Below are 144,179 nucleotides of genomic sequence, written 5' to 3'. Positions count from 1 at the left end.
ATTTTTTTTCAATTTCTACTTTCAACTTTCAATAGAAAACAATTAAAACAGGAATCCAGCTTGCTCCTATACAGCCGTAAGTATCACTATCAGTGATACTTATGTCAGGCAGCACTGTCAGGTTTTGGCAATGAAGGAGTTACTCTGCTTTGGATTCCTTCAGCTGTTTGATGTTGTATTTCTCTTGACTGACAGGTGCCTCTACCTGTAAGGATTTACTTACGCAGATGGATTCAGGCGGCCGGTCCAGTTAGGTTCTGGACAGTGCTCCTGGTCCATTATAAAATAGTCTGACACTTCAGCAGTCTTAGACTATGTTCACACATCATAAGAGACCGGCCGTTCTGTGACTCCAGCCGGGTCACGGAACGGCCGGTCTCTGCCGGGACCATCCCGGATGGGACTTAAGTACCGGCCGGATGATCTTTCCAGCCGCAGCACACAATGGAGCCGCTTGCTTCATTGTGTGAACTGACAGGGTTTTCTACGGCCGCAATTCACTGAATTGCGGCGGCAGAAAACTGACATGTCAGTCATTTGCGACACCGCACGGGATCCCATAGAAGATAGGCTATGTTACACACCACACAAAAGTATGGCCGTTGTTGCCGATGGCAACAATGGCCGTACTTTTACATAGTGTGAACATAGCCTCATACTGGCTATTGAGTTATATTCTGCTATAGCTTATACCTCTGCTATTGTCTGTGTATTTATGACCTTTGGCTTTGTTTCCTGACTTCCCTGCTTTGCAGCCTGCCCGGACCTTACCGCCTAATTTTGACTACTCTTTTGGATCTTGATTTTGTACTTTTGCCGCCTGAGGTAAGTATCACGGATAGAACGGACCTGCTAGGGAGGAGAAGCAATTTGCCTACAATGTTATTGTCCGACTGTTTAGCATTACAAAATGATATTAAGAATTATTGCCCATTTTTAAATACACTAAATAGTTTTCCAATAAAAGTGTCCTTTTTAAAGTGAATGTACCATCAGGCCCGGGTTGAAGCACTGGAGGCTGGCCGACCCTCCCCCAGTAGGAGGAAACCCCCGCAGGGTTCCATTAAAATCAATGGAGCCGTATCATAGAGGGGCGGGGGTTTCCTCCCACTGGGGGTGGGTCAGCCCGCCTCCAGTGCTTCAGCCCGTGCCTGAAGGTACATTCCCTTCAAAGAAGAGCCAGCTCGGTGACCAGCTCTCTATTCTGGCTAATGGATGGAATTCTAAAGGTCCTACCTGTTCTGCTCTCTGGTGCTTCACTTCTTACCTCTGGCCAAGGATGCAGGAGGACAAGTTGTGGCAGCAACATTGGTCAGCTATTTGGCATCATATGTGGGTATGGTTTCATCAGACAGAGAGAGGAAGAGGAGCACCGGGCAGTAGAAAAGATAGGTCCCTGTGTCAGGACAGTGCCTTTGCGCTCCTCTATTCCGGCTGTGCAGCGCAGAAGGCACTGATTTCTGAGCCTTGTTTGAACAGGGACTTGTCTTGTTAAGCCCCACCCAGTTTGCCTGTCCTGTCCTGATTCCTTCAGCTTTTGGATGTTGTATTTCTCTTGACTGACAGGTGCCTCTACCTGTAAGGATTTACTTGCGCAGATGGATTCAGGCGGCTGGTCCAATTAGGTTCTGGACCGGGCTCCTGGTCCATTATAAATAATCTGACACTCCAGCAGTCTAATGCTGGCTATTGAGTTATATTTTGCTATAGCTTATACCTCTGCTATTGTCTGTGTATTTCTCACCTTAGGCTTTGTTTCCTGACTTCCCTGTTTGCAGCCTGCCCTGACCTTACCACCTGACTTTGACCACTCTTTTGGATCTTGATTTTGTACTTTTGCCGCCCAACGTTGCTGACCCGGGTGGTCTACTCTGGCCATTGTGTTTGTTTTGTCTGTCACTGTTGTGTGTCACACTTTATCAGTGTGGGGACTGCCTTCGTGCTTGTCCGCAGCCGCCTAGGGCTGTCCATGGCAAGTAGGCACGGAAAGTGGGCGGGTTCAGCTAGGGCTCACTGTCTGTGTCCTGTCTGACTGCCCTTTGCCACTACCCAATGCTAACACCTTGTCTGCTCTCCAAATAACCCTTTATATTAAAAAATGTCTCCATGTTGTACCAAAGATTTCTGGTTCTCTACAATAATCAGAAATAATGTTACCTAGAACCAAATAGGCAGATCCTGAGATGACCCACAGTTTTTATATAAAAATATCTTGCCCCAACGCTGCCTACAAAGTTTAACATAACCACTTGTGGATTACTTTCTGCTTATTGTTTTCTTTGCTATTTTTGTTTTCTTTATTAATTGATTTTCCAATTTAAGTGAATGTGTCCCACTTAGGGATGGTCCGAACCGTATGAACCCGAATGCTCGGCATCAGATTCCCGCTGTCTGCCCGCTCCGTGCATCGGGTGGATACAGCGGGAGGACCGCCTGGAAAACTGGGATTCAGCCTATGGTTATGGCTGTATCCCAGTTTTCCAGGCGGTCTTCCCGCTGTATCCACCCTCTCCACAGAGCGGGCAGACAGCGGGAATCATTTCCGAGAGTTCGGGTTCGTAGGAACCTGAACCGAAGCAGGTTCGGACCATCCCTAGTCCCACTTGTAGTACCAAGTACAGCCACTACAAAAGTATGGTGAATGCTCACTAGGAGCGCTTTTGGTTGAAGGGGTTATCCAGCGTTAAACAACTTTTAATATATTGCTAATGTTATGTAGAAAACAATAAAGAGCTTGTATTTAACTCTCTGCACTCCCCCTGCTAACTGCAGCGCCTCCACTTCTGAAACAAAGGGCCCTATTCCACAGGAACGATAATTGGCCCCATTCGGCCCGATTCAGCCGATTATCGCTAGGTGGAATAGAGAGAACGATCAGCCGATGATCGTGTCATCGGCTAATCGTTCATTTAGGGCCAGGCCTAAAATCATTGTTCCCCCACTGCGCATCACTACGGTGGAAAAGCGGTGCGCGGCCGGCGCTCGACGATTTTAGAAGCGCAGCATACATTATCTGCAGGGCTTCTCCTCCGCTCTGTCTTCCTCCCGTGCTCTAGCTTCAGAATGGCCTGTCAGCTGGCAGGTCACTCAGCCAATCACAGGCCGCGGCGATCCCGGCCTGTGATTGGCTGAGCGCTCGTCAGCTGACAGGCCATTCTAAAGCTAGAGCACGGGAGGAAGACAGAGCGGAGGAGAAGCCCTGCAGATAATGTATGCTGCGCTTCTAAAATCGTCGAGCGCGCGGGACCCGGGGAGGAAGACAGAGCGGAGGAGAAGACCTGACAGGTAATGTATGCTGCAAGGGCTGCAAGGACATCAGTAACGATGTCCCTGCAGCCCTCGCTCAATGATCATCGGGCAGTGGAATAGGCCCAGTAAACGAGCGGCGATCTAGCAGATCGGCGCTCGTTTACATCGTTGATCAGGCCCTGCTCGGCCCAAGGAATAGGACCCAAACTCTTCTCGAAAGTGACAGCCCACTCAGTCAATCAATGGCCGCGGCGCTGTTCTGGAGAAGATCCGAAGCCTGGACCTCGCCATGGGACCTCCGAACAAATGGATACTGGCCCGTACGCCACCGGAACCTGTTACATGCTGCGGTCATGATTTGACAGCAGAATTTAACAGGTTAAACTACCCGGAGCAGAGGATTCTCTACTCCAGGTAGTTACAGGGAAAGATCAGCTGTCATACTGATACCTGATACTGATAGCTAATCCCCCGCGATGCTGGCACTTCAGGGGCAGAGCCTTCCCATACATATGGTGTAAAAAGATGTATCTATAAAAAAAAACATTAGTGACCGCTGTGAAAAGGCATATTGGCTCTCACAAATGGGTCAAAAAGAATATATGGCCTAGATATTCTTTTACTGTTTACAGACAGATACTAAAACTTTAAGTCTAATCTGTTTATGTTTTCTGACTAATTTTCTTACTTACTTGTTTTTAACAGCATTTAGTGACATGCTTTATGTCAAGCCTCATGGACATAGACAGCAATAGACAGGATTTGTCCCACTGAGATGAATGTGAAATATTATTGAGCAAACTCTGTGACCTTTGAAGAGGTCATTCCCCAGAGAGCTGCTATTGTCTTGTACTGGCGCTATAACCATATAACAGAAAATTAGATAAAAATTCTTCAAAAACACATTTACCATAAAAAACAAATTATAGGCCATTTTCTGATAACACGTGCCCTTTAAATGGTTTTATATAATGCTTTTTAAAATAACTTTTTATATACTACACAGTTATCATGAATTTGCAGTACTGGTGGGATCTCTTGGGAAAGGCTTCCAATTCTAAATGTGACAGGGTCTTTGGATCATATACCAAACAACTGGTTCACACATTACTAGTTTCTCCCAGATATTTCCACATATTTCCAGATATCCTGCTTTACATACAATGTCACAGTCCCTCTTATTACAAGTCGTCACTGTATTTATGCAAAAACAGAAGACTCTAAAATAATACAAAAGAAAACCCCTGGAAAACAACACATTCCATAGCATTTCACGTCATCCTTAACCTATCCAGAGAATATAGAGGGGGAGGATGAATAATTCACCTCTAAACAAACAACTGTGATTTGACATCATGCTACAACAAAACCTTGTACAGAATATCATATCCGTAATAGATCTTAATACCCAGATATAAAAAGAAAAAAACACACAAAAAAATACACACACAAAAAGACACTTCCATTGTTTCAGTAAAAATGCATAGAACCTTACAGAATTTCAGTCAAGGAGAAAGAAAAGGAAAAAAAAACACCTTATTACTTCTAACTCCTGCGAGCCATTTTGGTCTCCAAAGGTTTTAGACCGCCTGAGGACATGTGTCTGCAGTGTTTTCGGGAAATGACTTTCCTTCTCACGAAACACTGCTATGTTCTGAAGCGCTGCTGCCCCGGAGCGTACCCACTCAATTTTCTGATTAACCCCTGTGCTGCTGGAAAGCCTGAAACACATTACCAGGCGATGGAAGGGATTTGCCGGCCTCCTCTGTTTAACATTAATCAGATTTTTAATTCCACATGATATTGTTTTTTTGCGCCTGGAGATGGTGTGATGGTCTAAAGCGTTATGTATAGATTGCATATTCTGGCGGTTAGGAAAGCAGAACAAAGTAACAAGAGAAGCCTCTCCATTTTCTAGTTTTCAACTCGTTGAAGTACAAGATGATGAGCGCTGAATTTTAACACAATTGGGATGCTTCAATATGACAGACACTATATTTTTTTATATTTATTTTTTAAACCATGCTACTTCATATTTTGGAAATCTAGCCTCAGGAAGTGTATGAATATCAACCAGCACCTGATCATATTACTAGTCACCACGTTCAATATAATAAACAGTACGACGTAATCCACTATTATAGCCACATATAGAAATCTAATGTTCTAGTTTCCATCCAAGAACTAGAGGTCAGACAATGGTTTGTCCAATTGTTACCTACTATTTTGTGCCCCTTGCCTTGTTTCCCTAGTGGGATTCACAATACCAATGGGTGAACTTTAGAGATGAGCGAACGTCTAGCATGCTCGAGTCGATCCGAACCGGAAAATTCAGCATTTGATTAGCAGGGGTTGCTAAACTTGGATAAAGCTCTAAGGTGTCTGGAAAACATGGATACAGCCAATGACTATATCCATGTTTTCCACATAGCCTTAGGGCTTTATCCAACTTCAGCAGCCACCGCTAATCAAATACCGAACATTCGGGTTTAGATGGACTCGACCATGCTCCAGGTTCACTCATCTCTAGTGAACTTGCATTTGGCTACACTGAGTTAGGGGGGACTACGTTTTCATGTGTCCCAAAAAGGCTGTAGGGACTGCATCAAAGGTCAGTACTCACGTGAAGATGAATCACATTTATCATGGCTATGGTAACATTAGTATTGCCATCTAGAACAACACGGCACCATGGCTGTGTACTTTTTGTAATGGCTGTGTGGTTTTGCTTTTTACCTACTAAACTGTGTGGCCATTAACAGAAAGATCCTTAAAAGTTGCACAATTTTACTGGTAAGTAATCACAATCAATATGAAAACCGCACCAAACAGCAAGGGTTTATTGCGGCTTTTTGAGACGTCAACCTAAGGCTGTGTCTACATGAACTTCCAAGTGCATGTGTCTAAAACCTTGGCCTATTGCAGAACAAAATTTTTGATAATGGCAATAATTAACTTCATACAAGTGTACAGAAATACATCTGTGATATGAAGTTTTAATACATATGCATTTTAGGTAACACAGCATCAGTATTTCATCTGTATTCCATTCTGTAGAGTAAATCTAGAGGAATAGAGGAATCTAACCTGCTGATAGCTCCCTATAGCGCCAGGAAAGCTGAGGAGGAAGGTATGTGTCTTACCCTCCTCCTCAGCTCTGGTCCTGCTCTGTTAGTCATGGCAAGCTCCACTCCGGAGAACAGCCCCGCCTTTTTTTTTTTTTTTTTTTAAACTTGGGAGTCTATGTATGATACTAACTAAATAGCTAAACGTTCCCCAACGTATACCCCTGCTGTGCTGTGAAAAGAGCCTAACAGACATTTTTTCCCTTTGGATCCAATGGGAAAACATCTGTCAATTTACATGTAGTTTAATTCTACAACTGGTAATTATAACAGCAGTTATGGTCAGTTTTGCTGTAGCCTGAACCAAGGGGTGTTAAATTGAGCAGCAGCATATTTAGCAAAATAATTTTGATCCTCGAAATACATTGTGTAAATAGTCCAAAAGTCATCTGGACCTCCAGGAACAATGCTTGAGGATTGCCACTGACAGCGCACTTTAGTAGGATCGTCTGACTTCTCCAAATTCTACCATTCTCTATTTGCAGCACTTCTATGTTTCATGAGGCTGGCAGAACTGTGTGCACAAGTTTCATGTAAACCTGTTGAAATTGCACCAATTTCTATAGCACTGGATAGATAGCATTAAAAAGTATGTGTTATATACCAATAGACTGACCATAAGAAATAGCTTACTGGTTACATTGAACAAACCTACAGTTCAGGTGCAAGTTATACAGAAAATGTGATGGTTTTGGGTCCTACAAATACCTGTTTAAAGGCAGACACTGACATTTCAGAAGATAAAACCATACAGGAATGACCAATACAATAAACAGGATGTGCTGCCTCACAGGATATATCGCACTCCTAAAAAATACATATGTTGTACTGTATTCCCATTGTGATGCATCATTCAGAAGGTATCAGAAAACTTACATTTATTTTGTTCTATAGCCTGCAGGTGCCATTGTTTATAATGCTGTTTATGGAGAGGTATAGCCAATGAATGCTTTCTATACAGTAACTATTGAAGACCTGAGGTTAAAGCTAAGCTGCTTCCTAGAAATGTAGACATATACACCATAGCATGGGAGCAGAATGATAGAATATTAAAGGTTACATTATTAACATGTGAATTGCAAGCATAATTATATTCCATTATATATGTAACGTCAGAAGGGAGAAAGATGACATATAAACAGCCTATGTTTAATCGATAACAGCTACCGTTTGAGGCTATGTTCACACACTGTCATAATGGCGGTAATTTTTAGTGGATGGCCTTCATTTAACAGCAAATAACGTAAACCTAAAACAAATCCTTGGCTTGTTACCACCAGAGAAAACAAATAGGGTGATGAGTGGTCAAATCCACTTTTTATTACAAAACCGAAATAATAGCTCCTAGACTGGGGCACAACTACTTAGGGTACAAAATGTCCAAATGGTCAACCTGCCCCATACACAGAGCTAGTACTATGAACACCATCAGGGCCGGACTGGCCATAGGGCACTTCTGGCAAATGCCAGAAGGGCTGGTGGCCTCTGGGGGCCAGTCCCGTGCTCCTCCTGACCTGACGACTCCTTACCCCTACCGTAGGGAAAAGGATTCACTGGGCCAGGAGGAAGACTGAATCGTCCGGCCTACAACGCTCCAGTCACCCCTGGCTGATGCGTGGTTGCTCGGGGTGTCCCATCCTATCCCCGGCAGCGCGCATCATAGAGCTCCTTGTGGCCGTAACTTCCGGTACAGAGAGACGCTCTCTGTACCGGAAGTCCCAGCCTCGGGGCGCAGGGGGCTCTATGATGCGCGTGCTGCCGGGAATAGGACGGGAGACCCCCAGCAGCTACGCATCAGCCGGGGACAGAAGGAGACTGGAGAAGAAGAGAGGATCGGCGGGGGAGCGGGTTGTTAAGTGAGGTTTTTTTTATTTTTTTATCTGCTTTGCACGGGGGGGGGGGGGGGGAGAGGGGGCCATCTATAACGGAGGGGGGAGAAGAGAGAGGGGGCCATCTATAAGGGAGGGGGGAGAAGAGAGAGGGGACCATCTATAAGGGAGGGGGAGAAGAGAGAGGGGTTCATCTATAAGGGAGGCAGGGGAGAAGAGAGAGGGGGTCATCTATAAGGGAGGCAGGGGAGAAGAGAGAGGGGGCCATCTATAAGGGAGGGGGAGAAGAGAGGGGGCCATCTATAAGGGAGGCAGGGGAGAAGAGAGAGGGGGCAATCTATAAGGGAGGCAGGGGAAGAAGAGGGGGCCATCTATAAGGGAGGGGGAGAGAGAGGGGGCCATATATAAGGGAGAGGGAAGAGAGGCGGCCATGTATAAGAGAGGGTGGAGAGAGAGGGGGCCATCTATATGGGGGAGAAGGGGGCCATCTATAAGGGAGGGGTGATAGAGAGGGGGCCATGTATAAGGGGGGGAGAGAGGGGGCCATCTATAAGGGAGGGTGGGAGAGAGAGGGGGCAATCTATAAGGGGGGAGAAGGGGCCATCTATAAGGGAGGGGGAGAGAAGGGGCCATCTATAGGTGGGGGGACAACATAGGGGGAGAGGGAGCCATCTATAAGGGGGATACATAGACTGATGCATATACTATAAGGGGGTCACATAGAGTCAGCCTACCTACTAAACGAGGGTGCAAAGGGGCCAATGCAGATGTGCAGTTAGTATAGAGATGAGGATGGTGCCAGAATGAGGAGCCTAATATGATTCTGTGAATTTGTGGCTCTGATCAGAGAAGACGCCCCTGTGAGTCACCTGATGTAACTGCAGTGTAATGTATATGGTGTATAGAACCTGTGTGGAGCTGCGTCCACCTCTATATGACATATGACTGTATGAGGTGATAGTAATTTTTGTACAGTGGATGTTATTTAGTAGCAGCGGAGGTATTAGTCAGTATGTGGTGACATTAGTCAGTATGTGGCGGTATTAGTCAGTATGCGGTGACATTATTGCCACCACATACGGACTAATACTACGCATACTGACTAATGTCACCACATACTGACTAATACCACCACATACTGACTAATGTCACCACATACTAAATAATACCACCTCATACTGACTATTGTCACTACATACTTACTAATAACACCACATACCGATTAGTCAGTATGTGTTGGTATTAGTCAGTATGCGGTGGTATTGAAACTCTTTAATATTCTTTAATATACTGTAAAGAGATCTGCACAAAAGTGGAAATGTAGTTTCACCCATAATGCACTGGGGGACGTGTGACTAAACCTTGCAACGGTTATATTGGCAGCACAACAGATATCTGGCCTTCCCATAATTTTGTACAAGATCACCGACACATCACATTACAGTTTCATTTCCTCTGCTGAGCTCCCCCTCCCTGCTCAGGTTTTAACATGAAGGTCAGAGAAGTGCAGCCACACAAATACAGAACGTAGTCTTATGTGAGTACCGGGGACAATACAGCACAATTAGTCTCAGAGGGTCATTCCTCTATGTCTTCCAAGTCAAGAAGGGGGAAGAGGAAGCAGCAGCAGAGTAGTTAATGCAACTGTGGCAATTTAGTTCAATTTCGATTATTACACCAGAAACAGACCATGTTGTCCAGGAGCAATCTCTTTATGAGTCTAGCTGTAGGGACCGTGACTTCTCAGCAATGGACTTCTAAGGGGAATAAGAACATTTCTGAATGTGAACATTAAACGCAGACATCCAGGTGAAGTAGGAGGGTTAGATTTAGGTCAATGCTATGGTAACTAAGGTATGATGACCTTTAGAATTAATATGCATTTAAAGAAGAAAAATCGTCCTATATAAAGTACATCTTAACAAGATTCCACAATGTCTGTGTCACAGGGGCTAATGAGATGCAATCAACCCAGCTAGAAATATACAATAGCATTGCCATTGATGCAGCAAAAATCCCATTAATCTGCCATCAATCAGGCTTTGAACACAAAGGGTCCCAATGACAGAACACTGGGTCAACAGTAACAACACAAGTATGCAAGGACAGTCTACACTTAGAACCCAGTTCTAAAGGGGTGTCTTTTGGGTGTGAAGCGGTCTATGAAGTGGAATATTTTCCTCTCCTAGGCGAGAACCAGAGAGCCAGATACCGAATCACAAGAAGCGTGGCTGGTAAGTATAAACTGCTTGTGATCTGGAAACTGATAGCACGGATATATACATATCTGTGCTGTCAGTTCCCAGGACTGCATGACCAATACCAGAATTTTACATGCAGCCCATCTGAACGATTTCTCGTGCTGTGTAGAGGCACAGGAAATGAGCCGCCGATCTCACTGATCAGCCACCCCACCTAGTACCATATTGTGTCTTGGTAATGGCTATGTTCTCACTTTGGAAACATATCGGGGAAAGGCAGCAGCCTTGTAAAATAGACAGCTGCTAATAAAGATCATGATCATTATTAGTAGCTGTCTATTTAACCAGACGGCCGCCTTCCCCCATATGTTCTCAAAGTGGCCAATAATGGAAATTATTTTAACTCTTTAAATTCTTCGTCTAATTAGTCATCCCTAGTAGGGATGGTCCGAACCTGGTTCGTTTCGGGTTCGTACGAAGCCAAACGCTCGGAAATGATTCCCACTGTCTGCCCGCTCCGTGGAGAGGGTGGATACAGCGGGAGGACCGCCTGGAAATCTGGGATACAGCCATAACCAACTAACACATGCCCCTTGAGGATGTCTAGAATATGAATTTCTCTTGTGTGGTGCATTACAGCTTGGCTCCTTTCACTTCAATGGAACTGGATTGCAATACCACATACAAACTGAGGACAGATGTGGCACTCTTTTGATAAGAAAGCAGATATGTCTTTCTAATCGTGGGTACCACCTTTAAAGGGGTGTCCAGAACTTTGTGATCAATGGCCTATGCTCAGGATAGGCCAACACTATCTGATTGGTGGGGTTCTGACACCCAGCACCCCTACCTATGAGCTATTTGGCAGGGCTCTTCTGAGGTAGCTCTTGTGCTGTGGCATGGTGGCCATTCTGACCCATAGACAGGGCAGGTTTTAGTGTGCCCACCCATAGAGAACACAGGCCATGCCAAACGTTCCTGCGTATAGGAAGGACAGAGGGAGAACAGGGGAGATAACTGTTGTCCATACAATTGTTTGCCTACATGGATGTACAGGAGGGACCTAACCACTATATTGGAGCACAAAGGGACCTAACTACTATATGGGACACTGAGAAGCCTTACTACCATGTGGGGACACAGAGGGACCAAACTACTATTTGGGGACACAAAACTTTCTACCTAATATATGGATGCATAGAGGCCTAATACTGTATGGAGGCACAAAGGAGGCCTATACTATCCAGGTGCACAGAAACATCCTTTGTTATATGGAGGCACAGAAGAGACCATTATTATTAGGAGGCAGAAGGGGCTAGTCTCCTATATAGGGGCACAGGGGTGTCTGACTACTATTTAAAGGCACATATTGGGCCCAATTGTTTATATGGGGGCATAGAGGGAGCACTGTGCACGGTTACTATGTAAGGAACCACTTACAAGGTCTGCAGAACCTGTGTAGAGTAGGAATCTACCACTATATGGTCACTGTAGGGAGAATATTTGTCTTAATATAGTGGATTTTATTCAATAACAGTATAGTGGTGTAATACAGTCACTATATGGTTATAATGGTAGCAGTCAGTTGTGACTATTATTTTTCCTGTGTATACTGGTATCATTAATAAAAGTTGTGTTTAAATAGTTGATTAAACAATATGGTAATAATAGTAGTGGCTATGGTGGGGAGGCATTATTTGTTACTGTATACTGGTAATATTGGGAATATTGTTCTCAGTATACTGGGTTTGATCTTTAACACTATGGTGACATTTGCTTCTTGTATACTGGTGTTACTTGGTAACTATGATTGCTTTTAAGAGATATACAGTATTATCAAACATAGAAATTTGTCTAACTTATGTTAACATTATATGGCCATGTTCACACAACGTTTATTTTCGTAAAAGTACGGCCTTTATTAACAATTGCAACAACAGCCGTCATTAATACAAAAATATACGTTTCCTGGCCTCTATGGAATCCCGGCCAGAGTGTATACACATAGTATACGCTCCGGCTGGGATCTCTCGTGGCATGGTAGAAAACTGACATGTCAGTGGTTAGCCGGGTCACGGAACAGCCGGTCTCTTACAAACTGTGAACATAGCCTATATGTGTATTATCATTACTAGAGATGAGGGAATCGCAGATGTAAACGAAGTGAAGCACTTCATTTGATCTGCCCTCCGCTCATCAAGCCACCTACCTGTCAGCGCTGCCCCACTCTCTATGCCCTGCAGGAAGTAGTGTTTTTCTTCCAGTCTGACACAGTACACTGCTACCACTTCTCCCTGTAACAGGAACTGTCCAAGGCTTGAGAGGCTTTCTATGGGGATTTGTTACTGCTTTGGACAGGTTCAGCCATGTACAGAGGTGGCAGCAGAGAGCACACTGTCAGACTGGAAAGAAGACTCCACTTCCTGCAGGGCATAAATCAGCTGATAAGTGCTGGTAGACTTGAGTTATTTAAATAGAAGTAATTCACTTCTGCATGTTTAATGCTGTGTGTAGTTGCATAAAGTAAGAGAGAGGCAAATCATACAGTAATATATGCATTACAGCTACTGCTTATTATTTGCAGGTGCACGGAGATCAGGGATAAACATTTGTCTCTGCTCCCATATACAGTGGGAAACCCACATTAAAATCTGGTGCAAAGTTGCAACTGCAAAAATACTGTAGATTTTTTCACTGTGGCCATAGACAGTACAGCCAACAGTAAATTCAGCCCTAGATCTGCTACATGGGAATGCTCTTCTTTTTTTTTTCACTTTCTCACAAAATTGAGCTGAACTCTTGGCTTGCCGAAAAGCTGCTATTTCCATGTTGTGCAATTTCCGCGATATCATTTACAAGCTGCCAATAAACACAGTAGCATGGCATCTGTCAGACTACAAGAGAGGACAGAGTACCAGGCAGCAGAAATTCTATCACACTCATTAATAACTCGTCCTACTTGTCGGGCACAGGAGAACAGCACAAATATATAGACTCGCTTACTATAAACAGACATTCTGCAAAGCAGTCATTTAAAAAACACATCCATCACATTTTATTTTTTGGAATTTGCCAAGCGACAATGAAAAATAGGCTTATACACATATGTGTGCATGGACACTTAAGGCATGTGTCCTGGACGTGTAATCTGACAAGGTGGTTACGCTCACAATTCAGCTGAGAATTTCAGGATCTTGTGGTCTGTGATGTAATGGCATAACTTTGTCCTGAGATTGGCTCCTGCAGAGACTACATTAGACAAGGCAATTCATTATTTCTGAGTCATAGTGTTTGAAGCAAAGAATAAATGTGTGTAAGACCATAGAGAGAAAACGTCATTCTGGTTCAGCTTTTTAAAAATATTTGGAGGCACTAAATACCATTGTTGCACTAAAGTACTTGATTTCCACATGCCTGTTTTTAACTTACCATTGTCCTGTGAGTGGTGTTCCTGCTCCAGTGACCACTGGATTCTGCCTTCTCTTTGTGCACAGCACACCTGGCTAGCCATTTCTGCTTCTGATGCTTCTGCTCCAGCTGCTTTTCTGCAATCTATTAGACATGCCTGCAAAGCTTCTGGCCTCCAAAAGGGCCAGCAGAGCCAATTGTCCTGTGCAGAGCCAATTCTCGAGGAATTGAAGCAGAAAGTTTTCAGGCAGAATTCAAGCAGAATTTAAGCCCCCCATTCACTTCTACAGGATTCCTCTAGCAGATCTGCAGCAGAAAATTCTGCTCCGAAATTCTGCAGTGTGAACAACAGAGCAGAAAACCCATTGAACACAATGGGACTTTGCTCTGTGCATATTTTACGGGAGGAATTTCAAGCTGAAATTCCTCTTCAATTCCTCACCTTATTCCTCGCCTTTCCATACCCTTCGACTGGAATTCGAGCAGAAGGTGAGCAGGAAATGCAAATTCAAGGGCAATGACTTCTATGGGATTTCTCTTGCAGAATCCACCAAATGAATTGACATGTCAATTATTTGGGCGGAAAGTGGATATGCGGTGGAACTTCCATGTGTAAAATCCGCCATGTGAACAACAGAGCTGAAATCCCATTGAACACAATAGGACACTGCTCTGTTCATATTTTACAGGCGGAATATATCTAAAATTAATCGCTTTAAATTCCTTGTCTATTCCTCAGTGTGAACATTCCCTTAAATGCTAATACACTTTAAGCTCATAAGTTTTTTTCTTGTAGGGAGCTCCCAGACCCCTCTAAACTCACACTTGCTGCTCAACCCCACTCCCATCCAAAGCAAATTTACTCAGCCACTTTTTGGGACCCCTCTTTAGTTTCTGTAGAGGCATTTACTCTTATGCTGGGTTCACACTGCGTTTTTGCAATTTGTTCAACTTATCTGTTTTTTAATAGGTTACTTTTAACGGACAGAAAAATGTAGTCAACATTACTTTTGTGTCCTTTAAAAAAACACATCTGTTTTGATCAGTTTTTTTTTTAGAATAAAAGTCAATGGAAAAACGGATCCAAACAGATAACACACAATTGCATCAGTTTTTTTCCCCATAAAATGTATACGTTAAACAGATTGCAAAAAAGCAGTGTGAACCAAGCCTAAGCATCCAGAAACTCTTTTTATGGGTTTCTGTCAGTCAATATTTCATGCAGGCTGTTCTAACTCTGTTGCACTTGTCCTGCAAGTCTATACACATAAGGACAAGTACATAGAGTACTTTTTTTTATTCAGAATTTATTGAATTTTTATATAAAGAATAACAACACATGGAAAGGCGCGAACAATGATACAAATATCATTACAACATATAACATAGGCAGCGACACAAAAAATGTTTACATAAAAACAATGGCATAGCCAACCAGGGCCGAAAGCACAAACCGATAGAAAGCCAAAGAAGGCTAGGGAAAAGGGAGAGAAGTAAGAGATAAAGAGCTAAAGAGTGTTGTATTCAGCAGTATCTGTGAATTGATCCCAAAAGTATCAGGTTTGGAAGAAGCAGGAGGAACAGTTGTATAACTGGGCAGTGAGCAGCTTCCATTTGCCTTTTGTCCTCCACATGGAAATTAAAGGGGGATCTTGGCACCACCAAAGGGCCGTTATGCAAGCTCAAGTAGTGTTGACCAGATGACGGAGCACATAATGACGATATGTTTTGAAGTTGGAGATGTTTAGGAGAACATATGCAGGGGTAAGAGGTACTGGTAATCCATAAAAGTAGAGACACTTAGCCACACTTCTCTCCAGGATGGGACAAGCTTAGGGCAGCTCCAAAAAATATGTAAAAGTGAGCCCTCATCACCGCAGTTCCTCCAGCACATCGGTGAAGCTTCAGGAAAGATCCTATGAATATGTGTAGAAACACGGTACCATCAGGAAAGCACCTTGTACCCTGCCTGCTGCAGATGGGAGGAAATCAATGAGGAATGGGTAGATATGAGTACTTGTGAAACCTGAGCTGCAGATAAAAAGAAGCCTAGGTCACCTTCCCAACCATATACAGTGGGGAAAAAAAGTATTTAGTCAGTCACCAATAGTGCAAGTTCTCCTACTTAAAAAGATGAGAGGCATCTGTAATTTAAATCATAGGTAGACCTCAACTATGGAAGACAAAATGAGAAAACAAATCCAGAAAATCACATTGTCTGATTTTGTAAGAATTTATTTGCAAATTATGGTGGAAAATAAGTATTTGGTCAGTAACAAAATTTCATCTCAATACTTTGTTATATATCCTTTATTGGCAATGACAGAGGTCAAACGTTTTCGGTAAGTTTTCACAAGGTTGGCACACACTGTTGTTGGTATGTTGGCCCATTCCTCCATGCAGATCTCCTCTAGAGCAGTTGTTGTTTTGTGGCTGTCGCTTGGCAACACGGACTTTCAACTCCCTCCAAAGGTTTTCTATAGGGTTGAGATCTAGAGACTGGCTAGGCCACTCCAGGACCTTGATATGCTTCTTACAAAGCCACTCCTTCGTTGCCCTAGCGGTGTGCTTTAGATGTCATGTTGAAAGACCCAGCCACGTTTCATCTTCAATGCCCTTGCTGATGGAAGGAGGTTTGCACTCAAAATCTCACCATACATGACCCCATTCATTCTTTCATGTACCCGGATCAGTCGTCCTGGCCCCTTTGCAGAGAAACAGCCCCAAAGCATGATGTTACCACCCCCATGCTTTACAGTAGGTATGGTGTTTGATGGATGCAACTCAGTATTCTTTTTCCTCCAAACACGACAAGTTGTGTTTCTACCAAACAGTTCCACTTCGGTTTCATCAGACCACATTCTCCCAATACTCTTCTGGATCATCCAAATGCTTCCGAGCAAACTTCAGACGGGCCCAGACATGTACTGGCTGAAGCAGTGGGACACGTCTGGGACTGCAGGATCTGAGTCCGTGGCGGCGTAGTGTGTTACTGATGGTAGGTTTTGTTACATTGGTCCCAGCTCTCTGCAATTCATTCACTAGGTCCCCCCTTGTGGTTCTGGGATTTTTGCTCACCGTTCTTGTGATCATTTTGGCCTCACGGGGTGAGATTTTGCATGGAGCCCCAGATCGAGGGAGATTATCAGTGGTCTTGTATGTCTTCCATTTTCTAGACTAGTTCATAAGAAAAAGATGAGGGCACTCACCGCTTATGTGATCTTTTTTTTATTTCAATTCATCTCTTTGCTTGCATAAGTGTTACAGGGCATACTGGGCTTTAGCGTGTACGCCAGACACCCACCAGTCCTGGTCTGTAGAAGCGCGCATGCGCGTGAAACAGCTGTTACGGTGGTTGTCTGGCGTCCACGCTAAAGCCCAGTATGCCCTCTAACACTTATACACGCAAAGAGATGAATTGAAATAAAAGAAGATCACATAAGCGGTGAGTGCCCTCATCTTTTTCTTATGAACTATTCAAGTTTCTATGTACCTTAACTCGTAGTGAGCACCAACCAGTGATCACCGATTTATCTCCGTTCGTCCGTGGGATCCGAAAGTGTGGAAGCCTAGGTTCAGCTGTGCCGGTGGCTATTTGTCTGCTAAGCGCTCTTCCATTTTCTAATTATTGCTCCCACAGTTGATTTCTTCACTCCAAGCTGGTTGCCTATTGCAGATTCAGTCTTCCCAGCCTTGTGCAGGGCTACAATTTTGTTTCTGGTGTCCTTTGACAGCTCTTTGGTCTTCACCATAGTGGAGTTTGGAGTCTGACTGTTTGAGGGTGTGCACAGGTGTCTTTTTATACTGATAACAGGTTTAAACAGGTGACATTACTACAGGTAATGAGTGGAGGAAAGAGGAGAAGAAGTTACAGGTCTGTGAGAGCCAGAAATCTTGATTGTTTGTAGGTGACCAAATACTTATTTTTCCACCATAATTTGCAAATAAATTCTTACAAAATCAGACAATGTAATTTTCGGGATTTGTTTTTCATTTTGTCTCTCATAGTTGAGGTCTACCTATGATGTAAATTACAGACGCCTCTCATCTTTTTAAGTGGGAGAACTTGCACTATTGGTGACTGACTAAATACTTTTTTTCCCCACTGTACAGCATCAGAAACGTTGCAGTACATCGTTATCAATTATAAATCAGTTGTCCAGTTAAACATATGCTATGCATAACATACATGCATTTTTAAAGGGATATTCTGCTCAAACATAACTTTTCATATGATGCTGCCCATGGTAAGACTAACAGTTCATCCCAATTATAATTAAAAACAAGATCTATGCTCTCAGGTGCTATTCCAGAAGGGTATTAACCCGTTAAGTCAAGAAAAAAATCCACTAGTAATATGCAAAGAAAAATTTATTTACAGCATGAATAAAGCCAGCTACAAACTATTTACAATAGTACCCATATGGTGCAATGAGGCAGATGCTTTTGAGTGACAAACGAACATTTTGACCATTTCAACATGCCAATGGCAGTAATGTAGCTAGAAGCACTTCTGGCACTGTACTGTATGAGTGGGATGTGCTGTGTGACCAACTCTTTATTACCATTAGGAGTTGGTAACACTGTTGGTTCAACTTTTCAGACAGAAATCCATTCTTTTAGGGGAACTGCCTCTTACAAGCAATACCCAATAAGAGCTGGAGATGAGTACTTAAACACAGGGGCTGGCTCATTAATATTTTTGCTGTTCCTTGCTGTTCGGCCAAAAGTATTTTTTAATATGTTATTACTTATGGAAAGTTAGACAAATTTCTAATGTACATTATGGGAAATGCACATATACTGCTATTTCCCTTAATTTAGTAGATCATGGAATCTTCAAATGCTCTCAAAAACCGTGACGTCACAAATCAGTTGTAATTTCTATGGAGTGTCCAGCAGGGGGCGCAATATATATAGAATTCAATGAGTACCGTTGACTTCTATATACAGTGAGCCCCTGCTGGACACTCTATGGAATAAATGGCTGTCTATGTAACACGTCTGTCTGCACACATATACACTGTACTACTCCCCCATCATTAGAGATGAGCGAACCTGCCGAGGTTCGGGTTCGTATGAACCTGAACTCTTGGCTTTTGACTGCCGCTGTCTGCCCACTCCGTGGCGAGGGTGGATATAGCCGGAGGACCGCCTGGAAAACTGTGATACAGCCATAGCCATAGGCTGTATCCCAGTTTTCCAGGCGGTCCTCCGGCTGTATCCACCCTCTCCACAGAGCGGACAGACAGGGGCAGTCAGAAGCCGAGAATTCAGGTTCATACGACCCCGAACCTCGTCAGGTTCGCTCATCTCTACCCATCATCTGCTCATAGTATGAGCAAATGATGAGGGAGTAGTACCAGGGCCATCCACATCACCAATCCAGCCCCCCCTCTGCTGCCACATATGCTCTGTACTACTCTTCCCATCATCTGCTCATAGTATGAGCAGATAATGAGGAAGTAGTACCAGGGCTATGCCCTTCATCACCACCACCAATGCTGCCCATGCACTGCAGTTCACCTGATCCTGGAGCAGCAAGAGACCATTCCGGAGCTCCGGATCACTATTCCCACAGTGGCCTACTTCCTCCCTGGGCCTCAGTTACAGCAGCGGACCCGCCCGGGCCCCCTGTCGCTGATGCCACCCCTGCATGACCGCTGATGCCTGCCCCTGCACCCAATGCATACCTCTGCCTTGTTTCTGCTGGCCGCAGCTCCGGCGTGCCGGGCGGGTCCTCTGCTGTAATCGAGGCCGCGGTCTCAGGCCTGCTTCCTCCCTGAGACCAGGGATTGCAGGCCTACTTCCTCCCGGAGACATGGTATTGCAGACAATATAGGTGGCTAACAGGCTCACAGAATAACATTCTCTTTGCAAAGAGAAAACATTACAAATATGTATAGTTTGTGTAGGTTGCCCCAGTTTAAACTATACTTTTTAGCATTTTTTTAAAATACTGTTTTAAACCTTGAGGTAACCCTGTGTATGGTATTGAAACTACTAGGAGAGGAGCCCCTTTCTGTGACGTACCCTGCAGCATCTCAGAGATCACCACAGGTCTTCCCTCTAAATCACTACCTTAAAATTAATTCTGTAAAAAATAAAAAAATACCAACTGGGCCAATACATTATAATATATTCTACACACAACATTTAGAATGAAAAAAGCTGTAATTTACATATGTCTACTGTGAATAATTTATCTTCCTCCAGGAACAAAAAAAAACCCCTTCCCCACCACTGTATTAAATTTTTTTTTTACTTTTACACTTGTAATGTAATGTATATTAGTGTAATGTATTTTACACTAGAATAATGTATATTAAACAGAGATTTTCTGCTCACTGATATAATACACTGCACTACTAATGATATGCTGAGCCCTGTTGTGCCCTCCCCTGTCATGCTGGGCCTGGTAATACCCCCGTATATGGCATGTTGGGCCTTATAGCCCCCCTGCATATGGCATTAGTCCCCTATAACGCGACCCCCCCCCCCCCCCTTCCCGACAGCTGCTAGCAGTGCATCCTGTAGGCTCGAAACCCCACCCCCTCAACCTGACAGCTGCTGGCAGGGCGTACCACAAGTTGAACCCCCCATCCTGTGCACATAAGTGCTCACCTCCCTTCTGTCTATATCGGGGGGGGGGGGGGGGGTTCAGGTGAGGAGACATGGAGCCATACAAATATTGACTTGAATCGGCATAGTACCTGCTGTTCAGGGAAGCAAAGGTGGGCTGGGCTGGTTCAGGTCAACATCAATATATCCACGATCACAGACAATTTCACAGGACACATGAATAAGGCCTTTGTGTCCCACTGTCCCAGACTTTATGAATAAAGACACTGTTTTATAGAAAATATTAAGTAGCTTCATTAACACAAATGTCTTAAAGCAAATGGAGCCATGTCAAAGAGGGGCGGGGGATTCCTCCTACTGGGGGCGGGCTGGCCCATCTCCAGCACTTCAGCCCCTGACTGGTACCCATGGATAGACAGGCACTATACACAGGAATCGCGCCATGGTTCGTGTTAAAGCAAATGTACCTGATGGTACATTCACTTAAATCCAGTGTGATCAAAACTGTTTCATTTCGGCGCAAGTGTAAATAAAATTAGTTTATTATAGGAAACTAGTGTGACTCTTGCACATCTGCTGGTTTAAAGGGGTTATCCAGTGCTGCAAAAACATGGCTACTTTTCCCCCTCTCTTGTCTCCAGATTGGGTGGGGTTTTAAACTCTGTTCCATTGAAGTAAATGGAGCATAATTGCAAACCACACCTGAACTGGAGACAAGAGAGGTGGAAAAATGGCCATGTTTTTGTATCGCTGGATAACTTCTTTAACACCAAGTAACCCTTACCTGCCCTTTTATGGAGCATGTGGTGTGTATATCAGATTGCTGGGGTGTCAGTGATCGGTTAGCACAATACACAATGCAAAGTACTCACTAGTCTGCGCAACGGTGTTGAGCCAGTTCTTCTGTTTACATGCCGCTTGCCATCCTCAGTAGTCTAGGTTATTAGTTGTATGATCAGTTGACCTTGCTTATTACATTTCCCCATGGCTCAAAGCATTTACGAAGAAACTCAGTTGGGGGCGTCATTTAGGAAGGTCATCAAGTGGGAAGGGAGAGCTAAAGTATTTGTGTCTTATTGAACCTCAGTAAGGTAACTCTCTTGGGTTCACACAAGTGGGATTAGGTATCAACTGCAGTTAGTATTTTTCCCACTAGCTGTCACTACTGTGTTTGTTTGTTAGCTTATTCTATGTATGGCTGAAGCCTTTTAAGGGTTAACTATTGTATGTCACGTTGTCTTTTTTTCCACTCACAGGTGCTTTCCCTCCTTTCTCTAGCCTATCCTCTCCTTTCTTTCTCTGCACACATACAACCCACCAATCCCTGACAGGGTTAGACGGACCCCTGTAGAGAGCACTTAGTTCCCAGTGGAGGGAGTTAGTTCAGTTGGAGTTAGTCTGTAGTCTGGATTCAGTGTGAGAGGGAGCACGACAGACAGGTCTCTGCAGAAGCCAAGCCAGGGCCTGGCTTTGGCCAGGTCCTCTAACAGGGACACAACTAGACAAGCCAGTTTCATTCTGATGAGCACCAGAACCGCTATGCAGTGCTAGAATTTTACAACTCTACACACCTCTATTGTTCCAGCAGAGTACATTTCTACATTGGACAAGGCACCTTTGGCAACCCCTCTCCTCTAGTCTCTCTACTGCAAAGCACTTTCTTCTTCAAAGTACCTTGTCTCTACCTCTACTACGAGCACCTGAGTCACTTGCAAAATTGTATCTTTTGTATTGCATCAGACTGTATTACTACCACAATTACTTTCCTTGTATTGCACTACATTCTCCTAGGTAAACTTTTCTATTTTACTAAAGCACTGGACTCTGGCTTATTCCTTGGGCACCCACACCCACAAATCTGTACACATAGGTCAATCTCTTTTTTTGTGCTGGTGAGGTGCCAAACTATCCGGGGTGGGTCCTACACCACTTCAGGCTACCGTTACAAGTGCCCACACCACCGTACTAGCTGACCCAGAGGGGAGACCACCAAAACAAAAACTCCCGCGCCTCACCGAATTTGGTTGTCAAGTGGGCACATTTAGTTTTAGGGTTGCATTCACTTTTAACCCCTCCTGACACTACACACTGTAAATGAAGACTAAAGTAGATGGCTCCATACATTGTGTAGTGGCTGTGCTGGGTTACTATATCTCAGTTCCCATTTACCCAGCACAGCCACTACACAACACAGTCTGCTTTAGTAGATGGACAGTGTCACCTAGGCGGGGCTTCACAGCAGTTAGGCCCCGGTAGCAGCTGGTGAATTGAAGCAAGAATAAGGGGGTGACATTATCTCTTTAACATGTGTTTTATTGTACTTGTACAACTCTATGGCAAATGGGAGGAACTGCCCAATCGGCAGAAGGAAAGGGCAGTCCGTGCCCAAGTGGTTTACATGATGGGGGATATGCTTGTTTATTATTTTCCAATGTTTTTATTCACTCGCTTCATAAAGGCAATATTGGCCAAATCATTGCTTTATTTTGCCCCTTTTTTAACAGGTACCAAATAAATGTTATGTTTTTTATTTTTTGGTATTATTATTATTATTATTATTATTATTATTTGATTCCAATGTCTTGGACTCTCTTGACGTTGTACTATTAGTGACAAGGTGGAAAGCCATACCAAGGACGCGTGAAGGCCCTCAAGCAATACATGAGCATAATAGTGCTGTGGACCAGGGGATGTCATAAAATAGCTTTAAAGGACAACTCCGGCGGGACCCCCCCCCCAAAAAAAAAAAAACACAGACACACACAGACACCATACTCACCATCCCTCCGGTGACGATCGCCACTCCATTCGCCCGCCGTCCGCCTCACCGTCACCTGCCTCCGCCGTCCAGCGATGTCTCTTGCTTCCGGGTCCATGAGAGAGAAAAGGCTGCCAGTGCGCTTGCGCACCGGCAGCCTTTTCATTGGCTGGAGCGCATCACATGGTTTCCAGCAAGCTCATCCAATCAGGGCTGAGCAAGCTGGAAGCCATGTGATGCGCTCCAGCCAATGAAAAGGCTGCTGGTGCGCATGTGCACCAGCAGCCTTTTCTCTCCCATTCACTCTCAATGAAGACGCCGAAGAGGAAGAAGACCGGGACCGCCCCCCAGCTCTGACGTCACCCGACACCAGAGAAGAGGACCGTGACGACCGTAATAGGTAATGTATACATTCTTTAACTTCCGGGGTGGGGGGTCGGGGGTCGGAAAGTGGGGGAAGGGGGCCAGACCGGGTATTTAACCACATTAAAAAGTTATATAACTTTGTAATGTGTGTTAAATAAGCCAAAAAATTTTTCGCCGGAGTTGTCCTTTAAAAAAATTTGCACTCTAGATGTCGCTGTCCTTCTTTGTTGCAGCGATAGCGTGCTCTACATTAACATGACTGCTGTGGCCAATCACTGAATTCAATGGTGATACTTGTATGAATGGCCCAAAATCAGTGAATTCCGTGAATTGGAGTGTTGGAGCTAGAGTGGCCGGGGATTTAACAGATCAGTAATGTTTTTTTTTTTTGTTGTTGTATCTCATTTACTGCTGTTAGACCCCCAAACAACCTCTTTAATTTCACCTATTCTACTACTTTAACTACGGTATATATATTTTTGGATTATGCTCTGAAACAGCCCAGTGCCTTAGGGAAAAGCAACCTACAGTAGATTTGATAAATTATAACAATCTTGAATGATATGAAAAGCAGGAAGGTATAGTGGCCTTTTACAGCTGAATAATACAATGATAAGGCATGGGAACAAATCCATATTTATTACAAGAGGACAAAAACAATATATGTTTAGGCAGACATGGTCTTGAAATTCCTGCATGGTGTTGGGTGAAAGACCTGCAAACAGTAAAAAAGATAACATGGGGAGAGCTGGGAACAAACTACTTTTCCGTTCTTATTACACTGAAAATGTCTCCCAACTTGTTAAAATTGATCAAATAGAAAGCTGTGAATAGAGAAAAAATTAAGCCAACTAGCAAAGTGTGACTTGGATTTAATATTTTATAATTGCCAAGGGATATTCTGAGATCAATGGGTTTTTGCCTGCAATGAACGTCAGAAAGATATGTACTTCAGTCTTTTAGAGAACATGGTCTATTTAATTCTCGTGTCTGATGCATTTGAAATATGCCTGTGTTGGCCTTCTCTCTCCAACCCCCTGGCGGTGCTGCAGGCATACATTACCACTTTTAATAGGGTACTGTGTGAGCAAAGGCAAGGCAGCCAGTAACCCAGCCCCACTAATGGTTCTGTCTGTTTATAAGCTTGCACCTTTTTTTATGCAGCTAATTTTAGTTTTGCATGCTGGGATGTTTCACTTAGAGATAAATGAATAGAAACAAAGGGATTGGGGCTGCAGCTAACAAAGCGTGAATATTTTCAAAGTTCTCCTACATCAGAATCTTTCTTTTAACACGTACTGTAGGAGAGCATTTGAATTTTGCTCCTTGTGTTTCTTTGTGTTTTTTTCTCCCCTTTTTTTTTTTATTCCACTTGTTGAAAACTAAAAAAAAAAAAGGATTCTATGTATTGATACAGCTAAACTCATGCAAGGCTTTGACCATTTACCTGAAAATACAGATTAGGCACTACAGCTAAGACTATAATTGTACTCTATGCCTAGAAAATATACCATACAAGAAAGAAAATGATTTTATAACGGCACAGTATGCTGTATATGCTTGTTACTGATATTGAGCAGGAGAAATGTCCCTTTGGTTTTTATAAGATATTAAACCAAACTTTATGATTGTATATCAGTCTATATTATAGGATGAAGGGCTTAGCATGAGGGGTGGGGCTTTGTGTGAAGGGTGTGGTCTAAACATAGAATTTACTACAGTTTGTGCCTGTAAATAGGTGTAAATTGTAGCTGAAATCTTCAGAAGCTCTGAGCTGCCACATGGGCAGCCTCTGATGTGCCCAATTAGGGGTCAATTTACACTGAGGGTGCCTTTACTCTGCTGCCGCCGCTCTCTGCTCATAAGAGTGACATATCAATTCTTTGAGCAGAGAGCGGCGGCTGCGGAGGAGCGCATGCTCTCCCATTGAGATGATATGACACACTGAGGCAGAGGGAATTCCGCAGCGGAGAGTTACGCTTAAAGGACCCTTAGGATCCATTTACACAGAAAGATTATCTAACAGATTATCTGCAAAAGATTTGAAGCCAATACCAGGAATGGATTTGAAAACAGGATAGATTTCAGGCTTTCGTTTATGACCTGTTCCCTGTTTATAGTCTGTTTCTGGCTTTGGCTTCAAATCTTTGGCAGATAATCTGTCAGATAATCTTTCTGTGTAAATGGACCCTTGCAGCTCTTCAGCCGTCTGCGAGACTGGCGCTCGTTTGCCCACTCACACAGCCGAGCCACATTAATGATCACTGCATTGTTCGTGCTGCCACTTAAATACACTGCTATTGGTGGCGATAAAATTTTGCTCCGCACAAAAGATGCGATCAGCTGAGAAGTGTTTCTAGGAATGCTTGTTGCTGATAATCGGCTCATGTAAAAAGAGCCTTTATTGGGAGGTGTGTGCCTCTAAATAAATGAAGTCACATTCTTACTAATCCACTTCATATTTGATGTTGTGATCATTAGCTTCTGACAGTACCCATATAAGTAATACACGGATAGCTTTTTAGCTCCATTCAGCTTTGTGTTCATTAGAATCATGGTAGCCATACATACTGTTCTTACAGCATGACATGACAGCTATGTCAGATCTATTTTAGATAGTACACCAAAAAGGCAGGCATAGTTTTCATACTAAAATGCTAGGTTACTGTTACATGGGCTGTAAATCCTCCTCAATCCCCTCCCACCACTATCCTTGTTTGATTGACAGCTGGAAGCTGAGCCCTGCTTCAAAAACTCTTCTCTGTGCATAATTTGTATGCAAATAAAAAAAAACTAGATACAGAAGCAGGGCTCAGTGCTGGAAGTTATCACTCCAGCAGGATAGGGATGGGAGTGGCACAAATGACAAATTACAGACCTAAGCATCTCAGCGGCCTGGGAATGCCTCTTTGGCACTTTGCGCCATTTTGTGATGTTATGGAAACACAGATGATATATGACAGATATATGTAAGGTATCTTGTGTCTCCTTACCCTAACAGCTATCTAACAGTGTCAGCAGTGTGAAACATGAATTCCAGCTGACAGATTAAGGTATTCCATCTTACATTAGGGTATCACTAAAGACTATGCTATTTTTGCCATAAAGAATACCAGAAAACCAGATGGACTAGCACAAATGATAATTTCATCCAGATGCCTGGCACAGTCATCTGCTCTAAATTGTACCCACTATAGTCTACAGATAAAATTCAAATAATTTGCCACATGGGCCAGATTATTTTTTTAAACTTTAGAAGAAAATAGATGCAGCTAATTTCGATTCCAGAATAGGGATATCCTGTAAATTTTTGCTTAAGTAAATGAACATTTAGGATAATTGGAGGGGAATATGATGTACGTTTTTCCATTGTAATAATATATCACAATTTCATTTTCCAACATTATAAAGTAACCACAAAGCCCACAAATTACTTTCGTTCTCAGTGACAGACACCACCTGAATTTTATTTTACATGGGGGTAACTTCAGAGCCTAATGCTTTGTGCACCTGCAGTGAATACCTTGATGTGGCCGACAAACATATATGATACTTGATACATGCTATGTAAGTTAAAACCTTAGCTTAGAAATGTTCTATCTGCATCGGGATGGATTTTCTTAGTCTTAGAAAAACTTTATATTGTATGCATTCTCATGCAAAGCAGTACGAACATTGAGGGAGGAGTAAAACCCCCTCTTTTGCTAGTCTTACTTATCTCGCTTGTTTTAATGATTCTGACAATTTTTTGACTGGGGGGTGATTTGTTGACATTTTTCAACACACTTTTTTTTGGTCCCCTAGCATAAGCAAATATTTGATTGCTCACACAATTCAATCTCCTGTGCTGCACTAAATTGTCAGATCGGTGCTCTGCTAAGAGAGCTTGTCTATGATAAGCTATAGATCATTTGTCATAGTAGGCACATAGGCCTATAGAAGATCTAAAGCTGCTATGGAAACTAACTGGCATCCAGCAATTGCATCATGTGGCGCCAATCTGCCCCCCCCCCCCCCCCCATCACGGCATCTATACAGTTAAATGACTGATATCTAAGAGATCGCTGGTTGGTGTCAGCTGCATATATCAGCTGGCATCCACCATGCATGGAGTGGGCTCAGCAATTTGTCTCACACCATGTATGTGTACCTGACCCATGATGTAAATGTATGTCATAGGGGATATCTAGCTAAATAGCTTGGTACCAATCACTGTGACAACCACAATCACAAGAACAGAGTTCCCTTGTCCTACATAGCCAATCCATGAGACATAGCCCTTAGCGCTACAACAAAGCTTATGATCCTGAAGTCAACTGCAGTGACAAGTATTTCCAGAAAAGACCCTTGTTATCTTCCTGCTATCAATATTCTCAGGCAGGGTTTAAGAAGAACAAGGCAAGACACTCTATGAACCACTATTCTTGCTCACTGATAGAAGCTTTATTGTAGTGTTAGCCTGTATATGGGATACAGATTATTGTGGAGCAAGGCACTGTCACTAAGGGAAAGACCACCAGCTGGCAACTGTAATGGAAGACCAAGGCCTAGAACCCTGTCAATCGGTGGTACCTCATTCAATCAATAGCATGGTATAAATACTTTTTCTGATTTTTCCAGACAACTGTATTGACAGGTTGGCCTCTACCTTTACAGTAAAGACTGTCCAGGAGCTCAGACTGGACTTCAGCTACACAAGGATCAGTTTTCTGCACATCTATACCTTTCCATATCCATTACTCCACAGTAAAGTAAAATGACAATGGGGTATTTTAACACTTTTAGGCACCATGCTGAAGTGTCTGTCAGGTGAATTATCTCTATCTTTAATAAACCAGCAACTCAAGGTGCCACTGACTTATTATCACACATCCTGTCATTGACAATCAGGTGAGAAAATTCCTATTAATGGCAAAATTATCAGTGATAATATGTCCTTGTCATTTAATTTCCTAAAGTGCTATGTAGATTGACATATACATGAAAACGCTTACATTTTTGCCTGTTAATTACAAACCTGCTATTAACAGCTTTATTGCTGGAGGGTGCAGTGATATTGGTGAAGACCGCTATAGGGTTGCAAAGATAAAAATGGGAAGAAGCTTTAGCACTTGCCAATTGTGTATATTCTTCACACTGTTGTGTCAATTCTTGTCCAGAGAGATGAGACTAACACTTGGGGCAATCTATTGTCAGCTTCCTATGCTCCATCCTAGGGAGCTGTTTGTCATTTATTGTCAACTTTAGCTTTCTTGCAATATAAGGGTGCTATATTTCATTTATATTTTGGAAGCTCAAACAAAATAGAAGTTGTTCATCAAACTTTAAAAGAACCAATATTGACTCATCTATAAATATATAACTGTGATCATTTAAAGTGTCACTGTCGTTATAACTTTCAAAACCTAAATCAACAGTAGATGTGATATAAAGCAAGTGGGCCATATACATTCATTATTTTTTAGTTATCATAGAAAACGCAGCACTTTCTGTGCTCTTCCCCCCCCCCCCCCCCAAAGAGACTAAACACAGGAAGTCCCGTGTTTCCCAGGTCATCTGAGCACCTACAGAGAAGGCAAACATGTGACTGATGGACACATTGAGCCGTGTCTCTCTGTACTGGCCGGGACTTTGTGTATTTAGATTCTTTTTTTCAACCAGTTCAAGACAAAAAATCTGCCTTCAGGAGACTGGGCCTGGATTTCAGGTAAGTATAGCTTTGTTTCACAATATTTAAAAAATAAATAAATAATGAATGTAACTTGCATTGTCTTTGGAATGTGACCTAGGCTGTATTTCTGTTTTCCAAATGGCACTCGGGCTGTCTTCACCTTCCCCTAGGAACGGGACAACAGCAGGATTCAAACGCCGATGGTTCGCCCTCGGTCTGACTCGCTAAGCTCTAGTCAGAACCCTTATTCATGATAATCAGCTGGTTTAAAAGGGCCTAAGGGGATTAATCTCCCCATTTTTTTTCCGCTAGACACACTTTTGAGCATTACTAAGGGCCCTAGTCCTATGGAATGTCATTGGGAAGCAACATCCTTATGCCAAGCATTCTGCTATCCAAGGCCAGCATTTCAGACTTAGTTTGGTTTGGTGATACCTAGAAATAAAATATTGGTCATAGTTCTACACAACTGAATAAATTTATGTTTGTGGCCCAGATTGATCATTTACACATCTATGTCAGATAGCAACCAATCACCGCCCATTTTAAGGAATGAAAGCTGAGCTGTGATTGACTGCATTGCTATCCTAGACAAAAATCGCACACATACATGTCTCAGACAGACTGATCAACCTGAGCTCTTATGTATGGCAACTATATGGTGGTTCAGGTAGTGTGCATTATAATATAATTCTGCCCTTGCCATAACCAGATCTCCATGTGTCAGTGAACCTGTAGTAAGCTCATTAGACAAAGATCCAGAGCCAATGATGATACGGCAGGGGGATTTGAGACGACCTTAGACTCCCTGTAGGCACTGTAGCCATGGGTCACAGCTCTATCCTAATGGGATGAGCTAGAGAACAGCCAAAACCCAAGCACTGTGGAAAAGAAAAGGCTTCTGATAGTGTGAACACACCCTCACATATTCTGCTATAAACCCCTTTAATACATAAAGCTAGTGAGAAGATTAAAATGTCAGGGGTATGGTTTCCAAATGGGGACTGGACAGATTCCTCTGTGCTGTGGCTATAGAGCAGCAATATGCATGACTTTTGCATACCTAGTCACTTCTGGGTTACTTCTCCTAACAGCATATTGTTACAAATAAGCACAGAGGTCACCAGTACTGTCAGACACTAACTCATGCTGGTCCCTAGGGCTAAATGCTCCCAGCAATTTGCTCTTCTAACTGCACAAACATGAAAATACATGGAGACATGAATACATAACTGAAATGCATAGGACAAAACTATTTAATAAGTTATAAGAGAATTCTTACTTTTTAATGTACTTTATAGCTCCTTTTGCACAGCAGCGAAGTACAGGACACTGCGGTAGGTTTATGCACTGCATGTGCCTCCACGTGGTTCTTTGTACTGTTCTGTATTACTAGCTTCTTTTACTCTACAGGCACAACACAATCTAAACCCAGGGGAGGTAGCATTATATAGTATTCATCGATCTGAGAGTCACTGGATATCAGCTTTATTCTAACAAAAGTAAAAGTAGAGTACAATAGGGCATGTTACCCGGAGATATAACTCTTATTGCAGTCCATTGCCAAGTCCAATGCCAAGACAGAATCTTTAAAAGTTTTATACAAATTAGGATATAAAGTCCAGAGGGCGTTCCCTTGGGTTGCAAAAACCCAGCAACACTTGGCCCACTCTCCGAAATAACACCACTATGGCCACAAGTATACACCCCCTTTGCTTTTACTGACAGGCAAACACTCTTGTTATAGAGAGTCTCAGTCCAGAGGACTAGTAAGGGATCACCATGGTTAACAATGGTTACTGCCAGCTGCACTAGCCTACTGACTGGAGACCCAGAGGTCCATCGCTTCTCTGAGTAGTCACATTCAGCCAGACATAAGTGTCTTACACAGAAGGCTAGGCTCTAACCGCCAGCCATCAGGTTTAGCTTTGACCATCAAAGCTTTCTTCCTTTGGAGCAGATGAACTGGTATTGACTTCTATTTTTGGGAACTCAGATTCAATGTTACTAACAAACAGACTTTAGTGGAAATCAGCAAGTTAAAGGGGTACTCAAAAATTGCTGCTATTGCATCCATCAATGAAAGTTATATAAGTTTGCAATGTATATGCTTTACTGTTCCAAAAAGTTGAGTTAGACATTGACAAAAAGGGGCCACCTTGTTGTTTCCCTATTTATGTTCCAATACTCGCAACAGAGTGGGACTTTAGGGGTTACCTATCAGGGTGGTGTGGTGCTCTCCCCATCATGGAGGCACCCCGTGGCCACAAGCTAGAGATATCTGGCTATCCCGTGTTTTGAGACTCGCAACCGAGGCTCCACGGACTCTTGTTTTGCATATTTAAATTTTTGGGGGCATCAGTGGAGACTCTTGATTGAGTACTTCATTGGAGTTTTTTTTTTCACTGTTCTCCTTGAGTTCAGTGATTACTGTGTTTTGTTGGTTGATTTGTCATTGCCCAAACTAGCCAGAATCCTACTCCACACTGATGAGGGGCAAATACACCGAAACGGCTGTCTGTGGGTGGAAGCCTGCCTTGGCAAGCCCTTGTCATGATTGCAATACTCGCACCTTGAGTTAGACATTGACAAAAAGGGGCCACCTTGTTGTTTCCCTATTTATGTTCCAATACTCGCAACCGAGTGGGACTTTAGGGGTTACCTATCAGGGTGGTGTGGGGCACTCCCCATCATGGAGGCACCCCGTGGCAACAGGCTAGAGATATCTGGCTATTCCGTGTTTTGAGACTCGCAACCGAGGCTCCACGGACTCTTGTTAAATTTTTGGGGGAATCAATGGAGACTCTTGATTGAGTACTTCATTGGAATTTTTTCACTGGTCTCCTTGAGTTCAGTGATTACTGTGTTTTGTTGGTTCCAAAAAGTTTACATGCTTTTTCAAACCATGGAACCTCCAAAAAAATTTGTGTAGTTTTTTGACTGTCAAACACTGCTCTGATGCAGCCTGTGGCCGTTTTGTGAGTCTCCAAGGGTGCTAGAGCGGTGGACAAGGAGCAGTGTGTTGACTTGGTAAATATTACTGATATAGACCAGAAGTTTGGGGGGTTTCTGTGTTTTTTTTTTTTTGTGTTATGTTTTATAACTAGCTCCAAACCTTTCCAAGTTAACAGGAGGCTGGACTAGAATGTTTTAGTTAATTCTATATTATAACCTATTAACTAGGGATGGTCCAAACCGAGTTCGGTTCGGGTTCGTACAAACCCGAACCCTCGGTAATGATTCCCGCTGTCTGCCCACTCCGTGGAGCAGGCGGATCCATCTGGAAAACTGGGATACAGCCATAGCCATAGGCTGTATCCCAGTTTTCAGGGCGTTACTCCCGCTGGATCCGCCCTCTCCACGGAGCGGGCAGACATCGGTAATCTGCTGCCGAGCGTTCGGGTTCATACGAACCCGAACCTCAGCAGGTTCGGACCATCCCTACTATTAACTAATCTATGTCTATAGGCTTATTTTACAAAATTTTACCACTAGATGGTGGTATTCTGTTATTCTTACCTCACCATGCTTCCCCGGTTTCCTCCCCCAATGTCTTTGGGTCCTGTTAGGAACTCACCTGCCAGCGCTCCTGCGGCGTCCTCCTCGGTCCCGGCTGCTTCTGTCGGCGCTAGGATCCTGCGCCGAGGCAGCCGGCCGAGCCGGGTGACGTCACGGAGACCCGACGGCGTCCCTGGTAACCAGGGACGCTGCGGCTCCGCGTCACTCCTGCCGGCCGTCCAGCCTCTGCAGCTGAACTGCATCAGGCTCAGGCTGAGGGGCGGATTGCTCCGCCACTCGGTCTGGAGCAGACCAGCTGCTAAGTATCAGGAATCAGGGGGTCGGACCAATGGTGTACTGGTCCGGCCTCCTGACCCAGTATAAAGTGTCATCACTACCAGCTCTCTTTGCTGGTTATTAGTTGTCCTGATCCCAGCTCTCCAGTTCCCTGTTCCCTGCGTTGTTCTACTATTCTGTCTTGCCTGGATTCTGACCTTTTGCCTGTTCCCTGACTATCCTCTTCTCCCTGATTTTGGTACTGCGTTTGCTCGTCTGGTTCTGACTCGGCTAGTTGACTTTTCTGCATTGTGTTTGTCTGTCTGTCTGCGTTTGATGTTTTGCACGTATTTAGCGTAGGGATTGTCTTCGTGGTTGTCCGCGACCGCCTAGGGTCGGCCGAGGCAAGTAGGCAGGTGACAGCGGGTGGGGTCTAATTCAGGGCCCACTGTCTTGTGTCTCCTGTCTCAACCATAGCCCGTGACAGGTCCCCTACAAAATAATTTTGATACCACTTTCAAGATGGACTCTTGGCAGTGACAGTTCACACAGGACTCTCAACCAGTGATTGGCTTAACGGGCTGTCACTGCTGGGTCTGACTCAGAAGGGGCGGTGGGATCATTCAGTGGGAGACCTAAAGGCATTGCAGAAGGACAACGGTGAGCATGGTGAGGTAAGAATAGCATGTTTATGTTACACAGAAGGGCAGCAATATATCAAAAGTTGCCAAAAAAAACCTTTAATAAATATAATGAAACAGAAATATATCGCAAAATTATAAATGGACAGTTTTTCACCTTACACCTCCATTATAGGGCATTAAATGTATGCTGGCGACCTGGCAATATGTATATGTGCATGTGCAGGCAAAGGCCCCATTGATTTCAATGGCCTGAATGTAGTCAGATAGCTACAATCTTTGGGTCATTTCCTGAATGTATACATGTTTGTACTCAAAACTCAAATTAACAGTACACCACTGTAATGTAAACCTGGCCTTACTTGGAATCTTCATCCAGCTATCCTGGTGCAGCTGGATGAAGCTCTGTTCCATATAAGAAAGAGAGAGGCTGCACCATCTAGAGGCAGGATGTATACTTGTAGCTGTGGCCAGCAGGGTGACTGTGTACATAATATAAAGGAGACAAAACATTTTAAATAAATGTCAAATACAAATTTATTTCGTTTCTAAGTAGCTTATTACCAAGATGCAAAACCTTCTTAAAAGGCAGGCTCTTCTGGACACCACCTCCACAACCTTCCTCAATATGTATACTCACACACACTAATGTCCTTCCTTTCTCGATCAAGCAAAAGAAAGGAGTTAATGAAATGTCAATTTGAAAAACAGAGAATGCTATAGCCTTCTGGAGAATAAATCTATATTTCTTGCACAGTATTTTTTTCCTTAAGATTTATACATTTGGATACAAACTCACGGACACAGTGTGCAAAGAAAAATGGAAACGAGCAGTGAAGTTGGGATTGATTTACTTCATTAGCTGGGATTACAAGTTTAACTTACAAACCAGAGGTCAAAATTTCTCATTAACAAGGGGGCCATGGAACGCTGCAGGGCTCAGTTCAAGAGGAGACCACTCTTATTACTAACTACACATTTCAATCTGTCTTTGATGTTCCTGCTATACCCTCCTTCCTTTTATTTTTTTGGCAGAGGAGTTGATTTTAATTGTAGCTATACAACATAGCTGGGTCTGCCTTACAGCCAGCCTCAAACATCTGCAGTGAGTGCGTCCTAGTCATATTGGGTGCACTCCATAGCCGAAGGCTAGTTTTAATGGCTCCCCTTTTCATACAAGGCTGGGATTGTTTTCCACGTGATTCTAGTTAATTTAGCTGCAGGAGAGGGCATCAGTTTTCTCTACAACTTTTTTTTTCATGATCTATAATCTTAAACCAAGCAGCTGAGCGAAATGAACAGAAGTAACTAGCCAATGGTCTCCAGTAGGAGTAACCAGTAAATGAGACGTCTTCAAAATACTAAATGAAAGAATTATGCTCAATGTCAAATGGTCTTTTTATGTCTGATTTTTTTTTTTTTTTGTGAACACTTTACATTCATTTGTCAGGCTGCGGGGGATGTATTACTAGGAGCCTCTGTGGGTCTCCCTAGGCAATGCTGTGCCTTAAAAGGAAACTACAAAGCAACATTAAACATTTACATCTTGGATCACAAATCTTTGGGTTGAACAACTGGATGTTTCACTGCAACTGTCACAGAAGTAAAATGTTTACAACGATGTGGACAGAAATCGGGTGCTGCTCCCATAAAATAAACATATACATTTATATCTATATACATACAATATATATATCAATATCCGTATCTATAAACACACACACACTATATATATATATATATATATATATATATATATATATATATATATATATATATATATATATATTGTAGGGATCTTCCCGGGGGATGGTGTGTTTGGACACAGTTCACAGCAGACTTGGACTTGTAAAATAACAGCTTGGCGTTTATTTGCAGCATAAACAGTCCAGAAACATAAATACAGCAACACTGTGCTTTAAGAACAAAACAAAAAGGTCTTGCCCGTCTGGGCGCTAACTAACACAGCAGGTTACCTCTCTGACACTTCAGTCGGCAGTATTGCGGGGTGTGAACAGGCCCCAGCAGCGATAGAACTCCTTGCTCCCAGGAAACACAGCATGCAGGCTGTTCACCCTGGCTGAGAGCTCCCACCTGCATCTCTGTGGAGCTCTTACCTTCTCAGGCTGATTGCTCACCTGATGGCAAAACCCAAACTGGATCGGGGGGAGGGAATGGCAAGTCCCACTACCAAAACCTACCTGCCATTCCATGTAAATCCAGGCCCGGTAAAAATAAATAATAACTCAGCAGCATAGCACTGCTGAGCAACAGATCCCTCCTGGACTTACCATCTCACACTATGCATCAGCCTAAGTGAGATGTACACCCCCTCGAACACATCTCCTGTGACATGTCTACATATCCCCCCCCTCTTTTTCAGACCGGAGGGCTGAGCGTCTTGTCCCCACAGACAGTGTACCCTTGATAGGGCGTCAGCATTCGCCTGTAATTTCCCTGGCCGGTGTTCCACAGTGAAATTGAAGTTTTGTAGGGACAGAAACCACCTAGTCACCCTTGCATTCTTCTCCTTGTTTAATTTCATCCATGTTAGGGGGGCATGGTCTGTCACTAACTTGAATCTCCTGCCTAGTAAGTAGTACCTCAGGGATTCTAGGGCCCACTTCACTGCCAGACATTCTCGCTCAACTATGGCATAGTTTTTCTCGGCCGGGGATAGCTTCCTACTCAAGTACATCACCGGGTGCTCCTCGCCATTCACAACCTGTGAGAGGACGGCACCTAACCCTGTATTAGAGGCGTCTGTCTGTACTAGAAACTCTCGCCTAAAGTCAGGGGTAACTAGCACAGGCTGTTGGCACAGGGCAGACTTAAGGCTTTGAAAAGCCTTCTCAGCCTCTGGAGTCCATGTCACCATTGCGGACTTTGCACCCTTTGTCAGGTCAGTTAGTGGGGCTGCAACTGAAGCAAAATTTGGCACAAACCTTCGGTAATAGCCCGTAATACCCAGGAAAGCTCTGACCTGTTTCTTTGTGAGGGGTTGAGGCCAATTCTGTATTGCCTCAATTTTATTTAGTTGTGGTTTCACTAACCCCCTTCCAATAATGTAGCCCAAGTATTTGGCCTCCTCTAAGGCTAGTGCACACTTCTCTGCATTGATGGTTAACCCCGCATCACTTATGGCATCTAACACCGCCTGGACCTTACAGAGGTGACTTTCCCAATCCGGACTAAAAATGACCACATCATCGAGGTAGGCAGCAGAGTAATCCCGATGTGGTCGCAGGATCAAGTCCATCAACCTCTGAAAAGTGGCAGGGGCTCCATGTAACCCGAATGGCATCACTACGTATTGGAAGAGCCCATCAGGGGTGGAGAATGCAGTCTTCTCTCTAGCCTCAGGAGTGAGTGGGATCTGCCAGTAGCCCTTAGTGAGATCGAGGGTAGTTATGTACCTGGCATTACCCATCCTTTCTATCAACTCATCCACCCTGGGCATGGGGTAGGCATCGAACTTGGAGATCTCATTTAACTTTCTAAAGTCATTACAGAACCTCCAAGTTCCATTGGGCTTTGGGATTAACACAATCGGGCTGGACCACTCGCTCTGGGACACCTCAATGACTCCTAGGTCAAGCATACGTTTTACCTCGGATGATACCGCCTCCCTCCGTGCTTCTGGTATCCTGTAGGGCTTAAGGTTTACTCTGCTTCTAGGCTCAGTTTCCACATGATGACTAATGAGATGCGTACGCCCTGGTAGGTCAGAAAACTTGTCTTTATTTCTCTGCAGGAACTCCTTGGCTTCCTGCTTCTGGGACACCAATAGGGTGTCACCAATCCTGACCGGAGGGATTGGTGGGGACAGATGACCAACAGGCTTTGTCGCCACCAAGGATTCCCTGTCTTTCCAGGGCTTGATCAAGTTTATGTGATAAACTTGGAAAGGCTTCCTTCTACCTGGTTGGTGTACCTTGTAGTTGACCTCACTGATCTTCTCTACAATTTCATAGGGACCCTGCCACTTTGCTAAGAATTTGCTTTCTACCGTGGGAACAAGTATGAGTACCCGGTCACCTGGGCTGAATGTCCTGATTCTTGCAGAACGATTGTAAATTCTGCTTTGACCCTCTTGCGCCCTCTGGAGGTGTTCCCTTACTAGGGGCATTACAGTGGCTATACGGTCCTGCATTTGTGCTACATGCTCTATAACACTCTTGTATGGGGTGGACTCACTTTCCCATGTCTCTTTCGCTATATCCAACAAACCCCTAGGGTGACGACCATAGACTAATTCGAAGGGAGAGAACCCTGTGGATGATTGGGGCACTTCCCTAATAGAAAACATCAGGTAAGGTAGTAAGTGATCCCAATCACGACCATCCTTTTCCACCACTTTTTTTAACATATGTTTCAGGGTTTTATTAAACCTCTCCACTAACCCGTCTGTCTGTGGGTGATATACAGAGGTACGTAGGTGGGAGATTTTAAACAGTTTGCATAGCTCTTTCATCACCTTTGACACAAATGGTGTACCTTGGTCGGTCAAGATTTCTTTGGGGATCCCCACCCTGGAAAACATATAAAACAATTCCCGTGCAATTGTTTTAGATGCAGTGTTTCTTAGGGGTACAGCCTCAGGATAGCGGGTCGCGTAGTCTAACACAACTAGAATGTACTGGTGACCCCTAGCTGACTTTACAATGGGACCCACCAAGTCCATTGCGATCCGGTCAAAAGGTACCTCTATGATGGGGAGTGGGACCAAAGGACTGCGAAAATGCGACACTGGAGCGCTAAGCTGACATGTGGGGCACGACTCACAGTATTTTTTTATGTCAGCATAAATCGCAGGCCAATAAAACCTCTGGAGGACTCTCTCCTGCGTTTTATCTGTCCCCAAGTGGCCCCCAAGGACATGATTATGGGCCATGTCGAGTACCTGACGCCGGTACGACTTAGGCACCAGAAGCTGTTCCACAACCTCATCATTAATTTTAGTGACTCTATAGTAGAGATCATTAGCCATAGAAAAATGTGGAAACTTTCTCTCAGCTTCTGGTTCCTGAGGTACCCCATTCATAACAGTGACCTGCTCTCTCGCATTTTTGAGAGTGGGGTCCTGTAATTGTGCAGTACCAAAATTATCCCTAGACACCTCTAAGTCTGGAACATTCTGCGCAGTGGGAGGAGCCTCTTCCTCACCTGCCAGGACCTGCAAAGGAAAAGCATCATTTTCATCCTGTACATTTTTATCATTGACCGTGGGTAATGCAATAGATTTAGGGGTCTCCTCACTCCTTTCAGGGGATTGTTGTTTTCCCCATAGAGCCCAGAACAAAGGAAAATCACGCCCCAATATCACATTATGCATAAGGTTTTTAACCACACCCACTTCATATTGTACAGCGCCTAGTTCAGTCCCGACATTAGCCAGTACTATAGGGTAAACCTTTGTATCACCATGTATGCATACCACACTCATATGTCTTTTTGGCACAAAGTCCCCAGTCACCAGGCTGGCATGCACCAGGGTGACAAGGCTTCCTGAGTCCAGCAACGCCTTAACAGGGAAGTCATTGACAGTAATGTTGCAGACTTGCGGTTCAGTCTCTAGTCCAGTGACCGCAACAAAAGACGGTTCCGCAAATAGCGACTGACGCCGGCTAGCGTCACACTCCATGGGCTCAGTGGTAAGAGGGCAATGGGCAGACATATGTCCCGTCTCGTGGCATCTCCAGCACTGGATAGGGCCTGGTCTCCTTGGCAGGGAGTCCTTTTTAGGGCCACTTAGCCACCGGGGACCCTCACCAGTCTTTTGCCCCTGAGACGCCTCCTGAGCGCTCTTCCCTCTATCAGCACCCCTCCACACTCCCCCAATAGATGGAAGTCTCTTACCAGATGATGGCACAGATCTGGCACTCCGGGGAGGTGACGGTGCTGCAGGAACATCACGGAGGTAGTCCTCGGTCGCCTGGAACCTCTCCACAAGGCTGACAAGTTCGCCGGCACTCTTAGGGTCGCCTTGTCCCACCAAGCGTTGCAGATCAGCAGGAAGTGCGCGGAGGTAGCGATCCATCACGACCCTCTCTAGGATCTGTGCAGGAGTAGAAGTGTCTGGCTCCAACCATTTTCTTGCCAGATGAATCAGGTCGTACATCTGGGACCTCGCTGACTTGTCCAGACTGTAGCTCCAGTTACGGACCCTCCGGGCACGGACAGCAGCAGTAACTCCTAGTCGGGCGAGTATCTCTGCTCTTAGCCGAGCATAGTCCTTGACCTCTTGCTCACTGAGGTCATAGTAGGCCTTTTGAGGTTCGCCTGTTAAATAGGGAGCAATGACCTCTGCCCACTCAGTGGAGGGTAACTTTTCTCGCTCAGCCACACGCTCAAAGACGGTTAAGTAGGCCTCAACATCGTCATCAGCAGTCATCTTTTGCAGCGCACGCTGCACAGCTCTTCTTACAGACAAAGTCTCTGGCGCGGCTGCTGCCACCAGCTGGGGATTAGCACCTGCAGACGCCTCTTGCTTTGCTATCAGGTGCTCAATAAGTCTCTGTTGTTGAGCCATTGCTTGCTGATGTGCAGCCATTGTCTGTTCATGGCGCAGATTAGCGGCTGCCTGATCCTGTTTAGCGGCTGCCTGAGCCTGTTGTTGTGCGGCCAATGCCTGTTGTTGTGCGGCCAATGCTTGCTCATGGCGTAGGTTAGCGTCTGTCAGAGCCTGTTGTTGCTGCATATTCACTTGCATTAACTGCTTCATCATCTCCTCCATGTTGCTTGACTGTTTTTGGAGTGAAGCCGCAGCCTTCACCCAGGACATAAGCAGCTGTAGCCAAGTTGATGCACACCGTTGCCCCTAGCAACCGTTTTGCCCGCATCCTCCACCAATTGTAGGGATCTTCCCGGGGGATGGTGTGTTTGGACACAGTTCACAGCAGACTTGGACTTGTAAAATAACAGCTTGGCGTTTATTTGCAGCATAAACAGTCCAGAAACATAAATACAGCAACACTGTGCTTTAAGAACAAAACAAAAAGGTCTTGCCCGTCTGGGCGCTAACTAACACAGCAGGTTACCTCTCTGACACTTCAGTCGGCAGTATTGCGGGGTGTGAACAGGCCCCAGCAGCGATAGAACTCCTTGCTCCCAGGAAACACAGCATGCAGGCTGTTCACCCTGGCTGAGAGCTCCCACCTGCATCTCTGTGGAGCTCTTACCTTCTCAGGCTGATTGCTCACCTGATGGCAAAACCCAAACTGGATCGGGGGGAGGGAATGGCAAGTCCCACTACCAAAACCTACCTGCCATTCCATGTAAATCCAGGCCCGGTAAAAATAAATAATAACTCAGCAGCATAGCACTGCTGAGCAACAGATCCCTCCTGGACTTACCATCTCACACTATGCATCAGCCTAAGTGAGATGTACACCCCCTCGAACACATCTCCTGTGACATGTCTACAATATATATACATACATACATACATACACACACACACACACCATCTGCCTAAAAGCTGGAAATAGACATGATATCGCTGAAGGTTAAACAACAGCTATACTTTCTGTATAGGGGTATAACTATAGGGGGTACATATATCGCAGTCACACCCAGGCCCTGCAGTCTTAAAGGGAACCTGTCACCCCCCGTGCCGGGGTGACAGGCTCCCGACCCCCCGTTAGAGCCCCATATACTTACCTAATCCCGCCGGGTCCCGCTTCTGGAGGTGGTCGGGTGACGGAGATCTCAGCCGCTGCAGCCCGGCGCGCGCGCTGAGAGATGAGTCCAACACCCGTAGAGAATGACGGGAGAGTCCAGCGCTCCGTCATTCTCTATGGGTGTTGGACTCATCTCTCAGCGCGCGCGCCGGGCTGCAGCGGCTGAGATCTCCGTCACCCGACCACCTCCAGAAGCGGGACCCGGCGGGATTAGGTAAGTATATGGGGCTCTAACGGGGGGTCGGGAGCCTGTCACCCCGGCACGGGGGGTGACAGGTTCCCTTTAAAGGCTCTTTGTAACATTAATGAGCCTAATTAATAACTGAATATAATAAGTGAGGTGTCCTGTTATGGGCTGTGTACTGGGACCGTGCAGCTTTAGGTTTTGCCCGTTTCTAACTCCACCATACACATGCCAACATACATGTCCATTTTAAAGGGTAAAATGGGATAAGATGCTTTCCAGAAACTCAGGCACAACTTATCGCATAGGGAAGCAATGCTGAAATCCATTATGCTGGATTTCCTCCAAAGGCAGATGTCAGTGGATATTATGCATGATTTATACCCCCCTTGAGGCAGGACAACAGGTGACAGGGTCATGCTATAGTATAATTTCTGATCACTTCAGGTCATAAAGTTCAGATTACAACAGTATCAACCAAAAAAAAAAAATCCAACGGAGCTTATCTGTCTAGACTCAAACAAGACAAGAAAATGCCCAGTGCACTTTTTGCAGCTCTCTCTATGGTGCTACAGAATCAGTGAATACATGTATTATTGGTGCAAATTATAGTGTTGTAATACAGTGTTATCATTTAGTCTTAGTATGGGATTATTATTTGGACAATATTAAATGTATGTGTATGTTGCACTTTATATGTGTTTGCATTGTTTTGTACATGGGCTGTGGGATGATGGGCTGCAATGCCGAGTGGTGCTTAAGTATAGGACTGATGTGGCTGGTAGAGGAAGTGGCAGTATTTTTGGTTGACGACCTCAGGGGCAAGTGCTAGAGTGGGCCGTGGACAAGTGTGGTGCGTGTGTTTGTGTGTGTGTGGGGGGGGAGGTTGTACCAATACGCTGTGTTGTTATACGTGGTTGAAGAAGTCTTGGAGCACAAAATTTGTACAGCCTTGTAAAGTGTCAGCAGGAATTGCTGTTGATAAAAGGAGGTAACCCTGGCACATGAAATGCAATCATGGCCTTGTGCAGTCAAACAGAGGGACTGCAGGCTGTAGAGGCATCACAACTACTGACGGTGACTATGTCAGTGTTTTGCTTGGGCCACTACTGAAGCAGTATTGGGTAAAAAAAATGTCAGTTAATGAGTAGCTAGCGCTTGGGAGCTAAAATCAAAAGAAGTTAGGTGGGCACCACCATTTTGTAGAAAGAGTGCTAGCCTGCATGACATGAGCAACCACGAAACCTAAAAGAAAAAAGCTCTAACAAAAAAAAAAAAGTTGGACATCTAACAGTAAGGACCTATTCCACAGAGGTTACAGAGCATGACGCAGCACAGTGGACTTGTAGCTCTCCCAGTGTCTTATATCAATAGCATGCCGGGAGAGCTAAAGGGGTTTAAGTCTTCATGGGACTTTGTGGATTATGGAGCATGAGAATAAGCCCTAAAATATAACATAGACCAGTGATTCTCAAACATTTTCTACTCGAGCTTCACCCAGCAGAGCTAAGTAATGTGGATGCCTGGGCCGCACCATATGTGGTGGAAGTCCATGCAAAAATAAAAACTATTGCTTAGCGTACCCTTCATTTGGCTAACAAACTCTGTATAACATTAAAATAAGTATAAAATAAAGTCAATAATGTTCTTATACCAGAGATTATTGCAACTAGGGAAAAAACTGTGCAGCTTATAGTCACTTTTGTGCATACTGCTTCCCCAGCTGTGCCTCACCAGCAACTAGGGGGTGCCTCAACGATAAGGCCCGCCTCACATTTTGAGAAGTACTGACATAGTCAATGTGCGCAGACAAAAAGTAGTATTAAGTGGGATTCTGTATGCACCAATTCTTTGGATTGGCCAATAAAGGCTTTTTAAAGTTTTAAAGTGATATTGCCCCCCCCCCCTTTCCAAGGAGTTCTCAGCAACCTTCTTAAGCTTATATTGTGGAGATTTCATATGTTACCGTATAAAGAGTTTCTTGGTGGTTTCTTGGTGGCCTCTCACCTCAAGGCTATGTTCACACTACGTAAAACTACGGCCGTAGTTCTTGACGAAAAACTACGGCCGTAGTTTTGCGGGGTGGGACATAGTCTTGTGTGCAATTGGATCCCGGACGGAGCGTACACACATCGTATACGCTCCGGATGGGATCTGTGCGGCGCCGGAAAAAACTGACAGGTCAGTTTTCTGCGGCTGGAATGGCTGGTCTCATACGTAGTGTGAACATAGCCCAAAAATGCATGTTATTGTTAATGGACAGTTCCATATGGGTGGGGCTTCACGGTTGTAGTGCCACATATCCCACCTAAACCGGCGCAGTTGCTCCGACCCCTCTGTGACATCAACTGTGCTTAGGCCCCGCCCCCCAGCAACATCATGGGAATGGGACTGCCTAGAGGCCTAGATGGCGATATGGGGCACGACGTCCGTGAAGCCCCACCCATACAGCACTGTCCACTCAAAATAACATGCATTTTTGAGGGGAGAGACCACGAAGAAATCCTTTATACGGTAAGATATGAAATGTCCACAATTTAAGCTTAAAAAGGGTGCTGAACTCCTGATATGGAAAGGGGGGGACAATATCACTTTAAGGGTATAAACCCATACACCGTATATGCAGCGTATTTACTGCTGCGATACGCAGCAAATACGCAGCATATTAGATCTAAATAACTGAACACAGCATCAAATCTGCACAATCACATCTGCTGCGCATTTGCCCACACACCGTATATGCAGCAGATACGCAACAAATACGCAGCAGATTTGATGGTGCAGATTTGATGCTGTGTTCAGTTATTTAGATCTAATCTGCTGCATATTTGTTGTGTATTTGCTGCGTATTTGCTGCGTATCGCAGCAGTAAATACGCTGCGTATACGGTGTGTGTGTTTATACCCTAATACTAGAAATCCCAAGCTAATCCCTTTTTGACGACTGCACATGTAACAGTTGAACATAGATGCTTACAACCACCCAGTGTGGCACAATACGATTTGTGGTTTGTGTTGACACTAGGAGATGTGGTTGGTAAATCCACACTTTATCTGTTCTAAGGACAGTGACTGATGTCAACTAGTCTATAAAAATATTGCCTTTCTTCCCAAAGACATTGATAAAAACACCCTTTGTACCCAATACCTATAAAATGCCCTCCTCAGTGCCCCTTATAAAGTAATAATAGGTATACCCTAAAAAATCAAAACACATGGCATTTGTATTGTGTTGGGGCATAAAGTTGGTTAGATGTGGTTAAAGGGGTACTCCAGTGAAAAGCTTTTTCCCAGTAATTAAGACACATTACAAAGTTATATAACACTGTAATATGCTTCAATCATCTATTTGCCCACCTTCCCTATCTTTCCCCTCCTCAATCCCCAACCAGGAGGTGAAGTAAACTCATTCTTACCTAATGACTGTTGACCCCAGGCTTTTCAGTGGGAGCCATTTTGTGACAATGACATCATCAAGAGGGAGGTGGGTCTAAGCCCTGTTAGGCCAGCCTTCCCTTTGGCAGATGACTTAGCTTGCTCAGCTCTGATTGGCTGATCAAGATGTAAGCCATCTAACAGTTTTAGAGAGTAAGTTAGACATCACAGGAGACAAAGTGCATCATGGGAAACCCCAAACCAGGAAGCAAAGAAAAAATGAAGACACCAACTGAAGCTTCAGGGACCTGCAAACAGCGGGACATTCAAACGGAGACAGACTCAGGAGGGTTGGTAAGTGGGAACACTAGGTTTATCATTGTTTTTGTTTTTTTAATCAGCGCCGGAGTACCCCTTTAATAATTATAAAAATAATACACGCTGATCGATCATAGTGTCATCTGACAGGCAATCATGCTCCCTAATAGGTGAACGTAACCCCAAATAGGTCACCATGTACCCTTTGAAAGTAATTGATCCAATGCTCCCCTATTCCTCATCCTAGGATGCGCAAAGCAGCTAAGGCCTCTTCTGGCCAGAAAAGTCAGCAACCCTGTGTAAGAGATGTGATCCTGTAATTTGACTGTGCCGTCTGTGCTAACATCTTGTAGACTGCAAACATGAAGCAGGCTTTGGCCTATCGATTAAAACTCTATTTGGGTCCTGAGGAAGCAAATAAAGTTGCATGTGTCGCTCCTCAAGCCAAAAGTCTGGTTTCCAGGATCACCAGGGGGTCCCTTTGGGGATGGAGGCCCCCAGTGCCAATAATAGTAATAAGCTAAAATTGACTGTTAATAACTGCTCAATGTTAATACTACACACAACTTACTGTCTTCTAAAATAAAAATAAAGCATGAAAAGGAGTAGAAATACATACACAATATTTTTTCCCTACCAGAGAATGTAATGCTGTATCAAGCTAGAGCTGAAGCTACACATAAATTAAATTTTCTTTGACCTTTCACTCTTTCTCAAAAATAAAGAAAAAAAGTTTACTTCAGCCTCTAACTTTTCTGCAAATGTGATTCTGATTTAATTTTATTTGCACGCATTTATGTACGCACATGGCAATGGCGATGTTTAGCTTCCCTTGTTTTCTTAGGGTGTGTAAAATCATTCCACGCCCAGCGGATTAGTTTACCTCTGGAGGTAGAATGAGTCTTATTTAGAAGAAAAAAAAAATTAACTAATCGGCTTGTTTCATGTTTTTTCAAAGCTCCCTTGTCTTTCCCGTCACAACCACTGCTGCTGCTGCTGCTCTGTGAGGCTACAAAGTCCCTTTTGGCTACTGGTTTCATTTCAACAGCAGAGTGTAGGTCAAGCCATCGGCCTTGACATCGAGTCACCTTTGTAAAACGCGCAGGGCCTTTTCTCGACTGTCCTGCATAGGAGTGTGACTATTACCTTCAGGTTTAAACTAGGGTTTATCAACAATGCTAGACATCTCTGAAAGGTCATTATTCCAGGCTAATTTCAAGTTGGCAATGAAATGAAGGCTTGTCTTTGTGAGGGATTAATTTAAAAAACTCAGGATTTGATGTCAGTGGGAAATAGCCAGCGTGGGATTCATAAGGCTGCCTTTTCCTGCTGCTGGCCAGGGCCTGGGGCTAATTTCTTACAAGATGAAAAGTCTGACAAGCCCTTCAGTTAAGCTGAAAGCAGGCAGCGGTCCAGCAACACCCACTGGCCCTGCAGGCATCCTGTGACCCCTTTAGAAAAGTCACATTCACTTTGCTCTTGAGAAAGGAAAAATAACGCTAGAGGCGTTTTTGTTTTAAACCATGTGAAATAAGGAAATGTGAGGATGTGAAAATGAAGTGAAAAAAAAGAGGGAAAAATGAATTCATTTCCTCCCTTATTTGTGCAACGGCTTAAAGAGCCCAAGTCGTTGCTTGAAATGAACTTAAGATAACACATAGAGAAATGTAAAGAGCAAGGCAACAGTATAATACAGAGGTGACATAGACAAATCAGCCTGATGATGAGGAATATATGTATTCCAGAGGGAAGATTTAACCCATTGATTACCAGAATCATGCTTATCTAAAGTAACTGGAGGCGCAGCGAATGTGAATATGATCTGAAATTATACCCGAAATCTGCAATTTCAGTCTGGTAGGCACAGTTGCTGTTAATTTATTGTCACACTAGTAAAGGGTGCTCATCAGATTTGTACTTAGTTCTGTAAGATTTTTACAGTGAGAAAATAGGGTTAAAAAAGGTGCTAGCAGAAGTGTATCTGGGTGCAATAAGCGTGTTCCTAAAAGCCAACCCCCAAGCTATGCTAGCATATGGCAGCACACATCTTCCCTCACACCAGCATCAATTCTAGCCCAGCAGAGTTGTCAGCATTAGGGTCAACCTAGTTTAGAAAAAAAAACATGTCTAATATTAGGCTTAGGCTGGGTTCACACTGCATTTTTGTTTTGCAATTAACGGATGAAAATAATTAATGCATTTGTGTGCATCCATTTTCATCTGTTTTTCCATTAACTTCCGCTATTAAAAACAGATCAAAAAACACATTTTTTTTAGTATACACAAAAAACGTTCCTGTGTTTAATTAAAGAAAAAGATGTGTTTTAATCCGTGTTTTTATCCTTTTTTTTAAATGGAAGTCAATGGAAAACAAATCAAGTAGGATGCACACAAAAACATCAGTTTTTTTTGCAAAAAATGGATGAAAAAAGGACTGCAAAAACGCAGCGTGAACTCAGCGTTAAGGCTCTATTTTGTAAGCACAGATTTTGGTCCAGTCTACAAACAACTAATCCAATATCAAACAAAATCAACATGTACAAGGGCAGAATTACATACGGAATAAAGCAACTGTAGGTGACAGTGTTCTTTCTGACTAGCATTTAGCTTTTGTCTTAAAACAACTGAAGATAGTGAATGTTGCATGTACAGGCACCTCAATATATCAATTTAAAATGCCCACACACTTTAGACAAAGTTCATCCAAACCCACCAGTCTTCTGTGCACTCTAATGTATGATGACTTCTTGACTCCCCCATCAGATGATGCTGATCGAGAAAAAAATAAAGCATGTTAAATTTCACTTACCCAACCCTATTGTTCTGGGAGAAATAAGCTGCCATCAAAGCTGTCCATGAGCAGCTTATCTCCTTAACCCCCCTCCATAGGCAAAAAAAACATGTGTGTGTGGGGGGGGGGGGGGATATTTAATGGCAAACGTCAAAAGGTGCAGATTTTTGAGCAAATCAGTCCGTTTGCTTAAAAGACGCTGATATTTGTGCAATGTACAACCTGCTCACCTGATGGTCGGGCAGGGGTGGAGAAAAGGAGGTGTGACATGGTGGACCTCCTCCCTTGCCTAACTTATCATTATTTACACCTTCTAACAGGCATAAATCAAGTGAAAATCTAAACCATCTCTGGCATCCTCTGTGCATTAGAGACGTGTGTTTCTTGGTAGATCTGGCAGGGGGCAGTTGTTGGCCAATCTGCTGTTTGGCTGATAGCATGTATCCCTGACTTATGCTTAGTGTACACGAGGCGATTATTTGCCCAATCGTACGATTAACGATTTAGAAGTAACAATTTTTTTTATAATGATCAGCGTTTAGACGGTACGATATATCGTACGGAAAGATCGTTTTGAGATCGCGCCCCCGCAGCCCGCCCCCCCGCTCAACCGCAGCCCCCTGCGCCGCCCCGATCACCACCCCTGCCGCTCCGATCACCCCCCCGGCCGCCGCTCTGATCGCCCCCCGCCCTCGGCCGCCGCTCCGATCGCCCCCCTGCCGCCGCTCCGATCGCCCCCTGCTCTGATCGCCGCCACCGCTCCGATCGCCCCCACTGCCGCGGCCAAGAGCATACGTTACCTGCTCCGCGCAGCAGGTCTTCTGACATCCCCGGCTCCCATCTTCAGCGCATTGATTGGCTGATGAGATGAGCCGGGAATTTGAAACGGCTCCTCTTCAGCCAATCAGTGCTCCTCTTCAGCACTGATTGGCTGAAGGGGAGCCGTTTGAAATTCCCGGCTCCCCTCTTCAGCCAATCAGTGCTGAAGAGGAGCACTGATTGCACGGCAGCACTGATTGGCTGAAGAGGAGAGCCGGAAATTTCAAACGGCTCCCCTTCAGCCAATCAGTGCTGAAGAGGAGCACTGATTGGCTGAAGAGGAGCCGTTTGAAATTCCCGGCTCATCTCTTCAGCCAATCAATGCGCTGAAGAGGGTAGCCGGGGATGTCGGAAGACCAGCTGTGCGGAGCAGGTAATGTATGCTCTTGGCCGCGGCGGTGGGGGCGATCGGAGCGGCGGCGATCGGAGCAGGGGGGGGCGATCGGAGCGGGGGAGTGGGCGATCGGAGTGGCGGGGGGGGCGATTGGAGGCGGCCATGGGAGCGGCGGCGGCGATCGAGCTGGCGTAGGGGGCTGCGGATGAGCGGGGGGCCGGGCTGCGAGCGGGGGGCCGGGCGGCCGGACTATCGCGCGATGACTGTTTACACAGAACGATCTGCGAATTTTTTGCGATCGTCGAACAACGATTTATGAACATGTTAAAAGATCAAAATGAACGATTTTTTCGATTGTTCGCCGCGTTTACACGTACGATTATCGTTCGAATTCGATCGTTATCGCGAAAATTCCCCCGATAATCGTTTTGTGTAAACATAGCATTAGGGTCCATTTACACAGAAAGATTATCTGACAGATTATCTGCCAAAGATTTGAAGTCAAAGCCAGGAACAGACTATAAACAGAGATCAGGTCATAAAGGAAAGCCTGAGATTTCTCCTCTTTTCAAATCCATTCCTGGCTTTGGCATCAAATCAGATAATCTGTCAGATAATCTTTCTGTGTGAATGGACCCTTAGAGGATGGATTGATTGATTGATTGATTGATAGATTGAGAGAATAAAATATGAAAATATAAAAATATGATTTTCTTAGCATTTGTACTCACAACTTGTCAAAAGTGTCACTGGCGTTTAAATTTTTTTGCAGAAATCAATAGTACAGGTGATTTTAGAAGAAACTTTGTAATTGGGTTTATTAGCCAAAAAAATGCATTTTTATAATGGAAAAGCAGTTTGAAGCTCTCCCCCCCGGTCTTCATGATTGTCTATGGAGAGGGGTGGGGTGGAGGGAGATGAGGCACCAAAACAGGACAACAAAAGTTAATTTATAGCTACATCACTCGGCTATCTCCTCTGACAGTCAGCACTGACCTCTCTGACCTCTGAATACCATCTTCACACAGCTCCCTGCTGTGTAATCCTTTGTTCTCTGGTCTCTGCTGCCGACTAATCTCCCTTTTTCCTCCTCCCCCCTCCCCTCTCCATAGAACAGACAGGGCCCAACTACTGTAAAAGAGTTGAGATTTCCTGATAATGAGCAGTGGATGAGAGAGAGAAGGGAGGGGGGGACCTGGGGAAAAGGCTTTTTGAATGGAGATAATGGCATATTTGCCTAATAAACCCAATCACAAAGTTTTTAAAAATCCCCTGGACTATTGATTTTTGCAAAAAAACGAAACAACAGTGACACTTTATATATGAGTGTATTATGCTGCGTTTACACAAAGCAATAATTCACCCAATCGATCGTTTAATGATTTTAACCCTTAGACGACCCAGGGCGTATAGTTACGCCATGGAAGTCTGTCCCCAGACGACCTAGGGCGTAACTGTACGCCCTGGGTGTTTCTCCCGCTATGAAGCGCGCTCCGGAGCGGAGCGCGCTTCATAGCAGGTGGGGGCCGGCTGCAATCAGCAGCCGGGACCTCACCGGCAATGACACGCTGCAGCGATCGCGCTGCCGCGTGTCATTAACTCCTTAAACGCCGCGATCGCGGCGCGACCGCGGCGTTTAAGTGTAAGTGACAGGGGGAGTCCCCTGTCACCTACCGATCGGGACCCCCGCAGTGTGACTGCGGGGGTCCCGATCGGTAAAACGGGCCGCCGGAGCTCTCTCACCTGCCTCCGTGCGGTCCGATCGGCGCTCTGGTCACTGAGCCTGCACAGGCAGGCTCAATGAGCAGATCGCCGATAACACTGATCAATGCTATGCCTATGGCATAGCAATCATCAGTGTAAAAATCCAAGTAGTGAATGTAAAAGTCCCCCAAAGGGACTTCAAATGTGTAAAAAAAAAAAAGTTAAAAACACTAACACACTACCCCAAAACCCCTCCCCCAATAAAAGTTGAAATCACCCCCCTTTCCCATTATATAAATAAAACATATAAAAATAAATAAATAGATAAACATATAATATACCGTAGCGTGCGTAATTGTCCGATCTATTAAAATATAACAAGCGTCATTGCGAACGGTAAACGGCGTACACGAAAAGAGGGAAAAAAGTGCGCGGATTACCGATTTTATGTTACATTATATATATAAAAAAATTAATAAAAAGTGATCAAAACGTCCGATCTTCACAAATATGGTATTTATAAAAACTAGAGATCATGGCGGAAAAAATGACACCCCATACAGCCCCGTAGGTGAAAAAATAAAACCGTTATAAGCGTCACAATAGTCCCATTTTATTTATAATTAATTGCCAAAAAAAAGGATTTCATTTAAAAAAAATATATAACATTAGAGAATCTGCGTAAACCTGCATATGGTTGTGTTCGTACTGACCTATAGAGTAATGGTATCATGTCGCTTTTACCATATAGTGCATTACGTAGACACAGGAACCCCCCAAACGTTACCATATTGCATTCTTTTTTGCGATTTCACCAATTTATATCTTCATAAATAATATATTTGGAATTCCATCGTACATGTTATGGTAAAATGAATGACGCCATTACAAAGTACAACTATTCCTGTAACAAACAAGCACTTACATGGCTTGTAGATAGAAAACTGAGAGTGTTAGAGCTCTTAGAAGGGGAGGAGGGAAAAACGGAAACACTAAGATCAAAATTTGCGCGGTCCACTGGGTCATTTTGGGCCTGGTCCTCAAAGGGTTAAAGCAACGATTTGGTTTTATAACGGTTTTTATAACGATCAGCGTTTAGACGAATAAATCATTAGAAAATTTGTAAGAAACATTTTTATTTTTAAGATCGCTTAAAGAGGACCAATCACCTAAATGTAACTGTCCCTATTATCAAAGGAAATCTCTCCCTAAGTCTATCTATGAAGATACAGACTGCCTGTGCAGTCTGTATCTTATCCCTTTACCCAATTCTCTTGATTGCTGAACGAAGGCCAGGCGCCGCCATCTTGATGACGTCACTTTGCCTTTCACCGCTGGAACGCAAGTGACGTATTCAAGATGGCGTCACCCAGCCTTCCAGCACCGAACAAGAGGATCACGTAAAGTATAAGCTACAGACTGTAAAGGCAGTCTATTTATGAAGATACAGATTGCCTTTGCAGTCTGTATCTTATACTTTACCTGTTCCTCTTGTTTGCTGCAGCAAGGCCGGCGCCGCCATCTTGATTACGTCGCTTGCGTTCCACCGCTGGAACGCAAGTGACGTATTCAAGATGGCGGCCCCGGCACCAGACTGCAACGGACAAGAGGATCAGGTAAAGTATAAGATACAGACTGCAAAGGCAGTCTGTATCTTCATAAATAGACAAAATGAAGATACAGACTGCTGTTGCAGTCTGTATCTTATACTATACCTGTTCCTCTTGTTCGGCCCGGCCACCGCCATCTTGATTACGCTACTTGCGTTCCACCACTGGAACGCAAATGACGTAATCAAGATGGCGGCGGCCGGCCTTGCTGCCGCTGTGGATGACGGGAGCTTCCTGTCTCGAGCCGGCTCTTTTGAAAAGAGCCGACGCGAGACAGTGAATTGAAAAGTGAATAAAACAAAAACGCGGCCGAAAAAATAAATAAAAGTATTTACAAAAGTTAATTAAATAAATAATTACATTGAATTAGAAAATAAAAATTTTTTAAATTTCTTCCGTGATTGGTTCTCTTTAAGCCCATCTTTCACATAGGGTGAATCTTTAAAAGACTGTTTACATGAAGCGATCTGCAAATTATTAGCGAACAACGATTTGAAAACATGTTGAAAGATAAAAATGAACAATTTCTCGCTCGTCGCGTGATCGTTTGCGGTGTTTACACGGAATGATTATTACTCAAATGCGATTGTTATCGTGAAAATTCGAACGATAATCGTTCCAAGTCAAGGCACCATTAGAAAATCAGTAGTAACAGCAATTTCCAAAGTTTGTTGCTATTTTGTCGTCTCACATAAATATTGGAATTTTTTTATGTTTTGCAGTGATAATCATTTTTTGCAAAAGCAATAATAGGAAGTGCAGCCACACTGGTAGTCTATATTTTCATCACTATTCATTAATAACCAATCAGACCATCAATCTGACTGGTGGGGTCTGACCTAAGGAAATTTCAGTAAAATGGGGTTGAGTTGCGGGCACAAAAACAATGAGGCGCCACGGTGATTGGTCACACTAAAATACTAAAAACCTATTGAGATCATGCCCAATTGGCAAAAGTCCAAAGGAAGCACTCTGAGAAACTTAAACAGCTGCAAAGCCATGTACGGGAAAAAAAAATCAGGAGAGGTTTTTAGCTTCTGGATGTCCACACTAATATTTGCGTTCAATAACAATAGCGAACAGCTGTTTTTGCAAAAAAGTAGCTGTGTTTTTTTTTCTTATCCTGGATAACCCATTCAACCTATTAAGCAATGGTGGCATATAACATTTAGGTTACAAACCCACTTGCCGGATCTGCAGCGAGTCTCCTTGCTGCGTTTTTGCAGGGAGACTCGCTGCAGACCCCGGCCCTATACTTTCAATAGCAGAGAAACTCGCAGCAGGGATGCACATCCCTGCTGCGATTTTGTCTGCAGCCCGCCCCATTAACCCCCCGGCCGCCGGACATTATACATTACCCAGTCCCCGTTCCTGCTTGCTTCGGGGCTCCCGGTGTCTTCACGGCCAGCCCGGCCAATCAGTGCGCTGCGGCGGGGCAGCGCACTGATTGGCCAGGCGGAACGTGCCGGGAGCCGCTGAAGCAAGCAGGAGCCGGGATCAGGTAATGTATATCGCCCCCAGCCCCCGGCCGCACGATCGCCCCCAGCCCTGCAGCCCCCGACCGCATGATCGCCCCCAGCCCCCGGCTGCACGATCGCCCCCAGCCCCGCAGCCCCCGGCCGCACGATCGCCCTCAGCCCCGCAGCCCCCGGCCGCACGATCGCCCCCAGCCCCGCAGCCCCCGGCCGCACGATCGCCCCGCAGCCCCCGGCCGCACGATCGCCTGCAGCCCTGCAGCCCCCAACCGCACGATCGCCCCCAGCGGGCGATCGTGCAGCGGGGGCTGCGGGCGATCATGCGGCTGGGGGCTGCGGGGCTGCAGGCGATCGTGGGGCCGGGGGCTGGGGGCGATCGTGAGGCCGGGGGCTGCGGGGATGGGGGCGATCGTGCGGCCGGGGGCTGCGGGGCTGCAGGGGATCGTGCGGCCGGGGGCTGGGGGCGATTGTGCGACCGGGGGCTGTGGGGCTGGGGGCGATCGGGGCTGCAGGGGGGCGGGCAGGATATACATTACCTGATCCCGGCTCCTGCTTGCTTCAGCGGCTCCCGGCACGTTCCGCCCGGCCAATCAGTGCGCTGCCCCGCCGCAGCGCACTGATTGGCCGGGCGGGCCGTGAAGACACCGGGAGCCCCGAAGCAAGCAGGAACGGGGACCGGGTAATGTATAATGTCCGGCGGCCGGGGGGTTATAGGGGCGGACTGCAGACAAAATCGCAGCAGGGATGTGCATCCCTGCTGCGAGTTTCTCTGCTATTGAAAGTATAGGGCCGGGATCTGCAGCGAGTCTCCCTGCAAAAACGCAGCAAGGAGACTCGCTGCAGATCCGGCAAGTGGGTTTGTAACCTTAAGCAAAAGAAAAAAATTTAGTAAACTGGAAAGTTGCATTTCTGTTTGGATGACAAAAGAAAAATCTCTGCATTGTCCCTCAGCCACCATGGAGCCAGGGCCCAGGATAGTAATAACATGTATGAATTAATAGAAGCATATCGCATAGGAAAATCTTTTTCAAGGTATTGCTAGGAGCTGCCAGCTCTGTTTGTCTCTGTCTGCTAATGCTACAGTTTCCACCCTGTGTTTAAGGTTTGGAGTGAAAAGGGGAAAAAATAGAAATTTGTGAATGTGCTTCACATTATACATTCCCCATTATTTTATAGTAATAAAGTGGTGCCTATTATTCTCTGCTACTTTAATGGATTCGATAAAATCAAACCATATGTCTGGGACGTTATTTTATCCAGATTCTGAATGATGTTTAAGGTTAGTTAGCAGATTCAAAGAATGCTTTCCCTGAACATTTAGTTCACTTTATTTTCCACCCACAGATTTAAGAAAGAAATATGTCTTTGAAGACCATTCTGTGTTCAATTAGATATAAAAGCCGTCTATCTTCCGACATGAGTCCCAGGAAAAAAAAACATAGATAGGTTCTCATGATGTGTAGACAAGACTATCTAGATGACAATGCAAAGGTCTCTGTTAGCTTTTTGCCAAGTCAGGTTAGGTTCTCAGAAAGAGTATCGTTGGCTTGTCTCCAGACTAAATGCCACCCAATATACTTACCCTTTTCAGGTAAATATGAACGGTGGTAGCGCTGATCATTTGCAAAAGGTCACGATTGGAAGCTTGCCCGTAAGCAGTCATTTAAAATTCCATTGATCCCTATTTGTAGTCAGGGGAAAGAAAATGGACATTTTGTGCTGTGAGTTGCAATTATGACGCTCCCAGGCAATTGTAAATAGATGTGCAAATCTTGACACTGGGAATACCTCAGAGAAGGAATTATGACTCAAAAGATGAACGCTGCAAAAGGTTGAAAATAATAAAAAATAGACAAAGGGCTTATTAAAAAGAAATACTGTAATTTTAATAAACTGATAAGAAAGATTTATCGTAAAATATGTTAGGGTTGGGGAGGAGGGGTGTAAGTAAAAAGTCCTTGTGCAGCTAAACACAGTCCTATTGGATAGAGATAGATAGATAGATAGATAGATAGATAGATAGATAGACATTTAAAATGTTTTTTTTTTTACTTATTACAATATTTATTAATCTCTCAACAGCAGAACTTGATAGGCAGGTGCCAGTATACAAATAGCCAGAATTATGGATGATGAAAATAATGTATACAAAAATCTCTCTAGCTACTGTTGAATATACTAAATACATCACTAAAGGGCTATGTTCCCACTCTGGGAAAATATCGGGGGAAGGCAGTCATCTCATTATAGATGGCCGCTAATAATTATCATGAACCCTATTAGCACATTTGTGCCAATTAAAGAGGTACTCCGGGGGGGTCTATTTTGGGATCTGGACAGGGAGAAGGTGGCTGAGGGAAACTACGTCCACTCACCTCCCCGATTCCAGCGGCGGGTCCCGTATCGCGGCGCTCTGGTCCCCGGCCGCTTCCTGGTGTTTGACGCGGGCTCGAGTCGTGACATCTCAAGTCCGCTCAGCCAGTCAGTGACAGAGGCGAGATCCGTTTCAAGTCCGCTCAGCCAGTCAGTGACAGAGGCGAGATCCGTTTCAAGTCCGCTCAGATCCCACCTCTGTCACTGACTGGCTGAGCGAAATTGAGATGTCACGTCTAAAGCCCACGTCAGACACCAGGAAGCGGCCGGGCACCGGGGACCAGAGCGCCGCGATACGGAACCCGCTGCTGGAATCGGTGAGGTGAGTGGACGTTGTTTCCCTCAGCCACCTCCTCCCCGGCCAGATCCCAAAATAGCTCCCCGCCAGAGTACCCCTTTAAGCTTCCCGGGATGCTGCAGAGATGTTGCTAGCACATCTCTTACTATACTGGGGGTTTGCATTTTCTGTGGCCTTTTCCTTTGCAAAATGAACTTTAATCAGGCGTGCGGTTCAGGGAGAGAGCAGTGACTAGTCATCTGGGCAGTTTCCTACTCAGCGCACTCTGCGGCGGTGATTGACAGAGAAGGAGGCCCGATAAAAACTCTAACTTTGCATTGTATACATTGAGTTGGTATGTCTCAATGCTGTACATTTTGTAACATCTGTGCTTGATATTTTAAGCTGTATCCCATTCTGCTATACCTAGATGAATCTGCTATACCTAGCACAGTTGATACAAAACATCATACTACGTTATACCATATACTTACCAGCAGAAGAGGACACTTCAGGACACTTCAGGAATATGTTACAGACACTGAGCAACATATTAGCATATTATATTTTGTTAAAACTGTGCTTTCCCTGTTATCCAAACAGTATAATTGATATACTTCTCTTCTCTCTTCCTATTTAGTGGTGTTAACAGTTTGGTGTGGTCAACACTGCTGCCTTGATTTCCTTTGAAGGGATTTCCAGTACAGTATAACTATCTGTCCCTCTCGGTACTACAATGGACTGCAAAAATGAACACTGATGCAGCGCAGCAGCCCATGCCAATCATCTTTATAGTTACATGAATGAGAACATGAGTTGTACAGAAAGCTGCAAGCCCCAAGTATGTTAAATGCAATATTCCTCTAAGCCTAAAGCAGAACATCAGCCATGCCACAATGCCACTAGTGGGTCTGCGAATCACCCTTATTTAACGTGACAACTTTAATGAATAAAGAGAGTGTATGTGATGCCTCAAACCTCACTATGAACCCAGAGACTGTCACTGAACTAAAAGACTGGAATAATACACATGAGGTTCAAGACTGATGTGGAGCCACTGAAGATGAATATTTCAGGTGTCATCTGACTAATTGCATGTATTTTAGCTTTAATGTCTATGACTTTAACAAGGATGGACTTAAAGGAACTTGTCATTCCTAAAACAGATATATAGTGGCAACACTGTAAAAGAACAAAAAATAAAAGATCAGACATGAAACTAAATGTTTAAGGATAGGATAGAAATACCCAAGTATCTAAAGGGGTTAGGGCAATAGGGAATAGGAAAACATTGCTTTTTAATTCCAAAAACAGGGCAAAGCATTGTGTTATGACAGCTAAGCTGCAGTACTATGTAAGACCTGTGGACAGGTGTGTTTTTGGAAGAAATAAGACTTTTTTTGTTAGTAAATTCACAAGTTACTCCATTCCTTACATGCAACTGCAAATCTTACAATCTTGCAGATTTTGATGCAGGCTTGCAATGGACCTGCTACACATTTCACACTTTGCAATGCAAAGATGCAATGTGCAGCAGATCTGCAACATTCAGATTTACCCAGAATAACACCATGTATGAATTCACACATTGTAAGACACTGGCCGTTCTGTGACCCGGCTGGTCTCAGTGAAGATCTTCATTTGTGCTGCGTGTGCGCCCGCATCCCAATTCACCATAGCCGAAACCGCATTCTCCTATGTGTGAGCCATCAGTGTTGTGCGGCCGTCAATCTTTTGTGCGGCCGCTAGGGATCCCGGCTGGAGTGTATACTATGTGCATACACTACGTCCGGCAACAGCCGTGATTAATAGAAAAGTTACGTTGTGTGAACATAGCCTTTAACAATATAGTGGATAACCGATAACTGGTGAGACCCCTACTATCCCTGAGAATGGAGGACAGATGTCCTCTGAATGAATAGAGTGCTAGCATGCATGTGAGTACAGCACTCCATTTATTTACTATGGGGCTTTCAAACATTGTTGAGATTAGTACTATCCTGTTCGTAGGGTAAATAATGTTTGATAATGTGAATACTCCTTTCATCTGCTCTGCTTTTTTTCCCACCCACTTGACAATGGTTCAAAACAAAGGTAACTCAACAAAGTTGCAGAACCAAAATGCTGACAAAATGTGTAGCTGTGCGAGCACTGCAACCAGGCATGGCTGACTTCAGGTGGAAGTGGGCCCATAGACTACACCTACAAAGGACCTTCTATCCAACTCACCGTAAGTTGAACAAGCACAGAGCAACTTACTTAGATTGCTACTAAAGCCCTTTAAATGGGGAACTCCACATAAGAAAAACTTGTTTTCTATTAGAAGTACATTAACAGTTATATAGATGTGTCTATATAATGTATCACCATATCTGTGCGGTTCTGCCACACTGGTAGCTGATTGACATCCAGGAAGTGAAGAAAACTGGCCTCTGTGCCAATCCACTTTGTCTTGACAAATATTCCATGTCTCTGTACATTGTGTGTGTTTGCTAGGCACAGGCTGATGATGCAGACAGGAGGCAGGGTGTGATGTCACAGGAGACTTGGTTGAATCTCCCAATCCCCTGAATGATTCACCATCTCTGACCAGCCAGAAGAAGGTGCTGCAACTTCACTGATTGTGCAGAAATCTACAATAGAATTAGGGCTATGTTCAAACATGCTGGAGTTTAATTGCAGTAATGCAGCGTCTTCACAAAACTGATGCAGTAACACAATTAAATGATGCTAAACTGCACAGAGGATGAGAGCTGGCACTGCCAATTCCACTTGGACAAAAAACGAGGTATAAACAGTATATCCTATGTATATATATAATATCGGAGTCCTTATTGTGGGGCTCATCCTCAAAGATAAAAGATGCTTGATCATAATATGTGTGTGGAGATGAAAAGAGAAAAAAAAATTAAATTAAATTCAAAAAGTTTTTTACTTTATTCCTACATCGGCGTTACAGGTAGAGAATGCAGCGTGCTGTGTGTTACAGGTGGAGAATACAGTGCTGTGTGGTGTTACAGGTGGAGAATACAGTGTGTTGTTTGGGTGGGAACAGAATGAAATGATAAAGTACTGCAAAAAATTCAGTAACACAATGAAACTGAATGTGTGAACACAGCCTAGAAGTTCCGCAACAGATTTGGGTGGGGAATGGGCAGGGTGGAGGACTGTGATGAACAGCTGAGGGAAAGCATTGCATTCTGGAACCTGTAGTACTTTGTACAACTGCTCAACCAGGAAGTACAACCACACAATACAGAACAAAAACCCCGAAAGCAAATGGATTTTTGTCAGTTTCAAAACTGGGTTAGACAGGTAAGTAATGCTATTTGCTTCTGCAGCAAATTAATTATTTTTACTTCTACCTGGAGTTCCCCTTTCTTTTGGAGTTGCCTCATTGTTTCTCATTGCACCTGGGCTAGGACAAGCCCTGCAAAAAATGTCATGTGATCTAAGCGGTTACAAAGATTACTTCTATGGACCCGTCCCTTGCAGAAGCTTAGGTTGTAAAAAGGTTTTGCTCGATACTGACTAGTCCAACAGTGCATTATAAATCATACTCTTTTCTCCCAGACTATTATTAAATCATTTAGATAACAAATTGAGTTCAATCTTGCAATATAATTAAACAAGATGGAAGTCAAGTCCTATAAACAGAAATCCCCAATGGAGTTGCCCATGTGCACGCAAAGAGTAAGTACACAGATACACAGGGCTTAGTTCACTGCTGTGCTGCTTGAGTCTAATTTACGGAGCACCATTACAACAAAGAGTACTCTTTCTTCTGCAAAAACAAATACTTCTTATGAGAATGTTTTCAAGAAGTGTCAAAGCTGGAGCTAAACTACTAATACTTTAAAAAGGAGACTCTGGGTTTGACTGCAAGAATGGTTCCAGTCTACAAAAGAGATGCTCAAAATAATCTGTAACACAGTGGCCTCTATTAATATAGCTAAGGTAAAGATAAAAAAAAAAAAAACAGGTAAAGTATTTCCACACGGGACAAAAAACACACAGTTCACAATTATGCAAGCTCCTTTGCTGGTGGTGCAGTGCAACTGCTTACTGTTATGGGACATAGCTTAACCCCTTAAGGACAGAGCCTGAAATGGCCTTAATGACAGAGACAAATTTTATGAATATGACCAGTGTCACTTTATTCATTAATAACTTCGGGATGCTTTTACCTATCCGGCTGATTCGGAGATTGTTTTCTCGTGACATATTGTACTTTACATTTCTGGTAAATTGGAGTCGATACTCATAACGAATCTTTATGAAAAAACCCCAAATAATGTGAAAAAATGTGAAAAAATGCATTTTTCCAACTTTGAAACTTTTTTGCTTATACAGAAAGTGGTTATACCACATAAATTATATATTAAATAGCATTAGCAATATGTCTAATTTATGTTGGCAGCATTTATTACACGATCTTTCATTTTTTTTAGACAATAGGAAGCTTAAAACATTAGCAGCAAATTTCCAAATTTTCAGTAAAATTTCAAAATCAGATATTTTTAGGGACCTGTTCAGGTTAATTAAAGTGTATTTGAGGGGCCTGTATGTTAGAAAGCCCCACAAAGCACCCCATTTCAGAAACTGCAACCCCCACACTCTGCAAAAGCATATCCAGAAGGTGTTTTAACCCTTTAGGGGAGTCACAGAAATAAAATTCAAGTGTGTAAGAAATTTGAAAATTTTAATTTTCTGTGCAGAGATTTTATTGTAATCCAATATTTTTCATAATTATAAACCTATTATCAGAGAAATGCACCCCAATAATTATTGCCCCGTTTCTGCAGTTTATAAAAATACCCCATATGTGGCCCTATTGCGCTATTTGACGCAACCACAAGCCTCAGATATAAAGGAGCGCCTAGTGAATTTTAATGCCTCCGTTATATTTGGTCATTTTTGACTGTAACACTTCAGGTTGGCAGAGGCTCTGGGGTGCCAAAACCTAAAAAACACCCCTAAAGGGACACCATTTAGAAAACTGCACCCCTCAAGGAATGTAACAAGGGGTGCGGTGGGCATTTGGACCCCACAGGTGCTTCACAGATTTTCTGAATATGGCGTGAAAAAAGAAAAATTTATTTTTTACACTAAAACGTTGTTCTAGCCTTCAATTTTTCATTTTCTTAAAGGGATAAGAGGAAAAAAAAGACACAAAATGTGTAGCGCAGTTTCTCCTGAGTACGGAAGTACCCCACATGTGGCGATAAAGTGCCAAGGGGGCGCAGGACGAGCCTCCAAAGGGAAGGAGCGCCAATTGGCTTTTGGAAGCTGAATTTCACTGGAATGGATTTCAAGGGCCATGTCGCATTTACAGAGCCCTCGTGCTGCCAAGACACTGGAAACCCCCCACAAGTGACCCCATTCTGGAAACTACACCCCTCAAGGAATCTAACAAGGGGTGCAGTGAGCATATGGACCCCACTGGTGACGGGCACAAATGTGGAACAATGTGACGTGAAAGGGAAAATTTTCATTTTTTTCACTTTCATGGCACAAATGTGCCCGTCATCAAGGGGTCCATATCCTCACTGCACCCCTTGTTAGATTCCTTGAGGGGTGCAGTTTCCAGAATGGGGTCACTTGTGGGGGGTTTCCAGTGTTTTGGCAGCACGAGGGCTCTGTAAATGCGACATGGCGTTCATCATCCATTCTGGCCAAATCCAACCTCCAAAATCCAAAATGGCGCTCCTTCCCTTCGGAGGCTTGCCCTGCGCCCACATGGCGCTTTATGTCCACATGTGGGGTATTTACGGACTCGGGGGAAATTGCTCTACACATTATTTTTTTTTCCTCTTTTAACCCCTTGTGAAAATGATAAATTCAAGGCTAAACCAACATTATAGTGTAAAAGATGTAATATTTCCTTTTCACGCCACATTGTTCCACATTTGTGCCCGTCACCAGTGGGGTCTATATGCCCACTACACACCTTGTTACATTCCCTGAGGGGTGTAGTTTCCATAATGGGGTCACTTGTAGGGGGTTTCAACTGTCTTGGCAACACAGGGGCCTTTTGAATGCAACAGGGCCCCTCGAAATCCATTCCATCCAAATCCAGCCTTCAAAAACCAAATAACACTCCTTCTCTTCGGAGGCTTGCCCTGCACCCGCATGGCGCTTTATGTCCACATGTGGGGTATTTCCGTACTCAGGGGAAATTGTGGTACACATTTAGTGTTTTTTTTATCTTTTAGCCCCTTGTGAAAATGAAAAAATCATGACAAGATTAATGATTTAGAGTAAAAATTTTACAAAAATTACACTAAATGTTGGTCTAGCCTTGATTTTTTCCATTTCCACAAGGGGTTAAAAAAGAAAATGAACACAAAACGTGTAGGGTAGTTTCCCCTGAGTACGAAAATACCCCACATGTGGGCATAATGTGCCATATGGGCACAGGGCAAGCCACCAAAGGGACAGAGCACCATTTAGAGGCTGGAATGGAGGATGGAGGCCATGTCGCATTTACAAAGCTCCTGTGCTGCCAGGACAGTAGAAACCCCCCACAAGTGACCCCATTCTGGAAACTACACCACATAAGGAATCTAACAAGGGGTGCAGTGAGGATATGGACCCCACTGGTGACGGGCACTTACGTAGAACATGTGCCGAGAAAATAAAAAATACATTTTTTTTCATTTTCACGTCCCAAATGTGGCCGTCACCAGGGGGCCATATCCCCGCTGCCCCCCTTGTTAGATTCCGTATCGGGTGTAGTTTCCAGAATGGGGTCACTTGTGGGGGGTTTCTACTGTCCTGGCCGCACAGAGGCTTTGTAATTGCATCATGGCATCCTCTAATGGGAATGGCGGCCATACCTACTTAGCTGGGGAAAAGGGACAATTCTAATTTATTTGGCGGTATTAGGCCAATTATTGGTTTAAAAGGTTGAAAATGACAGGTGTCCATCAAATTCAACCTGTGTTGACCCAGAGGAAGGCAAAAAACCCTAGTGAGGCAGAAGACAGTAGCCTCATCAGTGGGAAAAAATTCCTTCCCGACTCCATAATGGCGATCAGAATAATCCCTGGATCAACGTGACCCCTGAAATAGGAATAAGGGACATTAGAAAATGTAGAACCCCAATGACATGTGGTGCGCCTTGAAGCGATCCAGTATGCAGAGGCCGGGGTGATCAGGACAGGTGTCACACGGGAAAATGGTGTCCTTCCTGATCCCCCTGTTACCCCACACTCTGCACTTCTTCTGGGGTCTCCTGTTTTCCAGTGTGGGGGACGTCACCTGGAAAATGTTGTCCTGGTGCGATACGGGGTCCCTCACATCCAGAAGTGCTGGGTCCGCTCCATGGCTGCTAAATATTAGGGCTCCATTACTGCTTCTGATATGTTGGGATCGTGCCGCAAGCTACAGGGCAGCGAGGGATCGGAAGAGGGGGTGCTGGTATAAAAGTTATCCCCGTACAGGTGGTAACCTTTATCCAGCAGTGGGAGGATCAGTTCCCGGACGATCTTCCCACTTGTTCCGAGGATGGGGGGGGGGGCATCTGGGGGCTGGATTCGGGTGTCCCTTCCTACATACACTCTAAGGGTACGTGCACACTGCGGAATCGCGACAGATAACCCTTTGTGCATTCCGCAGTTGGCACCCGCCGGCGGAGTGATGCAGGCGTGCGTCTCCACACGTGTCATAGACTCCATTCTATGCACGGGCGGATTCCGCTCTCCGTCCAACGTATTCATTCTTTGGATGGACGATGGAATCCGCCTGTGCATAGAATGGAGTCTATGACACGGGTAGAGACATGCGCCCACCTCAGTCCGCCGGCGGGTGCCAGCTGCGGAATGCACAAAGGGTTATCCTTCGCCATTCCGCAGTGTGCACGTACCCTAAATCTGTAAGAGTACCCAGAGGTACACTCACAGAGTTTGTAGAATTTCACACCATACCGTCATCTCTTATTGGGACGGTACTGGCGGAAAAGACGTGTCTGGGGGGCAGCTTACGCTACGCTACCCCCAGACACGTCACTGGATGATGAGGATGATGAGGATGAATGGAGGAAAGAAGAATCCCCCCTAATCATCCTCACTGGCTGTTTCGGTGTCGGAGGCAATAACAGCGTATGCGTCCGACACCGAAAACACCCTGGGGGCCATCTTTATATGGGGACTAGTATATGGGGTATGTAGTGGTGTAGTGTCAAACTTTATTCAATGTAGTGTGGTGTAATGTAGTGTTTTTTACGTGTTTTTTTTTTACAGTAAGTATAAAAAAAAACTACGCCAACAAAGGCGTTGCTGATAAATGCCGCACTTTTGTGCGGCACTTATCAGCAGACCGTGGCAGTAGGATATAGAAAAAAAACACCCTATGCCAAAAAGGAGGAGTTGCTGATTAGCAGCGCACTTTCGTGCGATGCTGATCAACACTCAGCGGCAATAGGGTGCGGAAAATAGAAAAAAAAAATTGGGGAAAAAAAAAAAAAAACTTTTTCTACATTCTGAACATCCCTGTAGCTGCTGATAAGTGTATTACACATATCAGCCGCTAGGGGGCAGCAGAGCGCAAAATCCGGAAAAAGACGAGGCTGGAGCCGAAAATAGCCGAAAAAAGCCGATGGGGACCGCCGGAAAGAGCCGAAGACCGAAAGAGAAGACGGAGGACGCCGCGAACCCGGAAGACGCCGATCAGGACCCTGGGACAGGTGAGTAATGTACAAATACCTGCTCTGGACCCCTCAGCTACCTAGCTGAGGGGTCCAGAGCAGGTATTTACTATTTTGGGGGACTCTGATCGCCGTGCCACCGGCCCGATCGGGGCGGTGGCACCGTGACCACCATTACTTTTTACAGTAATGGCGGTCGGTGCCGTCCTCGGTGCCGTCCTCACCAATGACCCGGAAAGGTTCCGATCGCCGCTATTGGCTGATCTGAATTGATCAGCCAATAGCGGCAATCGTAAGCACGCGGGGGTGGGTAACACCGAGAAGCTAAGATGGCCTGCTATGATTTATAGCAGGCCATCTTCCCCGATCGCTGTGTGCGAACATGCAGCGATCGGGGAAACATCGGGCGTAAATTTACACCCTGATGCGTTAAGTACCAGGGCGCGAGGGCGTAAATTTACGCCCGATGTCGTTAAGGGGTTAAAGGGGTTATCCAGCGCTACAAAAACATGGCCACTTTCCCCCTACTGTTGTCTCCAGTTCAGGTGCGGTTTGCAATTAAGCTCCATTTACTTCAGTAGAACTGAGTTTCAAAACCCCACCCAATCTGGCGACAACAGTAGGGGAAAAGTGGCCATGTTTCTGTAGCGCTGGATAACCCCTTTAAAAAGGATAGTGGGATCCAAAAAAGGCATTATCCAAGGTTGACAACCTGTTTACAGGAGAAATTCAGCCATGTGAAAAAATTGTCAGCCAGAAGGGAGGGGAAAATAATTAACAATCCCTACTCCCCTTTCCAGCTTTGGCCCATCGCTCCAGTCACTGATTGGTTGGTGGGTAATCCATCAGCCGGGTCCGTCATTTTCACCCAAGTCGTAATGACATCGCAACCCAGAAGAAAATGCCTTCTGGGTGGTCTTAGTGCCTGTGACCCTGTGTTTTGCAGGCAGAGGGAGAGGTAATGGTTGTTTGTTATGTTCCCCCCTGCCCCTTCCAGCTGGCATACCACTAAAAGCGTCAGCTTATGTCGCAAAAAAATAGCCCTCACATAACTCCATTGGCGAAAAAATTTAAATATTACTGCTCTTACAATATGAAACACAAAAACAGTATTTATAGTATAAATGCCATACACTATAACAAAAGCTATTTAACATGGATATTACTGTAATCGTACCGACCTGACAAAAAAACGTAACATGTCATATGTAATGTATAGTAAATGGCGTACAAAAAATGGTGAAAAACAGCTGCTAAATTGTGTTTTTTATCCATACCACCTCATAAAAAATTTTATAAAAAATGATCAGGGTGTCACATGGTACCGATGTAAATGTCAACTTGTCTTACACAAATATTAAGGCACCGCAAGGCCTCCGTGACATGATATAATAACTAATAAAAAGACTGAAATAAAAAAGACCCCAAAATTCACCAGGCCTCTGTCATCTCTGTGCCCTGTGGTTGAGTCTAGTGACGCACTGCGGCCACATATGGGGGATTTCTAGAAACTGGAATAAGGGGAATCAATAGTAAGTGGTATTTCTCAGTTAGTATTTGCTGTGTTAGAGGAAAAAAATATATTAAAACAGAATATCTGCCAAAAAAATAAAAATTTTAAATTTCCCCTCTAACTTGCTTCAATTTCTGCGAAACACCTAAAGGGTTAATAAACTTATGAAATGTTACTTTGAATACTTTGAGGGTGCAGTTTTTACAGTGGAGGGATTTATGGGGATAACTAACATACAGGCCCCTGGTTCCTAATAAAATCAGAATTTAAAATTTTCATGAAAATTTCAAAAATCGCTGCAAAATTCCTCCAAAAGTCCTCCAACATCCTAAAAAGTTGAAGGAAGTTCACCAAACGACGTCACCATAAAATAGACATGTTGTAGATGTTGCAGTAATAATAAGTTTATGTGGCATGACTATCTTTCTTGGGAAAAGAGAATTTTGAATATAAAGAAATGTAAATTTTTCAAATTTTTGCACAAATGTTATGTTTTTTTTTAGTTTTGTATTGCCCCACAAAAGTTATACAAATGCTCAATAGACACTATTCAGGGCTTCTGCCCTTATAGTGCTTTTTTCCTGCACTTACTGACACAGGAAGTGTTTTAGTCCTTTCTATAATGCTATTGTCACGTCACCTGGGCCCCATCTTGGGGCCGTGACGTCTCCTGTGAGATGTTGTCTATGTATGGCCGGCCTGAACCTGGGGACGTGTAAGCTGCTCTCCGCCCACTTTCCCTTTCTGTTGCCTCCAGCCAGAGCAAGGGGCCATGATGTAACGGCCCCGATCTCCAGTCCCTCAGAGACATCTTAGCAACCCCCTCCCGATGTCACAATACCTGAGAGCAATGTAAACTTTCCCTACACCCTGCTTCCTTTTCATGCTAGCTGAAGCAGAGCTCTCCCTCCTGTCCCTGCTGTAAGTCCCATAGGTGTGGCGCTGCTGTGATGTGTATGGTGCCGCACTCATGGTGACACAGCCCCATAGTGAGCCAAGTGAGGACGAGTCACCCCCTGGCTGTTACGCTGGTACAGGAAAGAAAAGGGACCTCCGTTCTGCACCGACATGCTACCAGACCCTCTGAAAGTGTGTGGAGAGGCATGGCGTTCCCTTAGTGCATCGGATCTGCCTCAGTCAGCCTGTCTACTAATCAAAAATGGGCTGGTGCTCTGCTCTGCAAATATTCATTAGGAGGTGTGGATTGGTGCAGTATGTCCAACAGCTCCCATAGACAATGAATGCATCAACATTGCACACACATAACTGCCATTCTGTTCCAATGGGGAAACTCAGGTCCCTGTTTGCAAGATTGCAGAGGATTCAATGTGGATCAAGGATAATTCTTAATTGTAGGACAAGCCTATGAAATATCTAATATGATATATTATTATAACTAATAGCATGACATAGGAGATAGATAAATAGAAGCAGATTATTATACTACACAAAGGGTTAAGGATATGACAATAATGTTGAGGGTCTTGACCCTCTCCATAGAGACACTGGGTTTAGTGTGTGTCAAGCTTCAAACCAAGTTGAGAATGAAAAATTATAGGGATGAACTGAGATCACTCTTGATCAGTCCCTACAGGCTAAAAAATGTCATAAACAGGAAGCCACAATTCATCAGATAAGGTCTCCGATTATAATGGAGAGACAGAGGGAGATAATTTGGCATCAGATGTTGTGACTGAAGCTTGTCTGATTAAGGGTATAAACACACACACCGTATACGCAGCGTATTTACTGCTGCGATACGCAGCAAATACGCAACAAATACGCAGCAGATTAGATCTAAATAACTGAAAACAGCATCAAGTCTTCACCATCAAATCTGCTGCAGATCTGCTGCGTATCTGCTGCATATACGGTGTGTGTGTTTGTACCCTAACACATGGATGTTCAACTTGGTAACTGCTCTTTCAGAAAGCAGCATCTTCTAGGGTCTTCGGCCTTCCTCTTATTTTATTTTTGACTGCTGCAATAGTCACATACAGTAAATCTTGTGTTACAGATAAAAAGATCTCTGTGTTGTAGATCAGTTCACTGACAGTTCTACATGAAAAATATGCTATGAACCCTTTGTTAGGGAGGCTGATAGTAAAGTAAGAACTAACCCTACCATACCATGTAAAGAGCTAAATATATAAAGCTATATATAGTCAGTACTGTGATACCTTAAATTGTAGTACAGCTAAATTACCATATCATACAGATCATTTGCACTCACTATAGCTGTGGCCATAATCTAGTAAAACCTTACAATCCACTTTTCAAAAGATACTGGGTCAGCCATTACTTACATCTACTGAAGACACTTAAATACTTGGTATTTTAACCTTAAAGAAGTACTGTACTCCAAGTGAAATTTGTTAACATATGCCCGGGAATGGGTTGTTTTAAAATAATAAAACACCTTACCTCCCTGGCTCCAGCGCTGCTAAGGTTGTCCTGACGCTTCATCCAGCTGTTCAGCCGCTTCAGGAATTGTGATGTTTCAGGCCCGCTAAGCCAATCAGCAAATGAGGCAGGACACCACTACAGCCACTGACAGGACTACGAAGCAGCCGATCAGTGGGACATAGTGGAAAGATAGTGGCAGTGCCACTGGAGCCAGAGAAGTAAGTAAGCTTTATTAATTTAAAACAACGCATCCCCGGCCAAATGTTTAAAAATGTCCCTTGCCAGGAGTACCTCTTTAAATATCCAACTGAATAATAAATTACCTCTAAAATATACCTTTTATTAATTTACATATCAAAAATTGTCCAAATACACACATTTCATTTCTAGGGTAGTTCCACATGTACAGGATCGCAGCGGATTTCACACTGCAAGTTCCGCAGCGAAGTCCGCTGCGATCCTGTGTCTTGTCATTTGTATGGGTTTACATAATGACGGTGGATTTTACATTCTGCTGCGAGTATGTAAAGCCCCTTTCCCTTAACCCATCACTGCCCGGTGAATACATTACCTGTCCACGCTCCTGCTTCTGTGACGGTGGCTCCCTGATGGCCTGCTCAGCCACTCAGTATATATATATATATATACATACATACATACATATACACACACACACACACGGAGGAGCATGTGACCATGCCCCACCCCCAGTGTCCACCACTGAGCCTGTATATGCCTATGGATGACACATGGAGAGGGGCATGGTCACATGCTCCTGTATGTTGGCCATCTTATGGACAGAATCACCACAGAGCAGGACAGTAAAACCAGGAGGTGGGGAGTCTGATTTTAGCTTTATGAGGTACATAGGGAGCTGCTGTCAGTAAGAGCTGAGTACACTTACACTGTACACTGACTAATTTTACTATAAAGTGTCCAATCCCTTTAACCCCATAGCAACTAAAGACAAACCTGGTACTCCGTGAGCCCTTTCTATACCATGCTGCTCCCGGCTATTTACCCCATTAGGGCCGTGACGGCTAATAAACCATTTAAATGGTTGATTACATCCAGAAAAATGTGAATAAAAAGTGATCAAAAAGTGGCATATATGAGATACTTAGGAATACGACTTAGTGTACAGTCCTCCAACATGTTGACTATGAATGTTGATCCTTTAATTGGTCTGTTCAGGCATAAGTTTAGGGTTTGGGCCTCTCTGTCACTGTCTGTGACGGGTCGCATTAACCTGGTTAAGATGGTTGTACTGCCCAAGTGCCTGTACATATTACAACTTATTTTTGCTTCCATCCTCTAGGCATTCTTTTAGACACTAAACTCTGCTCTAGTATCCTTTATATGGGGGTCATCACATTCTAAACTATGGTGAGTATGGCCCTTCCAGGTCTATATCTTTATTATCTTTCTGGCCACCTCAAATGGGTGGGTGGACATTGGCTGAATGTCCTACATCCTCTGAAAAGCATTGACAAGATAGTACATACCTGCCCTCTCTTTGGTCAGTGCTTACAGCTACTGAAGTTCCCAGAAATTCACCACTGCCCATACAAAGAGTTACAAGACAGATTTGGGGGGTGGTGAGAAAACATACTAGTTTTGCAGATACACCTGAGGAGTCTCCACTATGGGGTACCACTAATTTCTCCCACCTATTGACATTACCTGATGCTCACTATTGGTCGTGTTCTGAAACACGGATCCTCTTACAGTATTTCTCCTTATCCACTCATTGGTATAACATGGTCTCATGGGCCTGGGGGGTTGATTTAATCTCTCTACTCCTACTTAATACGCATATAGGCTATGTTCACACAACGTATATTTTCGTTGTACAACGGCCGTGATTATCATGAAAATATACGTTACCTTGCAGTCTATGGGATCCCGACCGGAGCGTATACACATGGTATACGCTCCGCCCGGGATCCCTAGGGGCGCCGCAAACAACTGACATGTCAGTTTTTTGCAGCCGTAATTCATTGAATTCTGCGGCTGCAAAGATCATCCTGCAGTACCGGCTGGGATGATCTTTTCAGAGACCGGTCGTTCCGTGAACATACATTGTGTGAACATAGCCTAAGGCAGCAAACGCTCCAGTACTGGGTGTGGAGAGATGGAAATCTTTGCTTGAGAAAGAAGCTTTGTGCTTCGAAACGTCGCAGACGTGTGGACGTGGATCCTCAACTAATGCCTATCCGTGAGTGCAGCTGGTTGCTCATTGCGAGCATGGACTGTGTTTAGCCCGAATAGGGCAAAGTGACTTTGCATAAAGAACTCTAGTGTACTCCTCAAGGCAAGCTTTTTCTATCTCACTGTAGTGATTTTGATGTTGTAAAATTTATTGCAACTAAGAAAATTCAGATAAAATATATTCAAGTGGAATCGGTGTTGTCTTTTTTTTTCATTGGATTGCATCCGGGATAACAAGCTCCCGTTTAGACACATTGTTGCCTATTGAGGAGAAAAATAGTGTGGCGATTTTGTCGTCTGTGTATTGGAAAACTTAAATCCCAGCAATGTCAAAAGAAACATATGATGAAATAATGGAATCACATCTTTCTGTCCTAATGGCCTCAATGGCCGAGAAGCCCCACCTCAGTGAAACTTTCCTCCAAAGATTAAAAGCCCTTTTTCACCTTAAGGAGGATCGGAAAGGGTGTGACAGTGTCACATTAATGGATAATATCAGTGAAACATATACATTTTTCTGTGTAAACCCATTAGCCTTCATGCTGTACCCAAGTCTCCTTCACACTCATGACACCACACACAATTATAAAAAAAGGAGCAGCAGTTTGTGCCAGCCACAAGCTGGTGAGAGTGTTATCACTAGATGAATGGCTGAGATGCTTAAATGGAAAGTGCCAGGAAAATATTTGTAAAATTATGTTTAACATAAAAACATCTAAACAATAAGACGTTTTCTCATGCCACTTTCCCTTTAAGCACTAGGCTCTTTTTTTCTAGGCTGATCAGAACATTTATTTTACTGCAGCAATAACACCTAATCTGACACCAGAAAGTTAAAGTACTACATATAACACAAAAAAAAATCTACAAATAATAAACAAATGTCTATGATTTCTACAGACTGCACCAAACTAAGTTATACTAGTGAACTCTAAACACTTAAAGACAACTCACTTAAAGCCACAGGCCAGACAAAGACATCTTTAAAGATGAACCTGGCCAATAATGGACAGTGCTAAGGAGGAAGTACAATAAATGTAAATCATAGTATCATTTAGTATTAAAAAATGGGATTTAAAAAAAAGACTGAGACCACTATAAATAGAGATATAAAATAAGATGATGTTTTCTTTCAGGCCGCATTTAACTTGTGAGCCTACTAAAAATTTTAAGACATTTTGAGTGGTTATGTTTAAAACGCAAGTTTAAACAGTACTACAAACACTGCTGTCTGCTGAGATCAATGGTAGAAAAAATGCCCGATTGGAGACAAAATATTTCAGGCAATTTCTCTCAATATTTTGTTCTTTTTTTGTTAACTAACTGGCAGGCAGTAAATTAAGGAGTCTGGTAGGCACAATGCAGGGAATGATCCTATCCTATTGATCACATGTAATTTGCATCTTACAAAAGATGTGAAATCTTGCATTCTCACTCCACAAGGAAAATCTCAATGATTTATTCATTTCAAATAAAAAATAGAAGGTAGATGAGAGAGCCCTCACATCACAGGCTTCAGCTATCTCAGGGCAGTATAGCAAGGCTGTTCCTTCCCTCCGCCTGAAGGGCTTTTTGTGCGTGCAAGTCCCTCTAATTAACAAGGTGAACCGTGCAGCAGATCTCTAATTAGCGAACATGACAAGCCAATGGAAGCGAGCAGACCGTGCCGGTGTGCGGGGTTTGGTCAACAGAAAGGCACAGTGACATGTTCAAGTATACGGTACAAGTTGCTTGGTGGAGATGAGAAGAGAGAACAAATGCAAGGTGGATATTTGGAATATTTTGCCTCAGTATGTACCAAAAGTGATAACCACATACACTGTTAATGTAACACTCTCTGCCTGATAATCTATCAGTAGTCACAAATACTCAGCATCAAGCCAGTGCTACAACACCCCATTGTAATATCTGCAATTAAGAGAAGCTCTTATGCACAGCAAAGCTACAAGGCACCAATAATATCAGATATCTGTCTTTCAGGGCAGTTACCTGTTACACAATGCTCTATTATCTAACCAAATAAACCCACATGCTATGGTGGGCTTCCAAAAATGCTTTTAGAGCTATGTAAAAAAAAACAAAAAAAACAAATGAAAATACACAATTCACTCATTTTTAGGCCTCCTCTTTTTAATGCCTAGAGCTAAATGTAATATTGTTTATTTTAGTTTTTTGACTTCTGTTGTGCCTATGAATGCAGTAACTAATTTAATCCATCTACATTTCTAAATAGAGGAAGGAAGAGACCCAAGCCTACAATAATACTGTTTCCCCGATGACAACTAATATATACAGTGGTGCCTTGGATTACGAGCATAATTCGTTCCAGGGCCACGCTTGTAATCCAAATCTACTCTTAAACCAAAGCAAAATTTTCCATAAGAAATAATTGAAATGCAGACAACTTGTTCCACACCCCAAAAATAAGGATTTTTCATTCTGAATAACATGTAAAACAGATTAAACAAAGAGAAACAGCTGAATGTGTCATAGTATAAGTTACTGTACAGTATAGCAATCAGCATGTGGAGTATAATGTATAGTAAGTGCATAAACCTGAAAAACAGCAGCAGTTTGTAGATACAGGATGGAACTGCAGATCTCAATAATGCAGTAGTGTAGTACAACAGGCTAGAATAGAGAAGCAGGGCTGCTGTCACAGAGCTGTGCAGGAGGACAGTGACAGAAACTTCTCTATACAGCAGTGTGAATAGCTCAGTGTGAAGGAATGAGCAGGACAGATGTGGGCGCAGTATAGCCGCACTCTCTGTCCAGGGAGAGAGGGATTATAGCTATGAAGAGATTACCTCCACAGCCCTGTCCCCTGATGCAAGCCCCAGCCTGTAGTGGATCTTCTATGATTTGAAAGGTGAGTGAGACTTCTTGGGTCAAAGTACAGGGCTGTAGACCCCGCTATGCAGACCATCCCCTCCCCCACTCCCCCTCCCACCCAGTACAGGGAGCTCTTACACCAAAGCAATGCTCTTAATCCAAGTTACATTTTTTTTCTTGTTCAACAATAAGTGTGAATTCTTCTTCATGGAAAAATAAGACATTCCCTGGAAATAAGACATAGTGCCTCTTTGGGAGCAAAAATTTATATTAAACACTGTCTTATTTTCAGGGAAACATGTTATATACCAGGGTTGCAGTACATGTGCATAGACCATAGGAATATCTAGATATGTGAAATTTAAATCAACTTACACCACTTCAAAAAATAATATTTCTTTTGAAACCTATATTAGGCTAGGTTCACACTGCGTTTTCAGGATCCGTTTAACGGATACGTTTTTTTTGCAAAAAACGGATGCATTTGTGTGCATCCGTTTTTGATCCGTTTTTCCATTGACTTCCATTATAAAAAAAAAGGATCAACCAGACATACTGTTTGTCGAGGCGGGATCAGTGTCATTCCAACGCTGAGGTTGGTTGGTTACTTTTTCTGTGCATGTTTTTCATAGAAAAATAATTTGCAGTATCAGCAAGGTGGGTAATATTTTTAAAATCAGGTACTTCAGGACAAATCCGTACAAAACCAGTGTAGAAGCTGAATGCGGTACAGATTTCATCTCTGCAGCATACCAAGCTAATATCAGGGAAGTTGTGGATTTGTTGAAGATTTCTCCATTGCCTTCAATAGGAAAGTGCTAATATGATGCACATTTAAAAAAAAAAAAATGTTGCAATTTAGCATTGGGTTTGACATCTGGTTTATCTCTATTGCATTTTTAGGCTATGTTCACACTACGTAAAATAACGGCCATTATTTTCAATGTCCGTTATTTTGAGGGCAAAACAACGGCCGTAGAATTACGAACGTACGGGCTAGTCATGAAACTACGGCCGTTGTTTAATTTTGATGCCTAGCATGTTTATAAATGGGTTGAAACAGGTCATTTACTTTAAATACTGTGCCCTGCCCGAGAAACTACGCAGAATTTTTTTTACATCAAAATCAAGTTTAATTCGGCAGTTATAAGTTTTATGTTCGCGGCCGCATTGAAATCCACGGCCGTTGTTGCAGTATTAACGGCCGGAAATAATTGACATGTTCATTTTTCACAGAGCCATATAAACAACTGCCGTAATCTGATACGTAGTGTGAATTCAACGTCCGTAGTTACATTGCATTACAGTCATTATAGGGAACCTCAAAACATTGGCCGTAGTTTTGCGGCGCGGACAACGGCCGTTATTTTACGTAGTGTGAACATAGCCTTAGGTTGTAAGACATTTTGCATATAAATTAATGTGGACTTATATTCTTCAGGTGCATTTCACATGTGGTGGCAGTGGTGTTGGCCACTATTTACACAGGTTGTAACCAGAGATGAGCGCAACTCGAGCATACTTGAGCCTGTCTGAACCCGGAAGTCGCAGCCTTAGATTACCGGTGGCTGAAGGAGTTGGATGCAACCCTGGAAAATATGCCATGGGCTGTATCCATGTTTTCCAGAATTCCCTAGGGCTGCATTCAACATCTCATCGACGGGTAATCAAATGCTGAGATTTCTGGGTTCAGATGGACTCAAACATGGTCGGGTTGTGCTCATCTCACTCACAGGCTGTGCCTGTGCCATCTGTAGTGGGTCCCGGCACCCGCCGTAACTGCTGAACATTCACACTTAGATCCCGGCAGTTAACCCTATAGATGCTGTGGTCAGTGCAACCGTTTCATCTATATTAAGGAACAGAGGAAAAATTCTCCCTTTGTTCAGCATTGGGGCTGTGCAAAGCGATTATAAAATGTGGGCTTTTTTACAAGAAAATCTTAAGGATATGGGCCAAAATGTACCATTTACCTAAAGTAAAATAGGTCACAAAAAATACCTCTCTGAATCGCTTAGATAAGTTAAAGCATCACAGAGCTATAACCGCATAACGTGACCCACGTCAGATTTGAAAGATGGGCTCTGATCCTTAAAGCGAACCAATCACTAGTGACTAGCAGCGGTGGGAATTGACAGGAAAAGACAAGATCTGGACTAAAGGAAGTGGAACTGTTTGGACATAACAAAGACTGTGCATATTATTGCACACATATTAATTTAGTATTGCTTAGGGAGGATGCAGTCAACCATTTAGAAACATTCACCAAGTATGCCACACTTGTAAGAAGAGTTAATAATTTGTTGCATGACAGCACACAGTATAACAGTGAATACTAATAGTCTTAAGTGTTTCTCCTCTAGCTCTACACGAAGCCTGATCGCAAAAAAATCTGCCAGTAACTGAACCCTAATCTACCATATGCACAGTCGAATCATACAGCAAACAATCTGTCAAAAACACTTACTATCCCAACAACCAAGTCACCAATGACTCTCAAACTATAACCTAACAGCAGAACGCAATTATGAGCAGAGACAGTTTGCCCCAATTGAAAGCATATGTCACACAATGTCTCAACAATGCAGTATTTGTTGACAAATGTACAAGCCCACTATCTACACAGAGTGATTTAACCTTGTTTCCTCCTTTATTACGCAATGCAGAGTGTGCAAGTTAATTATTGGTTTTGAAAAGATGTATTTTTGTGATAATAACATCATGAATGAGAACTGTACAATGAGAACAGTGAATCTGTGGAACAGTCTTCCCCAGGATCTGGTCACAACAAAAACAGCAGAGGGCTTCAAAAACAGCAAAAACAGTAGAGGGCCTCACAACAAGACAAGTTCTTAAACCAAAATAACATAAATGCATATGTATAGAACCTATCATCTCTCCCCTCTGTCAGGAACCGGACAGCAGGACAAGACAAGACAGTGAGCCCTAAGCTCAGCCCCGCCCACTGTCCCTACCTGCTTGCCACAATCCGCCCTAAGATGGCAGTGAGCAACTTGGCGGCGGTCCCTGCACTGGCTAGGTGGAACACAAATACAAGACAGACAGAGAATACACAATGAAGAATAGTAAACAGTCCGGGTCACAACAATCGGGCAGCAAAAGTACAAAATCACAATCCTATAAACGTAGTCAAAGTCCAGGCAATATAGTCAAGGGCAGGCGGCAAGCAAGGGGGGTCAAGGAATAAGGCAAAGATCAGGGATAGCAAATACACAGACAATACAAGCGGGCAGAGACAAGTCAATAACCAGCAATAAGTGCACAGACTGAGGTTTGTTATATAGGAGGCCAGGGCTCTGGTCCAGAACGTAATTGGACCATCCCCCTGATCTCCAAGCACAGACACCTGACAACAAGACAGATCCACTGGCAGGATGACCTGTCAGTCACAGCAGAACCAAAACACAGATTAACCCTGACATGGCCAGACAGAACTCAGCAGGTGAAGTCGGGTGTGTCTCCCAACCCAGGTGAGCAATAAACCAGAGTTCACACACAGCAAAACAAAACACAGAAACAGGATACAAGAAAATCAGTGCCTTCGCGGCCAAACAGCATTAGCAGAGGGGTGCATAATGCTCCGCAGAAATACCATCCTGACACCCTCCTTGTATATCCCCCTTTCCTGCATCCATTACCTCCTTGTATATCCCCCTTCCCTGTATCCATCCCCTACTTGTTTACCCCCCTTTCCTGTATCCATCCCCTCCTTGTATATCCCCCTTCCCTGTATCCATCCCCTCCTTGTATTCCCCCCTTCCCTGCATCCATCCCCTCCTTGTATATCCCCCTTCCCTGTATCCATCCCCTCCTTGTATACCCCCTTCCCTGCATCCATCCCCTCCTTGTATACCCCCCTTCCCTGTATCCATCCCCTCCTTGTATACCCCTCTTCCCTATATCCATCCCCTACTTGTATATCCCCCTTCCCTGTATCCATCCCCTCCTTGTATACCCCCCTTCCTTGTATCCATCCTCTCCTTGTATATCCCCCTTCCCTGTATCCATCCCCTCCTTGTATACCCCCCTTCCCTGTATCCATCCCCTCCTTGTATATCCCCCTTTCCTGTATCAATCCTCTCCTTGTATATCCCCCTTCCCTGTATCCATCCCCTCCTTGTATACACCCCTTCCCTGCATCCATCCCCTCATTGTATACCCCCCTTCCCTGCATCCATCCCCTTTTTGGTTGAACTTGATGGACGTGTGTCTTTCTTCAACTGTATTAACTATGTAACAATGTAACTATGAAAGTAAACTATAGGTGGACATATTGGTTTAAAGGAATGTTATAACACAGTTTTATGTGATGTTACATACTGTTACATAATAACAGCATGTGTAGTAGTTACTGGTCGCAATTAACTCTGTAGTGTATAGATCTGTCTGATGTTCCAACTAAACAGGGTTTCATGTAGGGCAATAGGATCAAAAATAAAATCTCAAATTTCTAAAATATTACAGACAATTCTTAATTTAAAAATTCTCTGTATCGGGCCTTCGGCTGTCCAGGCATGATGGGAGTTGTAGTTTTGCAACAGCTGGAGGGCGGAAGGTTCCCATTAGGTCTTAATTTCAATGGATATCCTATTTTAGGGGAAACATGGTAGCAGCTAGTCGACACCCACTAGACCACTATCTGAAACAAGCACTTATTAAACAATTACTGTACTAAACGTAGGTGAAAGAAAAAAAGTGGTGGATTCCGGCACTCCAGACGTGGGGCTAAAACTTAGCGTTTAATAAATATACATTAAAAAAGGATGTCACTGAACGGACCGTTCAGTGACATCCTTTTTTAATGTATATTTATTAAAGGCTAAGTTTTAGCCCCACGTCTGGAGTGCCGGAATCCACCACTTTTTTTCTTTCACCTACGTTCAGTAATCAGTGCCCAGCCAGCACCGGACATCCGTGCACCCTCCACTCCCTGTGATTGCTGCAAGGAAGACAACGCCTAGGTGAGCTGAATCCCCTTTTTCATTTTTTTTTTCTGTAAAATTACTGTACTATGTTAATATTTACTATTATAAAAATTATTAATCTTTAGTAGAGACGAGCGAACCTCGAGCATTTGATTACCAGTGGCTGAAGAAGTAGAATGCAGCCCTATGGCCACCTAGTAAACTTGGATACAGCCATAGGCTGTCTCCATGTTTTCCAGGACTCCCTAGGGCTGCATCCAACTTCTTCGGTCACCAGTGATCAAATGTTGCACACTGGAGGTTTGCTCATCTGTAATCTGTATGTATTTTTCATACATCAGTACTATTTTAATTGTTTTGTTTTGCTGTACTGGTTGCTCATAATATAGCAAATTATATTTATTTAAAAAAGATTAGTCCAAAAACACTATCACATGTTTTTTTTAATAAAATGTCCTGAACAACACATGAAGAAAAATATTCATATACAGATGAGAAGGCAGACTAAATTAATCTATTTCACTAGTAATCTATTACTAATACTTAAAGTCTCCAAATATCACCGAAGTCTTCCACAAAGAAGAATGGATTGGCTGTATGCTTATAAAAGATTAACATCAGATACTGAAAATGTGCTCTGACTAGAGGACAACTTTATCCAGCATGGTTAAAATTGTTGGGCCAGAACAACATTCAAAACCAGACAAGAAGCCTAAAACCCAGATGGGGCACAAACCATCAATCTCTGCAATACATATTATGATTTCCTAAATGATTCTGTTTCAAGATGAGTGCAATTTGAGCATGCTCAAGTCTGATCACTCAGCATTTGTGCCATGGCCCGGAGTGCTGAGGTGATATGCAGCAGGTGGGCTTGGTGTTTTTTCAGGGACAATTTTTACAGTGGCCAGGAGTGGTGTTACCTACCCCTGGAAAAATGGGCACTGGCACTTGTAAGGGTAGCTTCACATGTACTGGGTCTGCAGCGGATTCCGCTGCAGTTATGGGGCCAGCCCCTTTAACCCCCGGCAGCTTTACCTGCTCGGCGTCACGGCTGTGTGAAGCTCCTGGGTCCCCTCGCTCCTCATCAGCCAAGCAATATACGGCAGCACTAATTAGCTGATGGAGAGCGAGGGGAGCCAGGAGCTTCACACAGCTGCTGTGCCGAGCAGGTAATCTATGCTTTGGGCTTGGGCTGCGGGCGGCCAGGGGTTTAAGTGGCCGGGTTCCATATCTGCAGCGGAATAAAAATTCTGCTGCGCATATGGGAACCCATGGAACTTCACTATACCTGGATCCACAGCGGATTTCGCTGGAAAGCGCAGTGTGAAATCCACTGCAGATCCGGTACGGATGAAGCTACCCTAAAAGGTAGTAAATGTTGTAGGCGGGAAAAAACTACGGTGTCTTTTACTTGTATATGGCAGTACAATACAGTTGATAGAACTCAGAACTGCAGGTTCAGGTGACAGTGGTGCGTTAGGTCCTGAACAGAGAAGTAGTGATTAGGAGTAGAGGTATAGCTTGACTTAAAGAAGGTATAAGGACTACCTTCTTGGGGGCCTTGTTCAAGGTAGAAGTGTACTCTGCTGGAATAAGTGTACAGAACAGAGCCCCAGGCCTACACAACTGAGTGACGCAGACTCCTCAAGACCTATTAAGATAGCTGTGTGTGATCATTAAAATACTTTAGCTTGTGCTTCTTGTTTTACTGTGGATAAGTCCCTTGACGTCTTTAGACTGTCCTGACAAAACTGGAGAAAGATCCCTGGTGTGGACAAGGTTTTACCTTGAGGACAGCTACCCCTTCTGTGGGTTTAGCACTGCATCTTAAAAAGAGTCTCTTACATAAAAGAAAATCTTTCTCTTAGTCTCTAGGTCCCTGACAAGGGCTCTGGCCCTGGGCTAGGCCCAGTTTTTACTGCAGCAGGAACTCTCCCTAGCTTGCTTGTTTTCTATTATAGATAGTAATCCACCAGTTCCATAATAGAAAATTAAGGACAAGGTAGTCTCGAGTATTCAATTGCAATTGCTTTTGTGCATCATTTATTTTGTAACATTGGTAAACACAGACATATTCCGACGTTTCGGTGAAGGCACCTTTCTCTAGGAGTCTGTATATTGGATATCAACAGGGACTGTAGGTGTAGATGTGCTGGCAAGGCTGCGTCTGCCTGGAGGAGCGGATCCGGGTGTGCTGATGGTTTCCACACTGTGCATGTGGGGGATGAGGCACCGGATGGCAGGACCAGGTGGCGGTCCGGGGAGCGTGGCTGGCGGTTCTGCGAGGCTGCGTCGCAAGGTGATGACGTCGTCCCTACAGTCCCTGTTGATATCCAATATACAGACTCCTAGAGAAAGGTGCCTTCACCGAAACGTCAGAATATGTCTGTGTTTACCAATGTTACAAAATAAATGATGCACAAAAGCACTTGCAATTGAATACTCGAGACTACCTTGTCCTTAATTTTCTATTATGGAACTGGTGGATTACTATCTATACTAGACATACTTATTTCCACCTGAATACATTACTGAGTGATACTCCTTCCTCCCTTCCTCCCACGATTGCTTGTTTTCTATCCCATAAACCAGACAAAAGACCTCCCATCAGGAACGAACTATGCTTATATATGGGGGCCCGGGTCCAACTTCATATGGGTGGGGCTGTGTCAGGAGAGAAGAGAGAAGAAGTGTAGTTGTCTGATAGCTGTGTGTGGCATTTGCACCTATGATTGGGCAGAAACAGTAAACATACAGTGTACAAGTTCACCCTTCCTACTTTAGCTGTTCTTTGACAAACAGGCTGTTAGGGGAAAATGAGACACCAAGTGGTAAAAGTGCAAAACAGCTTCATGCTCTTTGTTAATATCTGGGACCAACTATTTTATTGGTACCTAAGCTCAAGGTATGATCCTCTGGTTATCTGGTTAGTCAAAGTACTGCACTAAACCATAAACAGTGTCAATCAGAATTAAGCTATGTTCACACAACGTATCTTTTCGTAAAAGTACGGTTGTTGTTTAAATCGGCTACAACGGCCATACTTTTTGCGAAAAGATACGTTGCCTACACATAGTAAACGCTCCGACCGGGATCTCTCGCGCCGCCGCAAACAACTGACATGTCAGTTTTCTGCGTCCGCTATTCAGATAATAGCAGCCTCAGAAACTTATGTCATTGCACACTCTGGAGCGGGTGGATCCGGCAGCTTGCTCCATATCGTGCAGCGAAGACTTCTGATGCGGGCGCACAGGGATGCGCCTGCATCAGAACACTGCAGCCGAAAATATCATCCGGCCAGTACCGCAGTACTGGCCCGGGATGATCTTTTCAGAGACCGGCCGTTCCGTGACCCGGCCGGGTCACGGATCGGCTGGTCTTTTATGCCATGTGAACATGGCCTAAATCTGGAAGACTAACTTGTAGTTTGCCCAAAACTGGCTCCATTTACTTCTACTTTGCACAGTAAACACAGTATTTATCAAAAAAAAAAAATAGGAAAACCAATAAAATGATTATCTGTAATGAACGTTGCACATTTTATTTATTTAAAAAAAAAAAAAAAAAAAGTTGAAAAAGTTTACTGCCAGCTGAGTCTGTGTAATGTCACACTGTTCCAGGCTGTGAAAGAAACATTGACTCCTCTCTATCACCCAGTCACTATGTGTCATTTTGCAATGCAGAAATACTCACAAACTAAAATATCTGTGTATTGTGGGAGCAGGCTGTAGAATAAAGACTGAATAATGACAATATTATACTGTCGCACTGCAACATCACTAGCTTTTGCAGGTAATGGCTATGTCACTCCTCACAACTTTTAAATAATGTAAAGAAGAACACCTAGCAGTGCAATGTGCCATAGCATCAAGACATGCCCTCATCATGATCACAGTTTATTCTACCCTAAACCTGGCTGGTTTGGATCATATGGGACTTTTGGTATCATAATATATGTAGAAAATTATTACCAGCACAAGTTCCAAGATCCTAAGGGGTTTAGATGTTCCATGAGGCTATGTAAAGTTCATAAGCTTCTCATGTACTACAGGTCCCAGCCACCTTGGGTGGTATAGATTGTTAGCAGGGGGATCAGGAAGGACACCATTTACCAGTGTGACACCTGTCCTGATTACCTGGCCTCTGCATAAAGGATTGCTTCAAGGCGTACCACACGTCATTGGAGATCTAAATTTTCAAAATTCTGTCCCTTATTCTTATTTCAGGGGTCACGTTGATCCAGGGATTATTCTGATCGCTATTATGGAGTCGGGAAGGAATTTTTCCCCTGTGATGAGGCTACTGTTTTCTGCCTCACGAGGGTTTTTTGCCTTCCTCTGGATCAACACAGGTTGAAATTGATGGACACCTGTCCTTTTCAACCTTATAAACTAATAATTGGCCTAATACCCCCAAATAAATTAAAATTGTCCCTTTTCCCCAACTAAATAGGCATGGCCACCATTCCCATTAGAGACTTGCCATGTTGCATTTTCAAAGCTTCTGTGCTTCCAGGACAGTAGAAACCCCCCCCCCCCCCCACAAGTGACCCCATTCTGGAAACTACACCCCATAAGGAATCTAACAAGGGGGGCAGCAGGGATATGGCCCCCTGGTGATGGCCACATTAGTGCTGTGAAAGTGAAAAAAATTGTATTTTTCATCTTCACAGCACATGTTCAACATATCTGCCAGTCACCAGTGGGGTCCATATGCTCAGTACACCCCTTGTTAGATTCCTTATGGGGTGTAGTTTCCAGAATGGGGTCACTTTTGGGGGGTTTCTACTGTCCTGGCAGCACAGGAGCTTTGTTAATGTGACATGGCCTCCATCCTCCATTCCAGCCTCTAAATGGCGCTCTGTCCCTTTGGTGGCTTGCCCTGTGCCCATATGGCACATTTTATCCACATGTGGGGTATGTTCGTACTCAGGGGAAATTACCCTACACGTTTTGTGTTTATTTTCTCTTTTAACCCCTTGTGGAAATGAAAAAAAATCAAGGCTAGACCAACATTAAGTGTAAAAAAAAATTAAATTTTTACACTAAATCATTGATCTAGTCTTTATTTTTTTCATTTTCACAAAGGGTTAAAAGATAAAAAAGACACGAATTGTGTAGCGCAATTTCCCGTAAGCACGGAAATACCCCACATGTGGACATAAAGCACCATGCGGGTGCAGGGTAAGCCTCCGAAGTGAAGGAGCGCCATTTGGCTAGAATGGATGGTGAATGCCATGTCACATTTACAAAGGCCCTGTGTTGCCAAGACACTGTAAACCCCCCACAAGTGACCCCATTCTGGAAACTGCACCTCTCAAGAAATCTAACAAGGGGTGCAGTGAGGATATGGACCCCTTAATGACGGGCACATTTGTGCTGTGAAAATGAAAAGACGAAATTTTTCACTTTCACCTCACATTGTTCCATATTTGTGCCCATCACGAGTGGGGTCCATATGCTCACTGCACCCCTTGTTAGATTCCTTGAGGGGTGTAGTTTCCAGAATGGGGTCACTTGTGGGGTTTTTCCACTGTACTGGCAGCATAGGGTCCTTGTAAATACAACATGGCCCTCGAAATCCATTCCAGCCAAATCCAGCCTCCAAAAGCCAAATAGCGCACCTTCTCTTCGGAGGCCAGTCTTGCGGCCGCATAGCGCTTTATGTCCACGTGTGGGGTATTTCCGTACTTGGGACAAACTGCTCTACACGTTTTGTGTTTTTATTTCTCTTTTAAACCCTTGTGAAAATGAAAAATTCACGGCTAGGCCAATGTTTAAGTGTAAAAAATTTTATTTTTACACAACATCATTGATCTAGTCTTGACATTTCTCATTTGCAAGAGGGGTTAAAAGAGAAGAAACAAAACAAAACATGTAGAGAAATTTCCCCTGAGTACGGAAATACCCCACATGTGGACTTAAGGCGCTATACGGCCGCAAGACGAGCCTCCAATGGGAAGGAGCGCCATTTAGCTTTTTGGGGATGGATTTGGGTAGAATGGATTTCGAGGGCCATGTTGCATTTACAAACTCCCTGTGCTGCCAAGCCAGTGAAAACCCCCCACAAGTGACCCCATTATGGAAACTACACCCCTCAAGGAATGTAACAAGGGGTGTAGTGAGCATATGGACCCCACTGGTGACAAGCACAAATGTGGAACAATGTGGCGTGAAAATGAAATATTACATTTTTTACACTATAATGTTGGTCTAGCCTTGATTTTTTCATTTTCACAAGGGGTTAAAAGAGAAAACAACACACAAAATGTGTAGAGCAATTTCCCCAGAGTCCGTAAATACCCCAAATGTGGACATAAAGCACCATGTGGGTGCAGGGCAAGCATTCGAAGGGAAGGAGCGCCATTTGGATTTTGGAGGCTGGATTTGGCCAGAATGGATGATGAACACCATGTCGCATTTACAGAGGCCTCGTGCTGCCAACACACTGGAAACCCCCCACAAGTGACCCCATTCTGGAAACTACACCCCTCAAGGAACCTAACAAGCGGTGCAGTGAGGATATGGACCCCTTGATGACGGGCACATTTGTGCCGTGAAAGTGAAAAAATGAAAATCTTCCCTTTCACGTCACATTGTTCCATATTTGTGCACGTCACCAGTGGGGTCCATATGCTCACTGCACCCCTTGTTAGATTCCTTGAGGGGTGTAGTTTCCAGAATGGGGTCACTTGTGGGGGGTTTCCAGTGTTTTGGCAGCACAGGGGCTCTGTAAATGCAACGTGGCCCTTGAAATCCATTCCAGTGAAATCCAGCTTCCAAAAGCCAATTGGCGCTCCTTCCCTTTGGAGGCTTGTCCTGCGCCCGCTTGGCACTTTATGTCCACATGTGGGGTATTTCCGTACTCGGGAGAAACTGCGCTACACGTTTTTTGGGCTGTTATTCCTTTTATCCCTTTGTGAAAATGAAAAATTGAAGGCTAGAACAACGTTTTAGTGTAAAAAACATTTTTTTCTTTTTTTACGCCACATTGCTCTGAAAATCTGTGAAGCACCTGTGGGGTCCAGATCCTCACCGCACCCCTTGTTACATTCCTCGAGGGGTCTAGTTTTGTAAATGGTGTCCCTTTAGGGGTGTTTTTTAGGTTTTGGCACCCCAGAGCCTCTGCCAACCTGAAGTGGTACAGTCAAAAATGACCAAATATAACGGAGGCATTTAAATTCACTAGGCGCTCCTTTATATCTGAGGCTTGTGGTTGCGTCAAATAGCGCAATAGGGCCACATATGGGGTATTTCTATAAACTGCAGAAATGGGGCAATCAATATTGGGGTGCATTTCTCTGGTAATAGGTTTACAATTATGAAAAATATTGGATTACAATAAAATCTCTGCACAGAAAATTAAAATTTTCAAATTTCTTACGCACTTAGCTTTTATTTCTGTGACTCCCCTAAAGGGTTAAAAACTTTCTGGATGTGCTTTTGCACAGTTTGGGGGGGTGCAGTTTCAGAAATGGGGTGCTTTGTGGGGCTTTATAACATCCAGTCCCCTCAAATACACTTTAAACCTGAACAGGTCCCTAAAAATATCTGATTTTGAAATTTTACAGAAAATTTGGAAATTTGCTGCTAATGTTTTAAGCTTCCTATTGTCTAAAAAAAAAGAAAGATAGTTTAATAAATGCTGCCAACATAAAGTACACATGTTGCTAATGCTATTTAATATATAATTTATGTGGCATAACCATTTTCTGTATAAGCAGAATTGCTTATAAATTCATTTTTTCACAATTTTTCATGTTATTTTGTTTTTTTTCATAAATATTTGTTATAAGTATCGACTCCAATTTACCAGAAATGTGAAGTACAATATGTCACGGGAAAACAATCTCAGAATCCGCCGGATAGGTAAAAGCAACCCTGAAGTTATTTATTGAATAAAGTGACACAGGTCATATTCATAAAATTTGGCTCCGTCCTTAAGGCCATTTTAGGCCAGGTCCTTAAGGGGTTAAAGGAGAATTCGGTGGAAAATTTTTATTAAAGTATTGTATTGCCCCCACAAAAGTTATACAAATCACCAATATACACTAATTATGGGAAATACACATAAAGTGCTTTTTCCCTGCACTTACTACTGTATCAAGGCTTCACTTCCTGGATAAAATGGGGATGTCACCACACTTTATGTGCATTTCCCGTAATAAGTGTATATTGGTAAGTTAAATACTGTAATAAAAATTCAAAACTTTACACTACAATACTTTAACTAAAATTTTCGCCAGACTTCTCCTTCAACCCCTAGGCGACCCTGGGCGTACCCGTACGTCCTGGGCCGCCTAAGGATTTTCAGAGCGGTGCCCCACTCTGAACCGCTGCGGTCCCGGGTGCCACTTGTAGCCCAGGACCGCGGCTATTAGCGGGCATGGTCCGATTGCCGTGCCCGATAAATAATCGGATGCAGCTGTCAAAGTCCCTGGTGTCTAGAGGCGTAGATCGCTCCCCCGGTAGATCGTTCCCCCGGTTCGGGCCAGGGTCTGCGCCGTAATGGCGTTGATCCCGGCTTCTCATTGATCTATGCTGTATAAAAAGAGCAATTTTAAAGGAACATATTTGTTAACAATGGTTTAAATTTTTCACAAGCCATCACATAATAAAAAAGTTATACATGCTACATATCATTGTAATTGTAACAACTTGAGGAACATATACACCAAGACAGTTTTACCCCAGGGCGAGAGGCTTAAAACAAAAATCCTCCAAATAAAAGAAATGCTTTTTTTTTTTCAATTTCACCACACATTGAATTTTTTTCTGGTTTCGCAGTGTACTTTATGAAAGCATTCAGCCTGTCATTACAAAGTACAATTAGTGGCACAAAAAATAAGGGCTCATGTGGGTCTCTAGGTGAAAAAATGCAAGTGCTATGACCTTTTAAGCACAAGGAGGAAAAAACGAAAACGCCAAAATTTAAATCAGCCCGGTCCTCTAAGGGTTAAAGATTATTATAAAGAACTGTACAATTTAGGCTCAAACTCTTCATTCCTACAAGTTAGGGAAGGCGACATAGAGGCGACCTTTCTAGCATCTCTCGATCTTCCCTGATTAACAGATGAACAGTTGGATGACAAGAACCGAGACATCACCACAAAAGAAATTCTAAATATAATAATCTCCCTTCCAGCAGGTAATTCCCTGACCCTGATGGGTTCTCTAATCAGTATTATAAATCTTTCTCCCACTTAATAGCACCCTCTCTTACATCTTTCTTTTAACGGGTCATGAGCACAGACTCCCTTCCGGAAGAAAATACCCAAGCTTTGATAACTAAACTTCTCAAAACAGGTATATCTCCCGCCTTTCTCAACAATTTGGGTCTTTGCATTATCTTGACTGTATCTATGTGCAGTCCAGGCTTGAGTGGCATTTACCCCTATGGAATCCTGGGTGGAGCATATACACACTGTATACATTGCGGCTGGCATTCCATGCGGCCGCACAGAAAACTGCTATGTCTATTTTGTGCAGCCACTATTCATTGAACAGCAGCCTAACAAAATACACACTACACACTATGTAAAGTACGGCTCCCAACCATACTCTACATTGTCTACTATGGCTAATTGGAGTGCAGGCACACCTGAATGTGCCCGCATTCCAATTAAGCTAAAGTGATTTTCACCCAGCCAATACTGCAGAATTGGCCAGGTTGAACATCTTACAGTGGCTGTTCTGTGACACGGACATGTCATAGAACGGCTGCTGTTTTGCCATGTATGAACATGGCCTGAAGGTGCAAAACAATGATAAATTCCCCCTTTTGTGATGTGTCAGATTATAAGTTGTCCAAGTGCAGTTACTGAAACAAAGGGGTAGAGGCTATCAAATAAATCCATGGTGGGATTCATCCAAACTCAAAATGCTTTGCATTTGATTACCGGAGGCTGAAGAAGCCATAGGCTGTCTCCATGTTTTCCAGGACTCCCTAGGGCTGCATCCAACTTCTTCCGCAGAACATTCGAGTTTGTGCAAACCTGATCATGTTTGAGATTTGTTCATCTCTTATCCCTAACCCGGCATCTCTGAGGAGTGCCATGTAAACACAGCCAAAGGGACAATGGGTTTATTTAATAGCCTCTGCCTCCTTGTTTCAGTAACTTGAGAGTCACTCATCTCTAGTGATGTATGAGCTTATAGCTCTGCTTACATTTCTCAGGAAAGCCAAATAAAGCCAAAGACAGTGAAAGCCCCAGTCATTTCTTTTTGTGAGTGGAGGTCTCAGCAGCTGGACCCTCACTGATAACATTTTCTGGCTTGTCACTATGACATGTCTAAGGTGTTCTGAAACTAGATGCAAAGTTTAAATTAAAAAAGTAGTCTAATACAACTATGTAAATAAACTGAAAATAAATTATACACACCCTTTAAATATCTTGATAGTACCCATGCTAGAAACTTAATAGTAGGCTGGATCGAACTCGAACCTAGCCGGACCTTCCGCATTGGATTCCTTATGCCTTCCCGATCCGTGCGGAAGGAGGAGACATCCCGGGGACCGCCTGGAATTCCTAGATTCAGCCTAGGTAGCCTAGGGAATGTCTCCTCCTTCCGCACGGACCGGGAAGGCATCAGCAATTAAATGTGGAAGGCCCGGCTAGGTTCGAGTTCGACTGAACCTAGCTTTTTCCGCTGTTCGATCAAGCCTACTTAATAGTTGGAATTTTATTTATTATTTTTCCCAGAGGCTAAGGGCACTTGTTGTTAAACCCCAAGAGTTTTGTTAGCTGAAGGGTAAAAGATTGCGAGACTTTTTTTTCTCGTCTGGAATAAGCCTTTAAGATTCCCTTTAAGTCCTTTCACTTCACAAGAAAATTTGTGAATGTCTTCACATAAGACTCTGCATATTTTAGCTGCTGGTAAAATTTTTGCAAGTTTAACCTCTCATGTACTATGGAACAAACTGAGAGTGTGGCATTATTATATTGAAGTCTTCGAAACAGGTTCATGTGGAGTAAACAAAATTAGCACAATTCTTACTGTCAACAGCTACTATGTACCTGAATACAATTAACACCTGATTTTCTAGTTAGTATTTCTGACACCTCCTTAGAGCCTATTGACTTGTCTGACACATTCACCTGATACTGAGAACACCTTATTCTTGCGATGGATACATCTTATATCTTTCCAACCTTTGAGAGTTTATATAGTTTGACATGTTAATTCAACCTTTGGCCGCAGAGCAATGAAAATGTCTAAATAGAAAAAGAAAACCTTGTAAAAAAAAAAAAAAAAGGCACGTCTAGGAAAGTCTGTCAGAAATATGCAGACACTCAATAAAGATTTCCTCTGATTTAGGCAAAATTCTCACGCTACAAGAAGGACAAACCATTGTGAAGCTGCCTTATACTCTATTTAAACATGGTAATATAGGAACACAACCCTTCAGTATCTATAACTAGACCTAAGGTTACTTTAGATGGAAACAATCACAGCTGAGGAATATAATGGCTTTACTGATTTATCATGGTGCCAAAATTCAGGACAATTAAAGGTTTCTGACAGTCACCATATTCAGAACTCCTCTAGCGTAGCTGGGTATTGTGAAGACTAGTAGAGCATTATTCCTCTTCAAAGTTATGTGGAGAGAATAGAGGTGACACATATGCCGTGCCTATTCTTAGAACTCATATGTCACTTTTCAGCCCTTTTCTCTGTACTCTGCCTGTATTAGGGATTTAAAAGGATGAATATTCTACAGTTAAGAAACCACAGAACAGGTTGTACTCATGCTATATAGTTTAAACCCCACCAGAGTTTAAACTGTGTCCAAATGTCACTGTTAGGCTATGTTCCCACTTCGGGAACATATCAGGCAAAAGTGGCCATCTCGTTATATAGACAGAAACTAATACAGCCACCTTTGGCCGATATGTTCCTGAGGTGAGAACTAAGCCTTAAAGGGTGACGATCCCCCTTCCCAATACCACCCTATGCCTAATATACATGTATAACAAGCATAATCTTGCACTCTTTCCCTTTTTTTTTCTTATTCTTATCTACTCTGGACATCTAAATTAATCTTATCTATGTCTACTCTGACAACACGCTGCTCCCTCTTCCCCCTCCCTTTGTAGACACATGACATGTGGTCTCCACTCTATGGGCCAAGTTACCTGTCTATTGACTTGGTAACCTGGCCCCAAGAAGACATCACCTGCACCTGCTCACTGCTAGTGAATATGCTGCTTCCATAGACTTAGGGTGCCTTTACACAGACAGATTTATCTGACAGATTTTTGAAGCCAAAGCCAGGAATAGATTTGAAAAGACGATAGATCCCAGTCTTTCCTTTATGAACTGTTCGCTGTTTATAGTCTGTTCCTGGCCGTGTAAAAGCACTCTTACATGTGTCCCTGAGGTCTCGGTAATATGAAAAGGTATAGTTCTTTCTCTGCTTGCTGTCTGCGAATGTAGGCATATGTACCTGTATTCATGTCACAGTTCTGTTTATTTTAAGTGTTCTGAATGTTCTTAAAGTCTGGATGGAATTAGAATGGTTTCATTCACAGTCAGCAAGCAGAGAACTAAACCTGCACTATACCCCAAACCCCTGGTAAACAGATGCCCATTATGCAGCACATAGCTACACCATGTGCGCATCAGCTCTGCTACACCATGCATGCGTGAGCTCTGCTACATCAGCTAGTATGGAATACATATTGGGGTGATGTGATGCAAAATGAGTAAAAAAAAAGGCATGTGTTTACTGTTTAATAGTAATGACAGCAGGGAGCAGGAAAGAAAGCTAAGGAGGCGAGTAAGCAAACGGACCAATTGTGGAGATGCATGATGGGAAATGTAGTTTCCTGGCCGGCGCCATCTTGGATATAGATCGGCTTTTAGAAAAACTTGTAACTCAGGAATGGCAGCAGCTGGAAAGACAGGAGATGGCTCAAAATACTCATGGGGACTTGATGAGTAAGAGCAGCTAGCATTTTATTTTTTAGCTCCTAGGTGGATAACCATTTTAAAGCAGCATAGGATATGGGGGGGAACACAGAGCCTGAGGATAAAGAAATGTTTTTCACATCTGAATTACGGCTTTTATAGTAAACTAAAACCATCAGGCAGACACCAATGTCTCCACATTAACCCATTCAAGTTCCATTGTGGTGTCTGTTGTTTTGACTAGAAGAATAGCACTTCATACTTTACTATTGTTCCTATCATATATGATAATCTATGTATGGAGGAAGCTGGACTGAAAGGGTTAAGCCTATCTTTTCATCTGTCAAAACTTCCAAAGCGGATGTGAAAGTAGTCTTAAGGTGCATTCACACGTACAGGATCCGCAGCAGATCTGATGGTACAGATCCGTAGCCGATTTGATATCAATGTAACTACATAACTGACCACAGCATCAAATCTGCGCCATCAGATCTACTGTGAATCCTGTACGTGTGAACGCACCCTTAGGCTACATTCACACATTCCGTAGTTTTATTTATAATTGCGGATCTGAAATTATGGACAAATTTAGGGCCCATTGACCTCAATTGGGGTGTTCACACTGTCTATATATTTACGGGTCAGCAATTCACAAAAATTGCATCTGCAAAAATTACTGACCCACTCTAGTATGGACTGCAATTGCGGCACAGACTGTCCAATAAAAGCCTATGGGAGAGTCCATATTTTTTGTGGATCCATAATTTTTACAGATGAAATGTCTGTGAGTAATCATTTTAAATCATTCCCACTTATTTCACAATCACCTTCACCTATCACTATCACCTTCAACTACACTATCACCATCACTATACACAAAAAAATGGATTGTTGGTGCATTACGAATGCAATTTTTAAAGAGTGTGGACAATAGTAGACATCATATACAGGCCAGAAATACTACTGAATATGTGAATGTAACCTTAGCCTAGAGTCAAGCTTCTTCCATATACACATTCATAGAATAAAATTTGTACATAAACCTGAATAATGGGGCTGGACAGAAGCACTAACTGTAAATCTGGGTAGGATTTCCCGAGGTTTTTACACTTTAGTATTATGAGCAAATATAGTCAGAAACAAGTCAGTCACTTTCCTTAAAACTTTGTAGAGTCCTAAAAGAATCTAAATTTTCTCGAATTTAAAATAAGTTTAAAATAAGTTAAAAACTGGGTTAAGAGGAAATTCTTTTTATGGAGTCATCCTTTTAAGTGTGCTGCATTCCATGTTCTCTCCCAAGGCAAAGCTAGAAGAATAGACAAAACAGAGCATATCTTTAGGCATAATGTTAAGTCCTCAGAAGGGATAAACAACAGACAGCTATATCAACTGGGTTTCATTCTGCAATAGCTGAACCACCTTTTTGGTAAAAAATAAATAAAAAAATAATAATAAAATAAAAAGCTATTTAGGAATAGATAGTGGGGATATTGCATACAACAAGAATCAATCTAAAGTTTGGTATATATAAAGGAAATGTTTTGGAAATTGGGCCAAGTTCAGATCCTAAAGACAAACTATGAACAAAAGTGGCGCTGTTGTTGAGAATTTCTAATCTGCAATTCAGGTTCCACACTGCTGTCGCTGTTGATAGCTGTTAAAGCATTGAATCTCTTAGAACTAACAGCTACCTATGGCCCATTTTACATGACCAGTCCAGTTTTTACTGTCAGGAAATCCTGAGCAGGAGGCCTTAAAAGGCTTCAGGAAACCATCAGGATATGCCTACAGGATTTCCTAATACACACATACCAGCAGTTAGTATTCCATAAATATAAATATGTATAAATTATAACATATCCCCCAAATAAAAGTTAAAATTACCCCCTTTTCTATTTTTAAAATGAAACATAAAAAAAAAAAAATAAACATATTACATGTCATAGCATGAGTAATTGTACGAGCTAGTAAAATATAACAATGCTACTCCTGCACGGTGAATGGCATAAACAAAAAGAAGAAAAATTGCAAAGATTGCAGATTAAAGGAGAAGTCCAACGATGGGTAAAATTTTCACATAACGTATATATACGTTCCTGGACTGAGGGGGCTTTAAATGTGTGCGGGACCGCTCCAACATACATGAGTGTTGCCTGTGCCAGAGCTAATGACAGACAGCCGCGATCATGCAGCTGCCTGTCATTAACCCCCTTAAATGCCACGATGCATAGCGATCGCAGCATTTAAGGTAGTAAGTGACAGGACAAGCTCCTGTCACTAACTGATCGGGAACCCTGCAGCATGGCTGCGGGGGTCCTGAGCACTTGTAAAGACAGGCGGGAATAAGCCACTTATCACTGTCCTTTCGAATTGGCGATCTGTGCATAGAGTATGTTCTCAGGTAGACTCTATGCACAGGACACAGATTATACTGATCAATGCTATGCTATGGCATAGCATTCATCAGGATATGCAATATGCAATGTAAAATAAATATATATATATAAAAAAGTTTAAAAACATTTTTTAAAAACCCTAATAAAAATGCCTCAATAAACAATTTATATTACCCCTTTACTATTATCCAAATAAAAATATAAAATATAAAAAAATAAACATATTAAATATTGTAGGGTTTGGAATTGTCTGATTAAAATACAACAATATCGTTCCCGCAAGGAGAACAGCAGAAATGAAAGGCGGGGAAAAAAAACAAACACCAGGATTTTATAAATAATATATCAGGGAAAAAAAAAAATCAAATTTTTTCTCCTACACCAATATGATACCAATAAAAAATTGAGATTGTGGCGCTAAAACCCCCCACCACCACCACCACCACCAACCAGCCCTTTAGGTGGAAAAAAAACCCGCTATGGCTCTTAGAAACAAGGAGAAACATTGGTTCAATTTGATGTGGACATCCGTGCGTCAATGACCTTCGGTCATGAAGGGGTTAAAGAAGAAGTCCGGTGAAAATTTTTAATAAAATACTGTATTTCCCCCTTAAAGTTATACAAATCAACAATCTACACTTATTACGGGAAATGCACATAACGTGCTTTTTCCCTGCACTTACTACTGCATCAAGGCTTCACTTCCTGGATAAAATGGTGATGTCACGACCCGACTGCCAGAGCTGTGCGGGCTGTGGCTGCTGGAGAGGAGGATGGCAGGGGGACACAGGGCACTGGAGGGACACTGAGCATCCCCCTGCCATCCTCCTCTCCAGCAGCCACAGCCCGCACAGCTCTGGGAGTCGGGTCGTGACATCACCATGTTATCCAGGAAGTGAAGCCTTGATGCAGTAGTAAGTGCAGGGGAAAAAATCACTTTATAAGCATTTCCCGTAATGAGTGTATATTGGTGATTTTTATAACTTTTGGGGGGCAATACATTACTTTAATAAAAATTTTCACTGGACTTCTCCTTTAAGGATCTACAGTGTAAATATTTGTCCATTTGGAAGGACCAGGACAGCAGGTGAATGTCCACCTGTTATCTAAAGCATGCATATAAAGGTTTTGTATAGTTGTAACCGTCATTGAAACGCTTCATATGAGCCTAGGTGGAGAACTGCACAAAATAATAGGACATAAACAGCTAAGAAACTCATTCATTTTAATGTTTTTTTTTTCTTTTAGCATAGATAGAATTACTACCAGGGGCAATCTGTGAAACAGAAGAAACCATTTGATTCATACTTGCGAGGGTGAAAGTGATAACATTTTCTGGTTAAATATTTTTTGCTTACCAATGTTTAAAAACTAAATATTTTTTGCAGGGGGCATGCAACATGAATCTCGTAGATTTCTAGCTATATCATCACAGCCATACATACATACATACATGGATGCAGTGACCTTGTGAGTGGTATTGCATGGTGAGGATCACATCTGTTTAGTGTGCAGATAGTGTTCCAAACTAAAGTAAGCTTTCCAGGTGTGGAAATCGAATGTTGTCTTTGAATAGGGCCCAAGATTTTCACAGGCAAGGCCTCGGGCAGGAGAATGCACAGAGCTGCAAAGTCAAACCATAATTTTCCAAAGAGTTTACAAGAGAAGACTTCAAGGCTTTTCACATGTGCATAGATTTTACAAATCACTAAATATAGGTTGGCAAACCGCATAAAAATAATGCTGTGGAACCAGTGCTGTGTCCCAGAACGTGTGGTCCACTAAGTCTTATGTCACCCGGGTAAAGGTAAGTCGGTCAGGTGTCACACAAAGGGGATGAAGTTGCTGTTTGTATTTTCACCACTTGGTGTCTCACTTCCCCTAAACTGTCTGTACAGTCAGAGCAAAGCTGGAGGTGAAGGCTTAACTTTTGCACTGTATGTTCTCTGTTTTAACCAATCACAAGTGCAGGTGCCTCACACAGTTTACAGCCAACTATACTTGCTCTTTCTCTTTTCTTTTACACAGTCCCACCAATAGGAGGTTAGACCAGGTCACCCCTAAAAAAAAGTTTAGTCAGTTAACGATGGCAGGTCTTTTGTTAGTGGATGGTGGAGAGAGAGAGAGAAAGATAGAGAGTTCCTGCTGCAGTCATACCCTGGCTTGGCCTTGTCAAGGACTAAAGATTCAGATACAGGTTTCTTATGAGGCTTTCTTTATGATGCACTGTTAGGCGCACAGGAGGGGTAACCGTCCTTTAGGGAACACCTTGTCCACGCCAGGGAACCTTCTCACTATTCCCCAGACACATACCAGAGTCAAGAAACTGATTCACAGTAAGAAAAAGAGGGGAAAGCTGAAGTATTTTACTGATCTTTATACAGCTATCTTGGGAACTTTTGGGAGGTCTGCTATGCCCAGTTATATAGGCCTAGGGCTCGTACCAAACATGGCACTCTCTGATTTGGTTGGGCAGAAGGCAGTCATATACCTGTATATACGTGAGTACTACTATTCTTTCTTTTTTTTCGCTACTATTCTCTACACTAATCCCAGCAGAGTACAGTTCTACCTTGGACAAGGCCTCCAAGATGGACTCTATACCTTCTCTAAAGTCAAGCCTTACTTCACCTCTACTTTTTATTGTGTTTCTTCAATCACTACCTCATGCACTACTGCCACCTGCACCTGTCAAGTTTGAGTTTATTTAATAGTATTGCACTGAAGTAAAACTCACCTTTGGTTAAGTGCTTGACTCTGTACTATTATTGTCACTAGACCTGCACCCATACTTTTGTGGTAAACCTTCAAGAGCCAGTGCCCAAGTGTCCGAGGGTGGGTAACACTGCTCCTGGCCAACGTGAATGTGTCCCAGTCCAAACATCAGAGCCCACCTGCTGCATAACACCTCAACACCCCGAACAATGCACCAGCCTAAATATCTGCAACAAAATACATAGCATAACATGTGGATTTCGATGTGGATACACAGGGCCGCCTCCAGGTTTGTGCTTGCCCTTGGTTGAAAGAGCCTCAACGGCCCCTTATCCATCCATGCACCCATCGTCCACACACTATGCACATCCATTTGGGACACCACTTACATACACAACACACATTATTTACACACACAATGACTGACTAACTGAAACTGCCTGACACTGTGTGACTGACTGACACACTAAGACACTGACACGCTGCACTTACAGCTAAGTCTTCTACCTTTTCCTCTATGTGGGACTGATCTTATCTCCACACAGTAAGGTAAGAACCTTCAGGTCACTTAATCAGCCATTTCTCTCTCTGTGCAGGTCCTGTGTCTTCTCATGTTCAGCCCGCTCACCCTGCACTATAGTAAGCAGGCTCAGCATTAGAAGACCGGGCCCCTCTCCCTCTCTGGGCCCCTATAGTTGCTATAGGGTAGTTGATAAAGGCAACTTAGCTGAAACGCGTTCTGCCCTGCTGTATTGTGTGCACCTCGTCATGTAAATAAACGCACGTGTGAACCTATAGTTGCTGTGGGCCCAGGTAAGCCAGTTGCTGATGCTGGCCCTGTGGATACAGCCAAGGTTTAACAGATAAAATAGCAATAAATAAAATCTGTGTGGAAAATTGTGGCATTTCCGGAATGGATAGAGCCTCCTGCAGATTCCAAGAATTTAATGTAGACTTTTTTGTGTTAAGTAAATGAGGTTTGTTTGTTAGTAAATTATTGGATAAGTTGGCTGTCACTGCCAAAAACAAGTCTGTTCTAATGTAGCGGCACAGCATTGAGGCCCCCTTAACACGTCCGGAAAAACCACCTGGATTTCCTATCAGGAAATCCGCATGGATTTCCGGACGTATAGACTTTCATTGGACACGGACAACCTTCCGGAATGCCTTGACTGCATTTTTACTGTTAAAGGGGTTATCCAGCATAAGAAAACAAGGCCACTTTTTTCCAGAGACAGCACGACTTTTGTCTCCAATTCAGGTGTGGTTTTAAATTCAGCTCTATTCAATTCAATGGAACTAAATTGCAAAACCCCACCCACACTGGAGACAAGAGTCGCGCTGTCCCTGGAAGAAAGCGCCAATCTTTTTCTAATGCTGGATAACACCTGTGTGTGAACATAGCCTCAAAATGTAATAAACCCCAATGCTGACATGACAGTTCAGATATGAGGCTTGTGATGTACATTAGCGTCTAAATTGAACATATTAGACAAGCACACTACCTTTTATGGTCACCATGTGCTGATGACGCTTGGAACACATTGCTGTATAAAGTTACCTGAATTTACTGAACTGACACTAGGATACAAAGCCTGATGGCAAAATAAAGGGTTCACTTTTATAGTAGCACAGCTAATTGAATAACCTGTTTACATATTACACCTCACAAGGTCACACATAAGATGCTGAAAGTAGCACATATAGTTAACAAATTTAAAATATGCAATGGTAAGCATGTTTATCTGTAGCAGTGCAAAATCTCATTTACATTTGTACAAAAAAGTAAGTGAACCCCTTGGAATTACCTGCATTCATTATTAATAAATTGTGGTCTGATTGTTAGTCACAAATATAGACAAAACTAATCAAACTAAACTAGTAATGTCCATGTCTTTTATTGGGAAAACTGAGTAAATATCCACACTGGAGAGAGAACACTTAAAGCCGCGCCCACTTTCCTGGATGGATTTGCTAACCACACACCTCTTGGTAAATAACCTGGGACCTGTACCATGCCCCATAGTGGGCACACAGATCTACACCTTTTTGGGAGAAGGTATTGATTTGTGCCATGATTTACGCACTTCTCAAGGCATAAATCATAATAAATCACTTGCGGGAGGAGGCTACACCTCCTTCACCCTTGCTGCTCCCCACCCTGCCTGCCCACCAATCTGCAAGGAGAGCATTTTGATAACTGTCCCCCCTTGCGTACACAGCAGTCTTAAGTTCAGGCTACAGCATCTTGGTAGGGCTAGGGCCAGGAGTGTGACCTGGTCATTCCAAAATACCTATCTTCTATTTGAACCATTCTATAGATTTACTTGTGTGCTTTTGATCATTGCCTTGTTGTATCACCAACATCTCTTCACCTTAAAGTCATATACAGCTATCCCTGTTTTAGACTATGTTCACACTGCGTATCAGACCGGCCGTTCTGTGACCCCGGCCAGGTCACAGAACGGCTGGTCTGTGCCCGGATCATCGCGGCTGGTACTCAAGTACCGGCTGGATGATCCGTCCGGCCGCAGAGCTCTGATGCGGGCGCACCAGTCCGCGCCTGCATCAGAGCTTCCCATAGCCCACAGTGAAGCAAGCGGCCAGAGACGCTTGCTTCACTGTGTGAACTGACAGGTCTTTCTGCGGCCGTAATTCACCGAATTCCGGCCGCAGAAAACTGACATGTCAGTTTTTTCCGGCGCCGCATAGGATCCCGGCCGGAGCGCATACGATGTGTGTATGCTCCGGCCGGGATCCCATCACAAATTAGGCTATGTTACACACCGCAAAACTACGGCCATAGTTCTGCGGCGAGAACTATGGCCATAGTTTTACGTAGTGTGAACATAGCCTTAAGGAACATTTGAATTCATTCCCTCAACGATCAGAAGTAGTATTAAATGAACTTGCCAAAGTGTTCAGGGTCTGCAACAATCTCCGAACCCAAGCGTTCATCGTATGACTCAGAAACAACTTTTAGTTAAAAAGCTGGGTCTGTAGAAAGGTCCCTGTTTGTGTTCTAATACTCGCAACCGAGTGGGACTTAAAGGGCTATTTATTAGGGTGGTGTGGTGCTCTCCCCATCATGGAGGCACCCCGTGGCAACAGGCTACAGATATCTGGCTATCCAGTGTTTTGAGACTCGCAACCGAGACTCCACGAACTCTTGTTTTGCATATTTAAATTTTGGGGGGCATCAGTGGAGACTCTTGATTGAGTACTTCATTGGAGTTTTTTTCACTGTTCTCCTTGAGTTCAGTGATTACTGTGTTTTGTCTGTAGATAGGTCTATTAAAGGGGAACTCCAGTATCCCCTAAATAAAAAAAATTCACAAATAAGATTATAGATGCACTCACCGATCTTTTACTGATTGCTTGACACCCTTTCCACTTGTCTATGGTGCTCTTAGCCCCAAATAGAAACTTTTACAAACTACCCCAGTTTTATATCATGGCACCAGGAAGAAAAATGATGTCTCCCAGCATGCACTGCACCTCAGAACCAAGTGCCAGGTACCCACCCCATCTTGTAGAATCTGACCACCACTGGATCGATCTGCTTCTGCTTTGCACAGTAAACACAGTATCAATCTATCTATCTAGGTTCGGATGAAAGAAGCACTACTTCTAATATTCTGTTGGTGCCAGTAGATGAGATCATTGATCAATAGTCTACAGCTATGTAAGGATAAATGTGCAGCACTCCAATATAAGTGAAATAAGAAAAGTGAATTTATTCCATCAAACTTATAAGACCATAAGTTTGATGGAATAAATTCACTTTTCCTATTTTACTTATTTTGGAGTGCTGAGGACTTATCCTTCCATATCTATCGAGATTAAAGAAAGAAAGAAAGAAAGAAAGAAAGAAAGAAAGATGAAACAACAGTGTCTCCTTTTCTCTATACTACTCAGGAGAGGCTGTTGTTTCCCAGCCCTCAGGCAGGTGATCACTGTGTGATGTCAGGGGAAGGAAAGAACCAGATCGAGTCACAAGGAGGAGACCTAATTCTAATATTAGTCTGTGATCTTATAATCAAACTGTACTGAAGGATGAAATCTGGACCATGATAGTATTAGGTCCAAGGTTTTTATTAAAGGGGTTATTCAGCGCTACAAAAAACATGGCCACTTCTCTTGTCTTTATTTCAGGTGTGGTTTGCAATTAGGCTCCATTTACTTCAATGGAACTGAGTTTTAAACCCCACCCAATCTGGAGACAAGAGAGGGGGAAAAGTGGCCATGTTTTTGTAGCCCTGGATAATCCCTTAGAGCCCTTTCTGTAAAAATTCAAAAACCTTAGAGATGTGAGGGTGACTAAGGATGACTTTGAGAAAGTTGATAAAATTGCACAAGGCTTTCCAGTTTTTATCTATCTTGACTATCTTCCAACTAGCTAAATTGGTGAAAACGACTGAAACAGAGAAACCACTGTCTAAAGCGGCATTCAGAAATCTGCGAAAAGCGGCATTCACATGTCTACCAGTGTCCGTACGCATGTCAGTATAGTAGCGCAAATATTTAAACTGAATCGGAGCTCCCAGCATTATCATGAATCATAATGCCGGAAGTTCCGAGGTCTAGTCCACAGAATAAAAAAGGACAAATTTGGTCAGCTCTCCTAGAACACCATTCACACTAGGTAGGAGCACGTTGCTATGGCTGAAGTTGCAAAAACACTAAAAATGCAACAGCTCACCGCAATGGCAAGATACAGACCCACCACAGACATGAAAATACTCTAAAGCAGCCCCCCCAACTGCCACCGTAACGTGGTGGGGTAGTTTACACCAAACACAGAGGAGGTCTTGGCGCAGCAAAAGTGTGTAACACGCTAAGGCTAGGTTCACACTGCGTTTTCAGCATCCGTTTAACGGATCCGTTTTTTTTAACGTCCAGAAAAATAGGGTCAGCAACGTTTTTTGGTCGGTTTTGATCCGCCAAAAAAAACGGATCCGTTTTTTTTTATAATGGAAGTCAATGGAAAAACGGATGCACACAAATGAATCCGTTTTTTGCAATCCGTTTTTCATGCGTTTTTTGCAAAAAACGGATGCGTTAAACGGATGCTGAAAACGCAGTGTGAACCTAGCCTAAGCACTCTGACAGCCACCAGAATCTTAGTGCAACATTCAGGATGCCGGACCCTGAGCAATGTTATCCAGAATACATAACACTAAGAATGCCAGGAATATTTCAAGATCAGTGGAAGGTACCAGAGGCCCAGACTTCTACAGTGGTTCCTTCATGAAAACTTACCTGGGAAAGAAACCACTAGGATAACCCAAAGTCCAGGTAAGTACATAGTTACATAGTTACTACGGTTGAAAAAAAGACACATGTCCATCAAGGTAAACCAAGGAGGGGATGGATACAGGGAAGGGGGAGGGATGATAGGTTCTATACATATGCATTTATATTATTTTGCTCTAAGAACTTGTCTAGGCCGGTTTTGCTGTGACCAGATCCTGTGGTAGACTGTTCCACAGATTCACAGTTCTCATGGTAAAGAAGGCTTGTCGCCTCCGGAGATTGAACCTTTTTTTCTTGAGGCGGAGGCAGTGCCCCCTTGTCCTTTGAGGGGGTTTTACCTGGAACATCTTTTCCCCATATCTCTTGTAGGGGCCATTTATATATTTAAATAAGTTAATCATATCTCCCCTTAAACGTCTCTTCTCCAGACTAAACAAATGTAATTCTTTTAATCTCTCCTCATAACTAAGATGCTCCATTCCCCTTATTAGTTTAGTTGCCCGTCTTTGTACCCTCTCCAGCTCTAGAACATCCTTTTTATGAATCGGGTTCCAAAACTGGACAGCATACTCCAGATGGGGCCGCACCAAAGCTTTATAAAGCGGTAATATTATATCCCTGTCCCGAGAGTCCATGGCTGTTTTAATGCATGACAATATCCTGCTGGCCTTAGAAGCAGCTGACTGACATTGTGTGCTATTCTGTAGTCTATTATCTACAAGTACACCCAGATCCTTCTCCTTTCGCGACTCTCCCTGTGTAACTCCCCCTAGGACATATGATGCATGCGGGTTATTAGTACCCAGGTGCATAACTTTACATTTATCCACATTGAACCTCATTTGCCAAGTGGACGCCCAAACACTCAGTGTGTCTAAGTCATCCTGTAACATCTGCACATCTTCCATAGACTGTACTGTACTACAAAGCTTGGTGTCATCTGCAAAGATAGAAACATTGCTGTTAATTCCATTCTCAATATCATTAATAAACAAGTTAAACAGAAGGGGGCCCAGTACTGACCCTTGGGGTACACCACTTATTACCGGGGACCATTCGGAGTAGGAATCATTGACCACCACTCTCTGGGTACGATTTTTAAGCCAGTTTTCAATCCAGTTACACATTAAATTTTCCAAACCGATGGACGTCTGATGGGTAAGTTAAAGTCTATGAGGGACAGTGTCAAACGCTTTTGAAAAATCCAGGTACCTCGTTGTTGCTGTATTTCCTAACCACTTAAATTGAGAGTGATTGAACATGCATGGCCACTTCACATCTGAAAAAGACAAAAAGCCCTCCTTTTCTCAGGATTGTGGAGGTACAGATAATCGTATTCCTACCAATTACTCATGAAAGGTTTGCTTCCACCACCTGCAAGGAGCCATTGAACCACTATAGTTTCCTGTGGGCAGATTTTTGCACTGATGGCTGTAGTACTGCGTCCAGTGCACCAAAACACCTAACATATTAATAGAACTGTAGAATTAATGAAAATGGCACGGTCATCATGTAAAAGCCTACCTATACATCTGACTATACACATCCGTCTCTCTATGGATATATTGTAATTTTACTGGCAAATCCCTTGAAATGTAGTATTTGGGTATAGGCAGTTACAAAACACACAGTAAAATCAAGCAGCCCCTATTTCACAGCAGTCCATTCTATATTTTATTAGCAGCCCGGTATAAAAAGCTGGGTCAGTTATCCTTAAGCGATGAACAGTGAGATCTATCGCAGCCCCAATGCAACATCGCAGGTTCTAATATTTGTGCATCCTTCGTTATCAGACAAAAAGGGATAGCCTCAAGCGCCTATGCTACTAACGCGAAGCCACAGCAGAAGTGCAAATTTTGTACAAAAAAAAAAAAAAACTCACACAACTGAGAAACCAAGAAAAGTGGAAGTGACCGAGCCGTTTACATTGCAAATGTTAATATTGCAGGTTGTTTACTTGCTAAAAACGTTAATACCAGAGGGTCCGAATCATTTTCTCAAGTGCAATACCTCATTATTTAATTAGATAATGTCCTGGAAAGTCCTGCAAGGGAGAGACAGTAGTTTAATGGAATGTATACAAGCAGGATGAATTAGGGCAGCCTCTATGTGTTTTATCTTCACTATACAAATTGTGGTAGCACTGTGTACTTCTCCGACTCAAGGAGATGAAATAATTTATCAAGAACTCGGGAACTCTAATCAAAGGCTTGTGCTCGACACTGATCATTCAAACGTAGAAAGTATACTTTCCTGGATCTGCTATGAATTATACATTGCTGTGCAATGGGTCTGTGCCAAGGCAAAAGGAGCTATATGTGCGGTATAAAACCAAGATTGCCCCAGGAGCAGCAATCAGTACCAAACCTTCCCTTTCCCTTAAATGACAGAAGTTGCTGCTCCAAGCGCTAGGCAGAACAAAGGAAATTTTCAGGGATAAACCAGAGCATAGTCCCCCCTCCACACAACCCTCTATAACAGACATAGGTAATAATTGAAAACACTGCAACAGAATATCCCCTTTTTTTTTTTTACATAAGAAAGCCTCTGTTACCTTGAACATTATGTAAGAAATGACCTTCTGCTTAAAACCTTGGAAGAGGGTGAAAAAATGCTAAATATTCCAGTACATAAATAATATTTATTTTAAAAAGGCGTCTTGTAAGTGCATAGGAAACAGCCTAGAGTGACCTGTGCAAAATAAAAGAATTAGCAGGAGGGACACTAAACCAATAAACCCCTATACATACAGTAGTGGTGGTTCCAGGTAACTTTGAATATTTATCTGATTTTATTATAACTTATTTTTGTCTTTGTTTGTATAAACTTTTCTACCTCAGTAAAAAAAAAAAAAAAAAATTGTGTGAAAAGTTTTACAAAAAAAAAGGAAATGTAAATGAAATGGCTCTGTCATTCTCCCAAAGCTCTCCCGGCAGTCGAGCATCTCCGAGCTTCTTCAATGAGACGCTCGGCTGCCGGGATAGCTTTGGGAATCTCCGACACAGGCAGTGTCTCTGCCTGCGCCGGAAACATAACGGGAGACGCGCGGCTGCCAGGAATGGGTCACAGGTGAGTTTAATTATTTTTTTTTATTGTGGTCACCGCATACGGTAGGTGCGACCATTTTTTTAGCTCTCCCATACGTCTTATACGCCGGAAAATATGGTACTATGATGCAGGACCCTTAGGATTCCATTCGCAATTTCCACCTCTTTTCCATGGTGTGAATGTACCCAAAGGGAGCAATACATTGTACAGGGGTTCAAAGAAATGTAAGAAATGACAGAACAAGTCAAGCATTGCCTTGTAGTCTATGCACTAGTTAAAACACAGTATATTACCTTTGCCTAAAGCATTCCTTCAAGTGTACTTGTCACTTCAAAAAACCTGTCAAAAAATAATAATAATACTTTTTTACTATATATGTGAGCAAGTGCATATGCTGTATTAGGCTATGGTCACACATAGTAAAAGACCAGCCGTTCAGTGACCCGGCTGAGTCATGGAAAGGCCGGTCTCAGAAAAGATCATCCCGACTGATACTGCAGTAACGGCTGGATAATCTTTAGCGCTGCAGAGTTCTGATTCCGCATCAGAACTCCCCACAGCACGCAATGGAGCGAGCGGCCAGAGCCGCTCGCTCCACTGTGTGCACTGACCGGGTTTTCTGCAGCCGCTATTCACTGAATAGCGGCCGTAGAAAACTGACGTGTCAGTTTACAGCGCCGCTAGGGATCCCGGACGGAGTGTATACTATGGGGGACATGTATCATCTGGCGTATCTTTTTTCTTTTTTTTTTGCGTAAGCCAATTTGCAAATATTTTATTCGCAAATCGGCCGTTTTGAGAATAAAATATTTGCAAATTGGCTCTTTCCGCCGGGTACGCCGGGGGCGGGGAGGGGGTGGTACGGGGGGCGCAGACTAATAGCCCGCGCGATTCAGCATTTTTTTCTCGCTAAAAATACGCTAAAAACCTACTCCAGCCCTCAGCTGGCGTAAGTTTTTGGCTGTGCGCAGTTATGCAGTTATTGTTCTAGTTATTTTAAACTGGCAGCCCCGTGCCCTACGGGAGTGGCCTAGAGTGTGTGTGCATTAGGCTGGCACAACCTCTCTGTCCCTCCTCCCCGCCCTCCTCATCATTAGGAATGCTCCAGGCAGATAGCCTACTATTCGTCAACTGTGTCAGCCCGGCACATGGGCAGGACCGTTAAGACACCTGTGCAAATGTTCAGCATGGAGTAAATGCTCCAGTGGCATTCCTAATGATGAAGAGGGTGGGGAGGAGGGGCGGAGGGGAGTGCAAAGTTAGGGCACAGATACTCTAAGCCACGACCGTAAGACATGGGGCTGTAAGTTTAAAAGTTGTTTTTTAAAACAATAACTGTATCACCTGCCAGACGGACCACAGGACAGATCTTGGATTAAAAGCAGCTATCTGAAGGTACAAGTGGTTTGGGTGGGGGGGGGGGGGTAGATTGTGGGCACAGAGTCGCTTTAAGACAATGCCAATGTCAGTTTTAAACTATATTTTTTCTTTGGCACTGCAACTTTTCAGACTAAGGGTACAAACCCACTTGACGTATTTGCTGCGTGAATCAGTCTTAAAAATAAGCAGGCAAAACGCAGGTTGGCTTTATACGATTGTTCTGCGTTAAAATACGCAATTGCGTATTTTTGAAGCGTGAAGCTTGTTATTAGCAAAGCATCAGTTGTTAACAACCTGTGCGAAAAACGCATGTAGCTTCACACTTCAAAAATACGCAATTGCGTATTTTAACACAGAACAATTGTATAAAGCCAACCTGCGTTTTGCCTGCTTATTTTTAAGACTGATTCACGCAGCAAATACGTCAAGTGGGTTTGTACCCTAAAACATAGTAACAGGGGCTAACAAGGCAGAAAGTTGGGATTTCATGCAGCAAAATCCCCAGCATAAATCTGCTGATAGACTTCCTTTAAACACAGTGGTTATATGCACTGGTAAAATGAATAGATATGCCTTTTCTTTAGTGATTAGTGATTATTAGGTGGAATAAAGTGAGAGCTTGATGAACACAAAATCATTAGACTGACGCTGAGCATGATCCACACATTGAAAAATTGTTGGTCTTTCGCTGATAATTTGCCAATCGCTCTGGAAAAAAACAACAATTTTCTCTGGATGCAACCATATAATGACAACAAAAATTATCGTTCATAACAACAACCGGCAAAGGTAAAATCATTAGAATTGTTATGACTAGCAATCGTTTTGGCAGGTTTTACGCTCTGTGTAATAGGCCATTTAGGGCTGTATTAAATGGCCCGATCCCTTTCAGTAATGCTGCGTTTCCACGTGACGATTATCGTTCGAATTTGCACGATATCGATCGAATTCGAACGATTATTGTACGTGTAAACGCAGCGAACGATCAAACGACGAGCGAGAAATCATTCATTTTGATCTTATAACATGTTCTTAAATCGTTGTTCGTCGTTCGCAAAAAAAAAATAAATCGCAGATCGTTCTGTGTAAACAGTCGTTCATCGATTTAACCTATGTGTGAGATAGGCTTAAGCGATCACAAAATGATTTTTCCGTACGATATATCGTTCCATCTAAACGCTGATCGTTATAAAAAAAATTAGTTACTTCGAAATCGTTAATTGTACGATCGGGCGAATTATCGCTCCGTGTGAACACAGCATAAGTGAACACAAATGACAATGATCAGCTGGTGATCGTTGTCATTTCAGCTTAATATTGTCTCCATTACTTGAAGCAATAATTTGCCAAATCGGCATGATTCAGCAGATTAGAGCTCTGCGTAATCAGGACCTAAGAGCGTTCTGGAAGCCTAGATATTAAAGGGGTTGTCCAGCAAAAAACTTTTTCTTTCAAATCAACTGGTGTCAGAAAGTTATATAGTTTTGTAATTTACTTTTATTAGAAAATTCTAAAAAAAATTCAAGTCTTCCCATACTTAGCTGTTGTGTGTCCAGCAGGAAATGTTGTTTTATTTTCAGTCTGACACAGTGCTCTCTGCTGACATCTCTGGCCGAGATCCAGAGGTCCAGAGCAGGAGAGGTTTTCTATGGGGATTCATAGAAAACCTAAACAGAGTTCCTGTCTCGGCCAGAGTTGTCAGAAGAGAGCACTGTGTCAGACTGAAAATAAAACATGCAGGACATACAGCACCTAATAAGTATGGGAAGACAAGATTCTTTAATAGAAGTAAATTACAAATCTATATAACTTTCTGACACCAGTTGATTTGAAAGAAAAATATTTTCGCTGGACAACCCCTTTAATAATCATGTCCCCTGTACCAACCATTAATGCTAAAGGCCGAGCAGGTGGCGATAAGGAGCACAGATCTCAATAAAAGCCATTTGTTGGAGAGCCTTTAAAAGGATTCACAATAAATCGTTGTACCGGACTGCACTGGTTGTTCATGCAGCCCTATGGGCTCCTTGTTCATCTACTTCTTAAAGCAACCCACAATCTGCCCTCCCCAAACCACATACCTTCGGATAGCTGTTTTTAATCCAAGATCTGTCCTGGGGTCCGTTCGGCAGGGGATGCAGTTATTGTCCTAAAAAACAACTTTTAAACTTGCAGCCCTGTGTCAAATTGGAGTGGCCTAGAGTTAGGCTTGTACCGCCTCTCTGTCCCTCCTCTCCGCCCTCTTCATCATTAGAAATGCTCCAGGCAGGTTTTCTACTAATCATCACCTGTGTGAGCACGGCACATGGGCTGGATCCAGGGCCGTCTTAACAAAACTATGGGCCCCAGGGCACAGCTGTGAACTGGGCCCCCCGACCCAAGATCAAGTCCCCGCATCCCCCTCCCTCCTAACCTTGTGCTGTGCAGCCCGATGTGGGTGTATATTGTACTGTATGGTTCTGTATGGGTGTATATTGCACTGTATGGTTCTGTATGGGTGTATATTGTACTGTATGGGTGTATATGGTACTGTATGGGTGTATATTGCACTGTATGGCTCTGTATGGGTGTATATGGTACTGTATGGTTCTGTATGGGTGTATATTGTACTGTATGGTTCTGTATGGGTGTATATTGTACTGTATGGCTCTGTATGGGTGTATATGGTACTGTACGAGTGTGTATTGTACTGTATGGGTGTATATTGTACTGTATGGTACTATATGAGTATACGTTGTACTGTATGGTTCTGTATGGGTGTATATTGTACTGTATGGTTCTGTATGGGTGTATATGGTTCTGTATGGGTGTATATTGTACTGTATGGCTCTGTATGGGTGTATATTGTACTGTATGGTTCTGTATGGGTGTATATTGTACTGTATGGCTCTGTATGGGTGTATGGCTCTGTATGGGTGTATATGGTACTGTATGGTTCTGTATGGATGTATATTGTACTGTATGGTTCTGTATGGGTGTATGGCTCTGTATGGGTGTATATGGTACTGTATAGTTCTGTATGGGTGTATATTGTGCTGTATAGTTCTGTATGGGTGGGTGTATATGGTACTGTATGGTTTTGTATGGGTGTATATTGTACCGTATGGCTCTGTATGGGTGTATATTGTACTGTATGGCTCTGTATGGGTGTATATTGTACTGTATGGCTCTGTATGGGTGTATATTGCACTGTATGGTTCTGTATGGGTGTATATTGCACTGTATGGTTCTGTATGGGTGTATATTGCACTGCATGGTTCTGTATGGGTGTATATTGTACTGTATGGCTTTGTATGGGTGTATATTGCACTGTATGGTTCTGTATGGGTGTATATTGCACTGTATGGTTCTGTATGGGTGTATATTGTACTGTATGGCTCTGTATGGGTGTATATGGTACTGTATGGTTCTGTATGGGTGTATATTGTACTGTATGGGTGTATATTGTACTGTATGGGTGTATATGCTACTGTATGGTTCTGTATGGGTGTATATGGTACTGTATGGTTCTGTATGGGTGTATATTGTATGTATATTGTACTGTATGGTTCTGTATGGGTGTATATTGTACTGTATGGGTGTATATTGTACTGTATGAGTGTATATGGTACTGTATGGTTCTGTATGGGTGTGCATCGTTCTGTATGGATGCATATTGTTCTGTATGAGTGTGTATCCTATCTGGAGCAGTTTAGCAGCATCTGTGTTTTTTTTTTTCATTCTTCTCCTTCAATGCTCAGGAGCAGAAAAAAACCCCACACAAATGGGAACCAAGCCTAACATGTGTAAAGATTATAATCTGCAGTCTGGGGGGGGGGGGGGGTGGTACAGCAGCCTCAAGTGTGTTGGGGCACAGCAGCCTGAAGGAAAGAGCACAGCAGTCTAGTGGGGGGGGGGGGGGGTGCACATTGCAGCTTGGGAGGTACAGATCAGCTACAGGTGGACAGGGGCAAAGCAGCCTGGGGAGAGGGGGCAGTTATAGGGAGAACAGGGGTAGGGGTGTGTGTGTGTTTTCTTCTCTCAGCCCAGCTCTGCAGACTCCCCCCTCTTCTCTGTCCCGACCTCCCTGCTATCTACAGCCCCAGGTACCTGACATTTCCTGCAGTGGAGCCCAGGACAGGAGGGGGATGGTCAGGAAGCCCTGTAGCTGGAGGCAACTGTAGGGGGAGGAGCTTCAGCCGCCCACATCACAGGCCGGCCCTGCAGCTTGTTTATGTGAGGAGAGGAGAGGGCTGGGGCAGTACGGCCCTGTAATGTACTGGGGAGAGGGGGGGGGACAGTGTGGCTCATCAGCTTCCCTTCCTTTCTGCAGGGTAGGCGGCTGCCACTGGGGCCCCCCATGAGTCATAGGCCCCCGGGCAGCCGCCTACCCTGCCTAATGGAAAATATGGCCCTGGCTGGATCGTTAAAGAGAATGTACCATCAGGTACACTCTCTTTAAAATCGCACATGAGTCGAACGGCGCTGGCATGGGAAAGCCGGTGCCGCGGTCCCTTTTTTGAACAGCGGCCAGTTCCCCCATACGCCACCGTTCAATTCATGGTTACCGGGACGGGGGTAAAGCACAGGAGGCGGGCTGGCCCACCCCCATTAGGAGGAAACCCCCGCCCCTCCATGGCACTGCCAGCATTAATTCTAAAGGAGCTGCGTCATGGAGGGGCAGGAGTTTCCTCCCACTGGGGGCGGGCCGATCCACCTCCTGTGCTTCCCCCCCCGTCCCGGTAACCGTGGATTTAATGATGATGTACGGGGTAACCGGGCCGCGGTTCAAAAAAAGGACCGCAGCACCAGCTTCCCCATGCCGGCGCTGTTCGACTCATTTGTGATTTTAAAGACAGTGTACCTGATGGTACATTCTCTTTAAGGCACCTGTGCAGTGTTCAGACAAGTGAGAAATAAAAAAAAATTGTGCCAGGACCATTCCTAATGGTAAAGAGGGTGAGGAGGAGTGACGGAGAGGCGGAGCAAGGTTAGGGAATAGACACTCGAGGCCACGCCAATTTTACACAGGGCTGCAAGTTTAAAAGTTGTTTTTTTTAGGACAATAACTGCATCACCTGCCCAACAGACCCCAGGACAGATCTTGGATTAAAAGCAGCTGACGGTACAAGCGGTTTGGGAAGGGCAGTGTTAGGAATGTGCAGTAGCCTGGTGTGAACTGGGCTTGGTTTTTTGCTTTTGTGTGACACACTCGATTGCTTTTCAGCTTCCGGCAATGCAAGAGTTCACCCAACAGGTGGGCGTCATCAGGAGGAGGGCTTCATAAGTCACGTCACAACCCGGGGAAAAATGCCTGTCCAGGCTGATGGACTGGCCGCTCAGCCGATCAGTGACTGGAGCAGCAACCCTTCTCAGTCACTGACTGGCTGAGCTGCCATTCCCTCAGGCGGGTCATGACATGTCAGCATCGAAGATCCAAGAGCCCAGCAGGGGTCCTGAGGCAAGTCCTGCTGCTCACTGCGGGCACAGGGAGAGGCAAGTTCGTACTCCTGATCAAAGTCCCCACTACCCTTGCCGGTTGCCAGATTTTAAAGTTGGCTGGACCTCTCCTTTAAGCAACATTTTCTCTTATTATCAATAAAAAGGGTTTTTTTCCCTTTTTTTTGTGTTTGGAGAGGGCAGTGTGCGGCCAATGACTATAATTTAAATGGCCTTACAAAACATCCATTCATCCAACAAATGTTTGTGGCTTGCCAGTGATACTTTTGGCCAGCATCTGGACTTATCACATGACAACTACAGGTGCGAGATGCAATGATTAAAGGAGTTATCCAATCCTAGAAAAATATGCCCGTTTTCTTCCAGAAACTGCACCACTCTTGTTCTCTGTTTGGGTTTAGCTCAGTTCCCATAAAGTGAATGGAGTTGAACTGCAATACCACACAAAAACAGGGTGGTGCAGTTTTTGCAAGAAAGTAGCTGTCTTTTTTGTAATCCAGAACAACCCCTTTCAGGGTGTATTCACATGTTCCATGAATATTGTCTGTGCACAGACTGGAATCAAGGAACTGCCAGCATCATGATACACTATGATGCCAGAAGCTCCTAATCCTAGTAGTGACACAGCCGCAGTACAGTAGCGCCAAGATTTAAAATGATTAGGAGCTTCCGGCATTATAACAAATCATGATGTCGACAGCTTAGCATATTATTCCGCAGCACATCGTCCGTGCAGAGAACGTTTAAATGCCTCCTCATTGTGTTTGCAACCACTTGCTCTTACCACTGCGTGGAAGAACAGACTTATATAGGAAGATTATCCAGAAAGAGCGCTCCTAGGAACTTTTATTTGCCCAATAACTGTCCAATGTAAAAGGGCCTTTAGATATGCTTTACTTGGGGTATGATACACATCCAAGGACCTTTTGCAGCATCTAAAGTTGGACCCTGGCTATGTGATGTAATATATTCTTCCCTAATATAAGCTATATGCCTAGAGGCTGGCAATGTATCTTACTAGAATCTAAGTGATATAGCTAAAGGCCAATCACAGATGTGTTCTGAAGATTAGCATATTCACAACATAGCAATCATTATGCTTATTATTTAACTATGTATTCATTACACTTGTAACATCTGTAGGACTGTGAGTGGTAATAAGGACATCCACCAAGTGAAACAAGATATGTCTGTGGAGCCAAGAAAGAAGAGAATCCATGTGAAAGGGACTCTGTCACCTCCAAATCACCTTCTATCAATTTCCATCTGATTACAAACTCTTCATTATAATCTTAAGCCCTCTCCATGCATCATGATGCCCAGTTTGTAGGCTTACAGGACGGAAGTTGCAGATATGGAATCAGTATCTATTATTCTATCATACTATTTACAGATGACTTTAGTTTAGGGGTGGAGTGGGGTGGCTTTGAGGTAACAAAGTCCTTATAAAAAGGTTTCATTAATCCCAGCAACAATGATATTGGCTTTTAAAAGCTCTTATTGGCTCAGCAAACATAGCAAAACAAAAACAAAAAATAAATTCATAAAGAATGTGTACACACACACATATATCAATACAGCTGTGAATCACTATATTTTAAAAGTATGTGAGCTATATGGTTCAAGATACATATCTACGTACACTGAAGGCAGGACTTGAATATTTCTAAATGATGCCTTGAGTGCCAGTGCTTACTTTAGTTCTGACATTAATTCCATGATGAACTAGGAAGATCAGGGTGAGCACAACTACACATTGCAGCCAACCAAGAGAACACTGGAAACATACTGCATCGCTTTGTAGGATAATATAATTTAAACAAAAGAACATAAGAATTAAATGGCAAGATAAATAAATTGTTTCTAATAAAATATGTAATTATAACCAGTAAGCAATGCTGCTGTTCTGCAATCTATGGGGAACACAATAGCTCTTTAATGAATTATTGCAAAATCACTAACTTTGCATTTTCTGTGCATCTAAAAATGTAAGAATTACAGTAATTAGGAACCGGAAAACCTAATGACGTTAATTTTCACTTTAATGCCCCAGATGTTATGCTGTTAATTGATAGAACATATTTATTCCTAAATAAATGTATTCACAGCGAAAATATGGGTAATCAGATTTGATGTGAACTTCTGTCTAAACATTTTCAGATCTTCAATCATACACAAATTTTCGGGAGCGTAATTAGTATTTGCTGACTGCAAATTGCACTTTAATTGACAAATTGCTGTGTGTGTTGCTGTGGATGGGATATGTGTCTTGTCTGCTTCGTAACTTTTGATAGATTGAGAACACAAAACCAGGAAAAGTGTCAATAGCAAATCTGTATGTTAGTGACAAGCATCAGTCCCCTGATGAGTAGGAGTGCGAGGCACGCTTATTAAAGAAGCTGACTGTAATTTATCATTACTGTTTGCACACAAATATTTAGGCCTTTATGACAGGTGCCTCACACAAAACAACAATTAGGACTATCAGATTTGCAAGGTCTTAAAAGAACATTTAAAAGAAAAACAGGCAGGTCATACACAGAGTGGTTACAGCACATGGCAGATCTCACAGAGACATTTTACACTGTATACAGGTTTAGCAGCTATGTCGGCAGTTCTGAACTTCTACTATCATTGTGACGGAGCTTTGAAGGTAACTCCTAAAATGTTTTATATATAACTGTTTTTTATTGACATTTTTTATCAATTACAATAATGTTAGCACTCTGTAATCAAGGGCACTTTATAAATAATGATAATATGCATCATGTACACTGTAAAGAAAAATGTAGCATTAAAGATTGCATGGAATACAAGATGTGTACAGTACAGTGTACAGGTGCTGAGTTTAGACTTTCAAAACCAGTAAAAACAAAAAGAAGGGGAAGTGATAGACAAGACAAGAAATAAGAGGAGTAGCTGAGATGAGGGAAGTGCAAATATACAGCTACGGAAGCTTTGTAATGAGCCCATCAAGAAGATCAAGAAGGCCTATGAGTCTCCCACAGGGACCAAACAGTCTTGAAGAGTCCTGGCTTATTACTCAGCATTGCAGTTAGGTGCTCCATATTACGCACATCAAGTATTTCCATTGTAAGATGGGGGAGTTGGCTGCTTCCAGAGTTGTGCAATGGCACAGCAAACTGCTTTAAGATGGAGCAATAGTAGAAGGATCTTACGACCATGTTTCTCCATTGAAGACATTGAAGAGATAGAATAGTGAATAGTGAGGCTTGTAATGTCCTTAATAAGAGACTGGACCATTTTCCAGTAGGGGACCACAGGGGGCAAGGACCAGTAAATATGCAACAGGGTACCAACACTGTGCTAGCATCTCCAGCAGAGGTTGGAAACAGATGGGTTAATGGCATGTAATACTTCAGGCGTATAGTACCAGAGCATCATTATCTTGTATTTGTCATCTTTATAGGTATATAGTTGCTCTGTCCCATATTATGCACCAAACATCTTAAGAAAGTTGGCCATGAAACAGCCCTTCCCATTTAACCATATAAACTTAAAGGATATCAGATTTCTCCATTTGAATTGGGGGATACAAGACCTTTTGTGGAGACTCCTGCCGAATCTTTCAAAAGTAGTTAAGACGGAGGTGGACTAAAATATAAAAGGACATAAGAGGGTGAATTTGCAAAGAGTAGTAGTAAACATATGACGTTAAAGGGATTTTTTTAGTCCAAGTAAACCAGATCTCCCTAGTATAAAAGTATGTGTCCTAGCAAGAAAATCTTGCGAGGCCACCCATACTTTTGGGAGCTTTCAGTATAAGCTTAGACATCCTATAGCACCTGCTGGCCCACGTGAAGTGGAGAACAGAAGCCTGCAAGGCCTTAAGGACCCCCGAGAAAAACAAAAACCGTCAGAGTCTCAACATAATACAGTAATTTTGGCAAGATCATCATCTTGATAGCGACTACCCTTCCTAATAGAGAGAATAGGAGGGTGGTCCACTTATATAGCAGAGACTTTATACTAGTGAAAAGCGATGGTAAGTTGTGCGCTAGAGAGATACTTAAGGGAGGAATTCTGCCAGTAGTATGGAGGTATGGAGCAATGTGTCTGGGATGTTTATGGGTCAGGCTTCTGTTTTAGAAGCACTGTATTTATTTTGTTGCCTGACTGCTTACTAAAAGAGGTAAGAAGGGCATGCTTCGGTTCTTAAAAGCAACTCTGTATCCACCAACCAACCCCACCAAACCGGTATTATCAGCAGTTTCATAGGAGTAAATCCTTACCAGTCGTGTCTTTTAAAATACGTCCAATTCCTTGGTTAGAGCAAAAAATTATCTTTTAAACTTGCAGCATTGTGTGCTGATGTGGCCTAGAGTGTCTGTGCCACAGGTCTGTGACGCCTCTCCTTTCTTCCCCCCACCCTCCTAATCATTAGGAACACCCCCAGGCAGGATTTCTATTCATCACCTGTCTAAATAATTCACATGTGCCACAGGTGCACTGTTTAGACGAGCAACAAACAGAAATCCTGCCAGGGGGAGGGTGGGAAAGAAGAAAGGAGAGGCATTGCAGACCTGGCGTTGCAAAGACACTATAGGGAATGCCAGTATGACACAGTGCTGCAAGTTTAAAAGATAATTTTTTGCTCTAACCAAGGCCCCGGGCACATTTTACACGACATGAACGGTAAGCATTTACTCTCATTAAACGGTACTAGCGGTTTGGTGGGGTGGGTTGGTGGATACAGAGTTGCTTTAAGATCAATATTAAGCAGGGTAGTGGAATTATAGTTTCCACATTCAGTTGGGTCCTTGCCTTATTTGGGGATTAAGGAGATAAAAGCATGTGACATCTTTGAAGGGACTTGGGCATCCTCTAGAAAAAAATTAAACAGGGGGATCAGATGAGGTGTAACGAGAGGGGCGCATACACGATAATATAGGTTAGTCTATCAGAACCTTAGGACTTGCTCGATGGCAACATTGAGAATTTCTCCTAATTCCTCAGCTATAACTGTGGCATTAAGTTGCTCCAGGGATTCAGTGGAAAAGGTGGGGAGGTGACATGAATAAGGAATGTGTCTAAAAGTTGTTGCTGCTCAATTGGGGCTGTCTGCAGTGCATTAGGAAGGTCATAGATCTGAGCAAAGTAGGCACAAAAAGCTCCACTATGGCGGCAGGGTCATGTTTCAAGGTACCATCCCTCTCCTTGAGACTATGAGGAGTTTGTTGCTCTGTGCACTTCCGAAGCTGTTTTGTTAATAGTGGTAGCTTTATTGCTTTCCTCATTGTAGCGCTGCCTAGTATATAGAAGTTTTTCGACGGTATTTTAGACTGGCACTAGTTCCTTGGTGGTATAGTAAGTGATGGAACAGGCATCACAAGGTTTAGATGAAGTGACGACGGGTCTCAGTGCTCAGTGGGCTCTGTCTAACTTAATGGCAGTTGTGGCTGGCTGGCCTAGAATGTCATTGAAGATATTTTACAAGCTGTCTTCAATGTCTTCTGTGGCTGTTTCTGGTAGGCCCTGAACCCACATCTTGTGGCATCTGCCTCTATTATTAGGATCTTCTAAGGCTGGGTTTACATATATAAGTTTGCATCAGTTGCAGTTTTTGTCTAAAAACTGACCACAACTGATGTCACAACTGATGCGAAAATTACATCAGCTGTCATCAGTTTTTCTATCCTTCTTTTTATTAAAAACCATCAGTTTCCATCATATGTCACAAGTTGCTCTCATCAGTTGTAATTTTTTCCCCAGTATGTTTTCCTGTCATTTTCAATGGGATTTGCGGGGGAGCGCACAGGGGGGCTATATACTACTGGTGGAGTAACGGGGCTGCTATAGGGTGCTATATGTGAGTGCGGCGCCGCGGCGGGCACTATTTCATATTTTGAACTGTCCCATTTAAAAGAATGGGATCAGTTCAGTGATGCCGCACCAACGCACATATGTAAACCCGGCCTAAGTGTTGCGTAGGTATTTGCTACTAGTCGAGGCATGCTTGGGGAGACTAGAGATGCATTTGCGTGTCTCATCTTGAGACTATTCTAGAGCGTCCACTCAGTCAGTGACATATTTGAGGTTGTGGCGCATTTGTGCTATTTCTGATCTACATGTTTCTTTCACTTCAGAGAACAGGGACTGATAGTGAGATGTAGTAGGTAGAAATTGCAGCAGCTTGCGCCATTCAGAAGGATCCAGACAGTGCACTGGTTGTTCAGAGTTGTTAATAGACTCAGATAAGTAATGTCATTCTTTGGCAGAGGTTAGAATAGAAGGTGTGGCACCATAGTCCTCCTCCTGACCACCCTGTGACAGTAGAAGAAGCCTTTTTAGCTGAGACTGCCTAAGATCTGGAAGGCATAGTGACAGAAGTACGTAAAGACTGAAGACAATGTATATTGGAGCTGTGATCCAAAAGCACAGTGGGTCTGCTGTATTTGCAAGAAAGGAAAACTAGAGGTGCAGCAGGGTGATGGACTAGGTATAGCAGTATGCTGTGAAGTGGTTATGTCCCCTTGAGGTATAAAGATGTCTGGCAGGGTTCTTTGCGTGAGGCACCTCTGCTGTAATGGTGGGCAAGGTACTGGGGGCCACTTGGTGGGTGGTAGAGGGCTGAGGAAATGAGGTGGCCAGGTTGGAGTTTGAGCATCTCTGAATGTTGATATTATTTGTGAGCTAATGACTAGGTAAGATAATGCAGCTGGATGATCAAGGGTATTATTGTACATGGTCACCACCCACAAACAGGGGGTGGCTTATTTGTGTGACGTAGTTTGGCAAAAAAGTGCACTAATAAATGTGGTGATCGTCTGTGGAGAGTGCTCAAACTTATAATGAGGCTAATATATTTTTTTTGTACCCTCTAACTAGTACAGCCATAAGCTGTATTCATGTTTTCCCAGACTCCCCAGGGCTGCATTCAACTTCTTAAGCCGCCAGTGTTCAAATGCTGAATGATCAAACTAAAGCATGCTCGAGTTGCGCTCACCTCTAGTTATCATCAACAGACTGGTACTAGGTAGGATGACTCATTTAAATGGTGAGAGACATCATGTAAATAGTCATTGTCCTTGGACTGCCAGTAACCAAGCAGGATAATGCAGATCCCTCATCTATGTCGTCAACATCCCTGGGCTGCATATCAGGAGCTGTCTGAACATGGCCAAGCTATACATAGGATTGTATGCCAGGCAGTGTAACATTTCTGCTAATAATTAGGCAATAAAAGAATCTGGTGTTTAGCACAACAGCTCATTCATGTTAAGATGAAAAAAAGCATGAAAAGATGTTGGAAATCATCCCACTGTGAGCAACAAATCCTGTCTCCTGTTCGTAACTTCTTTTCTCTCAAGACATATCTGAGCGAGCTGCTATTATCATTTCTGATATACAAGCATTTTGAGTATAATTTATAGGTGGAGAGAGTCACAGATTTGAGATACCTGAACCTGACATTGAATTTCTACATAGCTGCAGGGGGATGGCTGGGTTATTGCAGGCTTCAAAAACCTTCCTCAGCATTGACTTTTCAATGTAAGATCAGCAGTACAGATTTAGGGTAAGAATCAAAAACAGGAAACATTTTTTCCCCACTGTCACTTCTTGTGTCTAAAGGTGTTAACACCCACCTAATTACGGCTATGGTTGGTGTTAATAACTCTGACCGATAATTCCCCTTTTTTAAAGCTGCTGTTAACTGCAAGTAACATAATGCTATGTTTGAATGCACCAGGCTGCCACTACTGCAGCAAAGTGAATACTTTCAAGTTTTTATGTCCAGTCAATAACATTTGAAATAAAAATAGAAGCCCCATCCCTGTGTACTAAATTACAGCAGCAAAGCATCTGCTAGTGATTCTTCAGGTTGTGAAAGTGATAACTAGCCTGAAGCAATTACCCCACACTCACATTTTAGGGTAAGTTTAGAGCCGCAAATTCCTGTAAAATACATGTGGATGGGCTTTGAGAGAGCCCTTCTCAGGTTTACTAAGCACACTGGGATACTTTTCTGCTTAAACAGAACATGTGATACCTGATACACTGAGTATAATTATATCACCTGTGACATGCTAAGGAAATCCTCAAAACATGGCCCACTGGGGGTACTTGGGAAACACTTGAAGCACTGTGAGGCCCTTTGAAATGTCTCTGCTAGTAGAGCCATACAGGAAACAGGTCACTGATCTCAGGGAGACCAGCCAAAGAGAACACTATCGGCAGCCGGTTAATGCGCTCAATACAGTGAAGTCCTAGGTGCATTGCTCCCTGGGATATATAAATATGCAAAAAAAGAGCCTGTGGAGCCTCATTTAAGAGTCTCAGAACATAGGACTAGCCAGATATCCCTCCGGGATGGGCTCAGCCCACACTGGACCTTTTTCTGTCTATTACTCATTGGAGTGGAGTACGTTCCAGCACTCAGCCTGGGATCACCCTTGAGCAGGTAGGTGATCTTAAACTTTCTGTTTGTTGTATCATGAACGACTCTCTGTAGTGGACCATCATCCTGCAGCTGAAATGGTGCAGGGGGTTCCTAAGTGCTTATGTGAACACATTTGCAATATCTGTGCCAGGTTCAATATGTGTGCAGTTATTGTGCTGTTATTACTGAGACAAATTACAAATTAACTAGTGCCAGAGATTTGTAATTTAATTCTATTAAACAAAAGTCTTTCAGTACTTATCAGCTGCTGTATGTCCAGCAGGAAGTGGTGCATTATTTCCAGTCTGAAGAGCAGGAGAGGTTTTCTATGGGGATTTTCACAGAAAGAGGTGGCAGCAGGGAGCAGACTGACTGTGTCAGACAGAAAAGAATATGCCACTTCCTGCAGGACATACAACAGTCAGGGCCGTATTTACCATCAGGCACCCGTGGTCCGGTGCCTAGGGCAGGACCTTGCAGGGGGGGAAGCACCAGGGAGCAGAGGGACAGAAAATAATAATTTTTTTGTTTTTATTTTTTTAGTTTCCCTCCTCCCGCTCAGACTTTCCAGTAAATCTGGTGTCTTTTCCAGGGGGGTTGGGGGTATGGTGGTATTGGTTAGGTCTGGTATCGCCAATAGGTGCGTGAAGATGGAGAGTCTTCAGGTTTAGTGCCTAGGGCAACAGCAGCTGTTAATACAGACTTGACAACAGTTGATAAGTACTGAAAGACTGGAGATTTTTTAATAAAAGTAAATTGCAAATCTCTGACACCAGTAGATTTGAAAGAAAAAATAACAATAAAAAAAAAAAAAAAAATCGCTGGAGTAACCCCCTTAAGCGAAGCACAATCTTAAAGATTTGGTGTTTCTTACAAAGACCTGGACTCAAACTGTGTTTGTCACACAGTGGTTGGGGTGTACACTCTGGTGTGAAATCCAAGTCTTGGTGGGTTTGTGCACCTACAGTGGTTAGTAATATTGTGAATCCTCAAAGGTGCTAAGGCCATTGTAAGAAAGTGCAGAAAATACACCTAGGTACAGTAAGCTGTCTTAAGATGAAATCCTGGAAGATTTGTGGTGTGGCATGGCATATGGTGCTATAGGTGTTTGATAAGAGAATACAACAGCAGACCTCCCACATTATAAGTTTGTGCTCAGAAGCTACTACTGCTCTTCCCTCTGCTCAGCAATCCTACTTTACCATTTTCATCTCTTCTGTATCCCATAATTCAAAACATCTTTTTGATACCTCAACTCTCTCCTTAAAGGACAACTCCCACAAAAATTTTTTTTTGCTCATTTAACACACATTACAAAGTTATATAACTTTGTAATGTGGTTAAATACCCGGCCTGGCCCCCTTCCCCCACTTTCGGACCCCCGACCCCCCACCCCGGAAGTTAAGGAATGTATACATTACCTATTACGATCGTCACGGTCCTCTTCTCCGGGGCGGCATCTGGTGACGACGACGTCAGAGCCGAGGGGCGGTCCGGGTCTTCTTCCTCCTCGGCGTCTTCATGCAAAGTGAATGGGGATGAAAAGGCTGCTGGTGCACATGCGCACCAGCAGCCTTTTCATTGGCTGGAGCGCATCACATGGCTTCCAGCTTGCTCAGCCCTGATTGGCTGAGCTTGCTGGAAGCCATGTGATGCGCTCCAGCCAATGAAAAGGCTGCCGGTGCGCAAGCGCACTGGCAGCCTTTTCCATCCCCTGGACCCGGAAGTCGGAGACATCGCTGGATGGCGGACGGCGGCGACGGAGAGGCGGACGGCGGGCGAATCGAGTGGCGATCGTCACCGGAGAGATGGTGAGTATGGTGTCTGTGTGTGTCTGTGTTTTTTTTTTTTTTTGGGGTCCCGCGGGAGTTGTCCTTTAAACTCAAAATACAGACAACCAGCATTTACCACTGTGCTGGAGAAGTGGCATACTTCAAAAACAAGATAGAGAACCTCCGTCACCACATCATCTTCCAGTCCCAGTGGCATAGCTACCATAGAGGCAGGGTAGGCGGTTGCCATGGGGCCCGTTAAGGAGGGGGGCCCGGGGGGGAGCGGGGGAAGAAGATAAAAGCCTCCTATGTCCTTCCTAGCTTTGGCTTAAAAAATCTGTCAGAAAACTCTCTCTGTGTAAACGCACCATTACTCCCATTCATTCTCTGGGAAAATCTCTTTCACACGACATGCTGTTAATACCTCGCCTTGCCTAGTGATTGACAACCTGGTCCTCCTGTCTGGTCTCTTGTTGTTTCTCTGCGCCAATTGACTCTGAGACCGGGACCTGGTTTCACATAAAGCTAAATCACTTCCTAGGCCTAATGTCTGCTATAGTATTTCACTTGTGTTCCTATACTCCCTTACTCCCTTTGCACTCTGTGCTAGCTATCTTTTCTCAGTGGTTTTCTAACTTTGTCTTGTGCCCCTGACTACGTGTTTTACCTATTGATTTGGTCTGTTATTGTGGTCCTCTGTTTTGTTTTTTGCTTACAGAGGTTTGCCTCATTGACTCTGTTTATTGGTTTTGACTCTAGCTTGCTGACCACCGGCCATTGTGTATTTTTGTTCTTGCCTCATAATTGTCTCGTTATTGCCTTATTGCCTCTTACTGTCTTACTGTCCTGTATCACCTATTTCAGCATAGGGGGCATCACCAAGTTGTCCTGTGTCACTTAGGATACTTAAAGTAGCAGGGACAGTGGGTGTGGGACTGTGTCAGGGCTGCAGTTGTCTCTGTTTCTTCTGTGTTCTCCCTGACCTGTCCTGACAATAGCACAAATAGATTCCAGCAGCTTATTAATCAAGAATCCTATTGGATTTTCTGTCTCTCCACTTTGACCTCCAATGGATTAAATAAGGCGATCGAAAATGTTAGATGAAAAGTATTTTGTTTGAATTTGTATTTTTATATTTCACATATTAGGAAAAATGGGAAAAAATTGTCCTTTGTTGTTTTTTGTTGCACGCTGATTGGTTGTCTTGATCTGGTGTTAGTATAAGCTGTGCAAGAAAGGTGTTATTCAGGTATGTTCTTGCATTATAACATTTGAGAAAGAAACCGTAGCAGTATCGAAATGTGTTATGTTTTTGATACACACACATATGTGTTTATTTATTTTCTTTATATATAATTTTTTTACATTTTATGAAGTTTTTACCTTTTCATCTGATCTCCCCTTCCTGCAACCTGTGGTTATTTGGAGTGGAGGACTTTTCAGTACGTTAGGGCATGTCGTAGCACTTGTAATCAAGGATGACCCCTACCTAGACACTACCCCTTTGACTGCCCCTATTAATCCCTTAACAAAAGTCCCCTAACTTTTCTATGTGTTTCCTCCAGGTTTCTGGATTCATAAAGGAGATTAGAGAAAGGGTAGAGGTGAAAAGGAGGATATATAAACACTTAATTGTGACAAAATTATATCAGGGCAAAAAATAGCAACAAACGAGACCAGGGGCATTGCAGAATTGTGAAGCATTACTAGGCATTTGGCTCCTATTTTGTTTTGACTCTGGATTTTATTGTGGGGACTGTTAAGTAATTATTAAAAGGTCAACTATTAGGATCTATACACCCTCATTTCTGTGCTTTTATATAGTCTTTGGATTGGTATTTTTGTTATTGCTTCGGTGGCATTTACCCAGTGAGGAAGGGGAGGGGGCTACTGCTGCCAGAGCAACAGTCTGGTCCCCCCCCAGCAGGCCCACTCCGTTGAGAGGTGGGCCAACCGGGGGGCCGATAGTCCCACCAGATTAGCATAAGGAGCTAACTACAAACTGCACGGGAAGAGCACCGAGGATAAAGGTAAGAGACTTACCATCATCCTCAGTGCCCGTGCACTAAAGAGATGTGTCAGCAGGTTTGATATGTCTAACCTGCTGATAATTTCCCTTTAGAAGTGGGCAGGCTGGGTTAAAAAAAACTTAATGTACTGTACCTACTGATCACACCAGTGAACTTCCTCAGCTGAGCTTGTGTCAAGATTAGAAAGTAGTGAGCAACAGGACTGGGCATGACTGCAATGGCAGCAACAAGGTATTGGACAGGTGAGTATTGCTTCTTATCATTCTAACCTAGCCTGGTGCATGTATTTAAAATAATAAACAACCCCAGTGACTGGCTGAGTAAACTTTTCCTACTTTGTCAAAATATCAAAGGAAGCAGAGAGCAGCAGTGACTGGGCACTGTCAATATGGCAGTAGTGGGGCATCAGAAGCATGTGAGTATGCCTTCCTTTTTTTTTTTTTTTTTTTTTTTAAATAGCCCCCAAATTTTTATTTTTGAAAACTCTGCCTTGCAGGAATGCCTCATTTAAGGAAAAACTGCCAGCAGGTGAAGCATCTAACCTGCTGAGCTGTCCCTATAGCGCACAGGGGGCTGATGATGAAGGTTATATTCTCACCTTAATCCTCAGCACCGTTTTCAGTATATTTGTTGTTTTTCATATGCTTATGAGGCATTTTGGAGTATTGGGGGAGGGGCTAGCGCTCCAATGTTCATTAGAAGGGTGGATTGGTGCACTGAGGGCAATAGCTGCACTCCCAGTGCACCAAAAACACCTCATTTGCATATGAAATAAGCTACAAATATCCAGAAAAAAGGAACTGAGGATAAAGGTGAGAAATAGGTGTGCTATAGGGACAGAAAAGCAGGTTAAATGCTTCTAACCTGCTGGTAGTTTCCCTTTAAAGCGACTCTGTACCCACAATCTGACCCCCCCAAACTACTTGTACCTTCAGATAGCTGCTTTTAATCCAAGATCTGTCCTGCGGTCCATTTGGCAGGTGATGCAGTTGTTGTCATAAAAATTTACTTTTAAAATTGCAGCCCCATGCCCTACGGGCGTATCTGTGCCCTAACTTTGCACCACCCCTCCGTCCCCCCTCCCTGCCCTCCTTATCATTAGGAATGCTCCAGCAGATTCCAGAATCCAGGCAGATTGCCTATTATTCCCCACCTGTGTTACCACAGCACAGGGGCTGGATCATTAAGACACCTGTGCAATGTTCAAACAGAAGTAAATGTTCCAGTGGCATTCCTAATAATGAAGAGGGTGGGGAGGAGGGACGGAGGGGGTGGTGCAAAGTTAGGGCACAGATACCACCGTAGGACACTGGGCTGGGATTTTTAAAAGTAAAGTTTTATGACAATAACCGCATCACCTGCTGAACGGACTGCAGGACAGATCTTGGATTAAAAGCAACTATCTGAAGGTACAAGTGGTTTGGGGGGTCATATTGTGGGTACAGGGTCGCTTTGAAGTGACCCTCAGATCACAGTCAAAATTTTCCCTGTACATGAAAAATGTATAGTTTTAACTCTATTTCCAGTATCCTCTCCATGTAAAATGGCTACCTGATGCTCAGACTACCCTATACTTAAAGTACATCAGCAGTCTGAGATCTTTCCCCCTGCTCTCGGATGGACCTGACGTCAGGCCAATATCCATACAACCCCAAAAATCTTAATACATGCAAAAAAAAACATTTTGTAGCTTGATAATAATTGCACATGTAAACCTATACACTAGTAAAATGAAAAGTGTGTCTGACTAAAAACTAATTACTGCCTTCATTTAGACACCAGAAGGGTTTCAATCTGATTACCCGTTCTGTGACATTTATCTATCAGGCTACATCCTACCTATCATATTAGGTAAAAAACAAGTTCTAAGTGATTAGTGTTTCTGTTTTGGGAAGTTTTTCCCATTAGCAGTAAATTACGCATGCATTTCTTCTGCCCTATTTCAAAATAAAAACTTGAGCCGACATCAACAGCTTTGGTGATAGTCAAGCTACCTGAAATGAAATGAAAGCATAACACATGCAAATATTCTCCCCTCAGGGGGTCGCTATATATTAATGTATTAGTTTGCCAACATTAAGATCAAAACGTAAAAAAGCAACAAATATATCCTAAAAAGTTTTTTGTCAGATTTTCTATTAATGATATGCAAGGAGCGGGGTATAAAACATTAATCGGTGTAAAGCCTTGATATGTCAATTGTAATATCTCCAGATCTGCTTACCTCCGTTTTCCTGTTTTAGATGAGCTTGCCTTGAGCGTTCTAGCCTCGAGACGATCTGCTCAAGATGGAAAAAAGGAAAAGGGAAAAAAAAAGGAGAGAGAAAAACCCAGGTTAACAGATGGAAAAGGACCTTTGTCTGTTACAAATCAGCCTAGAAAGAAGAGCAGCATATAAAGCGTTGAAGATGGGATGTTTCAGAATAACAGAGGTGCAATTTTAAGCCTGTAGGCCTGACCCTGCAACCTGTTATACATGCAGCTACAAAAAAGGAAAAAAAACTAACAGTAAAATAACCCATAATGTGTTTTTACAATGTCCCAAGAATATTGAGGAATTCTGTATCTTTTATAAATAAAATTATAATGTAAATAAGGCCCCAACTTCCTACCTATAACTGGTGCTCCAAATTTCTTATGTGTATTTGAAACAGTAGAGAGCCTATTGTCACATCTAAGCCTCAGGAACTGGGGTAGGGGCAAAAACAAGCCATATTGTATGGTCACAGTGTAGTAAAGTTATCTAATAAACCAGTCTATCCTCACATCTTGATACAACAATGAAAGGAATTAGCTCACCCTATTGCCAATGGTGAATGTTGCAGTTCTCCAGAAATGGAGCACGTGGATCACAGTAGCGGGCCGTTAGCCGTATGCAATGTCCAATGGAATAGAGTTTCCACAGCTCCTTAAAACGTGTCAAAGCTTTATTTAGTACAACATAAAATAAAAAATCTAAAACCGCGCCGACGCGTTGCAGAGGTGACCCTCCTTAATCATGGCGCATGTATATCTGAACGTTCTATACTTTTATATTGCTAGTTGTACCTCCCACATCGGGTCCTCCCCCAAGGCGGGGGAAAGGAGCCACATGACTTGCATTACATATAGTGGCATATCCAAAGGAAAACAATGCAGCAAATAAAATAAACACAAATATAATAAAAAATTAGTATATGTACATTAAATCTGTTTTCAAGTTCATACCTTTCGGGAACCGTGTGGACAGGTGCAGGATCCAGTATGCCTCTCTTTTCTGAAGGGACTGGATCTAGTCTCCACCTCTTGTGGGTTTCTCTACCTTTTCTATGGCTAATGTCCTGAGCGTGTCTGTGTTGCCATTGTGGCATTGTTGAAAATGTTTAGAGAAACCTGACATGGCTGTATTACTTTCGAATGACTTGTTGAGGCGAATGTCACGGAGATGTTCAGAAAAACGAGTTTTCAGTTTTCTTTTTGATGATCCTACATACTGGAGTTTACAAGCGGTACAGTGAGCCAGATATATGGTGTATGGGGTATCACAGTTAATAAAACTCCGTATTCTGATCTCACGACCTGTAGTATATGAAACAAAATGGTTTTTTTTGTCCACATAAGTACACATCAGACATCTCGGGGCAGCACATTTAAAGAAACCTTTTAGTTTTAACCAATTGGACCTACTATCATTGTCTGAACAATGTTTAAGTGCTGAAGGGGAAAGAATATTCCCCAGGGTCTGTCCTCTCCTTGCTACACACCTGATTCCCTGTGATAGGACCTGCTTGCACTGTTTGTCCTAAAATAACATAGGCAGATATTTATTGATTATGGTTTTAATAGCATCAAACTGTGGTATATCGATGACCTCCTCCTGATATAGACTGGCGACGGAGAGAACGCAAGGGACTTTGTCCATTACATCAATGGCAACACCCTTAACCTTAAATTTACTGTCCAACATGAATTATTTTTTTATTTCTTTTTTGGATGTTAATTTGTCTTTTGATGGTGGCAAAATTGCCAGTTCTCTCTGTAGAAAAGAGTCTGCAGGTAACAGAATATTACATGCGGCTAGCAGCCATCCAACACATGTCATCAGAAATCTCCCCATCGGGGAATTTGTCAGAAGAAGACGCAACTGCACATGTGAACAGGGCTTAACACAAGCCGCACTAAATCTCACACATAGATTACTGAATAGGGGCTATAAGATGCACCATATTATTAGGGCCCATAATATAGCAGAAAGCCATGACAGGTCATACCATCTTACGGATAGACATATACACATTAACCATTTCCCTACGAACAAACAAACTCCTATCACGTTCTCCACTCCATACAGCCCGCAGCTTGATGCTATTAAAACCATAATCAATAAATATCTGCCTATGTTATTTCAGGACAAACAGTGCGAGCAGGTCTTATCACAGGGAATCAGGTGTGTAGCAAGGAGAGGACAGACCCTGGGGAATATTCTTTCCCCTTCAGCACTTCGACATTGTTCAGACAATGATAGTAGGTCCAATTCGTTAAAACTAAAAGGTTTCTTTAAATGTACTGCCCCGAGATGTCCAATGTGTACTTATGTGGACAAAAAAATCCCATTTCGTTTCATATACTACAGGTTGTGAGTTCAGAATACGGAGTTTTATTAACTGTGATACCCCATACGCCATATATCTGGCTCTCTGTACCGCTTCTAAACTCCAGTATGTAGGATCATCAAAAAGAAAACTGAAAACTCGTTTTTCTGAACATCTCCGTGACATTCGCCTCACGGATTCATTCAAAAGTAATAGAGCCATGTCAGGTTTCTCCAGACATTTTCAAGACACGCTCAGGATATTAGCCATAGAAAAGGTAGAGAAGCCCACAAGAGGTGGAGACTGGATCCAGTTGCTCCGGAAAAGAGAGGCATACTGGATCTTGCACCTGTCCACACGGTTCCCGAAAGGTATGAACTTGAAAACAGATTTAATGTACATATACTTATTTTTGATTATATTTGTGTTTATTTTATTTGCTACATCGTTTTCCTTTGGATATGCCACTATATGTAATGCAAGTCATGTGGCTCCTTTCCCCCGCCTTGGGGGAGGACCCGATGTGGGAGGTACAACTAGCAATATAAAAGTATAGAACGTTCAGATATACATGTGCCATGATTAAGGAGGGTCACCTCCGCAACGCGTCGGCGCGGTTTTAGATTTTTTATTTTATGTTGTACTAAATAAAGCTTTGACACGTTTTAAGGAGCTGTGGAAACTCTATTCCTTTGGACATCCTCACATCTACCTGCAATTGTTGGCTACAAGTTCAGCTCCTGGTAGATTTCTTCAAGAGCAGATCAATGATTCACTAACCCTGTGAAACATAACTAGTCCCATAGCTTTTGCCAATGTCTTTATCTAAGGCTTAAAGGGGTAGTGCGGCGCTAAACAATTATTCACTAAACAACACACATTACAAAGTTATACAAAGTCTGCAGCTGATGACGCGGCAGAGGGCGGCCGGCACAAGGGACGATCGGAGCAGTTCGGCCGGCCGCCCGAAGATTACATCATTGTCACAAGATGGCGGACGGGGGTTGACACGGATTAGGTGAGTATAGAGCACTACATTTCCGGGGGTGGCGTGGGTGGGGAGAAACACGGGGAAGGGGGCCATTCACTAACATAACACACATTATAAAGTTGTATAACTTTGTAATGTGTGTTATTTAGGGGCCATTTACACAGAAAGATTATCTGACAGATTATCTGCCAAAGATTTGAAGCCAAAGCCAGAAACAGAGTATAGAGATCAGGTCATAAAGGAAAGCCTGAGAATTCTCTGCTTTTCAAATCCATTTCTGGCTTTGGCTTTAAATCTTTGGCAGATAATCTCTCAGATAATCTTTCTGTGTAAATGGACCCTTTAAATGGCCGCACTACCCCTTTAAATGGCTGACTGTTCTGGCCCATTTGAGGCAGGTAATAAGGGAGTCAAGTTCTGTGTTAACCTTGGCAATGGAGGACTACAAAGTTATCATCCATTAAGAAACACGGTTAAAGTGGTTGACGAACCTCATGCGGAAAGAAGATGAGTACTGCCTATCGCACAACTTCCACACTCATACAAGCAATTGGGGTCTTGAAGTGACGCAAAAGTGTCTGCAGTCGCATAACATTCGCCCTGGAGTTGCAAACGACCCCATTTACTTGTATGAGGGATAGGGGTGCATGACTAGGAACTTCCATGTAATTTGGGTGCTAAAGCACATGGGATGCTCTCCTGGGCTACAAAAGCCTAGTAATGTTTGTCCCGTCAATCGAAAAAGAGTGGTTAAGGCTGGGTTCAGACTATGTTTTTGCAATCCGTTTTTTTTTTTTCCATCTGTTTTTTGCAAAAAACAGATGCATGTGTGTGCACCTGTTTTGATACTTTTTCCATTGAATACCATTATTTAAAAAAAAAAAAAACTATAAAAACGGTTTTTAACATACTCAAAAACGACCTCATTTTTGTGTCCGTTAAAAAAACGGATCTGTTTTGATACTTTTTTTATAATGGAATTCAATGGAAAAACTGATCAAAACAGATGCACACACATGCATCCATTTTTTTTTGCAAAAAACGGATTGCAAAAACATAGCGTGAACCCAGCCTAATTTACATGCTGGCATAGTGGGTTTAGTTAAGAAAGTAACATCTGAACATTGCTGGGCTTTTTTTGCCAGGGGAATGCCCTGTGGGCACTTCTAAAGCTAATGGCCCTATTCTACGGGTCGTCATAGAGGAGCAAACGAGCGCTGTCAGTATCTCTTTTCCTAATTGCTAATAAGCACTTCCTTGTTCTAGAAGAGAAAGTGCTGATTGGTAGAGCAGCCTGTCTGTCACTGATCCACTTAAAGCGACTCTGTACCCACAATCTGACCCCCAAACCACTTGTTCCTTCGGATAGCTGCTTTTAATCCAAGATCTGTCCTGGGGTCCGTTCAGCAGGTGATGCAGTTATTGTCCTAAAAAAACTACTTTTAAACTTGAAACCCGTGCCAAACGGGAGTATCTGTGCCGTAACTTTGCACAACCTCTCTGTCCCTTCTCCCCACCCTCTTCATCATTAGGAATGCTCCAGGCAGATTGCCTCCTATTCCCCACCTGTGTCAGCCCGGCACATGGGCTGGATCGTTAACGACCTGTGCAATGTTCAGCATGGAGAAAATGTTTCAGTTGCATGCCTAATGCTGAAGAGGGTGGGGAGGAGGGACGGAGGGGTGGTGCAAAGTTAGGGCACCGATACTCCCGTTTGGCACAGGCTTTAAAAGTATTTTTTTAGGACAATAACTGCATCACCTGCCGAACTGACCCCAGGACAGATCTTGGATTAAAAGCAGCTATCCCAAGGTACAAGTGGTTTGCGGGGGTCAGATCGTGGGTACAGAGTCGCTCTAAAAAAGAAGTCCAGCCAGACTCTTTTTTTTTTTTTTTTTTTTTTTTTTTTTTTAGCAAGGGAGAGGATAAAAAAACTAATGTGCTCTTACCTCCCCCGCTCCGGTCCCCGACCACTTGCTGGTCTGAGTAGGGACCAGGGTCTTGACATGTGAGGTCTGCTCAGCCAGTCAGCGGCCTTAGTGGGGTCCCACCTCGGGCGTTGACTGGCTGAGCGGACCTCACACATCACAACGCGGGTTCACCCTCAGACCGGGAAGTGGCCGGGGATTAGAGCTGGGGAGGTAAGAGCATGATGTTTCTTTTATCCTCCCCAGCACTTGCAAAAAAATGGGTATGGCTGGACTTCCTTTAACACCTTTAACCCGTGTCTGCGGGGGTCCCTTCTTCTGTGCAGTCAGGTTTTCAATCTTCTGATTCAGTCTGCCACAGGCAGGCTGTATCAGAAGTTAACAGATAACACTGATCCCTGCTATGCTATGGCTATGGCATAGCAGTGATCAGTGTTTTTAATCTAATGTATGTATGTAAAAGTCCCCTAAGGGGGCTTAAAATTAAAAAGAAAAATTAATAAAAGTTTTAAAAAACGCAGAGATTGCTTTTTTTAATTACATTTTATGTATAAAAAAATTAATAAAAAAGCGATCAATACGTTTGATCTAGAAAAAAATGTTACTAATAAAAACTAGAGATCATGGCGCAAAAAATGATGCCCCGGGGGTGTGTCTAGCCATGCTGCTGTGAGGACGTGTTCTACAGAGCTCCTCCAGACCCATTCACCATCCAAAGGCATCCTGCACCTCAATCATGGGGAAAACCTCCAGAAAGCTCAGGGGAGGCTCCTCCACCCGTGCCTGCTCACCCCAGGGGGAAATTGGCCATTATTTCCTCCGGCCAGAGGCATCATCCACACACCAGATGACGGAGCTGCAGGGGAAGGAAGATGGCCGCCGCCATGAGGACCCTGTGCCCGTCGCCCCCTCAGCGGCCCGCTTACGGTCAGCCACCCCATCGACTGCTGCCCGCGCCCCAGAGGATCCCGCAGCCCTCTCCCGGCCACAACATTGCCACGGGGATCCGGCACAGGCCTCCCGCCCTTCCCCCTCACCATCCCCTCCAGGCTCCGGCGGCCATCTTAAACGGACGCAAGGCGCGGGAGACGCGACACAGGAGCTACCTACACCGCCATCAGCCGTGGAAGAGCTGCACCCGGGGCCCCATCAGGTACCTCTAGACTGTGGCCAATGTCCGGCGCCCCTCTCCTCCTGACCCTCTCCTCATAACAGCCCCCGGCAGGTTGAGGCCCAAATCCAAGATGGCGCCCCCCTCACTGCCCCAGAAGCGGCCGTCACTCCACCCCCTGCTGCAGCACTGAACCCAGCGGCGCCCTCATGGGTGCAATCAGCCCAGGATCTGGCATGGTTCTCCCCCCCCCACACTTCTTCCCCCCTCAGCCAGGGAGCCCCCGCACCCCCACTTGGCCTAGCTCCGGTGGGCGCACAGGGTGGCCTATCCCCTGCATGGTCCTCAGGATCCTCGCGGGGGGGCTCCCCTGCACGTAACCAGGCCGCACTTGGTCACACAGTGGCCTTAGTACATGCCCCTGCAGGCTCCTCTCCACCCAAGGGACTGTTGCTGGACATTCATCCCTCAATTCCTCCTTCCCTGGTTGGCACCCCACCGATATTCAGACAAGCTACACAGCATCCTCCTCTCTGTACCCAGGAGCTACCATTGCATTTGTCCTCCTCCTGCACTTCTGGCCTTGATGATAGTAGACATGCAACTCTGGCGGATCTTAAGATCCTTACTCAATCCTTACCCACTAGGAGTGACATCTCAATTTTAGCTAAACAACTGGTGGACGAGTGCAAGCAAGAGTTTGCGCAGTTTCGTACTGAATTAACAGCGGCCTCCACCAGAGTGGATAACCTGGAGGTTGCTCAGGAGACCACATCCATCTCTCTGTCTGCCTTACAGTCCACTGCCTTACAGTCCACTTGCATACTGACCAACTGTTTGTCCTCCAGCAACACATGGACGATATAGAAAACCGCAATCGGAGGAACAACTTGCGGATCCGGGGGCTTCCTGAGTCGATTGCTTCATCGGACCTGTTTGCTGTTCTCTCCGGTATTTTTAACGATCTCCTGGAGCAGCCGCCTAACACACACATTGAACTGGATAGGGCGCATAGGGCGCTACGCCCACTCAGTCGAGATGACCAGAACCCCAGGGATGTTATCTGTCGGTTTCATTTCTACTCCACTAAGGAAGAAATTCTCCTGAGGGCCCGCAAACGACGTGCTGTGGTGTATAGGGGAGCTCACCTCCTTATTCTGCCTGACCTTTCCCGACACACGCTGGCTCAGAGAGCGGCCCTGCGCCCCCTGTTGGACATTCTCAGAGACCGCAATATACCCTTCCGCTGGGGCTATCCTTTTGCGCTGACTGTCCGCCGGAATGGCCGCACCCTCACTCTACAGGCCCCCGCTGATGTTCCGGATTTCCTCAGGGACCTTGACATCACTGGCCTCACTCTCCCGGAATGGCCCTCCCTCCTCTCTTCGACCCAGGGTGCCAAGAGACCTCTCTCACCGAGAGACCCAGCATCTATTACTCAGGGACTCCCTCCGAGATCGCCACGTCCCCACGGACTACGTAGATCCTCGCCCCCCTGCGCCTCGGCCCTCAGAGTCATCGCGAAATTGAGATGGAGCCACCTGAAATGGAACACCGCAGATGCTTCCCGTGGAGGGGCCTTCGATGCTCTCTTTTCTAACTCAGTGATTGTTGCTGTTTGACACCTTGTTCATATTGCCCCCTACATCTGTCTATATTGCATCCTTTTTCTGTTCTGCCTCCCCTGGGCAGGTTCTGTTCTATATCTGGTACAACCCTCATAGTTCTATCCCTGTTTAACCGTTAGTCATAGTTTTGCTTGCTTGCCTTGACATACTTTCCTCAAGGTCTGCGAGGAGCCCCCTGCACCGCGCATACGGTACTTGTCTGCCTCTCTCCCCCCATAGGTGGGACACCGGCCCGAGTTTTCTCTGGTTTGGTAGCCCTTTAGCTGTGCTATTGTTGAGAATACGCTGCAGTTTTATTCCTTACTGCTTGTATATTTGTACTCGTGTTGTGTTCTCCTACCCTCGTACCCCACCCCCCTGTTTGTCCTTCACTAAGTGTCTTTCCTTTTTTCCAGAGTCGGTTGTCCCTGACGGCCCTTCTTTAGGGTCCCTACGGCCCTCTCCGTAACGCCCCTTGCCCGCACCCCATGGCGAACCTTCATGTTGCCTCTTTTAATGTGCAGGGACTGAACACACCCGGGAAGCGATCACAGATCCTACATCACTTCCACCGTAGAAAGGTACATGTCCTCTGTCTACAGGAAACACATTTCAAGGTCAACCACGCCCCCGCTATTCGTCATAGACATTACACTCAGTGGTTTTTCTCTAACAACCCCGAGGCTAGAACCAAGGGAACGGCTATTGCCATACATAAGAATTTGCCCTGCCAGATCCTTCACTGCATTACAGACCCGGCGGCTAGGTACCTTATCCTCTCCTTATCTGTTAGTGGTCACGTTTTCACTATTATCAATGCCTATGCCCCGAATCATGACCAGGTTTCCTTTCTCACCCATCTGATTGAGCTGTCACTACCTGTGGTCAAGGGGACTGTAATCCTGTGCGGTGACCTTAACTTAACTTTGGACCCGTCTATGGATAACTCCTCGGGTCGATCGTCTATCTCCTACGCGGCCATAAAGAGGGTCAAGCGAGCCTTTCTGTTGCTGCAACTTTATGATGCCTGGCGGCTGTCGCACTCAGCTGATCGGGACTATAGTTTCTATTCCAACCCCCATGGGACTTATAGTCGCATTGACCGCATTCTCATACAGCATAGTGCCCTGCCATGGCTCTCCTACACCTCTATTGGCAACATTTTATGGTCAGACCATGCCCCTGTCTTCTGCTCCCTCACACTCCCTTTCCTGTCCAAGCCTCACTGGACCTGGCGTTTGAATGAGTCCCTCCTCTTGGGCACCGTTTGTGTTGCTGACCTTAAACAATCGGTCACGCACTTTTGTTCCGATCATGCTGTGGATACTACTTCCCCTATTATTCAATGGGAAGCTCTCAAGTGTGTCCTCCGAGGAGTCCTCATTAAACACGGTTCCAGACTTAAGAGGGAGAAGGCGGTTTCCCTGACAAAAGCGCTTGCTAAGGTTTCCTCCCTTGAGCTCGCCCACAAACATGCTCTGTCTCTCCCGATTCTAAGGGACTTACAAGCTGCACGCTCGGAGGTTAAACGCCTCTTAGAGGCATCGTGGGGCCGTCTATTGCAGTCCTGTCGTAGTAAATTTTATGAAAATGGCAATAATTGTGGACGCATGTTGGCGAGGGCTTTAAGGGACAAACTGGCGCAATCGCATATCCCCTGTATCCGGACCACTGCGAATGTAACTACCCATATCACCCCGGAAATAGCATCCACATTCCATTCCTACTACACTACCCTTTATAATCTTCCTAAACCCTCGGCCTCAGCGCCTGAGCCCTTCTCTCCCCCTCCTATTGCTACTCAGATCTCCAGCGATACGGCAGTAACCCTGGAGGAGCCGTTCACACTGCACGAACTCAATTGATGCCCCATACGACCTCGTAGGTGAAAAAATAAAAGTGCTATAAGAGTCACAATAGGGCAATTTTAAATATATCAATTTGCAAAAAAAAAGTTTTACTGCTAATAAAAATGGTACATCGTTAGAAAACCTAGTAAACATGCATGTCGCTGTACTCAGACTGACCTCTAGAATAAAGAAAAAATGCCAGTTTTACCGTAAAGTGCATTACATAAACATGGAAACCCCCCCAAAAAAAAAAATTTTAAAAAAATTGCGGAATCGGATTTTTTTTTACCCCAAATCACCCCATAAATGATATTTTGGGGGTTCTGTCATTCATTTTATGGCAGATTGAAAGATGCTACAAAGTACATCTGCTTTGGAAAACCAAGCCCTCCCATGGCCCTGTAGGTGGAAAAACGAAAGAGTTATGGGTCTTAGAAGGCGAGGAGGAAAAAAATGCAAAAGTGATAATTGGCCTGGTCCTTAAAGGGGTAGTGTGGCGCTAAGAAATTATTCACAGAATAACACACATTACAAAGTTATATAACTTTGTAATGTATGTTATGTCTGTGAATCGCCCCCTTCCCGTGTCCCCCCACCCCCGCACGTGTACCCGGAAGTGTGGTGCATTATACAAGTGTGGTGCATTATACATTACCTGATCTGTGTTATGCTCAGCCAATCGCGGCTGAGCATCTGATGACGCGGCAGAGGGCGGCCGGCACTCGGGACGATCGGAGAGCTTCGGCCGGCCGGCCGAAGATGACGTCATGGCACAGAAGATCGGGGACGGGGTCAGCACGTGACAGGTATCTATAATGCAGTACACGTGCGGGGTGGGGGGACACAGGGAAGGGGGCAATTCACAGACATAACATACATTACAAAGTTGTATAACTTTGTAATGTGTGTTATTCTGTGAATAATTTCTTAGCGCCGCACTACCCCTTTAAGGTAATTTCAGGCCTGGTTCTTAAAGGGTTAAAGCCGCTCTACCATTCAGCACAACAATAAACAGAGATGTGCTGAATAATCAACCGCTGCACAGTCCACTGCATAGGAGAAAGGGAGGAGTCAAGCATTGCTCTGTGAGACCCAGTTCCAGCTTTGACCTATAATGTCCTTAAACAATAAGTGACAGGGATTATACAGGGATTATTATACAGGGTGTATTAGTTTTTAATGGTTTAAGCAGCTGACTCTTTATAGGAACATAATTCACCTTATTATACAGTAGTCCCTGGGGCAGGAGTAGAATAGGATAGTAGTAGGCACATATTTTGTACATTGGCATACGTCTGGAGTATACATTGGAGAACACACCCAATGTTTACTACCAACGTATAGAATAAATGGAATGCAATCTTAGCCTTGCTTATGCATTACATTTTGCATTGCTTCTGAGGCGGATGGGCCCATCCAAAATTGTACTATGATACTTATGACCTGTGTAAAGTAATGTAAAAAAAAAATGCAGCACATGATAAATTCTGATTGCATAGATCATTATATCCACTAATAATACCGCTTCCATGCCTGTCCCTAAAATCATATCCAAAAGCGACAACGCCTCAATAGCTCATACAGGTTTTGTCCTGGCTACTGATGCCACAATGAAAAAATAAGAAAACAACAACTGAAGCTGCCTGTGTTTGTAACATTTATGGCTATAGAAGCTTGAATTACAGGTGCAATTATGCATAATTTAAGGGTGGTGAGAAATTGCTACCACAAAATGTATCCACACCCGAGGATTTTTCTCCTTTCTTTCTCTTTGTTAATTAAACGCTGAGAGGAGAGCTTAAGGGCTTTATGAAACATCCCACACCTCGGGTGTGTGAAAAAATATGGTTACACCCAAACAACATTCATGTTTTATTAATTTGATAGGCTGAGTCTTTTTTATTATGCTGCCTCTGGAATAATACAAATGCACGTATATATATCTGCATTCATACATATGGCTGAGAGTCTGACAACATCCTCCAGGGTATTTTGTTACAAGACAGAACTCAAACATTTGATTGGTAGCCACAAATAACAATGAACCTGTTCTAACTATAAATGTCTAATGGCTGATTATTATCATCATAAACCCATCATTAGTTGTACATGCAGACGTAGACGTCAATGAAAATGCAATGTGCTGTATTTACTCCAAGCATTATATGTAAAATAGTGCGGTTATTATATAAAATATGTCCGTCTAGTGACGCTTGTGTGGCAGAATACCCTTTAATGAAGTCCATTTAATTGCTATGGGTCATTTTAAACTGGGAGACCCTTGCACGTTTCAAGCACTGGTATAGGAAGTTGGCACTCATTTATAAGCCTTTTACATGGCTTAATAGTATGGGTCTTCTCATCATTGCTGCACGTCCCATTTACACAAAAAGATGTCCGTCTAACCAGTCATGATTTTTAGGGCTATACAAGTCCAGTTATCACCTGACAGGTGATCCCTGGCTCTATTTCACAGGGCAATAATCGGCTTGCTCAGCCGATATAGGTCATTGTGAAAGGCTCTTTCAGATACTGAAACATTTTTTCTTTTTATAATTTTCTAATAATCTATGTGACCTATGCAAAAGTCATTTCACAGGGAGGGGGAGGCTTATATGCTATAGTCTTTGGTATGTGTTGGTGCCACTTTTCGTTGTAATGCTGTACAGATTACTTTTCAGCAGCCCCCACATACCACAGACAGAACAGGAAGACAGATTTATTTTAAAACTAGTGGCCACATAAAAAACTGCAAGAGTTAAGGATAATTTTGTTTATAAAAGTCAAATGAAAAATTTGAAAAAAACCACCAAAATTAATATCTTGATTTAAACAATAGACCGTTTCATGATGAGACATTTCCTCTAAGTTTTCAAACTATGAATGTCATAGTTGGCATTGGTGCTCTGGTTGCAAATGATGCACCCTTGTGAGTATGCAAACTTTCTGAGTATTGAAGGTTGAAGAGGTCTCTTATTTATTGGCATCAAGGTTCAGGAGCACAGTGTTTTTAATAAGAAACCAAACACAGGGCACAATCTGAGGTTAGTTGGGGTGAAGCTTAGAAGTATAGATCAGCTAAGCGAATCTAACAAATTCTGGTTCACAGCGAATAGGGCATTAAATTCGCTTTGTAGCGTTTCTCCAAATTTACTTTGCAAACTCACCAAACATGGCGTCCGCAAATGTTAGCTTACAGAACTGCCTTTTGGCATAATCTCTAGCGCCTGTCCAATCAGCTGCAAACCCCACTGTGATGTCAGCAACCCCCCCCCCCTTTCTATATAAGATGATTGGTTTCCTGGAGGCGGGCAGTCGGCTGTGTATAGTGGAGAGTAGGTTGCAGCAGGCAGGTAGAGCAGGGAGAGAAATACACAGAGAGATAGGGACAGAGAGGATAGGGGGTGGATTGTGGGTGGTTTTCTGTGGAAGCAGTGAAGCCATTGTCCAGTATACCAAGTAACTGGGTGCTGGGTGTGCATTATACCAAGTCACTGGGCGCTGGGTGTGCATTGTAGCAAGTCACAGTGAACACAGTGTCCATCCTAATAACTCACTGGGTGCTCATTTACTGACGTCCACTGCTGTCCTGGGAGAAAATTGATTTAAGGCAGCTGATCCACCAACTGCTGTCCATGGCGGAAATTGAATCATTGACAGGCTGATTGACATTTTTTAGGAATTTACATTTTCCAATTTTGAAACTGACACTGCAACAGCTGTTGAAAAAATCGCTACTCTGTAAGTCCCACTCTTGTAGCTACTATAGTTAGCCTGTTTTAATAAACATTTGCTTGTATGCGATTTGCAAATATTTGTGAACTTTGCAAAATGAATTTCCGAGGTCATCTGTACTTAGAAGCAATGTGAGAAAATGTTATTTTACTGAAAAGAGTAGTAGATGCTTGGAACAAACTTCCAGCAGATGGGGTGTCATGATCACGCCTGAAAAGGCATCAGTGCCACCCTCTGTTGCGAAGATTCGACCTCTGCGCCAAAGACTGCGCTTTTGGCATTAAGTCCTTGCCTGGTTTTCCTATGTTCTTTGCTTATGTCTTTTGTGATCCGGTCCATGTTTTCTCAGTTCTCCCTGCACTTTCCTTGCTGTGGACTATTCTTTTATTGTGTGAGTTTCGTCTTGTCTTGTTTTGTGTTTGCACATACTGCAGCGTAGGGAACGCCGCCCAGATGCTCGCCACCATCTTAGGGCGGATTGTGGCAAGTAGGTAGGGACAGTGTGGGGGGTGTTAGTACAGATGAGTGAACTAGCCAGATTTCTGGTTCGTATGAATCAGAAATCTCTGTGGCTGACTCCTGCTGCCTGCTCCCTCTGTGCAGCGGGTGGATACATCGTAAGGAACACCTGGAAAACTGGGATTCATACGAACCAGAAATCCGGCTGGTTTGCTCATCTCTAGGTGTTATCTATAGGGCCCACTTGTCCTGTGTCTCTTTGTTCCCAGGGGCCCTGACATGGAGTTGGTAAATCTGCAGTAACTGAATGTAAACCTGCCTGGGATAAACATATATCTATCCGAACATAAAAACAAAATATAAAGGCAATCTTCTATGTACAAATGAGATATCCTGAAGTGGATGGTTTTTAGTGGAAAGAAACATTAAGTTCCTTTCATTAGATTTTCTGCCTCTAATAAATATATTCCATACAGCGACTGCAACACATTGCCGAGTGTGCTTTGAATTCACAGCTTGTAACAAAAAGAAGTGAAAAAAAAATCACATACAATTAGTGTGACTCATTAAAGATTACATTGCAAATAGCAGTGCTAAGCAGATACACAGTGATTTGTGTAGACTGCCATTAATAATAAGATTTCACAAGCATGCTCAAGTCAAAGCTACATGGCAGAGAATATGACTGTGAAGTTGTTTGATGCATGTAATACCTACTGGAGGAGATGCAGCAAACATGTACAAATGAGAACACAAGCAGCCGGGTGTGGAGCAGCACTTGTAACTGGAAACAAAGCAGATGCAAGGCTTCCACAAACCAGACTCAATAATTCCACAACATAAGAATATTTTCAGAAGCAGGGAGTAGCACTCTGTTTTATCCAGTGGAGTAGGGACTCGTTCGCCCATTAGTTGACAGCTACATTTCAGCTCCTCATTGTGACAGTGTAGCTGTCATTCTATAGGTATCCCATTCTCCTGATGATGCTGCATTGTCAGGGAAGCTTCACACACACCGTATCGCAGCAGATTTTCTGCTGCGGATCCGCAGTGGATCCTCAGCTGGTTTGATCTAAATAACTGAACACAGCATCAAATCTGCTGTGGATCTGCTGCATATCCGGTGTGTGTGAAGGCACCCTCAAGGTGTACTATAAGGTGATGTGTACAGTGTATAGGAGCCTTCAAGGAAGTTAGGCTCCACCTAGGCCTAGGCCTTCAGAGCAGAAATCTGGTGAAAAACAGTAATTCAGTTACTGCCGAGGCTGCCCATACACCTAGCAATTTGTGTCACATAGCTGACAATCGTGTAGCAAAAACAGCATGCAGTTTTTCCAACAAAACCTGCTGTTTTGCAATCCAGTTTTTAGCTATGTGGATTTGATTGCTGAAGCGTGTTGAAGGGTTGTGCTTCAGTTGTGTTAGGCCTTACTTCTGAAAGAGAGATTGCAAAACCACAGTAATTTGCAGTAAAACTGGGTACATTTTGTACGGTTGTGCTGTATGGAGACACAGAGACTACCTCATTTAGTCTTTGTACTGATTGCTTCTTTGTGTACTTAAAGGGGAAGAACTGTGAAAATCTTTTTCTTTCGAATCAGAAAGCTATATAGATTAGTAATTTACTTCTATTTAAAAATATCCAGTCTTCCAGTATTCAGCTGCTTTATGTCCTGCAGGAAGTGGTGCTTTCTTTTCAGTCTGACACAGTGTTCTCTGCTGCTGCCACCTCTGTCCAAGATAGCAACTGTCCAGAGCAGTAGCAAATCCCCATAGAAAACCTTCTGCTCTGGACAGTTCCTAACATGGACAGAGGTGGCAGCAGAGAGTACTCTGTCATATTAAAAATAAAAAAAAACCACTTCCTACAGGACATACATCAGCTGGTAAGTATGGGAGGACTTGAGATTTTTCAATAGGAGTAAATTACAAATCTATATATACTTTATGAAACCAGTTGATTTAAAAGAAAAAGATTTTTGCCGGAGTACCCCTTTAAAGCCTATGGACCTTATTACACAGGGCAGTTATCTGCCCAATCAGGTAGATATCTCCCAGTGCAATAAAGACAGCGATCAGCTGAGGAGACGATCAATGACTAATCGTTGTCTTTCGGTTGTAAAATGATTGTCTCCTGACCGCGCATTGCTCTGTGTAATAGAAGGTGCATGGTCGGTGGCTGATTTAAGTATATAGTAAATAATAACGTCTATTACTTGCTTGCCCAGGCTTCCCAGTGTTGTCCTGCCTGTTTCCTGCTGACCGTGGCCGCTACTGAAGAAGCTTCTACACCTCTTAGCTAATCACTAGCCACTGCACTGTCCTGTCTCAGTCAGGAGGACACTGGGGAGCGTGAACAGGTAGATATAAAACTTTGTTATTTACTATGTTAAGTAAGGGGGCATTCACACATCCACAAGTTTGCGGACGTTACAGACAGGGAAGGAATGTAATGGATTTGTTTCTTGCCCGGCATGATGTGTGAATATCACTGTAGTGCACGGTATTGACACATCATGCCGGGCGGGGAATGAACCCATTACATTCCTTCCCCATCCGTAAGGTCCTCAAATTTGCGGACGTGTGAATGCCCCCTTAGGGATGCGTCGTTAATTATGTCCGTGCAGCCCTTGCCACACAATAATAAAGCAGTATCTAGCAGATCATTACTCACTTACACAGGGTATCAGTCCATCTAATACGGCCTTAAGATTAATCATTCCAAAAACATGTTTTTTTGTCACCAAGTCCCAGGTGTTTCTCTGATTAAGCAAGGTTCACTCTGCATTTTCTGTCTGTTTCCATTTGAGCACATGTAATTTTAACATACAGAAAAACATGCTCTCCCAATTTTTGTGTACATAAAAAACTATAATCTGTTTCAATCCATTTTTTAATATAATGTAAGTTAATTGGAAGCGGATTCTGCAGTATGGCACACAGCAGCATCAGTTTTTACCAATTTTTTAATTATGCATACAATCTTTCAGTTTATGCAATTAAGAAAAATATTCAAATTTGCAAAAAATGTATACACTTTTGCCCCGCTCGTTGCTAATATCACGGTATCCCAACCAAATCCAACAGCAGCAAACCGTCATGTGTCGGAAAAATGTAAGGAGTTTGGTGAACGTTATTTTCCTATTGATATTTACTTCTGTTTTTGTTTTTTTTAAATGATGTGATGTAAAATGAACTGGCATTCTTCAGCATCACCCTTGGCTTTATGTCAGCTATTGGTCTGTCTCAGTCAATCAATGCCACATCTGCCGCACTGAGCTGCCATTCACCAGCAGGGGGCACTGCAATGATTTTATCTTAGGGCACTAAAGGAAACTAGTTGATTAAAACAGTTTATTAGCCAGAAAAAAAGCTAAGTAAATTAGCCAAAAGTAGGTGTGATACATGATTAACCAAGATTTAATGTATTTATGAGACAGGACTTTGATACTTAAGGGGTGTTTTTTTTCTAACAT

The sequence above is a fragment of the Dendropsophus ebraccatus genome, chromosome 4 (genome assembly GCF_027789765.1).
Source record: "Dendropsophus ebraccatus isolate aDenEbr1 chromosome 4, aDenEbr1.pat, whole genome shotgun sequence".
Taxonomy (NCBI): domain Eukaryota; kingdom Metazoa; phylum Chordata; class Amphibia; order Anura; family Hylidae; genus Dendropsophus; species Dendropsophus ebraccatus.
Note: the sequence above shows the minus strand (reverse complement) of the source record.